This window comes from Myxine glutinosa, chromosome 1 (assembly GCF_964187855.1).
Source record: "Myxine glutinosa chromosome 1, kmMyxGlut1.1, whole genome shotgun sequence".
NCBI lineage: Eukaryota > Metazoa > Chordata > Myxini > Myxiniformes > Myxinidae > Myxine > Myxine glutinosa.
In genome coordinates this window covers 94,301,183-94,445,361 of record NC_136261.1, presented here as the reverse complement: position 1 = coordinate 94,445,361, position 144,179 = coordinate 94,301,183, and the positions used below count along the sequence as shown (strand labels likewise).

The 144,179-nt window shown below is 44.2% G+C and overlaps 1 protein-coding gene and 1 long non-coding RNA gene across 2 annotated transcripts; one reads left to right on the top strand and one right to left on the bottom strand.

The window, feature by feature from the left end:
- Window positions 1–11,655: 11,655 nt before the first annotated feature.
- Window positions 11,656–12,579, bottom strand: LOC137426239 (uncharacterized). The gene is made up of 4 exons (XR_010984233.2): window positions 12,543–12,579; window positions 12,290–12,423; window positions 12,030–12,191; window positions 11,656–11,926 (listed from the first exon to the last, which is right to left on the bottom strand). It is a non-coding gene; the product is annotated as an uncharacterized LOC137426239 (long non-coding RNA).
- Window positions 12,580–38,541: 25,962 nt separating this feature from the next.
- Window positions 38,542–143,357, top strand: LOC137426229 (beta-1,3-galactosyltransferase 2). The gene is made up of 3 exons (XM_078774739.1): window positions 38,542–38,601; window positions 110,650–111,317; window positions 137,763–143,357. The coding sequence occupies exons 2-3, from the start codon at window positions 110,764–110,766 to the stop codon at window positions 138,241–138,243; spliced, it is 1,035 nt and encodes a 344-aa protein (XP_078630865.1). The 5' UTR covers window positions 38,542–38,601; window positions 110,650–110,763; the 3' UTR covers window positions 138,244–143,357.
- The last annotated feature ends 822 nt before the right edge of the window (window positions 143,358–144,179 follow it).

Genomic DNA, 144,179 nt, shown 5'->3' with positions numbered 1-144,179 from the left:
CCGAGACCAGGTATTCACCGAGGGGACCACGTAACAGTAGCGCCGAATAAATTTCCTGAGCTTTCCCCACCAGCACACTTTGCACGAGTTTGGTCCAGGCCTCCTCCGGCCAGTTTAATTGTCGAGCCACTTTCTCAAAGTGTGGAAAAAATTTCGCGACTTCCTTTTCACTGAACGGTGGAACCAGCCTCACATGTCTGCCCACATCCCAGGTTTTCTGGTTAGGTGTCGACCCCGTCAGCAAGGGTGGTGCCTCTGCCCGTTCTCTCATTAACTCCAGCTCCTTGAATTTGATTTCTTGCTGAAGCTCCATGTCACGTTCCTTTAATTCCCTTTCCGCTTTTCTCTCCTCTGCTTCGAGGTCCCTTGCAGCTCTCCTCTCCTCTGCTTTTCTCCCTTCTAACCTTTCCTGGAGTTCTCGTTCCACTCTCCTTTCCTCTGCTTGTTTCTCTTCTCTCCTCGCTTCTGCTTTCCTTTCTTCTTCTGCTAACCTTTCCTGGAGTTCTCGTTCCACTCTCCTTTCCTCTGCTTGTTTCTCTTCTCTCCTCGCTTCTGCTTTCCTTTCTTCTTCTGCTCTTTCCTTTTCTGCTTTCCTTTCTTCTTCTGCTCTTTCCTTTTCTGCTTTCCTTTCTTCTTCTGCTCTTTCCTTTTCTGCTTTCCTTTCTTCTTCTTTTAACCTTTCCTGGAGTTCTCGTTCCACTCTCCTTTCCTCTGCTTGTTTCTCTTCTCTCCTCTCTTCTGCTTTCCTTTCTTCTTCTTTGATCCGTTCCTGGCTCCGTAATTGCAACTCCAGTTTCCGGAGCTCAACGTCTTCTGGTTCTTCGGGTAGCCACTCCCAGGCTAACTCGTCCCATGTTCCTAATCCCACCATAGATTGTATCACCGTGGCCTGCAACTCTGCCTTCCTCAAATTAGTTCGGACCTCCAAGTTAAAATGTTTGGCCAATTTCAAGAGGTCCGACTTTAGCAACGCTCGGAACTGTGCCTCACTCGGGGTTACCCCAAAGTTCTGTGCCACAAACGCCATGGTGCCTATCGCTAACACCTGTTAACCTTCACCCAAGACTTTACCCCGATTTCTCAAAACAAAAAATTTACCAATTAATAATTAATTAATAAATTTTAATTAATAAAAAAATTATTATTTTATTATTTTATACAATTTTAAATCCCGGACGTAGACCCAATTGCGAAACCGCAAATCGTAATTTGGACGAGCCCCCAATTCTGTTACGTGGTCCCCTCGGTGAATACCTGGTCTCGGTGACCCCCGGACCGTGAGAGGAACTTCGCCAGAAAGCTGTATTAAATATGCGCTTTCGCCACGCAATCCATATGAATTTCACCCCAGAGACAACTGACGTTCAAGGATATATTTCAATGGGAATGACCATACAATTGCAATGACACAACCACGGAGATTTTCCCCGAGCAATCAACCATATACAACCATCAACAATTCCCAATTCACAAGCACTTTCCTATGAGTAAGATGGCCATCTTATATACGTGTGTCCCGGTGAGTACTCACGACACCCTTTTGGTCTCGGTCCCGCACAATGTCTCTGGGCCCCTCCTGACCAAGATGATGGTCGCCGTCACCGCACTCGGGCGGTAGAACGAACCCCGGGTGGACGTGTTTCCACCGGGCAGGTATCGTACCAGGCACCGTGGCTGCAGCCCCTCGTGGCCACGCGAAGCGGATACGGTAAAGCAAGCCACACCCCACGCCGCTTGCAAGGCGCGTTAGGCCCCAACGTGCGACCCGCACGCGTCTGTTTGGACGGTGCCGCGAACGAGGCCAGGCGCGGGGTCGATGCACGGCCACACGTCAACTTGCCGTCTCCACCGGGCAGATACCCGTCCCGGTAATTCCTCTCGCCAGACCGGCTTCGGATCGGAACGCCGCTTTTCCACGCAGCGCAAGGTCGATCCCACCTTTTGTCGGAGCGGGGCGAGGAAGAATCATACTCGTCCTTTTTTCCTCGTGTCTTTTCTTCTTCCGTTTCCGGTCACTTCCGTTTCCGGCCACTCCCTCAGAAGGGCTCCTGACCCTCCAACCACAACAACTCCACAACAACTTAATATACTACACACGGATAAGCAAAGACCTGAATGGTAATTCACATACATTCATATAAATATGTAACACTATCATCTGAGTTCAATGAAGTACTTTTAGGTGGCGGTTGTGGCTGTGGATAACAAATTAGTTTGTCATCTTTAAGCTTGAACGTCTCTATTTCAATTGTTTTAAGAACTTCAGTCTTGATTATGAGATCCAAACTCGCTGATGATTTAACATTCTTAACAATTTTTTGAAGATACAAAAGCCATACAATACTATGTCCAATTGAACTTGGAAGCTCCTTTTTTATTTCTTCAACCGCAGCTTCTTTAACACTATATGTTGTCATTGGATTAAACAAAGGAAGAAGGTCTTCATCCAGTATATTGTTAATCTGGTTTACAACACTTGTTGTGATAATTTTTTCATTATAAGGAGTACAAACACATTCTGTCAATTTATTGGCCTTTATCTTTGTCATGATAAAATCTTCCAATGAAATAATAAAATCTTCAATGCTGTATTGACTCATATTTAATTAGCAAGAAAAATATTCCCATCAATATCTATATACTTTCTTTCATTAACAGATTCAATCTCTACAATTTTTATATCAAAAGTTATCTTTAAATAATCTCTAACTATCATAGAACGAAATGACATTTCACCAGAAATATTAACATCATTCATTTTACTTAGATCTACACCCTTTGGATTATTAAAGAAAATACAAATGTCTCCGCTAGAATTATTAATGGTCTTATCATTCTTTTTCAAAGTATCACTATCGATCACTTTTTCAAGCTTTGAATAAATTGCCAGGAGTAGAGGAGAAACTTTTGTTAGATTTACTTTAATGGATGTCTTTCCAGGTATAATTAGAGCTCTTCCTTTAAATGAAATAGAGGGACTCATGTTATTTTCCATAACTGGTTTTACCCAAAAATTTCCATATTTATCTTTGTTCAATTTAACATCTTTGACATATTTTTCTATATCTTCCACCGAAGTAGAGATTGATTGAAATTTGTCTTTTGTGTTTTGAAACATTGTATTTATTAGTTAAAAAAACTTGCGTTTAGTTTAAGTAAAAATTAACTATATAAATATGATAGAAGGATATTTAGAATTTCCAGACTCTCCATATGATAAATTAGAGAATTGTCCGGCTTGTGATAGAAGAGGGCTTAATAATGAGGATTCATATAAACAATGTATTTTCTGTGATTTAATTTTAATTGATGATAAAAAATATATAGAAAAATATATAACTCTTTTAAATTAGAACCAAAAATGAAATACTTTACAGGATTAATAAGAGAGATGAATGTTAAGTATTATGGTGATAATACACCATTTCTTACAAGGGAAGAGACTATTTGTATTGGGGAAATGTATAAGGGTTTATTGTTATTTATGATTCAAAATAATTTTAATGGAAATGTTAATGCAAGATACTTTATAAATAAAATAATGGATTATCTTAAAATTAAACCTGAACTCAGGATAAAATATGCAGCTTCTAAAATAGCTCAAAAAAAGTTAGATGACTTGTTTTTCAAACATATAAATGAATGATTTTTTACCCGTTTGGGAAAATAAGATAAAATTTAATAACCATAAAAACATTCCAAATTCATTGAGATGTCTAATAGTTGGTTCAAGCGGATGTGGAAAAACCTGTTTACTTTTAAAGATGCTCCTTGGTCCTAATTTTTTAGATCATGATAATTTAATAATTTTTACAAAGTCAAGTTTTCAACCCGAGTATCAACTACTCTCACAGGGTTTTAATGCGGGTCTTAAAAAGGAAGACATTATCGGTTTATTTAAACTTCAAAACAAACTAAATGATTATAATATTGAAGATATAATACAATTATTTTGTGATACACAGAAATCAAAATCGAAACCCATAACTTGTATTCTCAGTGATAATACGGATGATATACCTTCACCTCAAGATTTAGATAAATCAAAAAAGAACCTCGTCATCTTTGATGATTGTGTTAATGAGAGAAACCAAACAGTAATGGACAGCTACTATACAAGAGGGAGACATTCTTCTTGTAATTGTATTTATCTTAGTCAGTCATATTTTCAACTCCCTCGACGTTCAATAAGAAACAATGCCAATACTTTTATTTTATTTAAGTTAAATTCAATAAATGTAAATAATTTTTGGAGAGATAATTGCTCTACATTATGTAGTAAGAAGGAATTTGAAAATTATATGAAACACACGATTGGAAAATATAAATATATTGTTGTGAAACAAGATGAGATACTAAATGATATTTTTCAATAAATAAATACAGAAAATGAATACCGAAGAAAGAGCAAGAAAGTTTAAAGAACATCAAGAGTTGGTTTCAAAAGTTGTTAAACAACAGGAAGAGATAAAGAAGAAACGGAGACAGAAACTAACTGGTGAAGAAGCCTTTGAAAGAAAACAAGAGAAATTCTTTAAACCACTTTTGAAAACTCAACACTCACCTGCAGTTCCCACAGTAGAATTTACTCCAAAAAAACTTCAAATGATCAAAGATTTTAGTCAAATGACAGAGCAAGAACTTGGAGAATTAGAATATGATGATGAAGGATTATTTCAGAAACTTGAGGAGGTAAATCAACCCCCTAATTATGTTGTGGAAGCTCTTCAAAACAATGAATATTCGGTGGGTTCAAAAACCAGAGCAGGTCTCATTCCAACAGAAGAACCAGCACAGTTTTATATTGTGAAAGAAAAGGTATTGATATTTAATGATAAATTGGTATTCTTAAGTTCTACTCAACCAAATGTTGAATTAACTCCAAGATTAATGTTTCTTCTAACAAACTCTGGATTAAATGGTTCAAAATATTTTGAGGAACCACTTGATATGGAAAGAGAGGAAGATAGGGTATATATTGATTTACTAAACACACTTGATTATGGAGTTTCTGTTGCTGGTAAAAGGAAGAAGAATGAGAAGGAGAAACATATTATTGATGCTTTAAGTAAGCTTGGTTCGGGTGTTAGCTTTCTTCCAAATGACCCATCGCAATTAGTTAATAGACTATTATTACTGTTGGGTAGTAAGAAGGCTGGAAACAACAATTGTTTTAATGAAGCCTCAGCCATTTTAGACCAGTTGATGAACATGAAAATAATTAATAAATGTCAATACAAAGATATTTTATTAGATATTAAATAAGATGAGAAGCACAATTCTTAGTTTTGATTTTACAACGAGTGATTACACAGCATCATTCCCTTACCCACTACAACTTGACCACACAAAAGAATATGAGGCATCTTTATTGTCGATGGAAACTTATAATACCTTGTTTAATATCACAGAGAAAAACAACAAGTTTAGTTATAATCCAGGAAGTGGATATAAAACTATAACCGTTTCACCCGGAGCTTACGAGATTTCTCAAATATCTTCAGAAGTCTCCCGCCTTATGAAAGAACAAGGTGATGAACCAAAAAATATTGTAATAACTATTCAAAAACACACTTCAAAATCAACTATTAAACTTAAAAATAATTATAAAGTTGATTTCACGATTGAAAATTCGTTCAGAGAGCTATTGGGTTTCTCTTCAAAAAAGATTGAAACTAACGGGACGTTTTACAGTGATAATGTCATTCAAATATCCTCTGGTATAAATTCAGTATTAATTCATTGTGATTTGATTGATGGTGCTTTTAACGATGGAATAAGAACAAATACAATATTTTCATTCAGTGCATACTCAACCCCGATTGGTTATAAATTTAATATGGAACCAAAAAATCTTGTCTATTTACCTGTGTCAGGAAAAACCATATACAGAGTAAATTTTAGGATAACCAACCAAGATAATCGTATGATATCCTTTAATGATGAAATTATATCCATCAGAATTCACATACGTGAAGTTTTTCAATAAATAAATAATGGTTATTGTGAGAAAACACGAGTTGGGAAAATATAAAATAATTACAGGGGAGGGCATGTTCCTTTCACCATACTATACAAGGTATGTGGGTAAAGGATACTATAAACCTAAGAGACAACGAGGTGTAGGTCATCAATTTCGAAATAAAGGAGATGGGATAATTGATACTCTAATGGGTATTGGTTCAACCATCCTTAAACATAAAGATCTAATTGGTTCAACTGCTTCTGCCGTGGGTTCAGTTGCGGGTGCTATAAAGAGTATAAAAGATGCTCAAAAGGAGTCTCATAAATTACAAACAATCAAAGAAATAAAAAAAGGTAAAACTCAACTATCTTCACAAGAACGACAAAAAATCATTAAAATACTTGGGTCAGGGTTTCAACAATTTTAATGCTATATAAATACAAGTATGGAAGCGATTGATAGTATCTATGATTTGGATGATACGATTATCATTTCAAACTCCACTAAAAAGGAAGATTATTTTAAGGTGAATGCTATAACAGGAACCGACTGGAATTCAAATGGAACAAAAAGTTTTGAAATAAATAATCAACAAACTTACTTGAATATAGCTGAGAGATTCTTGCTGTGTAAATTTAAATTCACTAAGGCTGCGAATAATACTAATGCTACACTCGTAAATGATTTCTTCTGGAAAATGTTTGATAGTGTCTGTCTCTATATTGGAACACAAGAGGTTGAAGCAGTTGATTATGTCGCTGCTACATCTGAAATGATGAAATTTACACTATATTCGTTTAGTGATAGAATGGGTAAGGGAGCTGTTGAAGGTTTTATTCCTGATATGTCAACGGGAACAAATGCTGACCCTGGTTATAGTCAAAGGAAGGCAATGTATAATGATGACACAAAACCAGAGAATAGTTTTACCGTAGCAGTACCTCTGAAAGGTATATTTGGATTTTGTGATTATGACAAAGTTTTGTATGGTCTTAAAATTAGATTTCAACTACAAAGGAATGATAATGTAAATAGGTTGCTTTTTGGGGTTGAAAATGCTTTTGGAGACAACAATAAATTTGTTATTAATGATTTGTGTTGGTATATCAGTAAATATACTCCTAATCTTAAAACGGAAGAGATGTTAAATAGAAGACTTAACTCAAAGAAACCACTGAATGTATCATACCTTAAAAGAAGATGTCAACACGTTAAACTGGAACACACTACCTACACTTGGAATTTGGGTATACTGGAAGGAAAACCACGATACCTATGGCTCATTTTTAAGAAACCAGATGGAGATGGAGGTACTGATAAGAATAATGCGTTGTGTGATAATGCCAAGGTGAAACAACTTCGGGTTTCTCTTGATGGCACATTTTACCCACGAGATAGATTGGAAATTGATTGGGAAAAAAATGATTATGGGGAAGCCGACAAGTCCTACCAAAAGGTGTGTGAAAGTAATGGTAATAATGATTCTATTTTGGATATGGTTGCGTTTCAAAAACTTTATACAATCTACTCAATTGACCTGAGTTCTCAAAAGGAAACTATAAAGTCTAATAGAGTAGATACTTCTCTGTACATTGAAAGAGGAGAGAATGAAGAAGTTGATGCTTATTGTTTACTTTTGGAGGAAACAGAATTGCAGATTAATACAGATAATGGTGTTATGATTAATATCACATAGGATTTTTCTCATAAATAAATGGTTGGGGTATATGTTAATCAAATCAATCTTAATAAATTAACATCTTGTATTCAAAATCAAAAGCCTTGTATTATTAATGTTAATACAATTCAAAGAAAAGGAGCTGTAAGAATTGATGTTTTACTCACACACACACAAGTAAAAACACTAAATGATACTGGTTCACTTAAAATTAAAATGACAAAACCTATGTTGAAGAAATATTCAACACGGGAAACGAGTGGAGGATTTCTCCCGTTTCTAATTCCTTTACTTGCTGGTTTAAGTGCGGCGGGAGCATTGACTGGTGGTATTTCAACAGCGGTAAAAACTGCTAACGAAAGGAAGGCACAACTAAAAGCTCAAAAAGAATTGGAAAGACATAACAAGGAGTTGGAGAAACAAATTAGTGGAAGTGGTGTAATTGTGGATTTTACTCACCCACTGCCTGATAAAGTTAGATTGTTGGTTGGAGAAATGCTTTCCTCTATCGCTCAAGCGGGTGTTAAACTAACTAAACGGGGTAATGGATTGTATCTTTCTCATAAATAAATGGATGAATGGTTTAAACAATTTGGAAAGAATACAACGTCAAATATAGAACTAGCTAAGTATTGTAAAACACAAAAAATTGATAATGTGGTTATTTGTATGAGAGATGAATTAATAAATATAAATAAGAATACAAAGAATATTATTATGAATTTAGACACACAGAATGGTACTCATTGGGTTTGTATTCATAATGGTCAGGATAAATATTATTTTGATAGTTATGGTATTCCACCACCTGTTGAAGTAATACAATTCTTACAGAATGGTGTTTATCAAACATTCCAAGTTCAAGAAATTAATTCTAAATGTTGTGGTCAATTATGTTTATATGTATTATTTCAACTCAACAATAATGAAAATTTTTATGATATCATTTTTTATCTAATATAAATGACCTATGTTGGAAAAGATGGTTCTATCTTTGGAAAATCCTCTCAGGATATTGATTTATCAAATTATTATACAAAGGCACAGGCTGAACGACAAAAATATAGTATAAGTAAAAATATTAATATGAAGAATACTTATAAATTAATCAATTATCCAAACCCTACAGATGCGAATGACTTGATTAGATTCAGTGATTTATCACAATATATATCTTTAAAGAAAACAGCACGTTTTGTTAAACAAGTAAAATTTACAACCACAACACCTGGTTATACTAACCATACACCTTTCCTCATTGAATTTAACCACCTACTTACAATTGAATTTTATAAAGAAGGACATATAGTTAATATGAGAATTAATAAATGGGGGTATGATATGTCTGATTTCGGGTATAATTGGTATTTTTCAATAAACTTAGAAGACCTACATGATTTGAATCAGTCTCGTAAAGAAGAATATTATCCACTTGGTGAGGATGAGGAGTTATGTGGAAGTACAATTAGTAAACAACGAATACATGATTTTAAGAATAAAAAATCATATGACAGCAAAACAATAGTTTATATAACAAAGAAGGATGGTAATGAGATAAGGATAGAAAGCCGAGGAATACAAACCGATTTGGTAGTGGGAAGATGGGGTGGTATTACCTGTCATAATATTAATCTCACATATATTTCTGATACATAAATGGCAGGAAGAAGACTACAAGAGAATTATAATTTTTGTATTCAGGGATACCTACAAGAAAAGGGGGCTCGGTTTTACATACCATACGAATTGGAACATACCCATGGACATTTTGTTATTAAAAACTGGCCTTATACTGATATTGTCAAACCCACAAATAGAGACTTGTTAAAAATATTAAATAAAAATGAACTTCTCAAAGTTATGAAATATAAAACTCTTTTAGAAATCGTCAACAAATCTTATTGGTATCCTATTATGAAAAAAATAATTATAGATTCAAGAATATCTGAAAATCCAGATGAGTACATGTATAATATTCTTTGGGGCTCAAGCTCAAGGGTAGCAAGGGAAGGAGTTGAAGAAGAGAAGGAGGAAAGAGAGAAGGAGAAGGAGGAGAAGGAGAAGGAGGACAGGGAGGAAAAGTATAAAAAGATGGAAATCAGTGAGATTCGTAAAAGATTGAATGTATTACAGCAAATAAATCAATCTCAACGCACCGAAGAGGAAAATAAAGAAAGAATGACTCTTGTGAAGATATTGGTTTTAAAAACGGCTGAGATGAGTTCAATTTCAGGGAGGAGATTTACACGAGAAAGTGGGGAAGAAGAAGAAGAAGGAAAAGATTATGTGGTTGATGATGCTATTGACTTTAGTTAGTTTATATTTGTAAATAAATGGAGGAGAGAGTGAAGGCATTCCTGAGGATTCTTTGTGTTTTAAAAATTAAGATAGAAATGTATATGTTGAAAAGCAAAGAGGTTTTGATACTCTGTCGGAATTTTTCTGATAAATAAATATGAGTTATTGTCTTAAATGTAAAAAGAAAACTAAATCTAAAAGTGTATTGTATGTTAAAGCTAAAAATAATAGAGTTTATCAAAAAGGAATATGTCAAGTGTGTGGCTCTAAAAAGTGTCAATTCATCTCTCCTAAAAGTGGAGGAGACATACAAAAGTTTTTGTCAGGTAGCAAATTTACAACAACTGGAATTCCAGGGGAACTACACCTTCCAGGGTATTCTTTCTGTGGTCCAGGAACAAACCTGGATAAAAGATTAGATGAGGCTGACAATCCTAAACCTTGGTCTAAACCTATAAATAGGGTTGATGAAGTGTGTATGAAGCATGATATTGCTTATGGGAATACCACTACATTGGATGAAAAACATGAAGAAGACAAAGAAATGTTGTATAATTTGTCCTTGATACGAAATCCTACATTGAGAGAGAAAGTTGATCGGTTTATTGTAAAAAAAATGATGTGTCAAATTGAAACTTGGTCTTGGTTATTCCTCAAAAAACTATTAAGCTCTAATGATGTCATCAAGACTGAGGAGCTTTTGGTTAATGAATTACACAAACCTATAATCACAAAGTTTAAAAGAAGGAAAGTTTATTCAAAAGACACAGACCACATCTGGTCCGCTGATTTAATTGAATTGAATAATGATAAGGGATACAGGTATGCTTTAACCGTAATTGATTTGAGGAGTAGATTTGCTTGGGTTGTTCCTTTGAAAAACAAGAGAGGTTATACTCTGATGTTAGCCTTCCAACAGATATTTAATAAAAGTAAAAGAAAACCAAAGAAGTTATGGACTGATGAGGGAACAGAGTTCTACAACAAAATATTCATGAAATTTCTTAAGGGGGAGGGTATTAAATTATACAGTACCTTTAATGAAGGAAAGGCAGTTGTTATTGAGCGTTTTAATCGTACTTTAAAAGAAAAATTATATAAAAAAATTCACACAACTCGGTTCTCAAAAATGGGTGTATTTAATTCAGGATATTGTTGATAATTACAATAATACAGTTCATTCATCAACAAAATCAAAACCATCAGAAACATTTACAAAATTAAAATATGAAATGGAGATTAATTTGAAAAAACCCAAGTTCAAAGTTGGTGATATGGTAAGAATATACAAATGGAAAAGCCATTTTGAAAAAGGTTATACACAAAAATGGACTCGTGAATTATTTAAAATCATTGATGTAATGGATACAGTTCCTTGGACTTACAAATTAAATGATATGAATGGGGAAGAAATATTAAGGGCATTTTATTCACAAGAATTACAAAAAACAAAGCTAATAATTCATTAAACAACATTTCTATTCACCCCACCCAGATTAGCTAATTTAATTAGTGGTATAAAAAAAAAAAAAAAAATTAAATAAATAAAAAATCATAAGCCACGCCCACACAGACCCCGCCCACACAGACCCCGCCCACACAGACCCCGCCAACACAGACCCCGCCCACACAGACCACACCCATCATCCCCCACCCCCAGTGCGTCCCCCACCCTTGATCCCCCCTCATCCCACCCCCACCTTCCCCACACACACAAGGGGAGGGGAGGGGTGGGATGGGGGGAATCAAGGGTGGGGAGCGCACCTCCCCCCTCCTTTTTCCTTTATTCTCGTTTTGTAATTAATTATTAAATAGTTGTATACAAAGCAAATATATTCATATAATATTGAAAACAAAATCTTTATATTCACAAAACATTTTTCTTGAGGTATACATTCAACATCTCCCCAGCACAAGTCATCAATTTCTTCCCAGCACAAGTCAAAGGTTGGTTCAACAGATGTCTTCAGGTTTTGAATCTCTTTCTATTAAATACAAGGGACAAGGAGAAAAATATGTTATATACCTCAACGATTTAAAATAATGAATATTATGAGTATTATGAATCGCACACACACATACACATACCTCCAAAAAGTTGAGTTTGGTGTAAATGCTGCTGAGATGAAAATTTAGGGTATCACAGGTCGCAGGTATCTCAAAATAACCCCAATCAGAGTTGTGATCATGGTCGTGGTCGTGGTTGTGATCATCGATCTCAACTATCATCTCAGCTATTGAAGTAATGTTCTGTTGGAAAACAAAGCGAGAAACTGTAAAATTTGCAATACGTAAAGTTGAATCTAACAGAGAAATAGAGTTTATCAAGATGAAAATTTTAAACTCACATGGGTAGGGAATGAATTAGCACTCCTCGGAACTTCAAGGTTGTGAAATTCGTTGTCAGTCATTTGTTCTGTTGTTGAGACAAACTGTCCAGAACAGAGGCTGTCCAAACACCCAGCCATATTATTATGGGAGGCTGTTAAAAAAAGAGAAAAAACAGTAATTATTGAGAGGCTGTTAAAAACGACAATAAATTGTTAATCATGTTCTATATAAAACAATGAATAATTAATCGTTAAAACCAAAAAAACTTACCTGTCTTGCGAAAAAGCTTCAAACTCAATGCCATCTTCAACGTTGGAAAACATTTTTCAAATGAAGCCACCTCAAGTGGGGTTCCGTTAATATAGCTGGAATTAGTCAGGTTCATTATGTTCAGATTTATAATTTCGTTCTTTTTTTGTGGAGATTAGCAAACCTATACATTTTTGGAAAGCTTATAGCACCAGGAATCCGAAAAATCATGTTTCCATTTGCGCAAATTTTTCTTTGGCGGCCATATTGGATTTTCAAAATGGCCACCATCGGAAACCTATTTTTCGCGATATCTCAACATCCGAACCACCTAGAGTGCTGATTCCAACACCTATACCCACATTTTTGGGGATGAGGAATCACATGAAGCCATCTAAAATAATCTACACCTACCCTGGGATACCAGGTGGCAGCCTACAGCGGATTTTCAAGATGGCCACTTTCAGGAAACATGTTTTTTTCTGAATATGTATACCACATTGAGTGATGTTTCGCCTCAGTACAGTCATAGTCATAAATGGGATCATTTCAACATGTTCAGTTCATGTACATGGAAAGTCATTATATCAGACCTAATAGTTCATTTAAAATAAACCTCATGAAGCTCACAATTACTTACCTGTTGTCGTTTTATATATTTGCAGGTCTTGAGAGAAGATGAGTGAAGTTACGACTCAGCCCACACAGTGGCAGCACTGCATAATTTGTCAAACCGCTTCAGCAAAATATGGAACGCTTGTCCAGCAGCCCAAACCGGACTCGTTTGAACACTTGCTACAAACCCTTAATGATAGAGCAGCCTACCATGATGGAAAATATGTTAAAATTCACAGTCGCTTAAAGGATGAAACAAGTGAAAGTCTGCAATTCAATAATGCAGTTTGGCATCGTATCTGTTATTCAAATGCAACCAACAAAGAGAAGGTACAACGTGCCAAAGACCGCCATCAATATCACATTTCAGCCGGCTCCTACACAGAGAAAAAACGTGGACAAAAGCGAAAAAGCACAGAACTGGACGAACCATCAACTTCCACCACCAGTCCGTTTACACGTTCTGCAACAGCTCCATTCATTAAGGAACATTGCTTTTTCTGCCAGGAAGATAACGAGCAAAAATTGTACACATTGAGAACAGAAAACGGTGGGAAAGCATTACACGATGCTATGGAGCTGTCTGGAAATCTCACCCTGCAAACTAGGTTAAACACATCCATCTCACCCACTGATGCACATGCAATCGATGTTCAATACCACAAGTCATGTTGGACAACAAATGTATTCCATGTGTTACGTACCAAGGATAACAAGGGAACAACAGAGAGAGGTCATCCGTTTCAAACATCATGTTTGATTGAGTTGATTAGCCTTGTCGACTGTCAAACTCAGAATAAACAATACTTATCCATGGCACATATTGAAACAACATACATCAACTTGCTTGGTGGCACAGATGCATTGGCGCACCACTTCCCTGCATATAGTAGACACTGGCTCAAGGAGAGAATTCTTCTAGAACTACCACACGTAACGTCTGTTAGGCAAAAGGACAGGAGAAAACCTTCTGTTCTTTACTCCCCAGATGCATGCGAATCCGATATGGTTCAGTCTGCCATGATAGAAAGTGAAGTAGACGATCTGAATATTATCTATAAAGCAGCAAAGGCATTGCGCAGAATTATCAAGAACTTCCACCAACAGGAAAACTCATCCGATGCTATACAGGTCACTAGCAGCACAGATGATGTTCCAGCAGCACTCCACGCAATGATCAGATGGGTTATGGTGGGGCCAACAGAAACACTAGAAACTGAAAAACGAACCACTCACGTTAACAGAGAAGTACTCACTGTTAGTCAGATGCTATTGGGTGGATTCAAATCTGACAAGCAAGTGAACTATAGGCCCAAAACTGATTCTGCGACCTTCCGATCAACCAAATCACAAGAAACTCCACAGTCTCTAGGATTAGCCTTGGCAGTTCACCATGACACAAGAAACAAGAAACTCCTGGAAAGTCTCTGCTCTCAAGGTTACTGTGTCTCGTACAGTCGTGTTATGCACCTCGAAACAGCCCTAGCAAATGCCATTGTGGAAAACACCCTGAAGTTCCAAGGACTTTATGTTCCTCCATTTTTGAAGAAGGGAACTTTTGTGTTTTTTGCAGCTGATAACACAGACTTTGCTGAAGACAGCGTGGATGGCAAAGGGACAACCCATGGAACAATCATTGCTGTTTATCAAAAACGTGACACTCAAGGAGAAACATTGGCGCCACAACTGAGCATAGCTGACACTACCAGTTTGTCAGTGACCCCGTACCAGGTTCCTATGCTTCATTGTGACAAGCCGGTGCCGAAAACCATAAAGAGAACAGACACATTCCACATCAGCAAGGATGGTATATCACCAGCGTATCACCTTACACATCTAGGGTGGTTGGTTGCTTCTATGATCACCAGAATGCAGAAATCAAACAGCACATATATACCTGGTTGGGCAGGATACCACTCATTGCTGTCGGGTAGTCACAGTTTGACACAAGTCGGAGTCTTACCCCTTCTACCTGAAGTAGCACACGAGTGGTCGACTCTTCTGACCGTCATCTCTCAGACAACTCAGCTAAAGAACTTAGTTGTTGGTACAAGCCACCCTACAGTCATTTCCTGGGATATGGCCCTCTATGAAAAGGTGATAAGGCTGCTGGATGCAAGGCCAGACCTGAAAGGTACCGTTGTACCTTGGCTTGGCGAGCTGCATGTGGTCATGGCTGCTTTGAGAGCCCTGGGTACTTCCATTGAGAACTCAGGTATTGATGACGCGTGGATAGAGGCCGACCTCTACGGACCTTCAACAACAAGGCAGATCCTGAGATGTTCGCATTACAAACGCACTCTCCGTGCTCATATTTATTCATATATAGCACTTTATGAAATAGCGCTGGACCTGTTCTTCAAAGATTATCCACAGTTGAAAGCCGTTTGCTCAGATATGTCAGAAGAAATAGACGAGGCATGTTCAGAAAAGGACAAGTTCACCAAAGCCACAAGTGTGAAAGAAGCCAACACAAAACTGTTGAATGTCATCACTACAGCTGATGTTGTGAACATATTCAAGACTTGGGAAACAGAACAATCCAAAAAAGCCATGTTCAAGTCCTTGATGAATTACCTGCATCGAGTGGAGACAATTCTGTTCTTTGTGGAAGCTTCTCGGGACGCAGATCTCAAACTCCACCTCGAATCTGGTGAGGCACTCAGCAAGCTATTTTTCTCCATGGATCGTATCAAATACAAACGTCTTTGGCCGCGATACATAGCAGATATGTATGACCTGAGGAAGACGCATCCGGCCACATACAGGGAACTCGAGAATGGAAATATCTCAGTAACGAAATCTAGCATCCCCTTTGTATCAATCGGTGCAGACCACGCTTGTGAACAGGAAAACAGAGCAATGAAGGTTCATTCTGGACTTCCAGGCATCTCCAATAATGCCAATGCAAGGCAGAGATTCTTTATGGCCTCTCCAGAATTGTCACGGCTGACCAGAGAATTCAAAGATCAGTTCGACACCAAAACAGACAAAGTGACAGAACACCACGAACTTAGTCCGAGGGCAGTGAATCTGAACAATACAGCGGTTGAAAAGATCAAGGCTGCTATCATGAGTCATGGCAATCCATTTACCACAGAAGGAAATAGCATATACAACTTGATCACACATGCCTATGTCCCAGAGGAGCACACGTCACAAATCCTGAATATCGACAACATTGGTCAACACTTGTACGAAGAGTATGTTGACGAAAGAATCAACGGAACAGTCAGCTTATTTGCACCCGTGAAAAAAGAAAACAACACGATGTACTTGTCTGGTGTGAAGAAGACCAAGATCATGCTCAGGGACAAGTCAGTCGACTTGAAGGAAACAAAAGACTTGTATGGAAGGCTGATGATATTGACAAAATCAAGCCGTGATGTTGACCAGAAAGATGCAATAGGCAACTACGAATTCACCCTTACACCTCGCGCCTTGTTCGCACCAAACGGTGACCTGCTTCCTTGCCTTGACAAGTCAAAGTTAATCCATCTCCTTGTGAAACATGGAGACTTAGCTCCGGGTGACTTAGCTCCGACCTCAAGTCCTCAAGCTCAAGTCCATAACTCTGCAGCTATGAAAATAGCAGTAGTCGACGCCATGGTTCTTGTACAGAAATTGTCGACAAAACCAGCTGCAACAGTAACCGTTGAAGATCTCAGTGTCAGCTTTAATACCAGATTGATGTCACTGACAAGACATTTTGACGAAGTTATCCTCGTGTTTGATACTTACAAGGCCGATTCGTTGAAGCAAAGCACAAGACAAAAAAGACGAGGGGGGCACAATCCAGTCCAGTACCAAGTGAAGGACAATACCAAGATCCAACACATCACCATGAAGCGGTTCTTGTCACACGCTCAGACAAAGTCAGATTTGGCAGAATATCTGGCTGAGAAAACGTTGGAGTACAACAGAGATGCCTCCAAGCTGATAATTATATGTGCAGCAGGAAAGGCCAAGAGTAACAAAGGCGTGCATTTTGAAGACAATAATCATGAGGAGGCAGACACTCTGATGATTCACCAAGCAGTGCTGGCAACTCGCCGCAATCCCAACGCAGAACAGCTTACCTTCTTCTCTCCTGATACGGATGTCCTGGTCTTGGTCATAGCTAACTATGATGTTCTGCTCAAAAACACTGCTGTCTCCCTTGTGTCGGGCCTTGTGCAAGTACAACCAATCTGGAACAATCTTGGCGTCGAAAAGGCCAAGGCATTGCCAGCATTCCACACATTCACAGGAGCAGACAATACTGGACAGTTTTCGCGAATAGGCAAAACAACATGGTTTGAAGCTTTCGTCAGAGCCGATAGTGACGTGATACAGGCCATGAGAATGCTCGGTGATGCTGCAGATGTGACCGCAGATCAGATGTCCAACTTGGCAAGATTTGTATGTGCAGTGTACGTACCAAAGGGAATATGTATCAACAGCATTCCGGAGTTGCGCTGGTACCTCTTCTGTAAACACATGACTGAAAGTCACAAGTTACCTCCAACGCTAGGGGCTCTAAATCAGCATGTTGATCGTGTACATCTTCAGGCAAGGGTATGGGCTCAGGCTACTATCGCACATCAAGTGTTCCTGGATCCACAGCAACATGGCTACTTCAAGGACAACGATGGGGAATTGAAACCACTAATGACAGATGTACCACCAGCACCGAAAGCAATACTTGAGATGGTCAGATGTCAGTGCAAAGGAGACTGCTCATCGAGACGGTGTTCGTGCCGTGCCAATGACTTGGCATGCACAGACTTGTGTTTGTGCAGCTCCGAATGTGAAAACGACGATGACTGTCAACCTGTTCTCTGCTCTGACGACAGTGATGAGGACATTTGAAAACCTATGAGGACAAAATGTTGATGAATGTTGACAAAGATAAAATTTCATCTATGGGAAATATTCTATGTTCAAATAAAAGTAATTATTACATGTATAATTATGGATTGTATAGCCTCATCTCTATATACTTACCTCTTGAATACATAAATCACCTGTTTAGGATATATGAGGGATGTGGTTTCATAATTATGATCCGTGTGCCACAATGTAGCGAAACATCACTCAATGTGGTATACATATTCAGAAAAAAACATGTTTCCTGAAAGTGGCCATCTTGAAAATCCGCTGTAGGCTGCCACCTGGTATCCCAGGGTAGGTGTAGATTATTTTAGATGGCTTCATGTGATTCCTCATCCCCAAAAATGTGGGTATAGGTGTTGGAATCAGCACTCTAGGTGGTTCGGATGTTGAGATATCGCGAAAAATAGGTTTCCGATGGTGGCCATTTTGAAAATCCAATATGGCCGCCAAAGAAAAATTTGCGCAAATGGAAACATGGTTTTTCGGATTCCTGGTGCTATCAGCTTTCCAAAAATGTATAGTTTTGCTAATCTCCACAAAAAAAGAACGAAATTACATAACAAACCTGACTAAATGGGGAAATTTAATGACATCATGGAGGCAATGAGTTTCTTGAAAATTCCGTGTGTGTCCCTTCAAGGAAGGGAATTAACATTCTTTATGGGATTTAATGTTTAAAAATAACACTTGACTAAGACATAATATTTTTGCTTCGGGCAAGAGAAGAGTAAAACTGTTTTTTTTTTTTTTTTTTTTTTTTTTTTTTTTGTATACAAGATCGAGGCTCGTGAAAGAGCGAACATTAATCACACAGAAAGACAAACCGACACATAAAACATATAACATAGGGAGCGGTAGACAAGATGGGGAGAGAGGGGGAAGGACACAAACACAACATTTGAGAGCAGGGACCGAGAGACATGGAGACATCGAGAGATCTGAGAGAGGGCGAGGGCTTTGGGGGGGGGGGGGGGCGTGGGAAGGGGGCAGTGGGAGAGGTATAAAACATATGGACACTGCCAGGACTTCCAGGAAAGAAGTTGGAATTTCAAACAAGGTGGATCTGGGGTGAATTAGCGGGGGTAGAAAAGATCAAGGTTTTGGATGGGGGAAGATAAGAGATGGTGGTGAACAGCTGTTTTAAAGACCTGGAGGGAGGAGTGGGATTGAAGGGAGTGAGGGAGTTTGTTCCAGAGGCGGGAGAAAAGAGGAATGAAAGAGTGAAGGTGAACGGAGAGCCGAGATTTCGGCAGTTTAACCATCAGAGGGTTGCTGGCAGATCTTGTGCGACCTGTAGGAATATTTGGGGGACAGAGCACAGAGAGAGCTGGGGGTGCAAGGCCAGAGAGGAGTCGGTAGAAGACAGAAAGACCACCTACCTGCCTGCGGTGAGTGAGTGAAAGGCCCTCAGAGATAGCTTCATCGCGGGAGATTCCAATAATTCTGAAAGCTTTGGTTTCAACAGCATGAAGCCGAGCTAGGTGTGAGGCAGGAGCACCGGCCCATAGGGGAGAACAGTATTCCATTGAGCTGCGGATGAAAGCCTTGTATGTGGTGAGGAGCTCAGGTGTGCCGAGGAAGGACTTCGCACGACGGAGGATGCCCAGTCGGCGACTGGCTTTGGAGGCCAGCTTGGAAATGTGGTTTTCCCAAGAAAGATCATGGCAGATAGTGAGACCCAAAATCTTGAGCGACAGAACTTCTTGGAGAGGATTGTTGAGAAAGTAGATGGGAGGGTTGTCCAGTCGATCTTTTCGGAGAGACATAGTAAGAGTGTGAGATTTGTCAGGATTGAAAGACATGTTCCACTTGTTTGACCAGTCTGTGATTTTGTCCAGGTCTTCAGAGAGTGAGGAGGCAGCAGACTGCCGATCTGAGGGAAGAGGAATGGAGCGGCAGAGAGTGGAGTCATCAGCAAAGAGATAGAGAGGATTTTCGAGAGAGTCAGAGAGATCATTGATGAAGACCAGAAAAAGCACGGGGCCCAGAACACTGCCTTGGGGAACTCCAGCCTGAACAGGAAGAGGAGATGAGAGAAACCCATTCAGGGCCACACGTTGACGACGACTAGAGAGGAAGTCCGCCAGCCATGCGTGGAGATTTCCATGGATACCAAAGGAGGAGAGTTTGGTGAGCAGAGCGGGGTGCCAGACCGTGTCGAAGGCACGTGATATGTCGAGGGAGACAGCTCTAATTTCCTGTTTGGCATTTAGGACCTCCATCCATTGTTGAGACAGCAGAAGCAGCATGTCCAGAGTAGAGTGACCTGGTCTGAAACCAAATTGATGATCAGAGATCAAGCCATTGGAGAAGAGGAAAGATTTCATATCAGAAGCAATGATGGATTCCATGACTTTGCTGATAATTGGGAGAAGGCTGATTGGTCTGTAGTTGCTAGGATCTGTTTTTGCACCTTTTTTGTGCAAAGCGGTGATGTTGGCTGATTTCCAAGCAGATGGCAGTTGACCTTGAGCAAAAGAGAGGGTGAAGAGAACAGAGAGAGGGTGAGATAGAGCAGCAGAGCAGGATTTTAGGACCCGTGGGCTGATGCCGTCGGGTCCAGTTGCAGAATCAGAGTCGAGGGTTGACAGAAACTTTTCCACCTTGTCAGGAGGAAAGGACACGGAGTCCAGGAGCAGCAGGGTACGACTGGGTATGGTGGGTACAGAGAGGGATGGGTTTGGGACACAAGATTTAGAGGCAAACACAGAGTTGAGGCATTCAGCTTTTTCACGTGCGGAGTCAGCTGTGTAGCCGTTTGAGGTAAGGGAGGGGATGGAGGGGGAACAAACACCAGAAACGGATTTGACCAGACGCCACCAGGATTTGGAAGAGGGAGACAGATAAGAGAGTTCGGTCTTGAGAACGGAGAGATATTGTTTCCTGGCTCTCCTGAGGGTGGACACACACTTGTTTCGGGCTTTGTGAAAGGAAATGAGATTTCCTTCCGTTGGATTTGCTTTCCAGGAGACGAAGGCAAGTTGTTTCTGGGCAACAGCCTCACCACAAGATTCCGTGTACCATGGACGGGAGGAAGGGTATGACAACTGAAGACGAGATGGGATGAATTTGTGCATGAGAGAGAGCAATTTACTTTGGAAGAATTCCCAGGATGAGTTGATGTCAGAGGTGGTAGAGATGGGAGACCAGTCCAGATGATTGATGGCTGCTTGAAGACCGTGCCAGTTGGCCTGAGTGAAATGCCAGACTCGGGAAATGCCAGACTTTCTCAGGTAAAACATTCATGTTCGTTGAGTCTCTGTTTATAATGAAAAACTGGTGTGCAAGAACATTGAGGGAGGTTTACCATTTTATCTTAGCTCAGTTAAAATATCTTGAAAAAGAACCAAGAGTAAAAGGTTAAAAGGTCCATAAGGTCAGAAGGATCACAGGTGTTTAAGTGGTCTAATGAATAAGGATAGCATGTCAAAAGGTGAGAAGGTTCGTAAAGAACAGGGTGAGAGAAATAGAGGTGCTTTGGGTTAATGAGGAGAGAGGAAAATTAACATGTAAGTCAATGGGAATTTGGAGGTGTCCCAGGATTAAAGTGCTATGACTGAAACATGAGTACACGTAATTAACATGTAAGTCAATGGGAATTTGGAGGTGTCCCAGGATCAACATTATTACACTACTCATATGGTACCACCAAGACCCTGCCGACATCAGGCCGTCCTTCCAAACTGGATGACCAAGAAAGGAGGAGACTGATCAGAGAGGCCACTAAGAGACCAATGGCATATTTTAAAGAGCTACAGGCCTTTATGGCAAAGACTGGTCACTGTGTGCATGTGACAACAATATCCCAAGCACGCCACAAGTCCATTATGGTAGCATGGCAAGAAGGAGCAAGATGGACTATGTCACATTTGTAAACAAAAAGAAAAAGGGTGAGAGAATTCATCTGAATTCATCCCTGCTGTTCAAAACAACATCAAGCTCACCCTGTTCAACACCCGGTCCCTCAACAACAAATGCCTCATCCTGAACGAATACATCCTGGATAACAAACTGGACTTTCTCTGTCTCACCGAAACCTGGCAACAACCTCTGGACTACTACACACTTAACCTCACCACACCCAATGGATATTCCTACGTCAATAAACCACGCTCGGAGGGCCGAGGTGGTGGAATTGCCGTTATCCACCGTCAAGACATCAAGACCAACCTCATCTCCATCTCATCTGCTCCATCATTTGAACACCTGGCTTTAAAACTCTCTGGTCGCACGCAGTCAGTCATGGCTGTCGTCTACCGCCCTCCCAAACCACACCCATCATTCCTGTCTGACTTCTCCTACTTTCTGACCCAGCTATGTTCCCTCTCCCCCTCAATCCTCCTCCTTGGTGATTTCAATATCCACATGGACTCCACTGACTCCACAATAACCACTGACTTCACTGATTTACTCACCTGCTTTAACCTCACTCAACATGTCGACTTTCCTACCCATATCCGTGGTCACATTTTGGACCTTGTCTGCTCCACTGGATTAAATTTGCACCATCTCTATGGCTCCGACCTCACCCTCTCTGACCACTTAGCCATCACTCTGACCATCAACATCCCCGCCCCAACACCAAGGCATTATCGCACAATCAACTTCCGTAAGCTAAACGCTCTTTCACCTACCTCATTCTCATCCACCCTCTCTGAAAAAATGTCCACTTCTCCCTTCATTGACCTCCACACCCCTTCCGACCTCACTGACTACTACAACCACACTCTCTCCTCCTGCCTTGACCAGCTTGCGCCTGTAAAAACCAAAACAGTTTCTTTCACCCATTCTGCTCCCTGGTTTACCCCTGAACTCCACCTGATGAAAACTCGTGCTCGCCAACTTGAAAGACTCCGCAATAAAACGGGTCTCACAGTTCACTCCCAAGCCTACAAGGACCACCTACAACACTACAAAGATGCCCTCTCCCGCGCCCGCTCTGCCTACTACTCTCAAATTATCCACTCTGGCTCCGGAAACCCAAAAGCACTCTTCTCGACAATAAACAAACTCCTCCGCCCCCTGAACACCACCACCCAGTCATTCACAGTAGACAACTGCATCTCCTTCCTCTCTTTCTTCCAACGCAAAATTGACAACATCTACAACAGCTTGACCACCGCCGCACCCGCTCCCCCTCCACTCACCTGCCCCCCCTTGTCCTGCCATCCCCTGTCTCGGTTCTCCCCAATCTCCCCTACTGACCTCTCTGAACTCCTCATAGGAATGAAAACTGCCACCTGCACTCTTGACCCCATCCCCTCCAGCTTTGTCAAAGCCTCCCTCCCTGCTCTCTCTCCACTTATCATTGCAACAATAAACTCCTCCCTGTCTACAGGCATCGTCCCACCTTCCCTCAAAATTGCTGCTGTTACCCCCATTCTAAAAAAACCTGGTCTAAACCCTGACACCCTAAACAACTTCAGACCCATCTCCAACCTACCCTTTCTGTCAAAAGTTTTGGAACGCGCTGTAGCCACTCAACTCAAACATCATCTCTCTGCCAATAACCTGTATGAAACATTCCAATCCGGATTCCGGTCCAACCACAGTACTGAAACTGCTCTCCTCAAAATCACCAATGACCTTCTCCTCTCCTCTGACGCTGGCAACCTCAACATTCTCGTCCTCCTCGACCTCAGCGCTGCCTTTGACACCATCGATCACACTATCCTCCTCACTCGACTTGAATCCACCTTTAACGTTACCGGCACTGCCCTCTCTTGGATTAAATCATACCTCTCTGACAGATGCCAGTTCATCTCCATCAATAACTGCAAATCCCCCACTGCTCCCCTCCCCCAAGGTGTCCCCCAAGGTTCAGTTCTTGGCCCCCTCCTCTTCATCCTTTACCTGTCCCCGCTCGGTCACTTAATCCGCCGTCATGGTCTCCAATTCCACTGCTTCGCCGATGACATCCAGCTTTTCATCTCCACCAAGTCCGTCTCCACCGACACCCACTCTATCCTGACAAACTGCATCACTGAAATAAAATCCTGGCTTCAAATCAACTTCCTCAAGCTTAACTGTGATAAATCTGAAATAATCATCATTGGCCCAAAAACGCTCACAAAATCCACCCATAACTTTGCCCTCAACATCGACGGTATCCCAGTATCCACCTCCCCTCACATCCGGAATCTTGGCGTCATCTTTGACCAAACCCTTTCCTTCGACAAATACACTAAACAGATCACAAAGTCAGCCTTCTTTCACCTGAAAAACATTGCCCGTCTCCGCTCATCCCTCTCCTCCACGGCTGCAGAAACCCTCATCCACGCCTTCATCACCTCCCGTCTGGACTACTGCAATAGCCTCCTCTATGGTTCACCCTCAAAAATCACCAATAAACTCCAATACATTCAGAACTCCGCTGCCCGTCTACTCACCCATTCCCGGACCCGTGACCACATCACCCCCGTCCTTTACAAGCTTCACTGGCTCCCCATCCCCCAGAGAATCCAGTACAAAATCCTCCTCTTGACATACAAAGCCCTCCATAACCTGGCCCCATCCTACCTGGCTGACCTCCTCTCCAGACACACTCCCACCCGCAACCTCCGCTCTGCTGGTACCAACCTCCTGACCCCCTCCATCCGGACCAAATTCAGATCCTGGGGGGACAGGGCCTTCTCCATCGCTGCTCCCACCCTCTGGAACTCACTACCTCACACCATCAGAGACTCCTCCTCACTCACCACATTCAAAACATCACTAAAGACCCACCTGTTCAACACTGCATTCAACATTCAACCCACAGCATTTAACCCCTGACTATCTCTTCTCCTTCTCCCTCCTTTTGCTTTAAATATTTCCCTATTGATTCTTGTCTTTTTGCAATTGTTGTTTTCATGTATTGTTATGCATTATGTTTGCCACTCTGTCAAAGCGCCTTTGGGCTTCTGGAAAAGCGCTATACAAAATAAATGAATTATTATTATTATTATTATTAAAAACTTGCATTTAGAGTAAGTGAAAAATCAACAAATATGAAAATAGACTAATTAACATAGTGTAAATGTTTTCAGAAAGAGGAGATTGAAAGCTTTTGTTTGATACCAATTTTATGTTTGTACACTGTATGTTTTTTTTAGCCGTGTCGCAGACGCTGCTAATAGAGTGCCCTCTGCTGTTGTTGTTGTTGTTCTTCTTGTTCTTGTTCTTGCAGAGAAGACAAAACCTCAAAGCTCCACCCATTCTGGGAACCATAGCTCCACCCATTGTGGGAGAGGCTTCATATAAACAAATATCCACCATTTTATTAACTCGCATAGCTTTGAGGCCTGTTTTGTAGGCCCGTGGTGTCTTCCTCTCTCACACAGTTTTATTTCAAATCAAATTCGATATATCATTTCATTTTTCACAGTCGCTAACATAGTTTTAGACTCGGTTGAAAAAAAACGGGAAAAAAATCCGATGGACGTTGCCCTTTATAGAACGAAATGAATTCTCAAAGGCCTGTAACTTCAAGTCCATTGAGATATATATTTTTTAAATCGCGGCATGGTCAGTCATACACCGCCCGAAATAACAGACGGGAAAATGCCGAGATATATTAAAAATTCGTCCATTTGATGACAATCGTCACGATGAAATATTTAATTTATACGTCGTCACAATAATGTGGAGAGAGGAGCATAGCTTCGTTCACGTGTCGCCACACACGGGAAATTGGCGAGATATATATTTTTAAAATCGCGGCATGGTCAGTCATACACCGCCTGAAATAACAGACGGGAAAATGCCGAGATATATTAAAAATTCGTCGCCACACACGGGAAATTGCCGAGATATATTTTCACTTTGCACAAAAATAACATCAAGTAATCGAATCAATAGGAATGTCCTGTGCCTATAACATCGACGTTATAGGCACAGCTGCATCTAGGCATTGTGTAACATCGACGCGGCTTTTGTTTTAATTAAAACTTTTTGTACTTGTTAATTGATAAAGCTAGAGCAAAAATGCTTTCAACAATTGGACAAAATTGTGCGTACATTACCGTGAAAACAAGGCATTTAACATCAGACATGTCAAAAAAAAATTACACCTCCATATTTTTGTCCTGGAACACAAACACAAACCCCTGAACCACAAAAAATAGTGACTTAATGTGACTTGCTATACCTTCGGTGGGGGTTGCTCCCATTTTAGGCTGCCTTTTTAGAAATGGCTGCTGGTCAACCTATGGATAAGTGTCCCGAACATTCATATTGAGTCGATTTATGACATTTATCTTGATTTCTTCATTTGGAAGGCAAGGATGACCTAGGCCGGCCTAGAGGTATGCACACTCACCTCTAAACTGTCTCAGCTGGGTTTGAATCCCAACACAGCTATAAACTGCCATGCTAGTGCTTCACATGCAGGGTGATTCATCAATGTGTGTGCCGTTCCTTGGACGGCCAGGGTATCCCGTCTGCCTGCGTTCGTCGGTGGACCTTATAGATCTCACGGTGTCCTTCACGAAGAGTAGGCGATCTATGGCTAGCAGCAGAGGCGGATTAACGCACGGGCACGTAGTATCCCAAACACAATGAGGGCACTAGGCAGAGGAACCTAAACGGAAGACACTTTAATATCCTGGACAGAGGTACCTAAATGGAACGTACTTTAATACCTAGGCAGAGGTATTAAAGTATCTTCCAGTCAGTCGGTTGTGGAGAATTTCACATCAAATAACACTAATCGACCCTTTGTGTGCTGCATCTTCTTCCAATTTTTCATAAAATAGTTGCTTTTTTGGTCATTTTCAAAAAAATAATTTTTTCATCTTGTCACAAATCTGCGACCCCAGCACGCAAAGGGTTTAACGTTTGGAGACAGCATGGCTGAACTACAAAATTGACAGAATAAAAATAACCCGTTTGTAATTCTTTTCAGACAATAAGTCGAAAATTGGTTAAGCTCAGCACTTTGTTCAAACGCCAATCTACTGCATTATACAGTGCCACAGTGGTCGATGACAAGGTCGATGGTCGATGACAGAAGGTCAACCACAGAAGGTTGATGACACGTCAAAATTTTCATAACGTGAAAGGATTCCACGAAAAGTGTGAGAACTACTTATTGTCGCATGACTCCCCTTGGTTAATACCAGGTTAGTCACTTATAGCCAAAGCCAGCTTGAATTCTGACGGCGATGCCCAAATGTGGATTTTATATACGCAGGGAAAGAAAGGGGAAGAGGAAGCTGAAGCTTTTACCTGAGCGATCCCTCCGGGCAGTCTTCAACCTGCGGGAAATAACTCACACGAAAACGGATTTGAAATGTACAGAAAAGAACGAAAGGATTTATTAAATAAAATGCCGGTAACAAGAAAAACACGACGGTAAAGCTAAATTCCTAAATGGAGCGCTCCCTCACCAGACTTAGAAACACAGACACAGAGGAATATAAGCTGGATAAAATAATAATGTGCGATTTATCGTGGCACTTAGTTTTGATCAGCTCGTGAGGATCTCGCCAGGGTCTGTAAATGGGTCCGGCCGGTGTGCGCGCGTGAAATGTGTGCGTTTGCGGGAACTAGGCCGGTGCACCTGTTCGCACTGCAGTGCTCGCACCAGGCCTCGTAATGCTGCAGCGGCAAGTCGCACGCCGTTTCCGCCTGCACAACTCTGCACGACTCCTGGTGGCGTCTCTGAACACGGCCAGTCCAAGCACAAACGTACATAGGAGAAGAACAAGGGAACCAGAGAAGGGCAGGACAGGGAAAGATCAGAGAACAAGAGTCCAGGGTAAGAGAAGGCAAAAGCAAGAGCAAGAGTCCAGGGTCAATGAGCAAGAGCAAGAGAATGTCCATCCTCAAGTTATTTTAACGTCGGTCGTGACGTCATCAGCGCTTCTCCACCAATCAGCGCGCTGCTTCTTGCTCGCCTCTGATGTCCTCGGTGGTCTTTGCCAATCGGCGCTTGGCTTCCTCCTCGGCCTTCCTTCCACCAATCAGCGGGTAGCTTCTTTCTCCGCCCTGGCCAATCACGAGTCCCCGGGGCGTGTCTTTGGCCTGCTCGAGCTATATGAGGCGATGTAGATGGTGGTGTCCATCGGCAGTGTTCAGAACTGGCTTCCGCTTGGTTCTATTGTTATTATTTAGTGCAATAAATGGGCATTTCTCACTAGTGTCTATTGCGGTGCCATACAGGACAAAGGATAAATCACATAGGGCAAGACTTACAGGGGATAATTTATCCTTAGCCCGAAGCTAGTTAACATGCCCCGCCCACTCGTGACGGGGACGAAGATACACCTTATCCGACATTCGGCTAAACAGAACCTATTACAGGTGATGGTTCTTACCCGACTTTAAAATGCCTGTTGTGTTCTTACCCGACATCCAGAGCACCTACCTATACAAATCTACCTGACTCAACATATCACTACCCCCACAAACATAACAATATTTAGGCATTGGGCAATGAAATGCTGAGAGAAGTGGGTGGGCCAACGACTATCAATCAGCCTGATGTGGGCGGGACTGCAACACACATTTGACTTTGTGTACTATTTATAATGTTATATCGTCTATAAAGTATGTACAGTACTGTACCATTACAATGTGAGTATGTCCATAAAGTTTGGACTATAACATTTATTATCTAGGATGACATTCGGTAGAGAACATACTTCCACCAGGCTGAACAATTTACGTTTTGTATCCCACTGATAGGCCGGATCTGAATTCGGACCTGCACCAAAATCTAATCGGCTTGTTCTTGTCACCGAACAAATTCGTCCACCAAATTTTGTCATATTCCGTGCACGTTTTGAAATATCGTGCTTTATATCGTTTTTGGCCCTGAGATCTGTAATCTGTAATCTGTTTATGACAGAGATCTGTAATCTGGTGGTGAAAGAAGGCCGCATTCCAGTGGATTGGGAACTGAGTACCCTCATCCCTCTATACAAGGGGAAAGGTGACCCTCTGGAATGTGGCTCGTATCGAGCGATAAAGTTATTGGAGCATGGAATGAAGGTATTTGAAAGGGTCTTGGAGAGGAGGATAAGGAAGAAGGTGAAGATCGACGAAATGCAGTTTGGATTTCTGCCAGGAAGAGGTAGAACAGACGTGCTTTTTATTGTAAGGCAGTTGCAGGAGAAGTACATAGAGAAGAGGAAGAAGTTGTTTCTTGGGTTTGTTGATCTGGAGAAAGCATTCGATAGGGTTCCACGTGAAGTAGTGACATGGACATTGAGGAAGTTAGGAGTGGAGGAATGGTTGATCAGAGTAGTGATGGCAATGTAAAAAAGAGCGTGCACAGCTGTAAGGACGAAGGATGGGAACAGTGGTGAGTTTGAGGTGAAGGTGGGAGTGCATCAGGGGTCAGTACTAAGTCCACTACTATTTGTAGCTGTGATGGAGGTGCTGGCTCAGAATGTAAAGGAGGGTTTACCGTGGGATTTTTGTATGCAGATGATCTGATATTGATTGCGGAAAGTATGGATGGACTGAAGGAGAAGATGAACAAGTGGAAGGAATGTATGGAGACAAAAGGCCTGAAGGTGAATATCGGAAAAACGAAGGTGATGGCAAGTGGTAAAGCATGGGGTGAGGTGGAAAGAACTGGGAAGTGGCCATGTGCTGTGTGCAGGAAGGGTGTCGGAGTGAACTTCATTCAATGTACAATGTGTGGTGAGTGGGTTCATCAAAAATGTAGTGGTCTGAGAGGGTCATTAACCAGTGTGGCAGCTACATTAAAGTGTAAGGTGTGCACAGACGGAGCTGCAGATGGAGGAAATGTTGAGTTGGATCTTGGAGACGGCATGAAGCTGGAAGGTGTGAAAACATTTTGCTACCTCGGAGACATGCTGAATGGAGAAAGTGGATCAGACTCGGTAACGGTTGCGAGAGTGAGATGTGCATGGAAGAAGTTTTGGGAACTGAGTGGTGTGCTGACGAGGAGGGGAGTGTCGCTGAAGCTGAAGGGAAAGGTGTATGCTGCATGTGTGAGAAGTGTTATGATTTATGGGAGCGAGACATGGGTAATGAATGTAGAGCAGCAACGAAGGCTGGAAAGGGTGGAAATGTGAATGGTTCGGTGGATGTGTGGAGTATCGTTGAGAAAGAGGAAGACAAATGATGAATTGCGAAAGATGATGGGAATAGCGCCTGTGATGGATGTTGTGAGGTGAAACAGGTTGAGATGGTTTGGTCATGTATTGAGGAAGGATGAAAGTGACTGGTTGAGAAGAGTGATGGAAATGAATGTAGAAGGAAGTGGAGGACGGGGAAGACCGAGAAAGACTTGGCTGAAGATGGTGGAAGAAGAAATGCGGGCAAGGGGGTTAGCAAGGGGAGATGCAGAAAATAGGGCAAAATGGAGAAGATTGTCATGGGGCCTCTAAGGCTAACCCCCGCTCTTGCAGGGAAAATGGCCTTAAAATGCCTGTTGTTGTTGTTGCATATCGTTTTTGGCCTGTTTATCGTTTTATATCGTTATTCAATGATGAGGAATCACTTAAAAAACTCTCAGATACAGATCTTCACCAAAATCGAATCAATCTGTCCTCGTCACTTTGTCTCTTACACGAGCTTCGATCTTGTATCCAAAAAAAAACAAAAAAAAAAAACACATCCAACCTGTCCACCAAGTTTCGTCCAAAGCCGTCCATACCTTTATGAGATATTGTGCTACATATTTTTGCCCCATCTCTCAATGGTGAAACTCTTACGAAACTCTCACTTACGAAACTCTCACTTACGAAACTCTTGGATTCAGATGTTCACCAAAATCTCATCATTTCGTACTTGTCACATACCCAACCTTTCCACCAAAGTTTGTGTGAATGCAACTAAAACATTTCGAGATATGTTGTTCCCAGACAGGCAGACAAACAAGTAGACAGGGGTGAAAACAATACTTCCATACACATTCGGTGGAGGGGATAATTACACGGAGGCAGGAAGGCGTGGTGGGGCTTGTGGGGTGGGGGGGGGGGGGGGGCCTGGGGAAGTGCGTTGTGCAATCACCAAGACATTCAATCAATCAGAGAAAACTACGAAGCAAGTGCTTGACTGACTACCTGATGAGATAGATTGTGGAAAATACCCATTCATACACAAAAATATTTGTTTTCAATTTTTTTGGTTTGCACATCTGAGGCTGGAACAAGGAAAAGGGACACAACATGGAGATATGGAAAGAGACGCAAGAAAATGGGCAGGGGAAGAATGACAGCAAGTAGAGAGAGAGAGGACTTGATCAGCCTCAGTGTTGTAATGGTTCGAGTGTCTGCTTTGAGTGTGGGATGTCGGTTGTTCGAACCTTGGCCGAGTCATACCAACGACTGCTGCTTCATAGCTTGACGTTCAGCACTTAAAAAAGATATAACATGGACAAGCTACAAGTACAGACTTCGATAGCAACTTCGAAAGCTACAACTTCGATAGCAACTACAGACCAATCAGCCTTCTCCCAATTATCAGCAAAGTCATGGAATCCATCATTGCTTCAGATATGAAATCTTTCCTCTTCTCCAATGGCTTGATCTCTGATCATCAATTTGGTTTCAGACCTGGTCACTCTACTCTGGACATGCTGCTTCTGCTTTCTCAACAATGGATGGAGGTCCTCAACGCCAAACAGGAAATTAGAGCTGTCTCCCTTGACATTTCACGTGCCTTCGATACGGTCTGGCACCCCGCTCTGCTCACCAAACTCTCCTCCTTTGATATCCATGGAAATCTCCACGCATGGCTGGCGGACTTCCTCTCTGGTCGTAGTCAACGTGTGGCCCTGAATGGGTTTCTCTCATCTCCTCTTCCTGTTCAGGCTGGAGTTCCCCAAGGTAGTGTTCTGGGCCCTGTGCTTTTTCTGGTCTTCATCAATGATCTCTCTGACTCTCTTGAAAATCCTCTCTATCTCTTTGCTGACGACACTACTCTCTGTCGCTCCATTCCTCATCCCTCAGATCGGCAGTCTGCAGCCTCCTCACTCTCTGCAGACCTGGACAAAATCACAGACTGGGCAAACAAATGGAACATGTCTTTCAATCCTGATAAATCTCACACTCTTACGATGTCTCTCCGAAAAGACCGACTGGAAAACCCTCCCATCCACTTTCTGAATAATCCTCTCCAAGAAGTTCTGTCACTCAAGCTTTTGGGTCTCACTATTTGCCATGATCTTTCCTGGGAAAACCACATTTCAAATCTGGCCTCCAAAGCCAGTCGCCGACTGGGCATCCTCCGTCGTGTGAAGTCCTTCCTTGGCACACCTGAGCTCCTCACCACATACAAGGCTTTCATCCGCAGCTCTATGGAATACTGCTCTCCCCTCTGGTCTGGTGCTCCTGCCTCACACCTAGCTCGTCTTCACGCTGTTGAAACCAAAGCGTTCAGAATCATTGGAATCTACTGCGATGAAGCTAACTCCAAGGGCCTTTCACTCACTCACCGCAGGCAGGTTGGTGGTCTTTCCGTCTTCTACCGACTCCTCTCTGGCCTTGCCCCCCCCAGCTCTCTCTGGGCTCTGTCCCCCAAATATTCCTACAGGTCGCACAAGATCTGCCTGCAACCCTCTTATGGTTAAACTGCCAAAATCAAGACTTTCTGCTCACCTTCACTCCTTAATTCTTCTTTTCTCCTGCCTCTGGAACAAACTCCCTCACTCTCTTCAATCCCACTCCACCCTCCAGGTATTTAAAACAGCTGTTCACCACCATCTCTTATCCTCCCCCATCCAAAACCTTGATATTTTCTACCCCTGCTAATTTCGGTCCCCTTGTGTTTTATACGTCTCCCCCCCCCCCCCCCCCCTTCCCACGCCTCCTGCCCCCAAGCCCTCTCCCTCCCACACTTCTCCCTGCTCTCAAATGTTGTGGTTGTGTGCTTCCCCTTCTCTCCCCATCTTGTCTTCCGCTCCCTCTTTTGTGTGTTTTGTTTGTCTGGTTGATTTGTTTGTGAAATAAATGTTAGCTCTTTCACGAGCCTCGATTCAGTATACAAAAAAGAAAAAAGAAAAGAAAAAAGCTGGAAGGGCACTTGTTCGATGTCATGTCATCTTATGTTCCCACTCCATGTTTGGATTGCTTCTGGCTCGATTCAAAAGATTCTCAAAAAGTGTGGATGGATTCGGACGCAACTTGGTGGATAGATTGGGTATGTGACAAGACCGAATCGATTAGATTTTGGTGAAGATCTGAATATGGATTCAGATATAGAAATTATTTAATTTTGCAAGTGAATCTTCACCATTGAGAGATCGGGCGAAAACGATATATAACAAAGTTAAACTAGAACGACACTCTTTGACATCACGACGTCGACCGATATGCGTCTGTCCACATTATTACATCATTATAATACTTGTACCAAGTTTCATTTCAATCCCTTCAGCTGTTCTGGAGTTATCACATTTCTACCTGACATGACCTCTGACCTTTGACATCGGGACCCCAAAATCTCATCAGGTAATCAGTACATCATTATCCATTATACATACCTTCCACCCCCCCCCCCCCCCACCTCCTCTCCTTCCTTTGTCCTCTCCCTCCCACAGATCTCCCGATGTCCCTGTCCTCTAATGTTGTACTTGTGTGCTTCCCTCTCTCCCCATCTTGTCTCCCGCTCCCTTTATTGTATGTTTCGATGAATTAGGCTGTCAACCTCCCTGAGGGCGTCAACCTCCCTGAGGGCGTCAACCTCCCGGACGAGTTATGACGAAACTTGGTGGACGAGTTGGTTTGGTGACGAGAACAAGCAGATTCGATTTTGGTTCAGATCCTATCAGTCAGATCCAGATCCAGATCCAGATTCCAGATCCTATCAGTGGGATACAAAACATAAACTGTTCAGCCTGGTGGAGGTATGTGCTCTCCCGAGTGACGTTCTAGTTGAGCTATGTTTCGCTTTTCAACACCGCGAATGTTGTTTCCTTTCATCCTTGGGAAAGGTGTTCCGATGGACAGGTGTTCTGAATTCTGATGTTATAAACAGCAACGTTCAGATTCAGCGGTGCTCATGGATTCGTCCATTTACTAGTAAGGGATTATTTTATGATCGTACAATATATTATAGTGTGGATTTGCTGAACAATATCGATATGTATTAACATTAGGAATTATACAATTATTATTGTGATTATGGTTGCATTTGTACACATAAAACGCCGTTGTTATTATTCCCCTACCGGTGTACACCGTAGGGGACTATAGGTCTGCACCCCGTCCCTCCGTCTGTCCGTCTGTCCGTCTGTCTGTCCGTCACGCAAAGAACAGTTTTCCGGACCTTTTTTCTAAACTCTTAACGCTAAAGATTTCAAACTTGGCACATCGTTTCCTCATGATAAGTTACAGGTCAAGTTCGAACTTCACGACGTTTCGATCATTTTTGACAAAGTTATGCACTTTGAACTTTGGGAATTCTGATAATTCTGATGATCCTTAACTCAGTGCCATTTTAAGTTTTAATTTCCTTTAAAAAAGATTTTCTCTGCAATAATTGGACCGATTGAGATCACATTTTCACCGTATAGTCAGGCAGATAGGTGTAACAATTGTGGGTTTATACGTACAAGCATGAAATTTGGCACAGTCATAGATAATAGTCTAATGAATAATTCCAGATATGGACCCACCGCGAAAACGTCATATGGTAGCCATGGCGGCCATTTTACAAAATGGCCGCTTTTAGTCTAGTGGCTAGATAGGGGTCTCGTGCACCCCCCCGAAATATACTTCTCATTGGTGTCTATAGACATTGGTGTCCTCTTACTGAGCCAATAAAGAAGAATAAACTCCCATTGTTTAGTCGATCGTCTCCAAGAGAGAAATCCAAGACAAGTTTGCAAGTAACTTCGCTAAAGAGTGACTGCTCTTTATTCTCAAGACTCTACATTGCGTCTCAAACACGAGATGGTGATCTTGCAGAATTTTTCCGCCATGAAAACCAAGCATGTCCCCCGTCTTTATCTCAGCTTGGGAAGTTACGACTGGGAACCAAATCAGATCTATTGGTGTGTCTAGAGAGTTGCGCAGAGGTCAGAGGTGATGCTCCAAAACCAGATACTGACGTCACTATCCTTGACGGGGCAGTGTTGGTGAACGTTCTGGAACCAGTTGCTGCCAAAACCTTTGATGATTATGCGCTGAAAGTATTCTTGCCACACATACAAGGTCACTTGCAAAGAGCCTGTCGTGTGGATATAGTCTGGGACCAGTACCGTGACAACAGCCTGAAATCTCAAGCCAGGGACAAACGTGGGAAAGGCATTCGAAGGAGCGTTGACGGATCCACTGTTCTTCCAGGAAATTGGCAGCAGTTCCTGAGAATTGATGCAAACAAAACAGAACCGTTTGCCTTCTTGACAAAACACATCACACATCTTGTATCAGATAAGCAGATAGTCACCACGGATGGTTCAGATGTGACGTGCATTCCCGCACGCGACACCAGTCATCTTGCCCCATGTGACCATGAGGAGGCTGATACACGAATGATGATACATCTTGCGGATGCAGTCCGTGATGGATTTCAGAAAATTCTTCTGCGTACGGTGGATACAGATATAGTGGTATTGGCTGTGGCAGCAACAACCAAACTCAAAATCCAGGAGCTTTGGGTGGCCTTTGGGACAGGCCAGCACTTCAGATATATTCCAGCACATGAAATTGCAGCATTCCTCGGACCAGATAAGTCACAGGCCCTCCCGATGTTCCATGCATACACAGGGTGTGACACAGTCTCGTCATTTAATACACGGGGCAAGAATACAGCCTGGGATACCTGGAAAGTATTTGACAAATTGACGCCAGCGTTAGTTCATCTCTCCACGGGGACAGCAGACATCTCTGATGACGTTGTGGCAGTGCTCGAGCGGTTCACCATTCTTCTCTACGATCGCACCAGCAATCTCGTCAACATAGACGAAGCTCGACAGGCACTCTTCACGAAGAAAGGACGAGCCATGCAAGCTATTCCCCCTACCAGAGGAGCCCTGGTACAACAAATCAAGAGGGCTGTGTACACGGGTGGCCACTGCTGGGGAAACATGCTCAAGGTTGTTATGGATCTGCCCTCACCTGGGCATTGGGGATGGATCGATCCCCACAACTGGAAACCCCTGTGGTCCATGCTTCCTGAAGCCAGCATTTCATCAAGGGAGCTGATTTGTTGTAAATGCAAAAAGGGTTGCAAGGGACGATGCAAGTGCAAACAAGCTAGTTTGAAATGTACCGCTTTGTGCCAGTGTGGTGGAGAAAATTGTGACGTATAAACAAGATCAAACTGGAACTATCTAGTAATATAAGTTACCGTTACAGTGCTTGGTGGGTTAATTGACATTGCTGGCAACACAAATGCAAATTGTGGTCATTTGGAGAATACAATTATGGCATATATGTGTATCTAAGAACATAAAGAAGCATTTGTGTCGTCCGGTAAAAAATAATCGCGGTCAAAACGGCCATTTTGTAAAATGGCCGCCATGGCTACCATAGGACGTTTTCGCGGTGGGTCCATATCTGGAATTATTCATTAGATTATTATCTATGACTGTGCCAAATTTCATGCTTGTACGTCTAAACCCACAATTCTTATGATGGATACACCTATCTGCCTGACTAGTAGGAGGGACTCGGTCTGTAGAATATTTTAATGGTAGTTAAGACGTCACAGGTCACGTGGTTCGGGCGCCATATTGTTTTTCGTGAAAACACGAAAACCACTTTTTCTCTGCAACGGCTGAACAAATCGAGGCCAAACTTTGCAGGCAGAATCGCATACCCATGACGAACAAAAAAGTGAGCGAGCATGATGTCATGTGTCACATGGTTTCAGAGTTATGACGTTTTTAAGCATGAACCTTTAAAACCGAGCCCCTCCCTCATTTTTGATCCAATCGAGGGGAAACTTCACAGATCTGTTCCGCATGTCCGTCTACTAAAATGTCCTTTTGGAATTTGCGATAGCTCACGTGTTTTGGCAAATATCGTTAATTAAACGAAAATGTTTAAAAAATGGATATCTCTTGAATCGCTTTATTGATCGACGTGAAACTTCATACTATAGTAGAAGTCATGAAGAGTAACAAGTGTGCAAAATGTCAAGATGATTGGATGTACGGTCTGGAAGCTAGACGTTGTTATTGCGTGAAGAAGAAGAGGCGTCAAGTGTGCGGATTTAATTATTTATCACATGTACAGACTGACAGCATCGTTGGACACGACCTGTCGCGGTCATTTTAATCTCAAATAAAATTCTAATTTAAGATTTGTCAATAGCTGAGGTATATTAACAAAAGAATAAAACTTATTTTGTCAAATTCTGACTTTTTTAACTCGATCGCATTTGACAGAGTTGTGACAAGCTGAGGAAGAAGAAACCTCGCATTGGCTTCTCCAATGTGCCATAAAAAAATGGATATCTCTTGAATCGCGAGTACGTCAGACCGTGAGTCGGTAATGATTTATATAATTCACACAGTGCAATACGTGCAGGCCGCTCCACGGAGCGACCCTGCGGGCTTATCAACGAGGCGAGGCGTGGCACACACGTGTCTCAGCATACCTCAGATCAAGTTTGAAAACCAGCATCAACCGTGCATAAATTTGCATATTCGATCATTTTTGACAAAGTTATGGCACTTTGAACTTTGGTAGAGGACATGTATTGCAGCGCAATACTCAGAATGCTTGTTTCACTTAACTTACTTTCTCGACTCATATACTCACTTGATCCCCTAGTTTTGTAAAACTCCTGTGTTGTTAAACATCAGGGAAAACCGTTTTAATCGATTATATCACGTGACAACGCTTTTCTCTACTCGAGATGGAGCATTCGCATTGCGCTGTGTTCATCACCACAAACATGGTGAGATGTGTTTTGTCGGCAAAGTGAGACTCCATCCTCGGTCTCATCTGGAAAGATTGTGAACCATGATCGGTGATGTCATCTCGCGGTGTTTCGGCCTTAATCTCATCTCCCACCTTCACGTCCACGGGAGGGACGGCACTCACATTGATGAATCACCTTGTCCGTAAAATACCAGGGATGGCAGTTTACAAGCGTGTCCGAATTCGCTACCCACGCTGCACAGCTTCGAGGCGAGTGTGCGTTCGGCCCAAGTGTACATATACATCACGATGCGTTTCAAAAAAGAATATGTAGGTATATAAGTTAATGGGATGAGCAAAGGGCAGGCTGTTTGATTGATTTTGTATTTGTTATTTGTTTTATTTCGGTACACTTGTGTATATGTCCTTTCGCCCTGAGGGCATTGCTGTTGCCTAGGGGCAGCCACCTTCATGTGGAAGTTAAACTTGTAAATATATTGAAAATAAAACTTGGATATAATAATTGTGTGCTGGGTCAAAGATGACTTCTGTGTCGATCTCCTGTCTTTCGCAATGGTCCCCCTAATTCATTTGATTCATTCTAATTCATTTATTTGTTCATTCTAATCTAATTCATTTGTTGCCAAGCCCACAGCAGGTTAAACCACTCCTGGATGTCACCACCCATCCGATACCTTGCACACAACGTAATAAATAATTGTAGAACCGGAAATCCCTATTATCTCTGTGCGAATTTCTCTGAGCCGCCTCTCCGGCCATGCTTTGTGTTCATTTCCAAGCTTCGTGTCCATGGTTCGGTAAGTATTACTGGTTTTCTCTTAAATTCTCAGAACATTAATTTATTTATTTTGTGCTTTTTCTCTGACGATTTCGTCTCAAATTATTAAATTAACATGGCCGAGGGTCACACATGGAAAGTTTTATAAAAACAACGTTGTCACATGCTCAGCAACCAGGGCTTCTGCCGTACAATTAATTACACGTCTATTACAAGATGTCAACGCTCCGTCAGCTTGTCCCTTAATTTTGTTTGATGTCTTTTAGTTTTGTTTGATGTAATCTAATTTTGTTTAATGTCTTTTACTTTTGCTTGATGTATTCTAATTTTGTTTAATGTCTTTTAGTTTTGTTTGATGTATTTTAATTTTGTTTAATGTCTTTTAGTTTTGTTTGATGTAATCTAATTTTGTTTAATGTCTTTTAGTTTTGTTTGATGTATTCTAATTTTGTTTGATGTCTTTTAGTTTTGTTTGATGTATTCTACTTTTGTTTGATGTCTTTTAGTTTTGTTTGATGTATTCTAATTTTGTTTAATGTCTTTTAGTTTTGTTTGATGTAATCTAATTTTGTTTAATGTCTTTTAGTTTTGTTTGATGTATTCTAATTTTGTTTAATGTCTTTTAGTTTTGTTTGATGTATTCTAATTTTGTTTAATGTCTTTTATTTTTGTTTGATGTATTCTAATTTTGTTTAATGTCTTTTAGTTTTGTTTGATGTATTCTAATTTTGTTTAATGTCTTTTATTTTTGTTTGATGTATTCTAATTTTGTTTAATGTCTTTTAGTTTTGTTTGATGTATTCTAATTTTGTTTGATGTCTTTTAGTTTTGTTTGATGTATTCTACTTTTGTTTAATGTCTTTTAGTTTTGTTTGATGTGTTCTAATTTTATTTAATGTCTTTTAGTTTTGTTTGATGTATTCTAATTTTGTTTAATGTCTTTTAGTTTTGTTTGATGTATTCTAATTTTGTTTAATGTCTTTTAGTTTTGTTTGATGTATTCTAATTTTGTTTAATGTCTTTTAGTTTTGTTTGATGTGTTCTAATTTTATTTAATGTCTTTTAGTTTTGTTTGATGTAATCTAATTTTATTTAATGTCTTTTAGTTTTGTTTGATGTATTCTAATTTTGTTTAATGTCTTTTAGTTTTGTTTGATGTATTCTAATTTTGTTTAATGTCTTTTAGTTTTGTTTGATGTATTCTAATTTTGTTTAATGTCTTTTAGTTTTGTTTGATGTATTCTAATTTTGTTTAATGTCTTTTAGTTTTGTTTGATGTATTCTAATTTTGTTGAATGTCTTTTAGTTTTGTTTGATGTAATCTAATTTTGTTTAATGTCTTTTCGTTTTGTTCGATGTATTCTAATTTTGTTTAATGTCTTTTATAGTTTTGTTTAATGTCTTTTATAGTTTTGTTTTAATGTCTTTTATAGTTTTGTTTAATGTCTTTTATAGTTTTGTTTAATGTCTTTTATAGTTTTGTTTGATGTCTTTTAGTTTTGTTTAATGTCTTCTAATTTTGATCTTGTCATTCCATTCACCTCGAGTCATTTTATACACCATATTGTATTTTGTACACATTATTGTTGGTTGCGCCCACAAAAGACACAGCGGGTATGAATAAATATAGATCTTTTTCTTTAACAGCCACAATTATTCCCATGTTCGTGTAGGGTTCGCCGTGGGATGTTTATGGCACAAGTCTTTTACGAGCCGGCTGTACAGGCCTGTCACTCGACAAAGTCGTTAGGGTAGGAATTTGAAATTTGTTATGGGTGCCGGCTCAGAGTTTAGATATATATATTTATATATTTATATTGTTATGTTTGTGGCGGTAAATGAAGAAATATCATAGAAAAGATCGGATTAGCATGGACATTGGACAGTGGACGCATAGGAGACATCTCGATGTATTAAGTGGGGAAACTGGAGCTTAAGGTTGTTTCTGTGTCTTCACATGGGGGGTGGAGCGGTGTTATCTAGATAGGAGTTAAGTTAGTTTTCCCCAGTCTGTGATTGCTTCCTGTGGCTTTTCCATACGTTTTTTTTACAACTATAACAAGGCCGGCCATAAAAACTCAAGCTAGTTACAACAACAACAACAACAATAACAACAACCGTCCATTAACCAACCATAACCGACACCATGCCGTCAGAAGCCGAACGTTCTGATCGACAATTAAACCCCACCCACCAACCAAGTAAGGAAAAGGCCACTCCCCGAAGTTCGTCATTGGTCAAGCAAGACCATGGGGCGATTCGACGGAGCCCGGCGATTGGACAGAGTGACGTCATAGCGAGAAGGTTCAAGGGCAGGAATAAGAAGACTCTCTCTCTCTCTCTCGGTCTGGCTTTTGTCCCTGTCGGTCGCTTTTTGGTCTGTGTGTGCCTATGAGGAGACTTACCGGAGCTTTTGTGGAACTTTCGCGATTGTGAAGAGGAGCAATAAGGTGGTGGTTTGCGGGGCTCTTGGTGCTTCGGACGGAGAGAGAGAGAGAGAGAGAGAGAGAGAGAGAGAGAGAGAGAGAGAGAGAGAGAGAGAGAGAGAGAGAGAGAGAGAAAGTAGGGAGGAGAGAAGAAGGCAGGGTGGAGGTGGAATGGGTGAGAGAGGAGGAGGGATGGGGTAGCGAGGAGGGGGAGGAGCAGGGAGGAGAATGAGAAGGGAAGGAGGGTGGAGCGAGGAAGTGGGAGGAGGGGGGGTGGGGGAGAGTGGAGGGAGAGTGACTACATAACACAAAAATGTTAGTCAATGAAAAAATGGGTATGTGAAAACAAAAGAGCAGCTCTGTCTACTGTAACGCAGTGGCTTGCAAAAGCAGCCTGAATAGCGTTCACCAAGTGGTGCTTAATCATATTCAAAAGTATATGCAATCTGGGTCCATCATCTAGAGGGAATTTTAAAAACAGATCCAGGTGCAGTGGAGCAGTGATGTATCAAGGAAAAATGACATTCGGGGCGAGGTGTCAAATTGCCGCCCCTCGAAGTTTCCCATAAGTCTTTGAATGGTGTGTGTGTGTGTGTGTGTGTGTGTGTGTGTGTGTGTGTGTGTGTGTGTGTGTGTGTGTGTGTAATTTCCTAGTGGTTGCTAGGATACGGCAGCTGACAAAAAACCGTTACAGGTGACAGTTTGAACATTCGAAATACAGTTTGTTCTTACCACTGCGGCAAAAGGCGGGGTTTGGAACATTCGATACGGGCCAGGGCGGGACGATATAACCCTGTGCCCAGAGCCCCTACCTCAGTTATGACCTCAGTTATGAGACGAGAGGAGACGAGCTCACTTCAGTTATGAGATGCCCGGAGGGAAAGCCAGACGAGTTATGAGTTCGGGTCCTCCGTTGAGTTACGAGAGTGAAAGCGCTGAGTTACGAGTTATCCGAGTTTCCAAGGCCCTTCTCCCCCGAATGCTCAGTTTGACCGGGCCGCCAGCTCTAGGAAGAGTCCTGGTTGTTCCAAACTTCTTCCATTTAAGAATTATGGAGGCCACTGTGCTCTTGGGAACCTTCAATGCAGCTGAATTTTTTTTGTAGGCTTCCCCAGATCTGTGCCTCGACACAATCCTGTCTCTGAGCTCTGCAGGCATTTCCTTCGACCTCATGGCTTGGTTTTTGCTCTGATATGCATTGTTTGCTGTGAGACCTTATATAGACAGGTGTGTGCCTTTCCAAATCATGTCCAATCAATTGAATTTACCACAGGTGGACTCCATTCAAGGTGTAGAAACATCTCAAAGATGATCAAGAGAAATGGGAGGCACCTGAGCTAAATTTCAAGTGTCATAGCAAAGGGTATGAATACTTATGTCAGTGATATTTCAGTTTGTTCTTATTAATAAATTTGCAAAACTTTCTAAAATTCTGTTTTCTCTTTGTCATTATGGGGTATTGAGTGTAGATTGATGAGGGAAAAAATGAATTTAAACGATTTCAGCTTAAGGCTGCAACATAACAAAATGAGAAAAAAGTGAAGGGGTCTGAATACTTTCTGAATGCACTGTATATTGTTACTGATCCGGCTTTCAGGTTCCACCACGAGAGGACTTCTCAGGACCCTCTGCCACAGTCGAGTTAACTTCAACCAAAATGAACCAAAGATCATACTCTGACCTGTAAAGCTCGGAATTTACACACACCCAGGGATCGCAAACATTTACACGCTGCTTCACTTCCATTTACACAATGGGCGTGCAACATTTCACATCGAGTGCTCAGGGGATATTGGGATAAGACATGTACGTCGTTTTGAACGCATTCCGAGCGAATGAAGGCGAATGTATGGGGCTTTGCAAAAATAAACAGCTGTGTAGGTACCGAGTTCGACCGCACGAGCCAGAGCCGTTCCAAACGTGCATCTCGGCTAAGCATCCATTAAGGTGTCAGCAAGAATTTCCAGGACACCATTACTGTATAACCCACCCACAAAAACAAAATGTTCACGCCATTTCTCTTCAAGTTCTTGTATACATTAAAAAAAACTATGATGTTTTTAATTGCCTTCGCTCCTAAAATGTATCAGCTTAAAAACCTTTTAAGGATGCTCCCCCAATCAAAATCTACCGTGTACTGCTCTATTAATCAAGCCCTGGCACAGCCCTACCTATCCAGAGCCAATGATGTCACGTACTAAATACAAAGGAAGATTTGAGTCACGTGAAGAAATTCATGACGTCAGGCTAAAAGACTATGCCTGCACCTTCACATTGATACAACTCGATAGATTATACATACACGTCATAACTAAAATAAAACCTGCCTATGCGTAATCCCAAATCACAATCCCATTAGGGATGTGGATGACCATGCCATCGTCCTTGACCCGGAACTTGACGCGATATTGTCGAGCCCCAGTCCATATAGACCGATCCGACGGAGGGTTCAATGGACGGCGCCCTCTATAGACGCCGCCATAGTTGGGGGGCGTCCGCTTCATTCGGCTTGCTCTCCAGCGTTCAGATTACATGCAGTTACCGGTCTCAGTTCACTTTGCAGAAAGAATATCGATATAAAATATATTTGTTTGTTAGATTCATCGGAGAAGATGGAATCGTGGACGATACGACCGGTCCACCGAGCTATAAGAGCGCCGAGGAGCCGGTGTGGCGGCCCGCGCGGAGGTGGACTCTGAGGGAAGAATCCATGCGGGGCGGCAGTGATACACCCGCCGTGACCTGGCCGTATGGAAGAGTCAATGAAGCGATAAGGAGCTGGTGAGGTGGCCCGCACGAAGGGACGGAGGCCGAGTCGGGTCTGCCAGACGAGTCGCGACCCTAGTGATCAAGGAACTTGGGGCTCGGCAGCGGCCACTCGGGGCCTAGCCGTAGTTGCCAGAGGTGGCCAGCCGAGGGAAGGTGGACTCTGAGGGAAGAATCCACGCGGGGCGGCTGTGGTACAGCCGCCAAGACCTGGCCATATGGAGGAGTCATTGAAGGGACAGGCACCTTGTCAGGTCATCAGAGGAGTCGTTATCGTAGTGGTCGAGAAACTCGGGGCTGAGGCGGAAGGGGGCTCGCGATGGCGTAGCATAGGGTACGCGGTTGCTAACAAAATAGGTTTGGTGCAGGTGGAAGTGGAAACCGGGTACCCCCAGGTGCCAGGTGCCTTCAGGGCGGCATGGCCGTGCGCCTTCAGCGCCCGGCGATATCGCCGAAAACGGGGTTTGTATCGTGTGCCTTCAGGTGCCAGGTGTCCACGACCGCTCCACAAATATAGAGAGACACTTGAGAACGATTATCACGGACACTTTTCATGTACGATCACGATCATAGTTGTGCTGGTGCAGCCAGCTGGAGTTAAGTTTGGACCGGGATGCCTCCCAGTAATGGCGCAGGCAAGATCGCCGCCTATCGGTGAAGGGGGCACGATCGTCCTTATCGGATCGGTCTATACCCAACCCATTCCGGATAAACCGTGGTGGACGTTTTACATCGACATATCACGACAACCAAAACTTATCATAATTATTCACGTTCTCGGTGTAGAGGTGGAACGTCACGACCGACCGTGATCTCATTGTCACAGAGAGCCTAGACTGCCCAGTCAGCCAGGGACCCAGCTGACCTAGCGGCAGTCCACCGCACCTAAAACTTGGCAAGCCTTCCAGTGGACTGGAAAGACATGTCAAACCTACGAGTGAAGGAGATGAGGCAGTAAAAATCTGCAGCCTGAAACAAAGAGACAAAATCTGACAAACAAACAGACATGGGTGAAAGCATAACCTCCGTCCACCTTTGGCGGCATAGGAAATTGGAAAGCATCTCAAAATGAAAAGTCGGTCCATGTCCGCTTTGGACACAAACTAAACTTGACCAAAACGACAATTAAAAATAATTGTACATTTTATTCATTTGTGTTCTCCATATTCTCATAATAATGGTTTGTTGAAGATTTGTTGAGAAAAGCTCAATTGGTAAAACTGTTATGACCTGGAGAGACACACTGAAGCTCAATGTACTTCTATAATTAATAAAAGGCAATGTGTTAATGTGTATGTCCCCTCCATAACTAAAAAAACATGAAAAATAGTGGCTAAAAAATTAGCATGAATACAAAGGGAACCCCAAAGGAGTGCAGGAATGAAAACTGGGTGTTTGGGTAAATGTAAACATCGTTTTTGAAGATAATTAACGGCCTTATTAAATTACAACAAAACATGCTTTATCTTTGGTCAGCCCACTCTCCCTCGTAGCGGTTTTAATCCACCATTTTGTTTTGGCCTACAAAAATGCCTTGCTTGGAAGAGTTCATAACGGTTTCTGTACGATAAAGTGTTCATCATTGAATGCTTTATCTTACTATAATTCACCAAATGTCCATCCGTCTGTCCGTCGTTCGAAGGTACCGCAAAAACGGCTGAACCGATCGCAACGATATTTTGGGCGGGTAATCCTGGGATCACCTGGAGTAAAATAGGCTATATTGTTTTTCCAATTTCAGCTTTGGTCTCCAGCATTTTCAGGTTTGGACTCCCGCATAATGTTATTTTCCCGGGTGCCGCACAAACGGCTGCACCGATCGCTGCACAGCTGCACCGATCGGACTCAGTGACCTCGGACAAAGACATTTTATAAGGACATGGGTTGAATCCCTACTTGAGAGAATGCCAACCCCTTTCCCCGCCATCAAGTTCATCTCTCCAACTCACAATCCCACGAGATATGCGGAAAGGACGACCCATAACCAATTATCTTGTTTTTGATTCGTATATAAACATCACTAAAAGTAAATAAAGACCTTGGCCAAAGTTAAAATGCCGTGAGCTTAATCTCTCCATGAAAGAATTCCACAAAGCTATTTGGGCGGTGTATAAGCCAACAGATCGCTGTCTCCATCGATCTTGCCAAGGCCGTAACACCTATCGGCTCAAAATCCTTTTAACTGTTGACTTGGTAGTTTTTACAATAAAGGAAACATTAACAATGTTGTTAAAAGTTTAATTTGTGATTAATTTGTGATTGGAGTTATGTAGTTTGGAATGAAAAAAGAGATTTCGAGTTCAAGTAAATGACATGCCGTGATGGTTTCTACTTTTAAACATGAACTTCGCGGATCGCCATATGCAGATTCGCCACGGACCCACGATCGATGTTTCTATACGTGAACGTACCAGTTTGTTTGCAAACGGATACGTTTTTCATGGAAGTCCTTCACGAACCTGCTGTCCATGTCTGACGTGCGACTGAGGGTGCTACAGGAATGTGGAATTTATTGGTTTCATGCTACATTACCTCTTTGCTTCTGGCCTCCCACCCATGCTGCGCACGGGTATCTCACTAGTATTAATAACTATGAATCACTCATCGCTTTCCTAGCCAGCCGTTCCTTATGAACCGTTTCGTTGCAGTGCAACTTCAGTGTTTAAGCCATTTGGCAAGTGCTCTACAAGCTGCTTGGTAATGGAACACACACATGTTTCACCATTCTCTTACCTTTCCATTTACTTGTCTTTTTGCTTCGATGTTTGTCATGATTTTGTTGTGCAACTTTGAGTGGTATTTTTTTGATGTTTGTTCCTTTGCAAGCCATGGCAATACAGCCGACTGCGGTGTAATTGATAATTCTGATCACAGCGGTTGTCGTTTTTGAAAAATAAAATTACAAATTGACATTCAAGACAATGTTAAGGTGATAAAGTAAACAAAGTATTCTCCATATTTACGCAAGAAAATACAAATATAAACGCGTGTTCAGTTGTTTTTCGTTAAATTTGGTAAAAGTTAAAAATGTATGAAAGGATGAGTAACATTAATAGTGAGTAATTACCACCTCAGAGTTCCAGTTCCGTGATGGGAAATTCCACGGAAAAGGCCACATGGGTGTTATTATATATTTTTTGTATACAAGATCGAGGCTCGTGTAAGAGCCAACATCAATCACGAAAAAAAAAAAAACGGACACAGGGAGCGGGAGACAAGATGGGGAGAGAGAGGGGAGCACACAAGTACAACAGCAGAGAACAGGGACATCGGTGGGAGGGGGGGGAGGCTTGGGGGGAGGAGGCATGGGAAGGCGAGGGGAGGAGTGGGGGGGGGGGGGTATAAAACACATGGACACTGCTAGGACTTCCAGGAAAGAATCCGGTATTTCAATAAAAGTGGATCTGGGGGTGAATTAGATCAAGAGATCAAGGTAGAAGAGATCAAGGTTTTGGATGGGGGAAGATAAGAGATGGTGGTGAACAGCTGTTTTAAAGACCTGGAGGAAGGAGTGGGATTGAAGAGAGTGAGGGAGTTTGTTCCAGAGGCGGGATAAAAGAGGAATGAAAGAGTGAAGGTGAATAGAGAGCCTAGATTTTGGCAGTTTAATCATAAGAGGGTGGCTGGCAGATCTTGTGCGACCTGTAGGAATATTTGGGGGCAGGGCACAGAGAGAGCTGGGGGAGCAAGGCCGGATAGGAGTCGGTAAAAGACAGAAAGACCACCAACCTGCCTGACGGTGAGTGAGTGAAAGGCCCTCGGAGATGAAAAATAAAATTCATAATCTCACTTCGAAAACGTTTTGTATGCTGAGGTATGTAGTCATGTGATCTAAATTACATGCTTTGTCACATAACTATAAAAACATTTGACTCGGCACCCTCTTTTTTGAGTGGCCAATTTGAGAAGCTTGCAGGTACGCTACAAATGCCCAAGTAGATAATCAGATGTGATCAAAGCAAGATACAGCAAATGTTGACGTAATTATACATTTTTCTGTTGGTTGCGATCCTGCTGGGAAACTCTTTGAAATGCCAATATGCTTCTGACTGAGTTGTAATAATGATTACAAATTTACCCCCAAAAATGATGTGCCAATTACATTTCAAGGTCCTTTATTGATCTGGTAGAAAATCTGAAATTCTAATAGTTGTCAGACTGTATATTTTCTTGGTGTTTGGTTGGATCATTAAGCAATGCTGAATAACAGTGCAGTCCCTAATCGAAGATGATGACCAATCGCGTAACTGACACAACAATCCAGATCGTAACTGATGCAACAAACTGTAATATCAGTTGTGATGGTGGTGTGACCACGTAGTCAGACAACATCGTAAGATTGTAAAAGGAGAGTTTTACTACATACATGCTAAATAGAGGAGATACTATCTCACTCTATGGCAGACCATCTGACTGCACCATTAAATCACATACATTCGTAACATTTGTATTGCATCGCTTGTCGTCCAATGATGGTTTTTGTATGGTCACTTGATCCACAAATATTGACCTACTCAGCAATATTTAGCTCTTATATGAGCCTTGACAAAGTATACAAAAAAAATATTGGTGCTGGGAGAGACAGATTCTGGAAGATAAAGTCCATGTTATAATCTCTTTAAAAATGGTATGTACTGTTTGAACCCTGGTTGTTTGAACATGTTGTTTGAACGTACCCAATTTCGTTCAATCCTGTACTAATGCTGAGAGATGGGATGTCCAGTTTTACAATAACATCCACCCGAGGGACAGCAAACAAATTTATGAATCGATCTGCCGCTAAAACTGTAGGAGGTTAACCCCCCCCCCCCCTGCCCTACCTCCCTCAAGTCCTCTTCTCACTTAGGCCTCCTTGGGTATAAGGGGGTAAAAACTAACCACTCACCCTCAAGTCCCCCTCTCGCTTATATACCACCATTAGGTGTGAAGGGGTAAAGCCAGACTCCAGGTAAACGTAAACATACAGTCATGGTAACCCTGCCCCTGCTTCCCCTCAAGACCCCCTAAAAAATGCAAACCGAGAACACCATGTCCCCTTCCCCTCAATTCGCCGTACCAAGCTCAAGTTGAGAACCCCCCATTCTCCTCAAGACCCTGACTAAACGCAAGTCAAGAGCAACCACTTCCCCTCCCCACTCCCCCCCCCCTTTGCCCTCCCCTTCTCACTCCCCCTACCCACCATACTCCCCCTCCCTTGGTATTCCCATCAGCAAAGTGACATGTGATATTTGCTATCGACAGGTGGTATTTTGAGCGACCTGCAGTGTGGCCCCACGGTGTTCACACATGTATTTGTATGATGCGGCAGTGCCGAGTGTGCAATGTGGTATGGTTAAGTGAAAGACAAGGTATTATGTACACAGTTTAGTCACCTGCACTACCTGAGATACACAAGTTACTTCACGTGCAAAAGTACCCGTAGGTTGCCTGCACTGTCGCTCTGTTAAACACAACCAAAATACATCCGATTCTCCTTAGTTATAACTGGTCAATGGATCAAAGTACAAAGTTCAGGCCTCACACACATGGGGTGCAGCCCGCGAGGTCGTGTGCCCCAATGTCATCCGGTCCGCCTGCTGAAAATGTTGTGAATTTTATGTTTACCAAAAGACCGCTTTGTTTCACCTTTTTGGGCAATCTGCTTTCATTATATTGTATTCTGTTCTGCTTCTATCTGATCTGCCCCCCTCTCCTCCTCTCCCACTCTTTCTGCCCCTGTCTTTCTCTCTCACTTCTCTTCCTCCTCCTCACACTCTCTCCCTCCTCCTCTCACCCTCTCCCACCTCTTTCTCTCTCTCTCTTCTTCTCTCTCTCTCCTCCTCTTCTCTTCTCACTCTCTCCCACCTCTTTCTCTCTCCCACCTCTTTCTCTCTCCCACCTCTTTCTCTCTCCCACCTCTTTCTCTCTCCTACCTCTTTCTCTCTCCCACCTCTTTCTCTCTCCCACCTCTTTCTCTCTCCCACCTCTTTCTCTCTCCCACCTCTTTCTCTCTCTCACCTCTTTCTCTCTCCCACCTCTTTCTCTCTCCCACCTCTTTCTCTCTCCTACCTCTTTCTCTCTCCCACCTCTTTCTCTCTCCTACCTCTTTCTCTCTCCCACCTCTTTCTCTCTCCCACCTCTTTCTCTCTCCCACCTCTTTCTCTCTCCCACCTCTTTCTCTCTCCCACCTCTTTCTCTCTCTCACCTCTTTCTCTCTCCCACCTCTTTCTCTCTCCTGTCGGTCGCTTTTTGGTCTGTGTGTGCCTATGAGGAGACTTACCGGAGCTTTTGTGGAACTTTCGCGATTGTGAAGAGGAGCAATAAGGTGGTGGTTTGCGGGGCTCTTGGTGCTTCGGGCGGAGAGAGAGAGAGAGAGAGAGAGAGAGAGAGAGAGAGAGAGAGAGAGAGAGAGAGAGAGAGAGAGAGAGAGAGAGAAAGAGAAAGAGAAAGAGAGAGAGAGAGAGAGAGAGAAGAGAAAGAGAAAGAGAAAGAGAAAGAGAAAGAGAAAGAGAAAGAGAAAGAGAAAGAGAAAGAAAAAAAGGAGGGACGTCTTCACAGCTCGCTCGACGGCTCTGTGCACGTCGCCGTCATCGGCTCGGCGCCATATTGGGTGCTCGGGTGCTGGAAGCTTTGGACTTGGCCACCCTGTACTGCCGACTTCATTCAACGATCTCGTTGAGCAAGTTGAGTGCCGGCCGACTAAAATAAACCATTTATTTTATTTTATCTTTCCCCTTGTGTGTTTTTGTGACTGCGTGGATCGTCCCTCAAAGTAGCGAATATTTATTTTACCTCAACCTTTATTTCACACTAGCAAAAGTACCCGGCATTGCCGGTTAACAATGAGTCACTTCCTGGTGGGAATATGAATGAGGGGGGAGAGAGAAGAGGAGGGAGGGGGAGGGGAAGGGAAGGGGGAGGAGAGAGAGAGGGGAGGAGGAAGGGGAGTGGGAGGAGGGCAGGGGAGGGGGAGGCCGGAAGGGGAGGGGGAGGCGGGAAGGGGAGGGAGAGGGGGGAAGGGAAAATGTAAGAAGGGAAGGGAGGGGGAAGGAAAGGAAAGGGAGGGGAGTGGAGTGGGATGGGGAGAGAGAGGAGGGAGGGCGGAGGGGAGAGAGAGAGAGAGAGAGAGAGAGAGGGAGAAAGTAGGGAGGAGAGAAGAAGGCAGGGTGGAGGTGGAATGGGTGAGAGAGGAGGAGGGATGGGGTAGCGAGGAGGGGGAGGAGCAGGGAGGAGAAGGAGAAGGGAAGGAGGGTGGAGCGAGGAAGTGGGAGGAGGGGGGGTGGGGGAGAGTGGAGGGAGAGTGACTACATAACACAAAAATGTTAGTCAATGAAAAAATGGGTATGTGAAAACAAAAGAGCAGCTCTGTCTACTGTAACGCAGTGGCTTGCAAAAGCAGCCTGAATAGCGTTCACCAAGTGGTGCTTAATCATATTCAAAAGTATATGCAATCTGGGTCCATCATCTAGAGGGAATTTTAAAAACAGATCCAGGTGCAGTGGAGCAGTGATGTATCAAGGAAAAATGACATTCGGGGCGAGGTGTCAAATTGCCGCCCCTCGAAGTTTCCCATAAGTCTTTGAATGGTGTGTGTGTGTGTGTGTGTGTGTGTGTGTGTGTGTGTGTGTGTGTGTGTGTGTGTGTGTGTGTAATTTCCTAGTGGTTGCTAGGATACGGCAGCTGACAAAAAACCGTTACAGGTGACAGTTTGAACATTCGAAATACAGTTTGTTCTTACCACTGCGGCAAAAGGCGGGGTTTGGAACATTCGATACGGGCCAGGGCGGGACGATATAACCCTGTGCCCAGAGCCCCCACCTCAGTTATGACCTCAGTTATGAGACGAGAGGAGACGAGCTCACTTCAGTTATGAGATGCCTGGAGGGAAAGCCAGACAAGTTATGAGTTCGGGTCCTCCGTTGAGTTACGAGAGTGAAAGCGCTGAGTTACGAGTTATGAGTTTGGAGTGCTCAGTTTGACGGCAGTTGTATTAATCGCGCTGTAAGAGAAAGCTGTGCCGGGCCCCAGACGCGCACATTTTCCTGCCTGCCTGCCTTTGCCGAGATACACGCCGCGAGGATTTTCCCACCTGCCTGCCTGCCTTCGCCGGGATACGTGCGGTGACCGCCAAAGGGCCATGCCGGGTGATCTGTTCCTGGAGGACCAAAGCCGGCGCGTTCAGCGCATGAACATTCTTCCTTCATCTCCCTGTATGTGTGAGTGGGCCCATTGTCTGGAAAATAAGTTAAGACTGTTTAAGACTGCCCTGTGTCTCTCTTCTTCTCACATTGTACATTGTGTGAATAATAATTAAATCTGTTCTTCCTTTGATTCGACCGTTTAGTCCCTTCCATCATTGACTTAGCATGGTACAAATAAGATCGCTCTGATCGGGTTCCAATAGCAAGGTAACAGAATGGACCACGTGGTACGCCATCCGCTCGGTTGTACTCAATTACACGTGGTTCGTGCGAGACTCGATCCCCGCTCCACGGCGGCGTGGGTACTTAGGTACGTGCGAACAATGTCCCGAGACCCTTTTCCACGTCTGCCCGGAAGTGGCGACTCATTCTCGCGGTTCCAAGCCCTAAGGATAACAAGGGGCTTAATCTCCCCTTGGTAAGGGAACGGGCTTCGCAAAACCGCAACAATATATTTATTTATAAATATATACATAAATATATCTGTGTAGTGTCTGTCCTGTGTTGTCTTGTCTTGTCTTGTCACTGAACTACTCCCTCAAACTTTTGTGAAATCGTACCAAACTTCTGGTATGCATCTATCTCTCCTGTGGGTATGTCCTAAGGGAATTTTCCTGAAAAATTTTCCCAAATCTTTATTTATTTATTTCATTTATTTTTGAATTTTTTTTTTTCAACTTAAGTCTTCAACTTCAATTGTTTATAAAATGTAATATCACATATATTACAAATACATTTGTGCAAAATAATTGTTTGAATTATTATTGGTGTAGGGGAGAGGCAGGTTAGTTGATACACTTTTCAGTTATGTTGCCCTATAATGAAGATTGTTAGCTCGACAGGATTCATGAATTGTCCAAAATAAATATCAGGGTCTTGTACATATCTGTGAAGCATGCCAGATCCGCTGCATTATCAAACTTGGAATGGTGGCTCACAAAAAAACTTTGTCAAACATATCATCTGACCTGACCAAGTGGGTTAGTTGATACACCTTGGTAGGCGTGAATGGGTTAGATTAATGCATTGATTTACATGGTGAATGAGTTAGATGATACATCGATTTACATGGTATTTCTGACAATGGTAACAAATTAGGATGTAAAAAATTACAGATACACATCAAACTAGGCTACATACCATCATTTCTGTATAATATTTGTACTCATGGTATTTTCAGAGTCAATGAGCACTGTTAATTAAAGCTGTTTGTTTGTTATTTATTCAGTTGTATACCTGCTATGTATACATAGGTAATGTAAAGTATATCTAACAATAGGGCTAAAGGTTAAGATAGAGAGAAAAAAAAGATCTGCCAAACAAATGAATCGGCCAGCATCAAATATCAGGAAAGGAACAAGAATCACAACTCAGATGGACACAACTCTTATATTCTAAAGATGTACAGTGTAGGCTATATAGGCCTACATATATTATGATGTATGAAGCCCAGTTACAAATGGCTACAGCATTGTCTTGTAAAAAAAAAAAAATGAATGGGTGAAATGATACAGGTCGGTAGGGTTAGTTGATATGTGTATCTGTATCATCTGTCAATTGACAATTGACTGTATCATCTAACCCATCCATGGGTTTTTTGCAACACATGTTGCCCACATGCTTACGTGTATTATCCTGGCAATCAAAGCAGCGTAGGCTGAAATCCACTTTCACAAGGTATAATCAACCAATGAGAACTCCTGTGAAATCTATGTAGTATTATCACAATAAATGAACTCACCTTTTGTTGGCGTTTTTACTCAGGAGGACACAAATGAGATTTTTTGGAGAATCACACCATTTCTTTGTCTGTAACTTCTTGACCTACTTATCAATGATATGTAATGCAACTAGCTAACAACAGAGGGCAGAATTTACACAAGTTTCATTTCTGAGGGCGAGGAGGAAGGTTGTATCAACTAACCTACTGTATCAACTAACCTGCCTCTCCCCTAAACCATGACAACACAGCAACTCAGGTGCAGTCATCTATCTATATATCTATATATCTGGGCAGTGTCTGTGTTGTCACTGAACTACTCCCTGAAACTTTTGTTTCCATGGTTGTGAAGTGTTTTTAATAAGGTGGTGGTGAGTGGTTTTGAATCGCATGGTGGTTTGGTGTTTTGAATTACGTGGTGGTGAGGTGTTTTGAATTACTTGGTGGTGAGGTGTTTTAAATTACTTGGTGGTGAGGTGTTTTGAATTACTTGGTGGTGAGGTGTTTTGAATTACGTGGTGGTGAGGTGTTTTGAATTACTCAGTGGTGAAGTGTTTTGAATTACTTGGTGGTGAGGTATTTTGAATTATGTGGTGGTGAGGTGTTTTGAATTATGTGATGGTGAGCTGTTTTGAATTACGTGGTGGTAAGGTGTTTTTAATTTCGAGGCGGTGAGGTGTTTTTAATTTCATGGTGGTGAGGTGTTTTGCATTATGTGGTGGTGAGGTGTAATTGTCCCAAACTTCCTACCCTTCCAGTATGTATGTGCTGAGGCGTTCTTTTTTGAATTGTTCTTTTTTCAACTTAAATCTTCAACCGAAATCTATCTATCTATCTATCTATAATTCCAGTAATCTCTGTGTGTATGTGTGTGTGTATATTAAAGGTGGGCGCGATTCGGAAAATTTTAAGTCCGCTTACCGCTTATCCGCTCCGCCAGCCCGTGTAGTCCGATTCGCTTATCCGCTTCAGCGGCCGAAAATCTTAGTCCGCTTACCGCTTATCCGCTTCGATTCGATTTTTTTAAAGCGCTTCGACGTTTTAAAAAGCGATTTTTGACGTTTCTAAAGGGAATTTAATGCTTTTTAAGCCTAAATAGCCATTTCTAACTACTACAAAGACAAACAAAGCTTTTAAGATCAAAAATATACATTTTTATTTAAATAAAATTTATTCAAAATGTATTGAAATAAAGTTTTCCACTCGACTCTACTCTACTCTACAGTTAATTTAAATATAATTTTAATATATGCAAGTTACATTAAAGAAAAATCAATTTGCCCGTCCTTTCTTTGACAAGAGAGTCTACTAGTCAACAGACTAGCAGTCTGTTGACTAGTCCTCGTCTTCCTCCTCCACCTCGTGGGCCTTCTTGAGGATTTGGAGGTTGCCCTTCATGAAGACGAGGGCCTCGAAGTTCGGTGCAGCCAGGGCCGACCTCTTAGGCCTGAGGATGTCCGACCCGTAGCTGAACACGCGCTCGACCGAGGCAGAGCTCGGGAGCGGCGTGTTATGCCTGAGAAACAGAGTTACCCAAGCATCACGGAACTCGAGCGGGAAGAGATTGGGCGAGAGCTGTAACGTTTGGTTATTCAGACACAAACAAGTCAACAAGATGGCGGGCCAACGGACTGCCGTTTATTCGTCATGGTGTCGTGAACATGCCGTAAACCTTAACCATGACGTGAACATAACGTCATGATGTAATGCGTTATGTTACAACCATGTCGTAAACCATGACGTGAACATAACGTTATGATATAATGCGTTATGTCGCAAGAGCCGAGTTGTTAGGGTTTCACTTATTATTCACTTAAATAAATATTCACAATTCTAGAGTAACGGCTCAGGCTAACAGCTGATTTGGCGAATCGCGATGCGCTTTAATTTTTCGGTAGTCCGCTTACGCTTATCCGCTTCGGTTTCCGGGGGTTGTTCCGATTCGCTTATCCGCTTCGAAAACGTTAGTCCGCTGCAGCAGATAAGCGGATAAGCGGACTTTCGAAGCGGACCGCCCACCTTTGGTGTATATGTGTGTGTGTCTGTGTGTCGTTTGTCTGTGACCGCTGTTTCTCGACAACCACGGGTCCGATATACTTGAAACTTGCCAGGTATATTGCTGGGGACCCGAGGATGTGCCTTTTCAAGGTTTCATATTAATCGGAGAAGTAGTTACCGAGCTATGGCGATTTATTTACCAAACTCCGCAAGCCGTTCGCTTTGGCTTGCGAATGGACCAAACCATTTCATGTAAATAGAGGGGGGGGGGATTGTCACCGTACTCGCAAGCCGTTCGCTTTGGCTTTGCGAATGAACCAAACCATTTCATGTAAATAGAGGGGGGGGATTGTCACCGTACTCGCAAGCCGTTCGCTTTGGCTTTGCGAATGGACCAAACCATTTCATGTAAATAGAGGGGGGGGATATAATTTTAGATATATATATAGTACGGGCATGCCCTAGTCTATCTATAATTCCAGTAATCTCTGTGTGTGTGTCTGTGTGTTTGTTTGTCTGTGACCGCTGTTTCTCGACAACCACGGGTCCGATATACTTGAAACTTGCCAGGTATATTGCTGGGGACCCGAGGATGTGCCTTTTCAAGGTTTCATATTAATCGGAGAAGTAGTTACCGAGCTATGGTGATTTATTTACCAAACTCCGCAAGCCGTTCGCTTTGGCTTTGCGAATGGACCAAACCATTTCATGTAAATAGAGGGGGGGGGGGGGGTTCTACCGTACTCGCAAGCCGTTCGCTTTGGCTTTGCGAATGGACCAAACCATTTCATGTAAATAGAGGGGGGGGGGGGTTCTGTGGTCGTTACTGCCACGTGGTTCAAAGTTTTTTTTTGTTGTTGTTGTTTGCACGCATGTTTTTTTGCACCCACGTACGGGCACGCCCTAGTATTTTCAATTCAGTGCAGCAGACTCGCTCACGTACTTAATTTTTGGCATAGACATGGCCATTGGGCCTGGGAAGGACATGGCCTACCTAAAAATGACCTCCGATGACGAGATCCATATTTTTATTTTTATTTAATTTAGCGCATTTCAGTGTTTTTATTACGTGTTTTATGGCTGTGAGTTGTTTTTTAATTTCGTGGTGGTGAGGTGTTTTTATTATGTGTTTTATGGCTGTGAGGTGTTTTTATTACGTGTTTTATGGCTGTGATGTGTTTTTATTACGTGTTTTATAGCGGTGAGGTGTTTTTATTACGTGTTTTATTGCTGTGAGGTGTTTTTAATTTCGTGGTGGTGAGGTGTTTTCATTACGTGTTTTATTGCTGTGAGGTGTTTTTAAATTCGTGGTGGCGAGGTGTTTTCATTACGTGTTTTATGGCTATGAGGTGTTTTTATTTATGTGTTTTATGGCTGTGAGGTGTTTTTAATTTTGTGGTGGTGAGGTGTTTTTAATTTTGTGGTGGTGAGGTGTTTTTATTATGTGTTTTATGGCTGTGAGGTGTTTTTAATTTTGTGGTGGTGAGGTGTTGTTATTACGTGTTTTATGGCTGTGAGATGTTTTTATTACGTGTTTTATGGCTGTGAGGTGTTTTTATTACGTGTTTTGTGGCTGTGAGGTGTTTTTATTACGTGTTTTATGGCTGTGAGGTGTTTTTAATTTCGTGGTGGTGAGGTGTTTTTATTACGTGTTTTGTGGCTGTGAGGTGTTTTTATTATGTGTTTTATGGCTGTGAGGTGTTTTTAATTTTGTGGTGGTGAGGTGTTTTTATTTTGTGTTTTATGGCTGAGGTGTTTTTATTATGTGTTTTATGGCTGAGATGTTTTTAATTTCGTGGTGATGAGGTGTCTTTATTTCGTGTTTTATGGCTGTGAGGTGTTTTTATTATGTGTTTTATGGCTGAGGTGTTTTTATTATGTGTTTTATGGCTGTGAGGTGTTTTTATTTTTGTGGTGGTGAGGTGTTTTTAATATGTGTTTTATGGCTGTGAGGTGTTTTTATTATGTGTTTTATGGCTGTTAGGTGTTTTTAATTTCGTGGTGGTGAGGTGTCTTTATTACGTGTTTTATGGCTGTGAGTTGTTTTTATTACGTGTTTTGTGGCTGTGAGTTGTTTTTATTACGTGTTTGATGGCTGTGAGGTATTTTTAATTTCGTGGGGGTGAGGTGTTTTTATTACGTGTTTGATGGCTGTGAGGTCTTTTTAATTTCGTGGGGGTGAGGTGTTTTTATTTAGTGTTTTATGGCGGTGAGGTGTTTTTATTACGTGTTTGATGGCTGTGAGGTATTTTTAATTTCGTGGGGGTGAGGTGTTTTTATTACGTGTTTTATGGCTGTGAGGTGTTTTTATTACGTGTTTTATGGCTGTGGGGTGTTTTTAATTTCGTGGTGGTGAGGTGTTTTCATTACGTGTTTTATGGCTGTGAGGTATTTTTATTACATGTTTTATGGCTGTGAGGTGTTTTTATTACGTGTTTGATGGCTGTGAGGTATTTTTAATTTCGTGGGGGTGAGGTGTTTTTATTACGTGTTTTATGGCTGTGAGGTGTTTTTATTACGTGTTTTATGGCGGTGAGGTGTTTTCATTACGTGTTTTATGGCTATGAGGTGTTTTTAATTTCGTGGTGGTGATGTGTTTTTAATTTCGTGGGGGTGAGGTGTTTTTATTACGTGTTTTATGGCTGTGAGGTGTTTTTATTACGTGTTTTATGGCGGTGAGGTGTTTTCATTACGTGTTTTATGGCTGTGGGGTGTTTTTAATTTCGTGGTGGTGAGGTGTTTTTAATTTCGTGGTGGTGATGTGTTTTTATTACATGTTTTATGGCTGTGGGGTGTTTTTAATTTCGTGGTGGTGAGGTGTTTTCATTACGTGTTTTATGGCTGTGAGGTATTTTTATTACATGTTTTATGGCTGTGAGGTGTTTTTAATTTCGTGGCGGTGAGGTGTTTTTATTACGTGTTTTATGGCTGTGAGATGTTTTTATTACGTGTTTTATGGCTGTGAGGTGTTTTTAATTTCGTGGTGGCGAGGTGTTTTTATTATGTGTTTTATGGCTGTGAGGTGTTTTTATTATGTGTTTTATGGCTGTGTGGTGTTTTTAATTTCGTGTTGGTGAGGTGTTTTTATTACGTGTTTTATGGCTGTGAGGTGTTTTTATTACGTGTTTTATGGCTGTGAGGTGTTTTTATTATGTGTTTTATGGCTGTGTGGTGTTTTTAATTTCGTTGTGGTGAGGTGTTTTTATTCCGTGTTTTATGGCTGTGATGTGTTTTTAATTTTGTGGTGGTGAGGTGTTTTTATTCCGTGTTTTATGGCTGTGATGTGTTTTTAATTTTGTGGTGGTAAGGTGTTTTTATTACATGTTTTATGGCTGTGAGGTGTTTTAAAATCACATGGTCGTGAGGTGTTTTGAATTACGTGGTGGTGAGGTGTTTTTATTACGTGTTTTGTGACTGTGAGGTGTTTTTATTACGTATTTTGTGGCTGTGAGGTGTTTTTATTCCGTGATTTATGGCTGTGAGGTGTTTTTAATTTTGTGGTGGTGAGGTGTTTTGAATTTCGTGGTGGTGAGGTGTAATCGTCCCAAACTTCCAGTCTGCACCTGCCCCTCCCGTATGTATGTGCTGAGGGGTTCTTTTTTGAATTTTATATATTTTTTCAACCTAAATCTTCAACCTAAATTGCTTATACAAATGTAATATCACAAGCACTACAAATAAATTTGTGCAAAATAATTGTTTGTATTATGATTGGTGTAAATCATGACAACACAGCAACTCAGGTGCAGTCATTATCCTCAGCTAAAATAAGCCCGTGCCTCAGCAACAACGCGTGGTGAGGTGAGCGCAGCGAGCCGGGCCAAGCTAGTATATATATATATATATATGTCGTTTGCCAGGTAAGTTGAACGTATGGTGTTTGAAGTTTGGATTGATGCCACGAGTATTGTGGCCATTGATGATGTATGATATTGGCTATTGCGATTGGTGGTGAGGTGTTACATATTTATGTGAATGTATGTGAATTACCATCCAGGTCTTTGCTTATCCATGTGTAGTAGATTAAGGGTTGTTGTGGTTGGAGGGTCAGGAGCCCTTCTGAAAAGAGGCCGGAAACGGAAGAGGAAAAGACACGAGGAAGAAAAGCGACGAGGATTCTTCTTCCTCGCCCCGCTCCGATGAAAGGTGGGATTGATATTGAGCCGTGTGGAAAAGCGGCGTTCCCGAGCCCGTCTGGCGAGAGGAGTTACCGGGATGGATACCTGCCCGGTGGACGTCAAACTGTCGTGTGGCCGTGCACCGACCCAGCGTTTGGCACCGTTTGCGACACCGTCTAAAAAGACGCGTACGGGTCGCACGTTGGGGCCTAACACGCCTTGCAAGCGGCGTGGGGCTTTTGGCTTGCTTTCCCGTACCCGCTTCGTGTGGCCACGAGGGGCTGCAGCCGTGGTGCCTGGTACGATACCTGCCCGGTGGAAACACGTCCACCCGGGGTTCGTTCAACCGCCCGAGTGCGGCGACGCCGACCATCATCTTGGTCAGGAGGGGCCCAGAGACATTGTGCGGGACCGAGACCAAAAGGGGGTCGTGAGTACCAACGGGGACACACATATATAAGATGGCCATCTTAATCATATAGGGAATTGATTGTGGATTGGGAATTGTTGATGGTTGTTTGTTGTTGATTGCTCGGGGAATATATCCGTGATTGTATCATTGAAATTGTATGATATCCTTACCCTGGAAATATATCATTGAACATCAGTTTCTCTTGGGTGGAATTCATAGGGATTGCGTTGCGAAAGCGCATATATAATACTACTTTCTGGCGAAGGTCCTCTCACGGTCCGGGGGTCACCGAGACCAGGTAGTCACCGAGGGGACCACGTAACAGAATTGGGGGCTCGTCCAAATTACGATTTGCGGATTCGCAATTGGGTCTACGTCCGGGATCTAAAATTGTATAAAATAATAAAATAATATTTTTACTAATTCAAATTTATTAATTAAGTATTAATTGGAAAATTTTTGGGGAAATTGGGGTAAAGTCTTGGGTGAAGGTTAACAGGTGTTAACGATAGTCACCATGGCGTTTGTGGCACAGAACTTTGCGGTAACACCGAGTGAGGCACAGTTCCGAGCGTTACTAAAGTCGGACCTCTTGAAATTGGCCAAACATTTTAACTTGGAGGTCCGAACTAATTTGAGGAAGGCAGAGTTGCAGGCCACGGTGATACAATCTATGGTGGGATTAGGAACATGGGACGAGTTAGCCTGGGAGTGGCTACCCGAAGAACCAGAAGATGTTGAGCTCCGGAAACTGGAGTTGCAATTACGGAGCCAGGAACGGATTAAAGAAGAAGAAAGGAAAGCAGAAAAGGAAAGAGCAGAAGAAGAAAGGAAAGCAGAAAAGGAAAGAGCAGAAGAAGAAAGGAAAGCAGAAAAGGAAAGAGCAGAAGAAGAAAGGAAAGCAGAAAAGGAAAGAGCAGAAGAAGAAAGGAAAGCAGAAAAGGAAAGATCAGAAGAGGAAAGGAAAGCAGAAGAGAGGAGAGAAGAGAAACAAGCAGAGGAAAGGAGAGTGGAACGAGAACTCCAGGAAAGGTTAAAAGAAGAAGAAAGGAAAGCAGAAGCGAGGAGAGAAGAGCAACAAGCAGAGGAGAGGAGAGCTGCAAGGGAACTCGAAGCAGAGGAGAGAAAAGCAGAAAGGGAATTAAAGGAACGTGACATGGAGCTTCGGCAGGAAATTAAATTCAAGGAGCTGGAGTTAATGAGAGAACGGGGAGAGGCACCACCCTTGCTGACGGGGTCGACACCTAACCAGAAAACCTGGGATGTGGGCAGACATGTGAGGCTGGTTCCACCGTTCAGTGAAAAGGAAGTCGCGAAATTTTTTCCACACTTTGAGAAAGTGGCTCGACAATTAAACTGGCCGGAGGAGGCCTGGACCATACTAGTGCAAAGTGTGCTGGTGGGAAAAGCTCAAGAGATTTATTCGGCACTACCAATGGACCAATGTGCAGATTGTGAGGTACTGAAGAAGCACATCCTCAAAGCCTATGAGTTGGTTCCGGAAGCTTACAGGCAAAAATTCAGGAATGCCAGGAAGAGGGAGAGTGAGACCCATATGGAGTTTGCCAGAGTGAAAGAAAACATGTTTGATCGGTGGTGTGAGTCAAAAGGAGTCGGGAAAGACTTCGAAACATTGCGTGACTTGATCCTGGTGGAGGAATTCCAGCAGTGTGTCCACGAGGACATCAAAGTGTACCTGCAGGAAAAGAAAGTACCAAAGTTGTGGGACGCAGCCACCATGGCAGATGATTATGCCTTAACCCACCGAATAGGGGTCCACAAACCTAACTCCTCGCCTAGATCTCCGCAGGGGAGGTGGGGAACAGCAGGTGCGGAGAACGACAATACATGGCGGCGGCCTCGAGAGGATTATGGGGACAACGCGGATACCCCACCTGTTCGAAATCAGAGGGATGCGGGCCCAAGACAAACTTATATTTCGGGGGGCCCGAGGCAGACCACGAGTTTTTCCTCCGGGCCTACTTGCGCTTTTTGCAAGAAACCTGGACACTTGATGTCCAGTTGTTACCGCAGGAAAAGGGAAGACCCAGAGCGGAGTCCGACCATTACGACTCCAAATGCAATGGCCATTGTGAGAAATCGCCATCAAAAGGGTTACCAACCATTTATTTCAGAGGGGTTTGTGTCACTGGATGGAGCCTCGACGAACCGGAGACCGGTTAGGATATTGAGGGACACAGGAGCACATCAATCTTTAATGCTTGAAGGCATTTTGCCATGGTCCGAGGAGACGGCAACGGGGGATAGTGTTCGTTTACAGGGGATCGGGGGCGGTGTTAGTGCTCCACTTCATGTCATCCATTTGGAGTCCGATTTGGTGTCAGGACCGGTCACCGTCGGTTTACAAGCCACACTTCCGGTAGAGGGTGTATCTGTGGTTATCGGGAATGATTTGGCCGGGGGTCAAGTTTATGGTAACCTGAGGGTTGGTAAAGAGCCCAGCAGGGAAAATAACAGCACACCAGCTCGGGATGGCGACAAAAGTACCAAGTTATTTGTAGGGGGACTGAACTTCAAAACAGAGGAAGAAGTTCTGACCTCTGTCTTCAACAGATATGGGCCGCTGGTGGAAGTGCGGTTGGTAAGAGACAGGGATACGCAACAGTCAAGAGGGTTCGGCTTTGTCACGTTTGCAAGCACAAAAGACGCCAGAGAGGCAGAGAAGAATTGGAATGGCAAGGATTTGGAGGGTCGGACCATAACAGTAGGGAAGGCATTTCGTAGGCGTCGAGAGGTCTACAGGAGAGTACAACTGGGCGGTAGTTTTGGTGGTGGCCGCAATCAATATTATTATGGAGGCTCCCTGAGTTACGGCAGCTCCCGAAGGAAGGATTGTCAAAGTAGTGGCCGAGAAGGAGACCGCTATTCATGGGACTACAGTGACAAGCGGTCCCACCATAATTATTAGGGAAGTTCTGAAAAGCTGAAGCACTGAATGCGGCGGAGCCGCCGAGCCAAGATTCCTACACAGATTAACCGTGAACGCCACGTTCCTAAAGGCGTCCATGTAGTGAACTTTCATGCACGGACTAACCGTGAACTCCACGTTCCTCAAGGCGCCCATGTAGAGAACTTTCCTGCACGGACTAACCGTGAACTTCAAGTTCCTAAAGGCATCCATGTAGTGAATACTCGGCTTGGCCTCCCGGAAAAAGTGCTATCGAGTTGCTTAACTTTGGATCTTTGATCAACCCCTTAACCTTCATTCACAAGAAACTGACAGTCAAAGTCAGAGGGTCATGAGATGGAGTTTGGCTTGGCAGGAGTCCAAACGGGAAATTGAACATGTAAATGGCAGGGACAATGTCGTTGCTGGGGCTTTGTCCAGAGTGAATTACCTTTGAAAATCTCTGGGGGTTGTGTGAAATTTTGTTGCTTTATTTTTAAGTGATAACTGTGCCCGGGGGGAACTGATAATGTGGGGGGGGGGGGGGTTGAGTTATCTGGTTTGTTTATTCAAGTTGGCCGGCAAAGAAAGTTTTCGCTGGGTTCAAACTTTCTTTCTTGAAGGGGGGGAGTGTTACATATTTATGTGAATGTATGTGAATTACCATCCAGGTCTTTGCTTATCCATGTGTAGTAGATTAAGGCTTGTTGTGGTTGGAGGGTCAGGAGCCCTTCTGAAAAGAGGCCGGAAACGGAAGAGGAAAAGACACGAGGAAGAAAAGCGACGAGGATTCTTCTTCCTCGCCCCGCTCCGACGAAAGGTGGGATTGATATTGAGCCGTGTGGAAAAGCGGCGTTCCCGAGCCCATCTGGCGAGAGGAGTTACCGGGACGGATACCTGCCCGGTGGACGTCAAACTGTCGTGTGGCCGTGCACCGACCCAGCGTTTGGCACCGTTCGCGACACCGTCTAAAAAGACGCGTACGGGTCACACGTTGGGGCCTAACACGCCTTGCAAGCGGCGTGGGGCTTTTGGCTTGCTTTCCCGTACCCGCTTCGCGTGGCCACGAGGGGCTGCAGCCGTGGTGCCTGGTACGATACCTGCCCGGTGGAAACACGTCCACCCGGGGTTCGTTCAACCGCCCGAGTGCGGCGACGCCGACCATCATCTTGGTCAGGAGGGGCCCAGAGACATTGTGCGGGACCGAGACCAAAAGGGGGTCGTGAGTACCAACGGGGACACACATATATAAGATGGCCATCTTAATCATATAGGGAATTGATTGTGGATTGGGAATTGTTGATGGTTGTTTGTTGTTGATTGCTCGGGGAATATATCCGTGATTGTATCATTGAAATTGTATGATATCCTTACCCTGGAAATATATCATTGAACATCAGTTTCTCTTGGGTGGAATTCATAGGGATTGCGTTGCGAAAGCGCATATATAATACTACTTTCTGGCGAAGGTCCTCTCACGGTCCGGGGGTCACCGAGACCAGGTAGTCACCGAGGGGACCACGTAACAGCATGTAGAGAGGATGGAGGTTGTGGTGAGTGGGCTTGTGAGGAGGTGGTTGGGAGTGCCACGCTGTTTGACGAACATTGCCTTTCATGGTCAGGGTGGAAAACTCCGGTTTCCCTTGACATTATTAACCGAGGAGTTTAAGGTGGTGAGGGTGCGGCCGTCCATGATGTTGCGGGATTCAAGTGATGCGGTGGTAAAGAATGCTCTCCCAGAGAAGAAGGGAAGTCGGAAGTGGATTGCAAGAGCAGAGGTGGACGAGATGGAGAAGCGGTAGAAGCGGGACAGGAGGAGGTCGTGGGGATGGTACAGCACAGGAAGCATGGATTGGGGTGGATGAAGCATGAGCGATGGGGAAAGGCATGTGTGAAAGAGCGGAGGAAGTTGGTTGAGAGGGAGATGAGAAGAAAGGCGGGGGAGGGGAGATATGTGAAAGCAGTCAGACAGGCACAGCAAGGTGTGCGGGCGTGGTGGGAAGGTGTGTGGGTGAGGACATTGAAGTGGCAAGAAATTTGGATGATGGAGCCAACATGGTTGAGTTTCCTGTTGCGGGCAACGTATGATGTGCTTCCATCACCAGTAAACTTGAGATTGTGGAGGTTGTTGCAGAAGAAGAGATGTTATTTGTGTGGAGGTTTGGGAACGGTGCAGCATATGCACTGAGTGCATGCTCAGTAGCATTAGCAGCAGGAAGTTACAAGTGCCGGCATGATCAGGTGCTGGTGGTGGAAGTGCAGAAGGTGCAACAAGAGGTGCTGAGATCGACAGAGAGAAGAGTGGAGAAGGAGACCGATGGGGGAAAGGTGTTCTTTTTCAAAGAGGGCCAAGTGTTAAGAGATGGAAAGAGGAGGAGGAGGTGGAAAGCAAGAGGGCTGCCAGGTGCTTGTGATTGGCAGGTGGTGGCAGACCTAAAGCTACAATTGGTATCCCCAGAGGAGATCTGTGTGACAAGGTTGCGGCCTGACATTGTCATCTGGTCAGGTGCAACAAAACAGGTCATCTTAGGGGAATTGTCTTTTTTTTTTTTTTTTTTCTTTTTTTTGTATACAGAATCGAGGCTCGTGAAAGAGGTAACATTTATTTCACAAACAAATCAAACAGACAAACACAACATTTGAGAGTAGGGACATCGGGAGATGTGTGGGAGGGAGAGGGCTTGGGGGGAGGAGGTGTGGGAAGGGGGGGGGAGGAGGTGTGGGAAGGGGGGGGGGGGTGGGAGAGGTATAAAACACAAGGACACCAAGGACTTCCAGGACAGAAGTTGGTATTTCAAAAAAGTGGATTTGGGGTGAAATTAGCAGGGGTAGAAAAGATCAAGGTTTTGGATGGGGGAAGAAAAGAGATGGTGGTGAACAGCTGTTTTAAATACCTGGAGGGTGGAGTGGGATTGAAGAGAGTGAGGGAGTTTGTTCCAGAGGCGGGAGAAAAGAGGAATGAAGGAGTGAAGGTGAGCAGAGAGTCTTGATCTGTACCTTGGGAAGAGAACATGGAAGAGGTGCACGAGAGGAAGAGAGGAAAGTACAGTGAGCTGGAGGCAGAGTGCCGGGAGAAGGGTTGGCGAGTTTCTTGTCAGACATTTGAGATGGGGTTTAGCGGGTATGTTGTGTTGGCAATTCCTTTTATGCATTTTTTGCTCGGCTTGGAGTGTGTGGGACAGAAAGAAGGAGGATGTGTGACAAAGTGGCCCAGGTTGCCTTGAAAGGCTCACTTTGGATATGGAGGCAGTTTGTGGAGGCACGTAGAACGGTGCAGGTTGAGGTTGTGGGGGCTGTTTTTTTGTTTTGTTATGTTTTGTTTTTTTCGTTCATTTCAGTCTAAAGGGGTAGTGACTGAGCACGGAAGAGAAAAGGAGATGTGTGAATGGTGTGTGTGTGTGTTGCAGGAGTGTGTGTGTGTGTGTGTGTTGGAGAAGTGGGTGTGTGTTGGAGGAGTGGGTGTGTGTTGGAGGAGTGGGTGTGTGTGTTGCAGGAGTGGGCGTGGTTTTGCATTAATGTGTTTTTGTTTGAATAGTGCATGTTGTAAGGGTGATGGTCAGTTGTATTTTTTGACTTTGTTTTTTCGTGTTTTTTTTTTTTGTTTGTTTTTTTGTGGTGTGTGAGTGAGTGGATGAGGGGCTGTTGATTCTGGGAGTGAAGGCAGTTTTGTTGTTGTAGTCTGTGTTCTCACTGGCTGGGGGTGGGGGTATGTATGCATACAGGTGTAGCTGCTGCATGTGGAGGCGTATGTGCCCCCGCTAGCCCACCTTGGCTGACCGTATCAAGGTTGAAGGGCCGAAACGGGATGATGCTTCGGACCTCGACTTAGGACCCGGTCAGTGAGGCACACTTGTGACCAGGTGTGTTTTAAACATATATATATATATGTATATATATATATATATATATATATATATATATATATATATATATATATATATATATATATATATAACTTGAAACCGACTTGAAACCACCTTTAACATTACCGGCACTGCCCTCTCTTGGATTAAATCATACCTCTCTGACAGACGTCAGTTCATCTCCATCAATAACTGCAAATCCCCCACTGCTCTCCTCCCCCAAGGTGTCCCCCAAGGTTCAGTTCTTGGCCCCCTCCTCTTCATCCTTTACCTGTCCCCCCTCGGTCACTTAATCCGCCGTCATGGTCTCCAATTCCACTGCTTCGCCGATGACATCCAGCTTTTCATCTCCACCAAGTCCATCTCCACCGCCACCCACTCTATCCTGACAAACTGCATCACTGAAATAAAATCCTGGCTTCAAATCAACTTCCTCAAACTTAACTATGATAAATCTGAAATAATCATCATTGGCCCAAAAACGCTCACCAAGTCCACCCATAACTTTGCCCTCAACATCGACGGTTTCCCAGTATCCACCTCCCCTCACATCCGGAATCTTGGCATCATCTTTGACCAAACCCTCTCCTTCGACAAATACACTAAACAGATCACAAAGACAGCCTTCTTTCACCTGAAAAACATCGCCCGTCTCCGTCCATCCCTCTCCTCCGTGGCTGCAGAAACCCTCATCCACGCCTTCATCACTTCCCGTCTGGACTACTGCAATAGCCTCCTTTATGGTTCACCCTCAACAATCACCAATAAACTCCAATACATTCAGAACTCCGCTGCCCGTCTACTCACCCATTCCCGGACCCGTGACCACATCACCCCCGTCCTTTACAAGCTTCACTGGCTCCCCATCTCCCAGAGAATCCAGTACAAAATCCTCCTCTTGACCTACAAAGCCCTCCATAACCTGGCCCCATCCTACCTGGCTGACCTCCTCTCCAGACACACTCCCACCCGCAACCTCCGCTCTGCTGGTACCAACCTCCTGACCCCCCCCCCCATCCGGACCAAATTTAGATCCTGGGGGGACAGGGCCTTCTCCATCGCTGCTCCCACCCTCTGGAACTCGCTACCTCACACCATCAGAGACTCCTCCTCACTCACCACATTCAAAACATCACTCAAGACCCACCTGTTCAACACTGCATTCAACATTTAACCCACAGCATCTAACCCCTGACTATCTCCTCTCCTTCTCCCTCCTTTGTGCTTTGAATATTTCCCTATTGATTCTTCTTTTTTGCAATTGTCTTTATGTTTTGCACTCTGCCAAAGCGTCTTTGGGCTTCCTGAAAAGCGCTATATAAAATAAATGCATTATTATTATTATTATTATAATATATATGTATGTATGTATATATATATATATATATATATATATGTATATATATATATATATATATATATATATATATATATATATATATATATATATATATATATATATATATATATATATATAGTCTGTGTTGTGTTGTGTTTGGTTGTCTTGTCTTTTCACTTTTTTTTCTTTTTTTTTGTATACTGAATCGAGGCTCGTGAAAGAGCTGACATTTACTTCACAAACAAATCAACCAGACAAACAAAATATATAAAAAGAGGGAGCGGAAGACAAGAGAATGGGAAGCACACAAACACTTGAGAGCACACAACATTTAAGAGCAGGGAGATGTGTGGGAGGGAGAGGGCTTGGGGGGAGGAGGCGTGGGAAGGGGGGGGGGGGGGTGGGAGAAGTATAAAACACAAGGACACCAAGGACTTTCAGGACAGAAGTTGGTATTTCAAAAAGTGGAATTGGGGTGAAATTATCGGGGATAGAAAAGATCAAGGTTTTGGATGGGGGAAGATAAGAGATGGTGGTGAACAGCTGTTTTAAAGACCTGGAGGGTGGAGTGGGATTGACGAGAGTGAGGGAGTTTATTCCAGAGGCGGGAGAAAAGAGGAATGAAGGAGTGAAGGTGAGCAGAGAGTCTTGATTTTGGCAGTTTAACCATAAGAGGGTTGCAGGCAGATCTTGTTCGACCTGTAAGAATATTTGGGGGACAGAGCCCAGAGAGAGCTGGGGGGGGGGGGCAAGGCCGGAGAGGAGTCGGTAGAAGACGGAAAGACCACCAACCTGCCTGCAGTGAGTGAGTGAGAGGCCCTTGGAGTTAGCTTCATCGCGGGAGATTCCAATGATTCTGAATGCTTTGCTTTCAACAGCGTGAAGACGAGCTAGGTGTGAGGCAGGAGCACCAGCCCAGAGGGGAGAGCAGTATTCCATTGAGCTGTGGATGAAAGCCTTGTACGTGGTGAGGAGCTCAGGTGTGCCAAGGAAGGACTTCGCACGACGGAGGATGCCCAGTCGGCGACTGGCTTTGGAGGCCAGATTTGAAATGTGGTTTTCCCAGGAAAGATCATGGCAGATAGTGAGACCCAAAAGTTTGAGTGACAGAACTTCTTGGAGAGGATTATTCAGAAAGTAGATGGGAGGGTTGTCCAGTCGGTCTTTTCGGAGAGACATCGTAAGAGTGTGAGATTTGTCAGGATTGAAAGACATGTTCCACTTGTTTGCCCAGTCTGTGATTTTGTCCAGGTCTGCAGAGAGTGAGGCGGCTGCAGACTGCCGATCTGAGGGATGAAGAATGGAGCGACAGAGAGTAGAGTCATCAGCAAAGAGATAGAGAGGATTTTCAAGAGAGTCGGAGAGATCATTGATGAAGACCAGAAAAAGCACAAGGCCCAGAACACTGCCTTGGGGAACTCCAGCCTGAACAGGAAGAGGAGATGAGAGAAACCCATTCAGGGCCACACGTTGACTACGACTAGAGAGGAAGTCCGCCAGCCATGCGTGGAGATTTCCATGGATACCAACAGAGGAGAGGTTGGTGAGCAGAGCGGGGTGCCAGACCGTAGCGAAGGCACGTGATATGTCAAGGGAGACAGCTCTAATTTCCTGTTTGGCATTGAGGACCTCCATCTATTGCTGAGAAAGCAGTAGCAGCATGTCCAGAGTAGAGTGACCAGGTCTGAAACCAAATTCATGATCAGAGATCAAGCCATTGGAGAAGAGGAAAGATTTCATATCTGAAGCAATGATGGATTCCATGACTTTACTGATAATTGAGAGAAGGCTGATTGGTCTGTAGTTGCTGGGATCTGTTTTTGCACCTTTTTGTGCAAAGCGGTGATGTTGGCAGATTTCCAAGCAGATGGCAGATGACCTTGAGCAAAAGAGAGTGTGAAGAGAACAGAGAGAGGGAGTGAAAGAGCGGAAGAACAAGCTTTTAGGACCCGTGGGCTGATGCCGTCAGGTCCAGTTGCAGAATCAGAGTCGAGGGTTGACAGAAACTTTTCCACCTTGTCAGGAGGAAAGGACACATAGTCCAGGAGCAGCTGGGTACGACTGGCTATGGTGGGTACAGAGAGGGATGGGTTTGGGACACAAGATTTAGAGGCAAACACAGAGTTGAGGCATTCAGCTTTTTCACGCGCGGAGTCAGCCGTGTGGCCGTTTGAGGTGAGGGAGGGGATGGAGGGGGAACAAACACCAGAAACAGATTTGACCAGACGCCACCAGGATTTGGAAGAGGGAGACAGATAAGAGAGTTCTGTCCTGAGAACGGAGAGATATTGTTTCCTGGCTCTCCTGAGGGTGGACACACACTTGTTTCGGGCTTTGTGAAAGGAAATGAGATTTCCTTCCGTTGGATTTGCTTTCCAGGAGACGAAAGCAAGTTGTTTCTGGGCAATAGCCTCACCACAAGATTCCGTGTACCATGGACGGGAGGAATGGTATGACAACTGAAGACGAGATGGGATAAATCTGTGCATGAGAGAGAGCAGTTTACTTTGGAAGAATTCCCAGGATGAGTTGATGTCAGAGACGGTAGAGATGGGAGACCAGTCCAGATGATTGATGGCTGCTTGAAGACCATGCCAGTTCGCCTGAGTGAAATGCCAAACTCGTCGACGCTGAGGAGGCTCTCTGAGAATGGTCAGAGAGATGTCCACTTTAACAAGCACATGATCAGATGAGCCGATTGGAGCAGAAGAAGAGCAGCAGACATTTTCAGGGAAGTTAGTCCCTGAAAGTACTGAACTACTTTCTCAAACTTTTGTGAAATCGTACCAAACTTCTGGTATGCACATATCTCTCCCGTCGGTGTGTCCTAAAAGTATTTTCTTTGAAAAATTTTCCAGTTTTTTTATTTTTATTTTTTGGAATTTTTTCGGTAAATTTTTTTGTTTTCAACTTAAGTTTTCAACTTCAATTGTCTATAAAATGTGATAACACGTATATTACAAATACATTTGTGCAAAATAATTGTTTGAATTATGATTGGTTTAAACCATGACAAAACGGCAACTCGGGTACAGTCATTTATCTATACGAGGGCATGCCCGTACTATATCTATATCTAAAATTATATCCCCCCCCTCTATTTACATGAAATGGTTTGGTCCAAAGCGAACGGCTTGCGAGTACGGTGACAATCCCCCCCCTCTATTTACATGAAATGGTTTGGTCCAAAGCGAACGGCTTGCGGAGTTTGGTAAAGAAATCGCCACAGCGTGCACAAACGCGCCGGAAAGCGAAAGAATCGCAAATTAGTTTTAATTAGTTTTAAAACATAGTTTAACGCCAACATAGCGGCAACATAGTTTGCCAACGTGAAATAAATGAATACGCTCTCAAATGTGCCGTCCGAGGCAGAGTCTGTTCGCCACGTTCGGCACACGTGATAGCTCGCTGCTCTCTGATTGGTTGAATCGTTTTTGGACATAGCTCGGTAACTACTTGTCCGATTAATATGAAACGTTGAAAAGGCACATCCTCGGGTCCCCAGCAATATACCTGGCAAGTTGCAAGTATATCGGACCGGTAGTTGTCGCGAAACAGCGGTCACAGACAAACACACAGACACACACACAGACACACAGACACACAGAGATTACTGGAATTATAGATAGATATCTACATATCTGGGCAGTGTCTGTGTTGTCACTTAACGACTCCCTCAAACTTTTGTTTCCGTGGTTGTGAAGTGTTTTTAATAAGGTTGTGGTGGTTTTGAATCATGTGGTGGTGAGGTATTTTGAATTATGTGGTGGTGAGGTGTTTTTAAATGACGTGGTGGTTAAGTATTTATAATTACGTTGTGGTGATGTGTTTTTAATTTCGTGGTGGTGAGGTGTTTTTATTGCGTGTTTTATGGCTGTGAGGTGTTTTAAATTACTTGGTGGTGAGGTGTTTTGAATTACTTCGTGGTGAAGTGTTTTGAATTACGTGGTGGTGAGGTGTAATCGTCCCAAACTTCCAATCTGCACCTACCCCTCCCCTATGTATGTGCTGAGGGGTTCTTTCTTGAAAAAAAAACATTCAACCTAAATCTTCAACCTAAATTGCCTATAAAAATGTAATGTCACAAACACAACAAATACATTTGTGCAAAATAATTGTTTGTATTATGATTGGTGTAAATCATGACAACACAGCAACTCAGGTACAGTCATTATCCTCAGCTAAAATAAGCCCGTTCCTCAGTAACGACGCTTGGTGAGGCGAGCGATTGTTGCGGTTTTGAGTTTTGTACAGTCAGTATAATAAACGATAAAATTTCCCCCTCATAGTTAGTCACACAAGCAACATGTATCCTCGCGATAGTGTACTTATTTCTTAGTATTTGTGAGCTTAGTCCTTTTCCTATGTTCGTTCTGCGATGAGTAGAGTCAGGAGAATAGGTCTTACTTCTACTGACTCTCCTGCCTCCCTAGCCTCATGCGCCTTTGTGCTGACTTTGGTTCATTTTGGGCGAATTAACACGAGGCAGGCCTAGGAGGGTCAGGGCGGAGCCGAATGAGGGGCGGCGGAGGCGCTGACGGTAAGCACGAGCCGCCAATCAGGGCTCAGAGGTTGTGGCGGCAGCACTGCGTCACAGGGTGTGGTATGAAGGTTCGAGAGGGTTCGAGCAGGTTCGGGGGCGTATCTATATAAGCTTGCACAAAGCCCCCGAGAGGACTGCTGCCCAGGGAGAACTCGTGCACACTGACCAACCCGGAGGATTCGTTGACGAGCAGGAGTTGATAGCGTCCAAGGACTGTGAGAGGTACGCGGGTGAAGAAAGACGCGCATGAACCGGAATACGTGCTATTATAAAGTGACGCTCAGTTGAGTTGGAGGCCGATCCGCATACAGTGCATTAAGTCGTGCGAGTTATAACGGCTGTGTAACCGTCAGCCGCGTTGTGAGACGCGCACTTTCCCTTGTACTTCATCGGCTGCATTTGTTCAGGAGACGCGCTACGAGGTTCCTTCCATCGCCTGCTGCCATCCTCACGGGACGTGCTGGGACCGTGGAGAGCCTGACGGGGCCGTTCCTGGATGACCACGTCGACGCGTTTGGCTGACCAACAACCCATCTGCAATTCCCTGTGTGAGTGTGACGGGCCCGAGTCCGAGAGATAAGATAAGACTGACTAAGTGCTGCTCTGTGTCTCTGCGTCCCGATCACTGTACATACGTGTGGGAATAATTAAACCTGTGTTCTTCCTTTTCCATTCGATCGTTACTGTTGTTTCCTCATTGGCTACGCCTGGAATGAATAGAACCGCTCGAATTGGGTTCCACTACCTAAACTGCACGGACCAGGTGGTACTCAATCCGCTCGGCATACCCAAACCACACGTGGCTCGTGCGACGCTTGCTTCCTCGCTTCCGTGGCAGCGCAGGGATTTAGGTACGAGCGAGACTTGGTCCCGAAACCCTACTTTGCGTTTGCCTGGAAGGGGCGTTTCAAGTCTCGGTTTCGCCAAGCCCAGAAAGAACAAGGAGATTAATCCCCCTTTGGTAGGGGGAAGAAGGGCGGCGGAGAACCGTAACAATATATATATATATACATATATATACATATATATTTACATATATATATATATATATATATATATTTTATATATACATATATATATATATATATATATATACATACACATACACTCAGAAGCAAAAGTTATTGTGACATGGAATTTTTTAATTGGTAATCTTGTGAATGAATTTTTGGATTTGAACCAAAGAAAGAGTGTTAAAATGGTCGAAGAAACGCAACCAAGCAGTTGTTGTTCGAATTGCACGAAATTTGCAAGAAGCATGACATATTCGAGAAAAATGGCTAGCAATGTTCACTTTAAAAGGCCAGACAACCAGATGCTTATCATTTCCACTCAATGCAGTCTTAAGAAGAGCAGAAGTCAGAAAAACACCTCTATTCATCGTTCTGGAACAAGTTCGACATGCCACGCCTCGGGGAAATGGTTCTTTATCAGAACAATGTTAATGTGTTACCCTGGATCCTGGATCCTGGACCCTGGATGTTACCCTGCAAGATCTCCTGATTTGTCACACATTGAACACGTCTGGGATGAAATGGAGCGACGTTTACGACGTCATCCGAATCCTCCAACAACGCTGCAGGAACTCCGCGAAATCCTTCCTCGGATATGGAATGATCTTTCCCAGGACTTTGATCGACGTTTAGTGGCCTCAATGAGGTGGAGGTGCCAGGCCTGCATCAATGCACAAGGTGGACACACTCGCTACTGACCGTGTGAACTTGCTTGTGAACCCCCTCTTGTGTTGTGGCTCATTTGCATATGCCAGGGGCGCTGTTCTCATGGACTGTTGATCGTTACCACACCTTGAAACATTTGTCTTTCCATGTAATAACATTTCATTCGCGGCAGTAAAAGTTCAACACTGATTCTGTTTGTTGTTTGTGTGTCACAATAACTTTTGCCTTTGAGTATATATATACATACATATATATATATATATATATATACATTATACATGCATGTATATACATATGTAGCGGTTACCGCTGGATGCACACAATCGCCTTGCACCGGCCAGAACACGGCCAGACGCGCCTCTCCCGGGCATGCCCGGACTCACTGTTCCCGGGCACGCCCGAACCTCCCGGGCACGCCCGGTCTCGTCTTTCCCGGGCATGCCCGCTCTCGCCTTTCCAGGGCTCGCCCAGAGCGTCCGGGCATGCCCGCTATCGCCTTTTCAGGGCTCGCCCAGAGCGTCCGGGCATGCCCGCTATCGCCTTTCCAGGGCTCGCCCAGAGCGTCCGGGCATGCCCGCTATCGCCTTTCCAGGGCTCGCCCAGAGCGCCCGGGCACGCCCAGCCTCGACTTGCCAGACCGCAGCCAAACACGCCCGGGCAGGTCCAGACTCGCCTTTCCAAGGCTCGCCCTTGACACCCGGGCATGCCCGGTATAGCTTTTGCCGGGCAAACTTCCCGACATAAATGTGTATATATATTGCTGCCCGATAAACGGGCTTGTCAGAATACCTGAGCTGTTTTGTTTCAATAAAGCAACTCGGACGAATTCCGTCTTTGGTCGCGTCAATTCTTTCGACTCGCGTTGGAGCGCAGTTCCTTCATTGGTGACCTACCGACATGGATACGGCAGTGACGCTTAAACTGCCGACCTTCTGGGAGGCTCACGCGGCTGTTTGGTTCGCTCAGGCGGATTCTCAGTTCGCCCTGCGAGGCATCACCGCGGACGACACCCGCTTCCACCATGTTGTGGCGGCGCTCGGTTCCGCCACCACGGCCCGCGCCTTGAGCCTCCTCGAGCACCCGCCAGCTGCTGACAAATACGACGCGCTGAAGACACTCCTCCTCGACGCTTTCGCCCTCTCACCGGCAGCACGCGCACGGCGCCCGCTCGCTCTGCCCGAGCTCGGCGACACGCGCCCGTCAGAGCGCATGGACTATATGCTCTCGTTGCTCGGTGAGCACTCTCCGGATTTTCTGTTCCGCGAGCTGTTCCTTCGCCAGCTGCCTCACCCGGTACGCCTCGCCCTGGCTGGCACGTTGATCACGGATTCCCGCGCCCTCGCCAGGGAAGCCGATAAGATCTCCTCGGCGGGCCAGCACATCGGCGCGGTTACCTGGAGCCCGCCGCCGTCCGAGGCGACGCCCACGACGCCCGAGCGCCCTGCGCGGTTGGAGGCCGAACTGCCGGTGCAACTGGCGGCCGCCACGCCGCACCGCCCACTTCCGACACGACGGCCGGGGCCTCCACCTGACCGGGCGTGGTGTTATTACCACGCCAGGTTCGGACACAAGGCTCGGACGTGCCGGCCCCCGTGCACTTTCGGCAGGTCGGGAAATGGCCAGGCCGGCGTTCATTCCCAGCCATGAGCGCCGGCCACTCGGGCAACTTGCTGTGTATTCGGGACAAAGCGTCTGGGCGGCGTTTCCTGTGTGACACCGGCGCCCAACTGAGCATCATACCCGCCTCCGAGCAGGACAGGCGGGACGCCGTTTGCGGCCCCTCTTTGGTCGCTGCTAATGGCTCGGCCATACGCACTTTCGGCCCACGCGTCGTCACCCTCTGCTTCGGCAGCCAGCGTTTTCAATGGACTTTTGTGACCGCCTGCGTCCCCATGGCTTTGCTGGGCGCCGACTTCCTCTGCGCACACGGGCTGCTGGTCGACGTCAAATGTCGTCGCCTTGTCAACGCCGAGACCTTCAGCTCCCTGGCGTGCACGATGAGCAGCTCCGCGCCGACCGAACTGGCGTGCGCCCCCCCCCCCCCGGCAGCGAACGAGTTCGCTCGCCTGCTCGCGGAATTCCCGGCCCTCACGCGGCCGACGTTTTCGGCCGTCGCGGTGCGGCACGGGATCGAGCACCACATACCCACTACGGGCCCGCCGGTCTACGCCAGGGCCCGCCGCCTCGACCCGGCCAAGCTCGCCATGGCGAAGGCCGAATTCGACGCGTTGGAGCACCTCGGCATCGTGCGGCGCTCCGATAGCGTGTGGGCCTCGCCACTGCACATCGTGCCAAAGCCGGGGGGTGGATGGCGCCCGTGTGGCGACTACCGCCGTCTCAACGACGCTACCACCCCCGACAGGTACCCGATCCCGCATATTCAGGACTTTTCCGCCCGTTTGGCGGGATGGGTCATCTTTTCGAAAATTGACCTGATACGGGGCTACCACCAGGTACCTGTCCGGGCGGCCGACGTCCCGAAGACGGCCGTCATCACGCCGTTCGGCCTGTTCGAATTTTTGCGGATGCCGATTGGCCTCAAGAACGTGGCCCAGGCGTTCCAGCGCTTGATGGACGGCGTGCTGCACGACCTGCCGTTTCTTTTCGTCTATCTGGACGATATCCTCGTCGCCAGCACGTCCCGCGCCGAGCACCTCCTCCACCTCCGAACACTGTTCGGTCGCCTCAGCGAGCACGGCTTAATTGTCAACCCGGTCAAATGCCACTTCAGCGCGACGACCGTTGACTTTTTGGGCCACCGCATCACCAAGACCGGGGCCGTGCCGCTGCCGACCAAGGTCGAGGCCATCACCACGTTCCCGCGTCCCCGTTCCATCAAGGCCCTCCAAGAGTTCCTCGGCATGGTGAATTTTTATCACCGATTCGTGCCCCGCGCTGCTCAGCTCATGCGGCCCCTTTACGAGGCCCTCCGGGGCAAGCCGGCCAAGCATGACATTGTTTGGTCCGCGGCCATGGACGCGGCCTTCGCCAGCGCCAAACGGGCCCTCGCCGACGCAACGCTGCTGGCTCACCCGGTGCTCAACGCGCCCATCGCCCTCACTACGGACGCCTCCAACTACGCGGTGGGCGCCGTCCATGAGCAATGGGTGGACGGGGTTTGGCAGCCACTCGCTTTTTTCAGCCGGCAACTCCGGCCGAACGAGTTAAACTACAGCACGTTCGACCGCGAGCTGCTCTGGCTATTCCTGGCCGTTCGCCATTTCCGACACCTCCTGGAGGGCCGCCCGTTCACGGCTTTCGTCGACCACAAGCCGTTGGTCTACGCAATGGCTAAGGTCACGGCGCCATGGTCGGCCCGCCAGCAGCGCCACCTCTCCGCTGTGTCGGAGTTCACCACGGACATCCGGCACGTCGCCGGCAAAGACAACGCCGTGGCCGACTGTCTTTCTCGGGCCAGCGCGAACGCGGTCCACCCCGGCGTGGACTTCGCGCTCATGGCGGCCGACCAGACCACCGACGCCTCGGTGCAGGCACTCCGTGCGGTGGACACGGGCCTCCGCCTGGCCGACATTCCCTTCGCGGGCACCGTCCTGCTCTGCGACGTCTCCCAGGGCCAGCTTCACCCCATCGTGCCCGTTTCCTGGCAGCGCCGCATCTTCGCCTCCATCCACGGCCTTTCTCACCCGGGCCGGAAAGCTTCTCAGAAGCTGGTGTCGGCGCGTTTCATCTGGCACGGCCTTCGACGAAACATCCGCGACTGGGCCAACGCCTGCACGGCCTGCCAGCGGGTCAAGGTCCACTGCCACACCCAGGCCCCGCTGGCACCTTTCGCCGTGCCTGAACGGCGTTTCGACCACGTCCACATGGACCTGGTGGGTCCCCTGCCCCCCTCGCGGGGGTTCACCCACCTGATAACCATGGTGGACAGGACCACCAGGTGGCCGGAGGCTGTGCCCCTCGCCTCCACCACCACCGCCGACATGGCGCAGGCGTTCATCGCCACCTGGGTCGCGCGCTTCGGCGCACCAGCGGACATCTCGTCCGACCGCGGCCCACAGTTCACGTCTGAGCTTTGGGGCGCGGTCGCCCGTTCGTTGGGGGTCACGCTGCACCGCACCACTGCCTACCACCCCCAAGCCAACGGGTTGTGTGAGCGGTTTCACTGCTCCATGAAGGCCGCACTCATGGCCGGCCTTCAGGACGACGGTTGGGCCGACCGGCTGCCGTGGGTCCTTTTGGGCCTTCGCACGGCCCCCAAGGAAGACCTCCAGGCGTCCGCCGCCGAGCTCGTCTACGGCCAGCCGCTCCGCGTCCCGGGCGAATTCGTGCCCGACGCTACCAGTCCCTGGTCCGCCGCTCGCCAGCGCTCGGACCTCCAGGAGGCCGCCCGACGATTTGCCCCCGTGCCGATGTCCCGCCACGGTGGCCCCCAGTCCTACGTCCCCCCGGCACTTCTCACAGCGGAGTACGTCTTTGTGCGTCATGACGCGCACCGGGGGCCACTCCGGCCGCGGTACGACGGGCCCTTCCGGGTCCTGCGACGGGGCGACAAGTCTTTCATCGTCGACTTCGGCGGCCGGCCGGACCGGATTTCTGTGGACCGCCTCAAACCGGCGCACATGGACGTCGACCGACCACCACGGTTGGCCCTTCCTCCGCGGTGAGGCCGCCCCCCGTCCACAGTTCCCCCCGCTCGACCACCCACCACCACGTCGGACCCCTCCCCACGACCCTCCAGGGGTCGCTTCGGCCGGGTCATCCGGACCCCCCTTAAATTGACCCTGCCGGTGCAGGTCGATTCTGGAGGGGCGTGTGTAGCGGTTACCGCTGGATGCACACAATCGCCTTGCACCGGCCAGAACACGGCCAGACGCGCCTCTCCCGGGCATGCCCGGACTCACTGTTCCCGGGCACGCCCGAACCTCCCAGGCACGCCCGGTCTCGTCTTTCCTGGGCATGCCCGCTCTCGCCTTTCCAGGGCTCGCCCAGAGCGTCCGGGCATGCCCGCTATCGCCTTTTCAGGGCTCGCCCAGAGCGTCCGGGCATGCCCGCTATCGCCTTTCCAGGGCTCGCCCAGAGCGTCCGGGCATGCCCGCTATCGCCTTTCCAGGGCTCGCCCAGAGCGCCCGGGCACGCCCAGCCTCGACTTGCCAGGCCGCAGCCAAACACGCCCGGGCAGGTCCAGACTCGCCTTTCCAAGGCTCGCCCTGGACACTCGGGCATGCCCGGTATAGCTTTTGCCGGGCAAACTTCCCGACAAAAATGTGTATATATATTGCTGCCCGATAAACGGGCTTGTCAGAATACCTGTGCTGTTTTGTTTCAATAAAGCAACTCGGACGAATTCCGTCTTTGGTCGCGTCAATTATTTCGACTCGCGTTGGAGCGCAGTTCCTTCACATACATATATATTATTACGGACCGCGGATAAGATGTTGGTTTGCCGAGCGGATGGCACCGCGGCCCTAACAGTTACCCCGACTAACCCGATTCCTGAACGTTGGCCGAATCGCGCCACAGATATTCAATGGGGAAAAGACTAAAGCGAAGGATGTTAAGAAGAAGAAAGACAACAGGTAAGGAATACAAATATAATTTATTTCCTATTTACAAGACCAAAATAACCAAGGAGAAGGAAGGATAATAAAATAATTTACAGAAGAGGCAAGGCGACACAGCGAAACTTAGCTTAACTATACAGGCTTAATTAATACCCAGGGACAGAACAAACAAAGACAGACTCACGCGGGGAATGATGACAGGAATGGCAGGAGGTGGATGGCTGGAGGGAGAGGAAGGTCCACTGGAACTGGGTCACGGTCGGGCCGGGAGCGGCAGCTCCGTTCCTCCGCGGCCACGGTCGGCACCGCCGTCAACGCCCAAGCTGCGGTCGTGCGAGCTGCCGCGGGACGAGCTCCGCCGGTCGAGTTAAAGCTGCCTGGTGGAGCCAATGCTGCCTGGTGGAGTCTAAAGCTGCTGGTGGAGCCAATGCTGCTTGGTGGAGTTTAAAGCTGCTGGTACTGCTCGTGGTACTCCTCTTGCTTTCTCTCAGGACTCTCTCTCAATGCTTGCTCTCAGAACTCCTTCTCTCAATGCTTGCTCTCAGAACTCCTTCTCCCTATGCTTGCTCTCAGAACTCCTTCTCCCTCCTCTCTGCTCTGCGCTGCTTGTATACTGCCAACTCTCTGACGCACCTCTCTTTGCACATCTCTCCTTCAAAGGCTTCCGCGCGCGCTCTTTATAGCGCCTCAGGCGATCAAGCCGCTGGTGTCCAGGACACGCCCATCGGTGAGCTCACCTGGGCCCTGGTTGGTCGCGCGACCTCCCGACCCCGCCCTTAGAGGAGGCGTTTCAAGGACACGCCTTGTTCCCGGCGCTGGGCCGACTCCTCCCACCTTCGGCTCCGAGATCACCTCGTGGCTAATGGAGTCTTGGGGTGAAATCACCAACCCACAGCTGTAGCAAACCTGACAAACTGCCCAGTGCAGTTGGCAATTGAGGCTTGGAGGGGATGTAGTGGGCAATTGACTATAAGGGAATGTGAACGAAATCTACTCTTATTTCACCTGGTGCAATGGAGTGTCATCTTAATGGAAGACAAGGCCTTACCCTAATACACATAATAAGGAAATAAACTACTGAACAGGGATATTATGGTGTCCTTCATGTATGCTTTATGGAACTAACTACGGGAACGCACTTTGACCTTTATACAACACTGGAGTAAGGAGGGCGATATTTTACAACAATTTACACTACAACAACAACAAAAAAAAAACCATTCTCATATCCACAACAATATATACATATATACATATATATACATATATAATTATATATATATATATATATACACATCAACAACAACATGCATTTTAAGGCCATTTTCCCTGTTAGAGCGGGGGTTAGCCTTGCGGTCCCCATGACAATCTTCTCCATCTTGCCCTATTTTCTGCATCTCTCCTTGTTAACCCCCTTGCCCGCATTTCTTCTTCCACCATCTTTAGCCAAGTCTTTCTCGGTCTTCCCCGTCCTCTACTTCCTTCTACATTCATTTCCATCACTCTTCTCAACCAGTCACTTTCATCCTTCCTCAACCCATGACCAAACCATCTCAACCTGTTCCTCTTCCCAGCATCAATCAAAGGCTCTATTCCCATCATCTTTCGCAATTCATCATTTGGCTTCCTCTCTCTCAACGATACTCCACACATCCACCGAACCATTCGCATTTCCACCCTTTCCAGCCTTCGTTGCTGCTCTACATTCATTACCCATGTCTCGCTCCCATAAATCATAACACTTCTCACACGTGCAGCATACACCTTTGCCTTCAGCTTCAACGACACTCCCCTACTCATCAGCACAACACTCAGTTCCCGAAACTTCTTCCATGCACATCTCACTCCAGCAACCGTTGCCGAGTCTGATCCACCTTCTCCATTCAGCATGTCTCCGAGGTAGCAAAATGTTTTCACACCTTCCAGCTTCACGCCGTCTCCAAGATGCAACTCAACATTTCCTCCATCTGCAGCTCCCTCTGTGCACACCTTGTATTTGAATGTAGCTGCCACACTGGTTAATGACCCTCTCAGACCACTACATTATTGATGAACCCACTCAGCGCACATTGTACATTGAATGGAGTTCACTCCGACACCCTTCCTGCACACAGCACATGGCCACTTCCCAGTTCTTTCCACCTCACCACATGCTTTACCACTTGCCATCACCTTCGTCTTTCCGATATTCACCTTCAGACCTTTTGCCTCCATACATTCCTTTCACTTGTTCATCTTTTCCTTCAGTCCATCCATACTTTCCGCAATCAACACCAGATCATCTGCATACAACAACTCCCACGGCAAACCCTCCTTTACGTTCTGAGCCAGCACCTCTATCACAGCTACAAATAGTAGCAGGACTTAGTACCGACCCCTGATGCACTCCCACCTTCACCTCAAACTCACCACTGTTCCGTCCTTCTTCCTTACAGCTGTGCGCTCTCTTTTGTACATTGCCATCACGGCTCTGATCAAACATTCCTCCACTCCTAACTTCCTCAATGCCCATGTCAATACATCGCGTGGAACCCTATCAAATGCTTTCTCCAGATCAACAAAACCAAGAAACAACTTCCCCCTCTTCTCCATGTACTTCTCCTGCAACTGCCTCACAATAAAGAGTGCGTCTGTCGTTCCTCTTCCTGGCATAAAACCAAACTGCATTTCGTCGATCTTCACCTTCTTACTTATCCTCCTCTCCAACACCCTTTCCAATACCTTCATTCCATGCTCCAATAACTTTCTCGCTCGGTACGAGCCACACTCCAGTGGGTCACCTTTCCCCTTGTGTAGAGGGACGAGGGGACTCAGTTCCCAATCCACTGGAATGCGGCCTTCTTTCACCATCAGATTACAGATCTCTGTCATTCTCTTCACACCCCAACTTCCTGCTGCCTTCAATATATCTCCCACAACTCCTGTCAGCCCTCCCGCTTTTATACTCTTCATTGCTTTTATCGCTTCCTCAACTTCCTTCTCTTCTGTGCCGGTCCTAAAACTGGGTTACTCTCTATGTTGCCATCCCATTCATTCTCTGTATTCAACAGCATTTCCATATATCTTTTCCATCTTCCTTTAATTCCATCTGGGTCCACAACGAATTGTCCCACTTCATCCTTCAAGCAACTCACCCACATCACAACACACCTCTCTTTTGCTATCTGCTTTGCAATCCTGAATACCGCTCTCTGACCCTCTTCCGAATCCAAGCGTTCTCCGAACATTTTCCTACATGGCTCCTGCGCCTTTGCTGCCTCTTTCTTTGCAGCCTTCCTGGCTGCCTTATAACTTTCATGCTCTGCTTTTTCTGCTCCCGTACCCTTCGCCTTCTGCCACTACTTGAACTTCTTCCTCTTCTCGTCAATCCTCTTTCCAACTTCATCATCCCACCACCATGTTTCTGAGCACCTCGGTGGTCCTTTTGTCCATCCACATACCTCACCAACGGCTCCCAACAGACTATCTTTCATTGACATCCAACCACTTTCAAGCTCAACCACATCATCCTCGACCCGACTCAGCCTCTCTTTTAATGCCTCCCTTACTGTCACCTCTTTCAACCTCCACACCTTCATTCTCGGTTGGTACTTCACCCGCCGAGCTCTCATCGCACCTTTCACCCTTATGTCGCAGACAACCAAGTGGTGCTGTGAAACAGCCTCATCCCCAGGGATCACCTTTGTGTCCCGGAGGTGTCCCCTATCTCGCCTACGCACCATCAGGTAGTCAACGGTTGTCGTCGACCCACCTGACGTGTATGTAACAAGCTTATTATCCTCTTTCTGGAACTGAGTATTACAAATCAACAAATCAGCTCCATTAGCAAACTCCAAAATCCTTTCACCTTCTCCATTTCTCACACCATATCCATAACCCCCATGAACTCCCTCAAAACCGTCCATACTCCTTCCCACATGTCCATTTTGGTCTCCTCCTGCACACAACATATGTCCACTCTTCTTCTGACCAATACTTCCACCACTTCTCCTGATCTCCCTGTCATTGTCCCTACAATCCATGTCCCAAACCTCAGAAACCGATCTCCACTTCGGGCTGTACCCTGCCCATTTGTAGTTGTAATTGTCATGGTTCTCATTTTGAGGCAATGTTTTTTATGGCCGGATGCCCTTCCTGACGCCAACCCTCTTAGTCGCCTCTTTCGACACGTAGGGATACGGTGTACCTATTCTAAACCAGGGTACACACCGGGAATAAATATATATGTATATATATGCATATATATATATATATATATATATATATATATATATATATATATATATATATATTGTTGTGGATATGAGAATGTTTTTTTAATTTTATTGTTGTGGTAAAATGTTGTTGTAAAAGGTTGTTGTAAAATATCACCCCTCCTCCCTCCGTTTGTGGTTGTATAAAGGTCAAAGGGCGTTCCCGTAGTTAGTCCATAAAACATACATGCAGGACACGATATATCTTTTTTTGACAGTTATATCCTTATTATGTGTATTAGTGTAAGGCTGTGTCTTCCATTAATTGAAATACTCCATTGCACCAGTGAAAGAGATAGATTCCCTTCATTCCCACTCCCAACACTTCCATTCCCCCCTTTCCGTCAATTGCAATTCGCATTGCCAACTGCATGTTGGGCGGTTTTCCCTTCATCCGCCATTGACCACGAGGCAGGGTTGGGGGAAGGAAGGCGGGTCCCCACCTCGTCAGAGAGGGGAGGAGTGAGCCGGCCCCACTCGACCAACCATGAACAAGGGGTTTGGCTTGAGAGGGCGGGGAGAGAACGGTTGGGGGAGGTTCGCAAAGGTTGAGGGGCGGGGCCTATATAACCCACGGCGGGGGTGTTCCCAGAGGAGATGCACTTTGAGTTTGTTGAGAGTCGGTCGTCAAGTGGAGAGTGGTGAAGAGTCAGTCAGTGGAGTCGGTTGCCAGTAGAGGGTCCGTGAAGAGTTGGTCACAAAGAGTTGGTCACAAAGAGTTGGTCGTCAAGAAAGAGTCCTGAAGCTTGTGAGGGAAGGAGAGAGAACCCGTCACACCAGAGCTCCACCAAGCGTTCACCTCCACCAAGGCTCCACCAAGCTCCGCGTTGGCTCCACCAAGCGTTCACCTCCACCAAAGCTCCACCAAGCTCCGCGTTGGCTCCACCAAGCGTTCACCCCCACCAAAGCTCCGCCAAGCTCCGCGTTGGCTCCACCAAGCGTTCACCTCCAGCCATCCACCTCCTGCCATTCCTGCAATTCCCCGCGTGAGTCAGTGTCTTTTGTTTGTTCTGTCCTGGGTTAATTAAGACTGTAGGTAAGCTAGTATTTTCCCTGTGTCACCTGCGTCTTATGTGCTTGTAAATAAACGTGACTGCTTTCTTTTTGCTTGTGTGTAAATAGTCAATAAATTCAGTAGTATTTCCAAACCTTTCTTTGCCTTCGTTTTCCTCTTTGCATTCGTCGCCTTTGTCTTTTCCCTATTGACTAGCTGTGGTGCGACCCGGCCAACGTTTGGGTGGAATCGGGTGAGTCGGGGATCCTGTAACGGTCGCGGCAATACCACCGCTCGGTAAATAACATCTTAATCCGCGATCTGTAACAATTGGTTGTCAGGAGTTGGATTCGGACCTGGGAATAAATTTGTTAGGCCCAAATTTTGGAACACCAATTGTGTTAAGTAACAATTGGTGTCTGGGAGTGAGATTCGGGGCCCGAACCAAATTTTTTAAAAACATCTAGAAAAAATTTGGTCAAAATTTGGAGCGGCCGAAATTTGTTTTGTTTTATAAAACCCGAATTTTGAAATCGCGCCATGGCTGGTCAAGGCGATCGAATGCCGGTGGGTGAGCTAGAGGAGGGGTTAGGAGTAACCCAGGATCAAATGGATGGGAGCAATGAGGAGGCGGTTGAGGGAGTATCAGGCGCGCAAAATGGCGTCCTCGCGCACGTGGGTGGAGCGGCACCAAATTTTGCCGCGCCCGCGACCGCAGCAGCGCCGCTAGTGGATTTGAACCTCTTTATGATGCAAATGAAGGCCCTTATGGAAAAAAATAGTGAGCAATTGGGAGACCAAATTAGAGGTTTGAAAAGCAGTATGGGAGAGATGGGGAACCGGATGGATGCTCAGAGTGAGCAATTGGGGGTAATGAGGGACGAAGCGAGGGGTACCGGTGAGGAGTTAGACAAGAAATTTGGGAAGTTAGACAATAATTTTGAGGGGTTAGACAACGGGATAAAAGAGGTGAAAAATGGGTTAATGGGGTTAGAAAATAGGATGGAGGACAAATTGCGGGAAATAGGGGAACAATCTGCCCGGGAAATCAAACGAATGGGAAACCAGATAGAGGAGGTGCAAATCGGGTTAGAAAGTAAACTGGATGCTCAGAGGGATGAATTGGGACAGATGAGGGTGGCATCTACAAAATAGATGGAGGAGATGGAAGAGGGGATACGACGAGGGGTAAGTGAGGAGGTTTCGGGGCTGCGCGAGGAGGTAAAGCAAGGTGAGAAGCGTATGGAGAAAGAGGTGAGAAATAATACGGCAAAGCTACAAGGGGGAATAGAGGGTCTGACGGAGGAGGTGGAACAGCTGACGGAGGGACAAAAAGAACTAGTGGAGCAGGTTCAAAAGAACACTGCGGTACTAGGAGGGTTAAAGGCGACACAAAAAGAAATTAAAAACGAATTAATAGCGACGCAGAGGCAATGTCAGATGGTACGGGAGGAACTGACAATGAGGGTGGACGAGGTGACAGAGATAATGGAAACAAAGGACCGGCAGGTGAGGATGCACATAGAGACGGTCACGGTAGCCTTAGAGGACGAACTTGAGGAGACGCACCGAGAAATAAAAGAGGTTAAACAAAAATTAGAGGAAGTGGAAGAAGAGGTGAGTGAAATTAAGAAGAGACGGACAGAAACTAAAAGAGAAATCCAGGAGGAGGTGATGAAATATGTGCAAGGTCGGTGCTCAACTCATAATGTGATACTCACTAACCAAATAAAGAGTTTGCAGGTGGCAAAGGAGGTGCGGAGATGAGGTACGGAGGTGAGTGGCAATGTATATGATGTGAGGAAAGCTTCAGTCGGCTTGGGGATTGGTTTGGATCCGGGTGTTCGTGAGAGGCCGTTGGTGAAGTGTGCGACAGGTCAGGTGTGCGAAAAAAGAGGTGTGCGAGAATGTCCGACCATGGGGTGTGTGAGGAAAAAGTGCACGCCGAGGAGTGAGTGTGCCGTCAGGAGTGAGGCGGTCGTAGCGCGTGTGCAAGGGAGCACAGGGAAGCGCGGTGTGGTGAGTGTTACGGAGGAAGTAACGAAAAAGTGTGCGCAAGAGGATGCGCGAGAAAGGTGTGTAACGGACGGGTGCATGGGGAAAGCGCATGCTGTCAAGAGTAAGGGAGAATGCATGCCTGTGGTGAGTGTTACAGAGGGTGTAACGGGACAATGTGCGGAAGAGTGTGCGCGAGAAAGGTGTGTAACGGACAGGTGCATGAGGAAAGAGTGCGCTGTCGAGAGTAAGGGTGAGTGCGCGACCGAGAGTGGAGGTGAGAGTAGTGAGAGTGACACGGAGCGTGAGTTGGTTGTGACAGGTGAGCGAGGATGTACACCTGGAATGGAAGGATGCACACCTGGAATGGTAGAGCGTGAGTGGGAATGCACGCTGGAATTGGTAGTGAGGCACGTGGTTGGGTGTGCGGGTGAGAGCACACCTGTGATTGTCACAAAGGAGGTGACCGAGAAAGGGGCGCGAAGAGGTGTGTTGGTGAGGTGTGCGAGCGACGAATGTGTGCCAAGGTGTTCGGTGGTCAGGTGTGTGACCAAGTCGGTGAGCGGAATGAGTGTACCGAGGTGTGTAAGAAGAGGTACGACGAGGAGCATGGAAACGGCTGCAGGTATGAGCAAGAAAGGGGTAGCGTTTGCATGTAAGCGTCCAGGTGAAGCATCGACGGTAACCGGTTTAGCGGTTAGAGCGACTTATAGCCGAATCGGGCCCTCGGTGCGTGCCGGGCTTCGCGTGCCGCGAGAACCAGCGGGGATCCGAGCCACGGCGGGTTCGAAAGGACCGCCGTGCGCGATCCACGCTGGGCCTCGCGTGGAACGGCCGCGTCCGGGCTCCACTAGGCGGAGCGGGCAGCCCGATAGGAAGGGTCGTCATGGCGACCACTTTCTATTGAGACGTGCCGGCAGGTCGAGATCGGGACATTGGATGGCTCCACGCCGAGGTGGTGCGTGGGATCTCGGCCCGGGTAAGCCCCCGCCCCTGCCCCGAATGCGGGACGCATCCAGCCGCCGGCACAAAAGAACCCGCGTTCATTGCTCGGCTGTACGAAGCCGGGCTGTAGATGTGAATTGGCGCACCGAGAGGATGTAATAAGTAGACGGGTGATAGTGATAGTGATCGTGATTTGATACGAAATTTATAATAGTGGGTAGAATTGGCAGTAAATGGAAAATTTTTGAATTGGTTGGAATTTGGACGAGCAAAATTGATAGAGAGACCCCCGATGTGGTGGGATGGCAAATCCACCATGCCTCACAAGGGGGGGCAAATGCGCTATAGTTTATGGGGTGTATGGCAGTGAAAACTAGCCCGGGTGGGTTAGGTTATATTGTAGGGATCTAGCGAAGATGACATTAGGTAACGTTAAGGTTAGTTAGTGACTGATACCTGTAGTGGGGACGCAGGTAGATTAGTGTGGATTATAATGACGTGGGAGCGCAATAGTTTAAAGGGACGACTGGGAAGCGCAAGTTTCAGAGGGGAGTAGTTAGCTGAGATGATGCCGTGTGTGTGAGGATTGAACAGGTGAGAATGGAACAGGTGTGATTGCACAGGTGTGCAACTGAACAGGTGTGTGGAGCAGTGTATGAGGGAGTAGTGGTGATTGCGTGTTGTGTTGACCAAATGGTCCAGGAAGAAAGGAGGGTGCAGGTGGCACCAGGTGTGAGGGCACAGGTGTGCAACAACAGGTGTATGTGGCTGTGTGGAATAAATGGTAGTGTGGAATATCTGGAGTATTGGAATGGATGGTCGTGGAGTGAGAATGGTGGAAATTGTGGAGTGGAGTGGATGGTGCGAAGGTGTGAATGGGGGAAGAGTGGACCCCCATCACGGATACCCGGGGCGGGTAGTGTAAGTGTTAGGTAGAGGGTACAGGTAAATTGTGGTTGGATATTGGCATCTGTGGTGCGAGGTGAAAGAATGGTATTTGGATGGGTGCATTAGTGTCGTGGAAATGGCTGGGCGTGTAGCCTGTTAGTGTGTGTAGTTGGTTGGGCGCTCCACCACTGTGAGGATGTCGGCCAGGTGAGGCCGCAGGTGGGCTCTGGGAGCCGGTAGTAGTTGTTGTGGATGGGGCCCGAGGATCCGGAGGACGTACCCGGGTAGCCCAGTGCCAGAGGGCACCATGGGGTGACAGAGCCAGGAGGGGCTGTCCCCAGTTAGTTAGGTTAGGGTGAGGAGCTAGGTAAGCTCGGGTGGCAACTACAGTGGTGGAGGTGTGCAGGTGGGTAGACCTGCTGGGAGAGCTACACGTCGCAGCCCAGAAATTGTGCGAGGCACCGGGAGAGGAATCGGGGGAGTGAGACCCCAAATTGAGAAGCACCACAGTTTGGTCAATGGGAATTGGTTTTTAGAACCCATAGTGTAAGTTGGCCAATGGATTGGCAGGGAGAGACCCCGGGTAGTGTAAAGTGTGTTAATGTCAGTTAGAAAGTAGTTAGGATGAAGTCTCCTCGCACCATCTGCATCCACTCACCTGAGGTGACAGGTACTCCGCACCATGCCATGTTTAATTATTTTTTACTGTGCAAATGTTTGGATTGTGAGACGCATCATGACGTGGGTGTGACATTGTGCTTTGATGTTCCATCTCTGCCTCCTTATGAGGATTGATGATGAATTTGGTGATGGCAAATTTTGAAGTAGAGGGATTGTGGAGACGAATTTGGTATAGGGGAAATATGGGGAAGACGTGACAGTAGTGACGAATTTGTAAGTGTGTAGATTTTTGTACATATGGGGTAAGGGCAAGGGTAGGGTAGGTGACAGGGGGGTGACGTACGGTAGGGACGAGCTTTCTCACTTCGCCCTCCGTACGCATTTCGCCTTGCATTGCCTTATTGATGTGTACCCTTGTGACCTTACCCCTTGCTCAATTGTCTTTCCCCTTTTGTCTCCCACATGACCTGTGCGCCATTGGGTGCCGAGGGGAGCGTGCGTGGGTCGGCCATTGTGCGCCCGAAATTCCCAGAACCAGCTGTCTGCATCGATGCACCACATTATGGACCACATGCCTGTGACCGAGCACCACTTATGGACCCCATGGGTTGGGGCATGGCCCCTCTGCTGGAACCGGCCATGAGGGCCCGAAATCTTGCTGGCGGACCTTGGCCACAGGGCACCGATGCCCCACAGGTGAACCACACGTAGTCGGCCCCTGTGGGCCATAAATAAAATAAAAACGGACACGTTAGGTGCATTCTTTTATTGCAAATAGGCCGCCAGCAAGGGAAGATGACAACACCAGGAAAATAATAATAACCAGCAGAGGGAGCCGAAGAGCAAGAGATCACCTGCAGGGTTAGGGGTTGTTGATTTTATTTTTATGGAACACTGATGAACTATGGTGACTGCACCGATTGGTGCTTGGGTGTGTATTGGTGCGTTTTTGGGTGCTTTAATGGTGCGTCGATGCAGAGCAGACTGTCTCCCCCCCAGAAAGAACAATCACAGGTCCTGGGTTAGTTTTGTAAATAAAAATAGCGTCATTGTAAATAATGCTTCCCACCGTCAGTGTATAGTTTGAAGACCAATTCCGCAATTCGGTTAACTGTGGGCGTAAGTCTGTTAGGCAGGGTGCAATGGAGCAGCGGGACACATTTATTTATGTTTTAAAACTGTCGCACTCAGGGTCAGGTTAAAAGTAGAGGGAACTACACCTACGTGCCACACTAAGGTAAAAGTTATAGGCCCGGGACGTGCCTAAGGGGAGGAGGGTGCAGTGTTGTGGATATGAGAATGTTTTTTAAATTTTATTGTTGTGGTAAAATGTTGTTGTAAAAGGTTGTTGTAAAATATCACCCCTCCTCCCTCCGTTTGTGGTTGTATAAAGGTCAAAGGGCGTTCCCGTAGTTAGTCCATAAAACATACATGCAGGACACGATATATCTTTTTTTGACAGTTATATCCTTATTATGTGTATTAGTGTAAGGCTGTGTCTTCCATTAATTGAAATACTCCATTGCACCAGTGAAAGAGATAGATTCCCTTCATTCCCACTCCCAACACTTCCATTACCCCCTTTCCATCAATTGCAATTCGCATTGCCAACTGCATGTTGGGCGGTTTTCCCTTCATCCGCCATTGACCACGAGGCAGGGTTGGGGGAAGGAAGGCGGGTCCCCACCTCGTCAGAGAGGGGAGGAGTGAGCCGGCCCCACTCGACCAACCATGAACAAGGGGTTTGGCTTGAGAGGGCGGGGAGAGAACGGTTGGGGGAGGTTCGCAAAGGTTGAGGGGCGGAGCCTATATAACCCACGGCGGGGGTGTTCCCAGAGGAGATGCACTTTGAGTTGGTTGAGAGTCGGTCGTCAAGTGGAGAGTGGTGAAGAGTCAGTCAGTGGAGTCGGTTGCCAGTAGAGGGTCCGTGAAGAGTTGGTCACAAAGAGTTGGTCGTCAAGAAAGAGTCCTGAAGCTTGTGAGGGAAGGAGAGAGAACCCGTCACACCAGAGCTCCACCAAGCGTTCACCTCCACCAAGGCTCCACCAAGCTCCGCGTTGGCTCCACCAAGCGTTCACCTCCACCAAAGCTCCACCAAGCTCCGCGTTGGCTCCACCAAGCGTTCACCCCCACCAAAGCTCCGCCAAGCTCCGCGTTGGCTCCACCAAGCGTTCACCTCCAGCCATCCACCTCCTGCCATTCCTGCAATTCCCCGCGTGAGTCAGTGTCTTTTGTTTGTTCTGTCCTGGGTTAATTAAGACTGTAGGTAAGCTAGTATTTTCCCTGTGTCACCTGCGTCTTATGTGCTTGTAAATAAACGTGACTGCTTTCTTTTTGCTTGTGTGTAAATAGTCAATAAATTCAGTAGTATTTCCAAACCTTTCTTTGCCTTCGTTTTCCTCTTTGCATTCGTCGCCTTTGTCTTTTCCCTATTGACTAGCTGTGGTGCGACCCGGCCAACGTTTGGGTGGAATCGGGTGAGTCGGGGATCCTGTAACGGTCGCGGCAATACCACCGCTCGGTAAATAACATCTTAATCCGCGATCTGTAACAATATATATATATATATATATATATATATATATATATATATATATATATATATATATATATATATAAATATATATATTTATATATGCATATATATATACAGTCATGTGAAAAAGTAAGTACACCCCATGTAAAGTTTTTACTTTTTCAACATATTTCAGCATATAGCTATTTGATCTTCATTTCAACAATATTGATAGATAAAGGTGATATAATATAACAAATATCATGAAACATTTACATTTTGTAGTCCATTGTATAATTTAAATAAACATCAATGCAAATTTCGCATGTGGAAAAAGAAAGTACACCCTTGGCTCGAATAGGTGGTATTGCCCCCTTTGGCATAAACAACCTCAAGTCGGAATTTCTTATAACTGTCTACCAGTCTCTGACATCGACTGGGAGAAATTTTTGCCCACTCCTCCATGCAGAATTCCTTCAGCTCTGCGATGTTTGAGGGGTTTCTTGCATGCACAGCTCGTTTCAAATCCCCCCACAACATCTCAATGGGATTTAGATCCGGGCTTTGACTTGGCCATTCCAGAACCCTCCATTTCTTTCTTTTCAGCCATTCCTTGGTGGATTTCCTGGTATGTTTAGGGTTTTTTTTTGTTTGTTTGTTTGTTTTTTGGCATTGGGCCATTGTTATGGGTCATTGTCATGTTGCAAGGTCCACCTTCGGTTGAGCTTCAACTTTCCAACAGATGGCCTCACATTATCCTCAAGCACCCTCTGGTACAATGAAGAATTCATAGTGGATTCTATGATGGTGAGCTGCCCACGCCCTGATGCAGCAAAGCTGCCCCAGACCATAATATTTCCACCACCATGCTTTGCAGTTGGGATTAGGTTTTTGCGGTCAAATGCTGTCTTTGGTTTTTGCCAAACATGTCTTCTGGTACTGTGGCCAAATAGCTCTACCTTTGACTCACCTGTCCAGAGCACATTGTTCCAGAAGTGCTGGTCTTTCCCGAGGTCTTCATTGGCAAACTTTAGTCTTGCCCTGATGTTCTTTCTGGACAGCAAAGGTTTCCTCCTGGCACACCTCCCATGTAGATCAAATTTGTGCAGCCTCTATCTAATGGTAGACTCGTCCACTTTGACATCAACAGTGGCAATAGCTACCTGTTGGTCCCGTGATGACATTCTGTGGTTCTTCAAGACTTATTTCAGCATCTTGCGGTCTGCTCTTGGGCTGAACTTGCTGGGGCGGCCTGGCCTGAACAAGTTGGCAGTTGTTTGGAATCTTCTCCACTTGTAGATGATCTTCCGGACAGTCGAATGATTGATTTCAAATTGTTTGGAGATCTTTTTAAATCCCTTCCCAGACTCGTAGGCATCTATAACCTTCTTTCTGAAGGCCTCAGAGAGCTCTTTTGATCTAGGAATGGTGACGCCGCACACTTCAACAACAAAGAGCAAACCAAACTAAATGTCTGAGGTTTAAATAAGACAGGTTCCTCCAAGATGCTCTCTAACGATGTTCTAATCATTTGCACTTGAGCTGGTGCACCTGATTCTAATTTTAGGTATTTGAAGTAGTGATAAATGTTGGGGTGGCCTTACTTTTTCCACATGCGAAATTTGCATTTATGTTTATTTAAATTATACAATGGACTACAAAATGTAAATGTTTCATGATATTTGTTATATTATATTCCATTTATCTATCAATATTGTTGAAATGAAGATCAAATTTACCTCGCGTTGTCTCGCGTTTACCTCGCGTTGTATGTTGAAATATGTTGAAAAAGTAAAAACTTTACATGGGGTGTACTTACTTTTTCACGTGACTGTATATGCATATATATACTAGCCTTCATCAAGAGAAGTTCCCTTGTTCAGACCACCTCTACTACCCAGACCACCTCTGCCCAAAAAATGAAATGGTGCTGGCAGCTCCAAGAACCCAGGACGCGCCACAGGAACCACCTAAGGGCCTCTGCGTGCTACCATTTGTGCCAGGAGTAGCTCAAAGGATTGGCAGGATTTTGAGACTGGTCGGGGTGAGGGTTAACTACCAACCGATATACACCTTGAGACGTGCACTGACCAAGGTCAAAGACAAAAGACAAAAGAATGATTGCACAGGTGTGGTATACACCATTCTATGTGACTGTGGTGGAGAATACATCGGCGAGACTGGAAGAACATGGCCAAGCATGGAATAAGGGCAGTCATGTTCCCCGATGGGACAATGTGAATGTGCTGGCGGCATCCCCGAACCGGGCCAGGAGGCGAATACTGGAGGCCTGGCACACTGGCCAAACGAGGGCACCGTTGACAGAGGAGACTGTGGCGTCACCACAGGCATACTGACCTCTCATGCATAAATACACAAGAGAGACACCGATGCTGGGAGGAGGACAGGGACAAAGTGGGACATAACCGACACAGGCAACAAGGACAACAACACACAACACACCGCACAAACACACACAAAACACCTGCAACATAAGCCTATCATGGGTCTATGGTCACAAGTTCTCGCAACACAGCTTTGCAACACAGCTTTGTGCCAACACAGTTTAGGCTGTGCTGTTTGTGCACTGATGTTGACTTTAAAATGGCTTTCTAGTGCAGTGCCCACAGGGAGAGGCTGCATTTCATAGCACTGTCTGCAGATGTTTACGTGGTAGCTAAGCTGTCTGCAGATGTTTGGGTGGTAGCTAAGCGGTCTGCAGATGTTTGGTTGGTAGCTAAGCTGTCTGCAGATGTTTGGGTGGTAGCTAAGCGGTCTGCAGATGTTTGGGTGGTAGCTAAGCTGTCTGCAGATGTTTGGGTGGTAGCTAGGCTGTCTGCAGATGTTTGGGTGGTAGTTAGGCTGTCTGCAGATGTTTGGGTGGTAGCTAGGCTGTCTGCAGATGTTTAGGTGGGAGCAAAGCTGTCTGCAGATGTTTGGGTGGTAGCAAGGCTGTCTGCAGATGTGTAGGTGGTTGCTAGGCTGTCTGCATATGTTTAGATGGCTGTCTGCAGATGTTTAGGTCGTAGCTAGGCTGTCTGCAGATGTTTAGGTGGTAGCGAAGCTGTCTGCAGATGTTTGGGTGGTAGCTAGGCTGTCTGCACATGTTTAAGTGGTATGCTGTCTGCAGCTGCCTAGGGCACACTACTTGTCCCTTAGGAATCTTTAGTGGAACATCAGTTCTGTTGCAAGCTCCTCTGGCAAGCTGCTGAATGGAGGGTTCGTGGTTGTGGGTTTTTTCTGTCTTCGTGGTTGCGTACGTGGGTCTGCAGTCCCTGTTAGAGGGTACCTTTGGAGTCGGTGTTCCTACAGGCTTGCTGCCAAAAATTAGAAGCCAAAACACATTTAGGTGTAGGGTGTAAATAATAAATACAAGTTGGGTGACCTGATCAAGATCAGGGTATTTAGACTTCAATGTTTGTGTATTATTTGAACCAACTCGTAATGATCCAATGGTGGCACATCACTACTTAAGCCAAGAAAGGGGTGGAGCTTGAACTGTACATTTCGGCTGGAAGACAACGCGAGGTCGGCGAAGGAACTGTTATTTATTGTTTCTAAATCAACATGATAAACAAGAAAGATAATAATAATAATAATAATGCATTTATTTTATATAGCGCTTTTCAGGAAGCCCAAAGACGCTTTGACAGAGTGCAAAACATAATGCATAGCAAAACATAAAAACAATTGCAAAAAAAGAAGAATCAATAGGGAAATATTCAAAGCACAAAGGAGGGAGAAGGAGAGGAGATAGTCAGGGGTTAGATGCTGTGGGTTAAATGTTGATGCAGTGTTGAACAGGTGGGTCTTGAGTGATGTTTTGAATGTGGTGAGTGAGGAGGAGTCTCTGATGGTGTGAGGTAGCGAGTTCCAGAGGAGGGTGGGAGCAGCGATGGAGAAGGCCCTGTCCCCCCAGGATCTAAATTTGGTCCGGATGGGGGGGGGGGGGCGTCAGGAGGTTGGTACCAGCAGAGCGGAGGTTGCGGGTGGGAGTGTGTCTGGAGAGGAGGTCAGCCAGGTAGGATGGGGCCAGGTTATGGAGGGCTTAGTAGGTCAAGAGGAGGATTTTGTACTGGATTCTCTGGGAGATGGGGAGCCAGTGAAGCTTGTAAAGGACGGGGGTGATGTGGTCACGGGTCTGGGAATGGGTGAGTAGACGGGCAGCGGAGTTCTGAATGTATTGGAGTTTATTGGTGATTGTTGAGGGTGAACCATAAAGGAGGCTATTGCAGTAGTCCAGACGGGAAGTGATGAAGGCGTGGATGAGGGTTTCTGCAGCCACGGAGGAGAGGGATGGACGGAGACGGGCGATGTTTTTCAGGTGAAAGAAGGCTGTCTTTGTGATCTGTTTAGTGTATTTGTCGAAGGAGAGGGTTTGGTCAAAGATGATGCCAAGATTCCGGATGTGAGGGGAGGTGGATACTGGGAAACCGTCGATGTTGAAGGCAAAGTTATGGGTAGACTTGGTGAGCGTTTTTGGGCCAATGATGATTATTTCAGATTTAGCACAGTTAAGTTTGAGGAAGTTGATTTGAAGCCAGGATTTTATTTCAGTGATGCAGTTTGTTCAGATAGAGTGGGTGGCGGTGGAGATGGACTTGGTGGAGATGAAAAGCTGGATGTCATCGGCGAAGCAGTGGAATTGGAGACCATGACGGCGGATTAAGTGACCGAGGGGGGACAGGTAAAGGATGAAGAGGAGGGGGCCAAGAACTGAACCTTGGGGGACACCTTGGGGGAGGGGAGCAGTGGGGGATTTGCAGTTATTGATGGAGATGAACTGACGTCTGTCAGAGAGGTATGATTTAATCCAAGAGAGGGCAGTGCCGGTAATGTTAAAGGTGGTTTCAAGTCGGGTGAGGAGGATGGTGTGATCGATGGTGTCAAAGGCGGCGCTGAGGTCGAGGAGGATGAGAATGTTGAGGTTGCCAGCGTCAGAGGAGAGGAGAAGGTCGTTGGTGATTTTGAGGAGAGCAGTTTCAGTACTGTGGTTGGAGCGGAATCCGGATTGGAATGTTTCATACAGGTTATTGGCAGAGAGGTGATGTTTGAGTTGAGTGGCTACAGCGCGTTCCAAAACCTTTGACAGAAAGGGTAGGTTGGAGATGGGTCTGAAGTTATTTAGGGTGTCAGGGTTTAGTCCAGGTTTTTTCAGAATGGGGGTAACAGCAGCAATTTTGAGGGATGGTGGGACGATGCCTGTAGACAGGGAGGAGTTTATTGTTGCAATGATAAGTGGAGAGAGAGCAGGAAGGGAGGCCTTGACAAAGCTGGAGGGGATGGGGTCAAGAGTGCAGGTGGCAGTTTTCATTCCGATGAGGAGTTCAGAGAGGTCAGTAGGGGAGACTGGGGAGAATTGAGACAGGGGATGGCAGGATAAGGGGGGGCAGGTGGTTTGAGGGGGAGCGGGTGCGGCGGTGGTCAAGCTGTTGTAGATGTTTTCAATTTTGCGTTGGAAGAATGAAAGGAAGGAGATGCAGTTGTCTATTGTGAATGACTGGGTGGTGGTGTTCAGGGGGCTGAGGAGTTTGTTTATTGTAGAGAAGAGTGCTTTTGGGTTTCCGGAGCCAGAGTGGATAATTTGAGAGTAGTAGGCGGAGCGGGCGCGGGAGAGGGCATCTTTATAGTGTTGTATGTGGTCCTTGTAGGCCTGGGAGTGAACTGTGAGACCTGTTTTATTGCGGAGTCTTTCAAGTTGGCGAGCACGAGTTTTCATCAGGCGGAGTTCAGGGGTAAACCAGGGAGCAGAATGGGTGAAAGAAACTGTTTTGGTTTTTATAGGCGCAAGTTGGTCAAGGCAGGAGGAGAGAGTGTGGTTGTAGTAGTCAGTGAGGTCAGAAGGGGTGTGGAGGTCAACGAAGGGAGAAGTGGACATTTTTTCAGAGAGGGTCGATGAGAATGAGGTAGGTGAAAGAGCGTTTAGCTTATGGAAGTTGATAGTGCGATAATGCCTTGGTGCTGGGGTGGGGATGTTGATGGTCAGAGTGATGGCTAGGTGGTCAGAGAGAGTGAGGTCGGAGCCAGAGAGATGGTGCAAAATTAGTCCAGTAGAGCAGACAAGGTCCAAAATGTGACCACGGTTATGGGTAGGAAAGTTGACATGTTGAGTGAGGTTAAAGCAGGTGAGTAAATCAGTGAAGTCAGTGGTTAGCGTGGAGTCAGTGGAGTCCATGTGGATATTGAAATCACCAAGGAGGAGGATTGAGGGGGAGAGGGAACATAGCTGGGTCAGAAAGTAGGAGAAGTCAGACAGGAATGATGGGTGTGGTTTGGGAGGGCGGTAGACAACAGCCATGACTGACTGTGTGTGACCAGAGAGTTTAAAAGCCAGGTGTTCAAATGATGGAGCAGATGAGATGGAGATGAGGTTTATCTTGATGTCTTGTCGGTGAATAACGGCAATTCCACCACCTCGGCCCTCCGAGCGTGGTTTATTGATGTAAGAATATCCATTGGGTGTGGTGAGGTTGAGCGTGTAGTAGTCCAGTGGTTGTTGCCAGGTCTCAGTGAGACAGAGAAAGTCCAGTTTATTTTCCAGGATGTAGTCGTTCAGGATGAGGCATTTGTTGTTGAGGGACCGGGTATTGAACAGGGTGAGCTTGATGTTGTTTTGTACGGCGGGTATGAATCCAGGTGATTTGGCCAGGGTTCGCAGACAGGAGGTGCGATTTTGTGCGTTGTTGTGACCAGGTGTGTTGGGACGATGAGTGGGAGTGCGCTGAGCCGACCAGAGGATGGGGATGGAGTGACCTGATTGTAAATAAACAAACTTACGACCGGAGCCACGGTGAATGTACCTGGGTCAACGCAGGAGTCCATTCGATTTGATTGCAGAGATGCATGATGGGGTGGAGCGGGTTTTAAGCAGGAGAAGCCTTGCGGCGGAGTACCGCAGAGCCATGCCAGCAGGAGCGAAGGGACGAGCACGAGGCCAAGGGTGAGGAGGCGAAACAATCGTCACAACCCACGGGAGTGGGCCCGAGGAAACAGCGAAGGAGCCGAGCAGGTGAAGCCAGGAGCAGAGCCGGGACCATGCAGAGGGCAGACAGGAGCGAAGAGACGAGCACGAGGCCAAGGTTGAGGAGGCAAAGCGGCAAATGCAGCGGCAAACGACCGCAAACGACCGCCGCCGCTAATCAAGATCACGGCGGCAAACCGCCACCACCGCCGCTGCAAACAATGGGCACAACCCACGAGAGTGAGCCCGAGGAAACAGCGAAGGAGTCGAGCAGGTGAAGCCAGGAGCAGCAGAGCAGAGCCGGGACCGTGCAGAGGGCAGACTCAATGGCCAAAAATCCGCCACGACCACCAGGAAAGCAAGATACGGACAATGGTCCAGTCAGAGAAGCGGCGAGCAAGTGACGCCAGCGTCCTCTCACGACCGGACCGGAAAGATGTCGTGCAGAACACGATACTTGAAAAATCCACACTTCCTCCAGAAAAAGGCACCATGGATACATCAAATTATCCAATTCATTCACATTAAAAACAATCCATTTCATTAAATTGACAATCTTAAACAAAGGACAGGTCAATTGGATGAAAATTGATCATTCAGATGAAAATTGATTTTAGAAGTTTGTCCTCGAGTTGACCTTTGACCTTTTCACCTCAAAAATAGTTGGTTTCCCAATTCAGTGATGCAATATGCAATTTCTGTTTAATTTTCAGTTGATAGGATGAAAAATTGATGATTTTCAGACAAAAATTGATGATTTTAGAAGTTTGACCTTGAATTGACCTTTAACCTTAAAATAGTTGGTTTCCCAATTTAGTGAGGCACTATGCAATTGCTGTTTAATTTTCAAGTCAGTCGGATGAAAATGAATTATTTTTCAGATGGAAATTGACGATTTTAGGAGTTTGATCTTGAGTTGAACTTTGACCTTTTGACCTCAAAAATGGTTGGTTTCACAATTCAGTAATCAAATTTGTAAATCCTGTTCAACTTTCAAGTCAAACAGATGAAAAATGACGATTTTAGAAATTTGATCTCAACGTGACCTTTGACCTCAAAATCAATTAGCCTCTCAGTTGTGACTAACTCTACAACTTGGTAAAATTTAATGACGATTGGTTTAAAATTGTGATCTGCAAGTGACAGACAGACAAACAAACAAAGAGAATAACAAAGTCGACTGACAAATATACTTGACAAATCTTCGATTTTGCAAGTAATAACAAGAAAAAGAGCAATCAGCGATTGCAAACCCTCGCCAGGATGTATTTTAAGTGGTTTTTAAGGCTTTTGTGTTAAAACAAATATGGCGGCCGAACCACGTGACCGATGACGTCATCATTTTTTCTTTTCTAAACTAATTTTTTTCCTACATTATGCTCAAGAAATTTCATCATATATGAAGAATTTTCAAGAATTTCATATATGAAGTTTTGTACTTGTCGAACTATGACGTCATAATGGAGGCACCTATGACATCATGATTAATCTATATAATAATAGCGTAAGGACTCGACTTTGTTATCCCTTTTACGCCGCACCCAGTGACCCGATGCCCACGGCACTAATGGATTTACGATCTACGAACCGCACTATTTGTTTATCACGTACAGCCATACTCGAAAAATCTGAATTAGCCGACGTTGGGGCCCAAAAGCATCCGATTAACTGCCGAAACGACGCCATCTTACGACGCCATCGTATTGGCGTCTGCTGGGCGAAGGCGAAGCAAGCCGTCCGCTGATTGGGCAGGCGAAGGCGAAAGCAAGCCGTCCACTGAATGGACAATCCAGAGCATGCATTTGTGCCGGTGTCGGCGATCGTTGTTCATATACGCACTCTTCATTCTCATCTTTCTTCCTAACTCTTACTCGGACAAGAAAATCGCCTATGCCATCCATAATGGTACACTCTATCCATACACCACATCCTCCCTTCCGTGGATGTTCCACGGGTTTCGGCTAGTATATTTTATTCTCCATGGAGAGTTCTTTACAATGAGCCATGTGTCAATTTTTTCTATTCAGCACTTTCGGAGATATAGAGGTACGAAGTTTTTCGGTTTTTCCAAGATGGCGGCCGAAACACGTGACCGATGACATCACCTTTTTTTCTGCACCAGTTTATGCCGACATGGTGCCCAAGAAATTTCATCATGATTGGATGAAGTTTTGTACTAGTCGAATTATGATGTCATAATGGAGGCACCTATGACATCATCATTAACATATTTTATTCCCCATGGAGAGTTCTTTACAATGAGCCATATCTCATTTTTTTCTATTCAGCGCTTTCGGAGATATAGAGGTGCAAAGTTTTTCGGTTTTTCCAAGATGGCGGCAGAACCACGTGACCGATGACATCATCATAATTTTTTTTTCTCCACCAGTTTATGCCGATGTGGTGCTCAAGAAATTTCATCTTGATTGGATGAAGTTTTGTACTTGTCGAATTTTGACGTCATAATGGAGGCACCTATGACATAATTCACATATTTTATTCCACATGAAGAGTTCTTTACAATGAGTAAAGTCTGAAAGTCCTTTAGGTGCTTTTTTGCAAACTCCAAGCAGGCTTTCAGGTGTCTTTTACTGAGGAGAGGCTTCCGTCTGGCCACTCTGCCATTAAGCCCAGACCGGTGGAGTGTTGCAGTGATGGTTGTCCTTCTGGAAGTTTCTCCCATCTCCACACAGGATCTCTGGAGCTCAGCCAGGGTGACCATCGGGTTCTTGGTCACCTCTCTTACCAAGGCCCTTCTCCCCCGATTGCTCAGTTTGGCCGGGCGGCCAGCTCTAGGAAGAGTCCTGGTTGTTCCAAACTTCTTCCATTTAAGAATTATAGAGGCCACTGTGCTCTTGGGAACCTTCAATGCAGCAGAAATTTTTGTAGGCTTCCCCAGATCTGTGCCTCGACACAATCCTGTCTCTGAGCTCTGCAGGCAGTTCCTTCGACCTCATGGCTTGGTTTTTGCTCTGATATGCATTGTCAGCTGTGAGACCTTATATAGACGTGTGCGCCTTTCCAAATCATGTCCAATCAATTGAATTTACCACAGGTGGACTCCAATCAAGGTGTAGAAACATCTCAAAGATGATCAAGAGAAATGGGAGGCACCTGAGCTAAATTTCAAGTGTCATAGCAAAGGGTCTGAATACTTATGTCAATGTGATATTTCAGTTTTTTCGTTTTAATAAATTTGCAAAACTTTCTAAAATCCTGTTTTCTCTTTGTCATTATGGGGTATTGAGTGTAGATGGATGAGGGAAAAAATGAATTTAAACGATTTCAGCAAAAGGCTGCAACATAACAAAATGTGAAAAACGTGAAGGGGTCTGAATACTTTCTGAATGCACTGTAGCTGGTTGCCGTGCCATCGGCAGTGCTTAAAACTGGCTTCCGGTTGGTTTGATTATTAGGGCGATTCCTGCTTTATGTGTCTAATGCGGTGCCATAAGGGTCATCGGGATAAATCACCGAGGGAAAGACATACAGCAAATTAACATTATCCCTGAGCAAGTTAACATGCCCAATTCCTCGAAATGGGGATGAAGATACACCTTAATCCGCCATCCAGGCTAAACAAATTCCCTACTTATTACATGGTGGTGGTTCTTCTTCTTCACGACATTCGGAGCATTCTAATTGAAACATTCTACCTGTACTACAGTAATCACGACCCCACAAACCTAACAGTATTGTGTGTACAGAGTGACAAATCCCAAAATTGGCATTCGCATTATCAGCTGAAAAGGCTGACACTTGGTTCAAATCTTAACCTTCATTTTCACGAGATTTCAGAACATGGTTTGCAATTATTGCTTCTGCAGGTTCATATGGATGTTCTGAAAATTGCAGCTGCTTTGACACACTGCCACATTTGGGGCTAAACAATGGCACAAAAATAGAGTGCATTTTTCTTTTCCCTTTGTTCAACATGTCACTTGCCATAGAGAAAAACTGATTTATACGTCAATGAATATGTCCTTATGAATATGTCATGAATATATTCATGAATATGAATGTCCTTATGAATATGTGAATGAATATGTCATTCAATGAATGAATGATTTATATGTTCCCCCCGTCCCCGCCTTCCCATGCCTCCTCCCCCCCAAGATCTCTCCCTCCCACTGATCTTCATCCCTCTCTCCCCATCTTGTCTCCCGCTCCCTTTATTGTATGTTTTGTGTGTCCGTTTTTTTTTTGTGATTGATGTTAGCTCTTACACGAGCCTCGATCTTGTATACAAAAAAATATGAAAAGAACTAGTTCAATCAAAGAGATAAGCAGAACCTGATTTATATGTTAATGCAAATTATTTTTTAGGTCATTCGATCTTTACTCTGAAATGGCTTTGTTCTGCTCAACTAACTTCGTGAAAACACCGTGTTTCCAAATTTAAACTTGCACTAAAAGTTGGAAAAATGCTTGTAGTTCATTCATCGTTCAAAGTCTGGTAAGAAAATGAAAATCAGAAAATGAGAATCAGAAAATGAGAATGAGAATCAGAACATATTTACATGAAAATGTATTTACCATTTCGATTCACTTTCGCTTCTGGTTTTGCTGGTGAGGTTGTGTTTTCCAAGCTCTCCACGCTATCAAAGTTAAGTATTTGTTCCCGTTTGTATTTTTGTCAAAACTGTATTTTTATTTTACGATGTGTGTGCCTACTGTGTGTTTCCAGGAAGATCTCGGTGTGAATCGTGCATACCTGTACATAATCGTCGGTTGTTTCCTGCCGCGTTTTTCAGGCCTGGTCCCTCAAGGCATTGTTGTCTCCTCTCGGTGGTCATTTGTGGGCGATTTACTTTCGTTCTCTCACTGTTTTTTCCAGTCTTTCTTTTCATCCCATACTTCACCGAACATCTTACCTTTTGTTTAAAGTCTTAATTTAAAAAAAAAAAATTTTTTTTTAAAAATTTATTTATTTCCTTCTTTGTTCGTGTTCGTTCTTCGACCACGTGTTTCACCCCACCCGTTTTTTTTTCCTCTCCTTCCTTCATAACTCAATCCTCTCCAGCCAAAAGACACCTTTCCAATTCTATTTTTCACCATACTCCTTCAACTTTCTCCTTCTTCCTCTGATCCACTTTCACCTAACCTTCAAAAAAACATGTTAATGAAGAATTTAATAAGTAGGCCTCTCCTCCCGTACCAACACTTTTGCTGAAACACCTTGTTCCTTCGTTCTCTGCTCTCCTGGCTGTCAATCTCCTATTCTTCTGTTCCTGCTTCTGAACCTGTGCTGGAATCATTAATCATCCTTAGGAATCCTTCATGCCCTCATTTAGGGAATTTCCCCAGATCGTTTTCACAGTTTCGTTTAAAAATGTTCAAACTTTCCCCTGAAGTGTTGTATTCTGTTGTATATTATAACACACTTTTCTTCTTCTTCTTTAAAAGGTTGCTTTTGATTTGCTCACCAAATCTCTTCATTTCAAATAAAAATTCAATCTCTTACAGTTCTTCCTCCCTACATTCCCAAAACTCACCTGCATTCCACCCCTCCTCCAACGTTTTCAAACGGATCTCTGACTCGAAAATCACAAGAAACTCAGTTTGCAATAAATGTTCGTTTTCCATAAATCGTCCAACACTTTCTAAAATCCAAACTCACCCCTCCATTCCTAAACTCCCCCCTCACCCATCCTTTTCAAATCTCCCACATTGCCCCTCCCCTCCTATACTCCCTCCTCACCTCTCTCTCCTAAACTCCACCCTCACCCCTCCCCTCCTAAACTCCCCCCTCACCTTGCTCCTCCTAAATTTTCCCCTCACCCATCCCCTTTAAAACTCCCTCCCCTTAAAAAAAAATTTCTCCAATTCTCCCCTCGCACCCCTCCTCCTCAAAGTGCCCTCCCTGCTTCCTCTCCCTTCCAAATCTCACCTCCATCTCCTCCAACCTTCTTCCTTGACCTCCCCCCCCCCCCCCTCCTCCAACAACACTTCACTGTGCCTCACCCAATCACCATCAAAACTTTTGTCCTCCTCATCCTTCCTCTTTCTCCAAGCTCTTCTGAAATCTCTGACACACTATCAACAGCTCTCCCTACCTCCTCCTCCTCTTCTTCATCTTATCCTACCCATCCCCTCCCCTGTACTGTATCCGATGCTCCCCCTTCCTCTTCCTTAACGGTATGCACCTCAAGCATCCGGGGCCTTCACTCAAACCTGATTGATCTCTCCATACAGGTTGCTTCTGACAAACCAGACTTCATCTGCTAAACATAAACTTTCCTCCTTCAAGATGTCTCCGATTCCTTAATATCTCTCCATGGTTACTCCCTCCCTAATTATGATAGACCTGAGCCTCGTCCTGGTGGTGGGGTTGCAATCTTTATCAAAAACTCTCTTCCTCACTCTCCCTGCACTGCCCTCTCTTCACCTCACCCCCAGGAGTACCTCTGGCTATGGCTTCCCCTTCACTCCCACCTTTTGTTCATATGTGTGTGGTACCATCCATCAAACAGTGATGACTCCATCTACATCTTGCTGTCTGATAACATGGACCAACTTCTATCGACTCATCCCAACTCTTTCTTCCTCATATGTGGCAACATCAACTGTCATCATGCCAGCTGGCTGAGTGTGGGTACATCTCTCACCAGCCATGGCACCTCAGCAAAGGACATCTGCGACTCTTTGGGACTGACACAATCTGTCAATTTCCCGACCCAGTTATCATTCAACGGAGCATTTCCTCTTCTGAACTTGGTTATGACAAACTTCCCTGCAAATGTCTGCTGCTCTTCTTCTGCTCCAATCGGTTCATCTGACCATATTCTTGTTAAAGTGGACATCACTCTGGCCATTCTCAGAGAGCCTCCTCAGCGTCGACGAGTCTGGCATTTCACTCAGGCCAACTGGTGCGGTCTTCAAGAAGCAGCTCTACTGCCTCTGGACTGGTCATCTCTTCATCTGGATCATCTGGATCACTGGACCATCATCTGGACTGGTCTCCCATCTCTACTGCCTCTGACATCAACTCATCCTGGGAATTATGCCAAAGTAAATTGCTCTCTCTCATGCACAGATTTATCCCATCTCGTCTTCAGTTGGCATACCCTTCCTCCCGTCCAAGGTATATGGAATCTTGTGGTGAGGCAGTTGCCCTGAACAACTTGCCTTTGCCTCCTGGAAGCCAAATCCAACGGGAGGCAATTTCATTTCCTTTCACAAAGCACAGAACAAGTGTGTGTCTACCCTCAGGAGAGCCAGGGAACAATATCTCTCTACTCTCAAGAGTGAACTCTCAAACTTGTCTGCCTCTTCCAAATCCTGGTGACGTCTTGTCAAATCTGTTTCTAGTGTTTGTTCCCCCTCCATCCACTCCCTTACCTCAAACGGCTACACAACTGACTCCACATGTGAAAAAGCTGAATGCCTAAACTGTGTGTTTGCCTCAAAATATTGTGTCCCAAACCCGTCTCTCTTTGTACCCACCGTACCCAGTCGTACCCAGCTGCTCCTGGACTCTGTGTCCTTCTCTCCTGACAAAGTGGAAAAGTTTCTGTCAATTTTCGACTCTGATTCTGCAACTGGACCAGACGGCATCAGCCCACAGGTCCTAAAATCCTGCTCTGCTGCTCTTTCACACTCTCTCTCTGATCTCTTCACTCTCTCTTTTGCTCAAGGTCATCTGCCATCAGCTTGGAAATCAGCCAACATTACCGCTTTACGCAAAAAAGGTGCAAAAACAGATCCTTGCAACGACAGACCAATCAGCCTGCTCCCAATTATCAGCGAAGTCATAGAATAAATCCATCATTGCTTTGTCTATCAAATCCTCCCTCTTCTCCAATGGGTTGATCTCTGATCATCAATTTCGATTCAGACCAGGTCACTCCACTCTGGACATGCTGCTTCTGCTGTCTCAACAATGGATGGAGGTCCTCAATGTCAAACAGGAAATTAGAGCTGTCTCCTTTAACATATCACGTGCCTTCAATACAGTCTGGCACCCCGCTCTGCTCACCAAACTCTCCTCCTATGGTATCCATGGAAATATCCACGCATGGCTTGTGGACTTCCTCTCTAGTCATAGTCAATGTGTGGCCCTGAATGGATTTCTCTCATCTCCCCTTCCTGTTCAGGCTGGAGTTCCCCAAGGCAGTGTTCTGGGCCCTGGTCAAAAATCACAGACTGGTCATCCAAGTGGAACATGTCTTTCAATCCTGACAAATCTCACGCTCTCACTATTTCTCTCCGAAAAGACCGTTTGGACAACCCTCCCTTCTACTTTCTCAGCAATCCTTTCCAAGAAGTTCTGTCACTCCAGCTCTTGGGTTTCACATCTGCCATGATCTTCCCTGGGAAAACCACATTTCCAAGCTGGCCTCCAAAGCCAGTCGACGACTGGGCATCCTCCGTCGTGTGAAGCCCTTCCTTGGCACACTTGAGCTCCTCACCACATACAAGGCTTTCATCCGCAACTCAATGGAATACTGCTCTGCCCTCTGGGCTGGTGCTCCTGCCTCACACCTAGCTCAGCTTCACGTTGTTGAAACCAAAGCTTTCAGATTCATTGGAATCTCCCGCGATGAAGCTAACTCTGAGGCCCTTTCACTCACTCACCGCAGGCAGGTTTGTGGTCTTTCTGTCTTCTACTGACTCCTCTCTGGCCTTGCCCCCCCAGCCCTGTCTGTGCTCTGTCCCCCAAATATTCCCACAGGTCGCACAAGATCTGCCTGCAACCCTCTTCTTGTGAAGCTGCCAAAATCAAGACTCTCTGCTCACCTCGCTCTTTCATTCCTCTTTTCTCCCACCTCTGGAACAAACTCCCTCACTCTCTTCAATCCCACTCCTCCCTCCAGGTCTTTAAAACAGCTGTTCGCCACCATCTCTTGTCTTCCCCCATCCAAAACCTTGATCTTTTCTACCCATGTTAATTCACCCCAGATGCACTTTTTTTGAAATACCGACTTCTTTCCTGGAAGTCCTAGCTGTGTCCATGTGTTTGTTTGTTTTTACCTCTCCAACCCCCCAACACCCCTTCCCACGCCTCCTCCCCCCAAGCCCTGTCCCTCCCACAGATCTCCTGATGTCCCTGCTCTCAAAGGTTGTACTTGTGTGCTTGCCCCTCTCTCCCCATCTTGTCTCCCACTCAATTTATTATGGCTTATGTGTCCGTTTTTTTTTTTGTCACTAATGTTAGCTCTTACACGAGCCTCGATCTTGTATTCAAAAAAAACAAACAAAAAAAACACTAATCGGTGTGGGGCAGACAGGGCAAGGCATTGTCACAAGGTGGGGCATCCCAGATGTTGATAATGCCTGTGTACAAGGGTGAGGAGGATTAGTCTGTTCGGGTGGTCATAATCTGAGTTTGCTGCTTTCCAATCTGGTGCAAGTGTCAGTACATGCTGCGCAGAGAGCCTAGCTGGGTAGTGGCGCAATTGTTTCTCACCTCTCGCCTGAATGCGGACTGCAGGCTGCACGTTGGTGCTGCACATGTGTGGCTGCCCCGACGAACTGAGGGCTAGGGCCTCACTGTGCCCACACCTCATTTTTTTTCCATCTCATCACTCTCCTGTTCCATCTTCTGTGATGTGCTTGTGGGCCCGTTAAGGCAGTAGTTATTTAAGGTTCTTCAATCCATACAAGGACTTGGGGGTGCACATTTCGGACATTTGTGAATAAGTTTGTATATGAAATGTTTGTGTGTTCCCTGTTCACCCTCCCCTCTTGTTTGAATACACACATTAATGAATTGGGTCTCATTTGAGTTTCTTGAGTCACCACTATCGTAAAACCGTATGGCTTATTATATATCCCACAATGGACAGATTTGGCAGGACTATTAGCGTTTGAGACAAAAACCCTCCCCCATTTGAGTGTGATGAACCACTCCAAGTCACCACTTTGAGTGGCTTGGAGAGAGGAGGAAGGTGGTGTGTTGCCCAATCAGACGAACCAAATTTAGCAAGGTAAGGGTGCTAATAGGCCCTCAATCTGGCTCGGTGTGCCTGGGCTGATTGGCCGACATGACCAACGTAACAATATTAAGGCGCCCCCTCAGCTTTTGAACATGATATTTCAACAATATACCCATTAATTAACTGCTGTAAGCTTTCATCTGGTTTGACACATGAGATTTTCATTGCAAATCTTCATAAATAAATGGAACAAGTACAGATACATTCAAAGTACACCGCCCCCATGCCAAATAATTAAATATCCTACAGCGCGGCATTGCCGGGGCGCCTTTGGTGCCCGGCAATACCGCAGTGCAGCTCATAGAGGCTGCATTGGGAGGGAGAGGTGTACACTAATTGATTGATTAATTGTATAATTAAAATCAATAAAAGATTATCACAAAATATTTTCTTAATCAATTGGCTAATACCATAACAAAACCACTAGTGCTTCATCCGAAGATGTATCTTTTAGAAATTTAATTAAATAAGTCATTAATAAAAAATAATTAATTAATTGATTAATCAATAAATAATTAATCGATTAAATGATTAATCAATAAATCAAAAATATCCTTGATAGCCACATCACTTGGTCACTGTCATGTCCAAATATTAGCTTCCTAGCTCAAAAGGTGCCTGAGATATTGGCCAAATGAGAAAGAAAATAAATAAATGATTAATAATGAAAATAAATAAATAATAATCATTAAAAATTAAATTATTAATCAATTCGGTCATAGAACACATAAACCACCACCATTTCATCAGAATCTGTAACTTAAAAAAAAAAAATTCGTCATTAATCGAAGAATTAAATAATGAATCGATTCATTGATTAATTAATAAATCAAAAATAGCCTTTGCAGCCAAATGACCTGGTCATTGGCATGTCCAAATATCAGCTTCCTAACTCAAAAGGTGCCTGAGTTAATGGTCAGAAGAGAAAGGAAATTTAATTAATTAAATAAGTACTTAATTAATCGCTAATAATTAAATAACTCCTCAATTAATTGATTAATCAATAAACAAAAAATACCGTTTTTGACAAAGTACTTTTTGTATACTGAATCGAGGCTCGTGAAAGAGCTAACGCTCACTATTGTGCCGAAATTTCAGCTTCCTAGCTCAAAGGATGGCTGAGATATCGCCCGGAAAAACAAGAAAGAAAGAAAGAAAGAAAGAAAACAAGAAAGAAAACAAGAAAGAAAACAAACAACCAGAGTGAAAACTGAGTACTTTACTTTGTACTCGGTGTGCCTGGATTACTTTGGATTATTTCAGCGTGCGTAACTGCCGAGCCCCCTTCGTTGCCCGGCAATGACGTTTTGCAGTGCCTGGAGATGGCATAGGAAAGGAGCGGTGTACAATAAATGAAAGATTGGGTACAATGTTTCTCACTATAGTTAGACCTTTACATCTTTGGATTACTCCTTTGTGACCATTTGTTTGGAGGTATGATGATAGTTAAACACTAAACCTCTCTTTGTCTGTTTTCTTTTAGAACCTGAACTGCAAGAAGATTTTGAATATCTTGGAATCCAGGGTCATTCATATCTACAAACACCCAAAATCATTCATATATAAAATTTGCACAATTAAATTGTTACATTCTACCATGAATAGCAGCACCAACGTTCGTGCTATGAATACTACAATGCTCAAGTTTTGCTTTGGTGTGTTGACACTGGCATCTGTGACACTTGTGCTGCATCAATGTCAACTCCTTGATTTTGGGAAACTATCCAAAATGGCAATTCTCAATCCAAAGCACTTCTCCTTTTTCATGAATATTTACTCTCCAGATGCTAAGTCAATGTTCCAGCATGACTATGTCATTAATGAGAAAGACAAGTGCAAAAATGAAGAACCCTTTTTGGTTTTGCTAGTGATTTCGAGTAACCAAAACAAAGAAGCTCGGGACGTCATTCGGAAGACTTGGGGCAGCGTTCGTAGGGTCCAGGTGAACCTTTCAGGCAATGCATTTGTGGTGAACATTACACGTGTATTCTTGCTTGGAAGATTAAGCAGCCCAGTGCAGGAGGAAATTGAAAAGGAAAGTCAAGAATACCACGATATTGTGCAACAGGATTTTTTGGACACATATAGGAACCTGACACTAAAAACAATGATGGGTCTACAGTGGTTGATGGACTTCTGTCCACAAGCAAGGTGAGGGTTCATTTTTCTGTTTCCCTAATTTTTTTATTCTGTAAATCTGTTACTTGCTGCTGCTGCAATTATAGTAGATGTTGGCAAAAAGCCATAAACACTGTGATAAGATATATCCTTTAGGGTGGGGCAGGATCTGCTTTTTTATGTATCACAAAATCAGAAGAGCTGATGTCATTTGAAGTGTAATTGTCATGGCTGCCTCTCCATTTATGCTTATCTGGACCCCCAGCAGCAACAGGATGGTTTGTGGCAAACACGTCCTGTTGGTCAGAATCCACATGGCAATATCCGTTGTGGTACATACACTACATGACCAAAAGTATGTGGACACCCTTTCTAATTAGTGGATTCGGCTGTTTCAGCCACACGCATTGCTGACAGGTATATATAATCAAGCACACAGCCATGCAATCTCCATAGACAAACATTGGCAGTAGAATGAGCCATACTGAAGACCTCAGTGACTTTCAACATGGCACCGTCATAGGATTCCACCTTTCCAACCAGTCAGTTCGTCAAATTTCTGCCCTGCTAGAGCTGCCCCAGTCAACTATAAGTGCTGTTATTGTGAAGTGGAAACGTCTAGGAGCAACAACAGGTCAGCCGCAAAGTGGTAGGCCACACTAGCTCACAGAATGGGACCGCCGAGTGCTGAAGCATGTAGCACATAAAAATCGTCTGTCCCCAGTCGCAACACTCACAAGCGAGTTCCAAACTGCCTCTGGAAGTAACGTCAGCACAACAACTGTTCGTCAAGAGCTTCATGAAATGGGTTTCCATGGTCGAGCAGCCGCACACAAGCATAAGATCACCATGCGCAATGTCAAGCGTCGGCTGGAGTGGTGTAAAACTCACTGCCATTGGACTCTGGAACAGTGGAAACACGTTCTCTGGAGTGATGAATCACGCTTCACCATCTGGCAGTCCGACAGACGAATCTGGGTTTGGCGGATGCCAGGAGAACGCTAACTGCCCAAATGCATAGTGCCAACTTTAAAGTTTGGTGGAGGAGGAATAATGGTCTGGGGCTGCTTTTCATGGTTCGGGCTCGGCCCCTTAGTTCCAGTGAAGGGAAATCTTAACGCTACAGCATACAATGACATTCTAGACGATTGTATGCTTCCAAATTTGTGGCAACAGTTTGGGGAAGGCCCTTTCCTGTTTCAGCATGGCAATGCCCCCATGCACAAAGCGAGATCCATACAGAAATGGTTTGTCGAGATCAGTGTGGGAGAACTTGATTGGCCTGCACAGAACCCTGACCTCAACCCCATCGAACACCTTTGGGATGAACATGGGACGCTGACTGCGAGCCAGGCCTAATCGCCCAACATCAATGCCCGACCTCACTAATGCTCTTGTGGCTGAATGGAAGCAAATCTCCACAGCAATGTTCCAACATCTAGTGGAAAGCCTTCCCAGCTGAGTGGAGGCTGTCATACCAGCAAAGGGGGGGGTGGGGGGGGAGACCAACTCCACATTAATGCCCATGATTTTGGAATGAGATGTTCGATGTTCGGGTGTCCGCATAGTTTTGGTCATGTAGTGTAGTTCCTGCTCCCACAACACTAAAGGGGTCTTGCATCTGATGTAATGTTTCAAGGCATGTGGCCAACTCTCAAAGAATGAGGAATCTACAACGTGCTGATGATAACCAACTAGCCAGAAACCCGTGTTTACAGATGATGCTCCAGAATTGTGACAACCAATAAAGGGTCTTGGTTCTGGATGTGTTCCACATAGCAATTGCAAATCACACAATCCTGATCGAGGGTGATGTTGGTATTTTGATATATGCATCATTTTAGAATCTGGAAATGGAACATAAAGAATGCTTTCAAGTCATTGCCAAACTTTCACTCTTCGATCCAAATTTAAATTGTGTGTATTTTTCTGATAATGTGGAAATGTTCTGTTGGTTCACAATCCAATCCTGTGGGAGATGCATCTTTTTTTGTTTGCATAGTCAAGTATACTGAACGGAAGAGCTAGTATACTGAACAGATCAGGCCGAAACAGACAAAAGCAGGACTCAAAACACACATGGATGGGGTGGACAAGATGGACACAGAAGGAAGCTTCAAGGAGGAAAAACTGGAAAATTGGAAGGAGGAGAGATTTGTGGGGTCAACGAGAGCAGACAAAGAACATGGTTTTGGATTGGGGACAATCTGAGACGGTGGTGAACAGCTGTCTTGAAGACCTGGAAGGAAGAATGCATGAGATTGAAGAGGATGTGGAAGTTGATTCCACAGGTGGGGGAAAAGAGGAAAAAAAGAGCGGAGATGAGCAGTGATCTTGGATTTAGGTTGTTTCACCAGAAGGGGGTTGATGGTGGACCGTGTGAGCCCTGCAGAAACCTGGGTGAGTACGAGGGCGAGGGATAGGGACAAAGCACGGAAAGAGCAGAGGGTGCAAGGTCAGAAAGGAGGCGGTAGAAGACAGAGAGATCACCGCACTGTCTGTGATTGTGAAGTGATAAGCCCATGGACTCAGCTTCAGCATGGGAGATTCCAATGATCTTGAAGACCTTGGTTACCATGGCATTAAGCTGAGCAAGATGAGAGGCAAGGCAGCAAGCCCAGAGGGGAGAGCAGTACTCCAACAAGCTGTGGACGAATGCCTTGTATGTGGAAAAGAGTTCTGGTGTGCCAAGGAAGGATTTTGTATGACTAAGGATGGCCAGTCGGCATCTGGCTTTGGAGGCCAACTTTGAAACGTGGCTTGCCCAAGAAAGATCATGGCTGATAGTGAGACCAAGGAGTTTGAATGACTGAACTTCTAAAAGAAGATTGTTAAGAAAGTCGATAGGAGCGTGTGACAGCAGCTAGGTGTATGCCACTGTAGGGATTTTTCAGGTATCGAGGAACAAGGACAGATGGCCATGGGATGAATACAGAAGCTTTATTCACCAGGGCAGCCAAGAAACAGGTCATTTGCTCCTTTATCACCACCGCAAACATGTTAAGCTTCTGAGCTCCTAAGGCTCATAAAACTTCCTTACAGCTCCATTAATGCTCCATCCATTAAAGCTCCATGAAACAATAATACAAAATGAATAACAATGTATCAGATACGGGTTTGGGTTAACAAGCAGAAAATATGAACCCGAAAGATACCATAATTTTTTAATCCTCATTGACAAACATTGAGAAACTCTTGCTCTTGAGTAACGACATCCTCACAGATTTACCATGGATATGTTGCAAGGTAAATCACATGACACAGAATGATTACCAAGAATGGTTACATACCACCATGGGTCCTCTAAATCGCAAACAAAGGGAGTTGAAAGCAACTGCTTACACAACGTTTCTCCAGCGTCCACTTCCACTCTTATTTCCTTCTTTCGCTCATTACGCGAGCAGAAAGTTATACTCATTAAACTGTGTGTGCGTGTGTGTGTTAAATTCATTAAACTGTAACATTAAACTCTTATCTAACAGCTAATGTTGCCTCCGCAATTGCATCATCAGCTGACATCACATACCTCGCTAAAATTAGAATTAATAATTTTATAAGCATCAGAAATTCAACAACTCTGTTAATCACAATTTCCATTTTCCTCATTCTTTAACAGTAGGATAAGTTTCTGAACAGGACGTTTCAGAAAGCTTATGGGGTGAGGCTGTTGACCCTTGTCCACGTTAGGGCTGCCAACTGCAAGTGTGCCAGGTGGATGTAGAATGACCTTTAACTTCATCGTTAGCAAGTGGTTTGGTGCCAGTGGCTCGAGTGAAGTTGGGTCATTCAGATTGTCACTGGTGAGTGGTCGACTGTTGACGATTGCAATTTCCTCACACCTCAAAGTTCATAAGGATTCGTCATCCAGCAGAGAACCTTCTTGATGGAGTAGGGTGGCAAGCATGCTCCGCACGTTCCTAATTTGGCGTTCCCAGACACCGCCCCGATGACCTGATGACTGGCACTGGATGCGTTCATGTTAAATTCAATGTAATCACAGCCTTTTTTCAACAAAAAGTCCTTCACTTTTGCTTGCTCCATCTCATCCCTAGCCTTTCGTAATTCTTATTCCATGCCCACAAAGTTGGTTCCACGATCTGACCGCAACTGCCTAATTGGCCCACATGCACTGATAAAACTGCGAAGGGCGTTTATGAATTCATCAGTGTCCAAGGAATTGGCCATTTCAATGTGAACCGCATGAGAGGCCATGCATGTGAATAAGACACCATATTGTTTAACCTGCTTTCGGCCTTCCTTAACAAACCAAGGTCCAAACAGATCGACTCCACAATAGTGAAAGGAGGCATCGTTGCCAACCTATCTTGCGGTAGATCTGGCATTTTCTGCCCTTGGACCCAGTGCCATTGTCTTCGACATTCAACACACTTGGAGATAAATTGCAAGACTGCAGATGTGCAACCAATTATCCAAAAGCCATTTGCTCCCATTTCATTCGTTGTCATACTTTGGCCTTGATGTCCTATTTTCTCATGATAATGGCGAATCACCAGTGTTGTGAGATAATGGTGCCTTTGTAGAATAGCAGGATGTTTAAGGTTTACTTCGAAGTCCGCTCGTTTTAGTCATCCGCCAACCGTTAGTATTCCATCATCGTTGAGAAACGGATCCAAACAGTATATCACGCTGGTCTTCTTGAGAGGCCTTTTGCAGTTCCTTTCAGCTCGTTGGCTGGACTTATCATCATTTATCCCAAGGGACGTGAGCACTTTGATTTCAAAAACTTTACCCTGAACCAGCCATAGTGTTTCTAGTTCATTTCTATAGGGATCTTTCATTTGTACCGGTTTGTAAACTGGAAGTGGTTTACCAATCTAGGATGATTCTTCCAATCTGGTACCCTCACTGCATGAGATTATAGAAGGACCAAGTGCATTTCATAATGCTTATCAGCTCTTAGCTTAATCCCATTTGATATCTTGCTCAGAAATCTTACCCTATCATTATCATTTTGATATCCTACCCCACCATTGAAAAAAATATGTCTCTGTATCTGTCTGACTTTCATTGAAGTCCAACTCCATTGTTCCAGCATTCGCTACGGGATCGATGGATCCTTTGAACATGGTTCTAAAAGAGTGTAAATCTGTCGAGCGGCAATCTCCAAATTCACTGGATGTGATAATGAGAGCTTGGGGAGCCTCACAGGCCAATATTCTATGACTCTCACCGATAGGGTCATTGGAATCGCTGTCCTGTGGCTCTACTAGCCCAACAATTTCCCATTCTAGGTCAGTTTTCTGTCCATAGGGTTTGTTGTGACATGGAGGAATCACATCATGAGGTAGTAAGGCCCATGCACAGTTGTAGCCTATAAGTAGGCACACCTCAGCATCCTGGAGGGGGACCGTCTCGTCCGCTATCCGTTGAAGATGCTGAACGATTTCTGATGTAGGAATATGTGATCGATTTGCTGGCATGATTTTCCTAGTGTACGCCATTGGGAGTTGGCTCTTCACGGAGCTGTTGTAGCCATGTACAACAAAACCATTCACCTTTCAGCTGTTCACCAACTATTTGCCCACATAGTTGACAGCAATAACTTCACATCAATTCCTTACAGTTCTAGTGCGTCACTGATTTTGTCCAAAATAGAGGTCGTGTCTAACTGTGTCTAGGGGCGTCTATACCAATATCTCCGCATTTTGATTCTCACAGTGTGAAACCCAGACTGGGACTATCATGGAGCACTTGGTGGCACTTCCAGTGTCGGCCATGTGAGCCATGTGAGCCATGGCCATGTGAGCGGTTCCAGGTTCCAGTGAGCACACCATTATGAGTTGAGCACAGACCTTGCACATTTTCCATTTCTCCCTGCAATTCCCGGGCTACCTCCGTCATCTCTTCAATTTTAATTCCCAGCACTGCTTTCTCTTTATTCACCACGACGACCGCTGGCTTTAATAAAATTCCCTCTTCTACCTCATTCCTCTTCTACCTCAAAATTCCTCTTCTACCTCTTATGGCAGAGCTCAAGTGTGAGAGCTTGTCGACTTGATAGGTGAATTTCCTTTATTGTCCTCTTGCTGATGGGACTTCACTCCACTGTAAGAATCACCATGAGGCCTAGTATGGTGGCTCTTACCACACTTTGCGCAGGTTATTCTTTGCTTGCAGAATTTGGATCTGTGGCCTTTTCCAAGACAACCAAAGCAAAGACCAGTATCTTGCACAAAGGTCTTTTTTTCCACCAGTGACTGCTTTAAGAAAGTCTTACACTTGTCAATACAATGTCCTCTTTTGCAGTAGAGACACAACCTGGTGCTTTGTTTTGCATCGACCTCTCTCTCCTTCGTTGACAGACTCCTTCACTTCCATAGAAAAAACTTCTTGCAACAACAAACCAGTTTTGATCATACTTTCCTTGATGCCTTTCTACTTTAGTTGTCTTATTTCCGTGATGTGACTGTGGTGTAATCAATGGGTTACATGCAATCTCTGCCACATTTACAACAAATGCCACAAACTCAGCAAAGGAAGGAAACATCTTGTATTGGCTTTGCCAGGCAGACACAATTCTAGTCCATTATAAGACATTCCATTCTGCAAGGTTGTAAAGCAACTTATGATTTTCACAATCATCGTTCAGGACATTTATAATTGGTACAGCTTCCATAGCTTACAAGCATTGTCGCAGGAAGTCAGCATATGTATTTACGTACAGCAACACTGTATCTAGCGATTAATTTGGGCCAGGCATCTAATTTATCTCGAAAGGCATTCACCACTGCAAAAGGATCGCCGTCCAGAAACTGCTTAGCTTCTTCAAAGGCATTATCGGTTGCTAGAAAGAAGAAGCCATCCACAGCTTCCTTTGCTGAGCCGCTCAAGTATGTCTTCAAATAGTAGATTATTTCAGCTGGTGGAATTCCCTTATTTTCAATCAATGTTTGAAAGACGCTTTCCCACACTGGATATGTTAAAGGATGTCCAATAAACACACCAAGTTCTGGGGTAGGAAGATGTCCCAAATTTACTTGCTCTGCAAACGATTTAGCCAGTTGTGCAAACTCTGTGGTTACGGGTCGAAATTTGAAATGTGCACCCATTGGTCGGACAGCTTCCAGACGACACCCACATCTGTCGCTCGACTCCACACACCATAGCAATGAGACATACAGTGCATTCAGAAAGTATTCAGACCCCTTCACTTTTTTCACATTTTGTTATGTTGCAGCCTTATGCTGAAATCGTTTATATTCATTTTTTCCCTCATCAATCTACACTCAATACCCCATAATGACAAAGAGAAAACAGGATTTTAGAAAGTTTTGCAAATTTATTTAAAAAGAAAAAACTGAAATATCACATTGACATATAAGTATTCATACCCTTTGCTATGACACTTGAAATTTAGCTCAGGTGACTCCCATTTCTCTTGATCATCTTTGAGATGTTTCTACACCTTGATTGGAGTCCACCTGTGGTAAATTCAATTGATTGGACATGATTTGGAAAGGCACACACCTGTCTATATAAGGTCTCACAGCTGACAATGCATATCAGAGCAAAAACCAAGCCATGAGGTCGAAGTAACTGCCTGCAGAGCTCAGACAGGATTGTGTCGAGGCACAGATCTGAGGAAGCCTACAAAAAAAATTCTGCTGCATTGAAGGTTCCCAAGAGCACAGTGGCCTCCATAATTCTTAAATGGAAGAAGTTTGGAACAACCAGGACTCTTCCTAGAGCTGGCCGCCCGGCCAAACTGAGCAATCGGAGGAGAAGGGCCTTGGTAAGAGAGGTGACCAAGAACCGGATGGTCACTTTGGCTGAGCTCCAGAGATCCTGTGTGGAGATGGGAGAAACTTTCAGAAGGACAACCATCACTGCAACACTCACCGATCTGGGCTTTATGGCAGAGTGGCCAGACGGAAGCCTCTCCTCAGTGAAAGACACATGAAAGCCCGCTTGGAGTTTGCAAAAAAGCACCTAAAGGATTCTCAGACTGTGAGAAACAAGATTCTGTGGTCTAATGAAACCAAGATTGAACTGTTTGGCTTCTGTCTGGCCACTAGGAAGCGGCCAGCTCTAGGAAGAGTCCTGGTTGTTCCAAACTTCTTCCATTTAAGAATTATGGAGGCCACTGTGCTCTTGGGAACCTTCAATGCAGCAGAAATTTTTTGTAGGCTTCCCCAGACCTGTGCCTCGACACAATCCTGTCTCTGAGCTCTGCAGGCAGTTCCTTCGACCTCATGGCTTGGTTTTTGCTCTGATATGCATTGTCAGCTGTGAGACCTTATATAGACAGGTGTGTGCCTTTCCAAATCATGTCCAATAAATTGAATTTACCACATGTGGACTCCAATCAAGGTGTAGAAACATCTCAAAGATGATCAAGAGAAATGGGAGGCACCTGAGCTAAATTTCAAGTGTCATAGCAAAGGGTATGAATACTTATGTCAATGTGATATTTCAGTTATTATTTTAAATAAATTTGCAAACTTTCTAAAATCCTGTTTTCTCTTTGTCATTATGGGGTATTGAGTGTCGATTGATGAGGGAAAAAATGAATTTAAACGATTTCAGCATGAGGCTGCAACATAACGAAATGTGAAAAAAGTGAATGGGTCTGAATACTTTCTGAATGCACTGTAATTATATGGCCGCCATCTTGGTTTTCTGGTGGGCCTGACAAACTAAGCCTGTTGTCCTCTGCTGATTTACATTGCCCGCGTTTGTTGTGTCAGATTTCCATTGATTTTGTTTGGGTCAAGTGCTATTGACGATGAGGGACTTTAGCATGGAAGGAAAAGACGTCTGAGGCATTCTGAATCCGAATCAATCCTTTATTCTATCTGCAACCAACCAAACCCGCTCATCTCACTTCTGGTTGCACCCGGTTCCAGAAAACCTTCGGCCAATCCGAGCTCAAGCATATTTACATTTCATAACATGAAAGACACAATGGTGACGCTGGAGGACCCTGAAAAATCTAAGCATATGTCGAATAAAGGCAAGGATTAATCAAGCTCATTAGAATGCAAGGTATGTCACAACACACGGTAATGTCATGCAAATGATTTAATAGCGCATTAAATGTGTTTTTACCAATCGCGATTTCATCTTTTAAGAGCGCTTTAAATGCACGTTTCCCAATCGGCCTGTTACCGGATTTTGTCGCAGCTTGTGACCACAGTGCAGTCATTCTTGTTTCTTTTAAGGAGAAGTGTTTATATTTAATGTATATTCCGTTTGGAGAAAAGATGGGGGATGGAGAACCTGGAGCAGAAGGAAATTCAATTCAAATTATAATCGTTATGGAGTGAAATATAAAGTTTTTTTTTTTGAAACAAGGAGAGGAAATATAAGTCGGAATAGGATAGGATAGTATTGAGAAAATAGAAGCAAGATACCCGGGAATACACCCAGGACTAAAGCTAAAGCAGGACACACTTTCTATCTGAGGAAGGCCTTGAAAAAGGCTGTTTAGGGCTTGACAATACTGTTACAGGTTTCGGCGCAAGCTCACCGGGTGCACAAGAAGGTCCTTTCGATCCTGAAGCTGATTGGTCACAGATAATTCCACGACGGACAGGTTGCTTAGCAACCACGGATGCCGGTTGGAGCAACCAAACCTAGCAGGGTCCTTGCACCCAATTAACTTCCATTACTTTACTGGTGGCCCCACCAGCCGCATATACCACGCAAGATTATTTAATTTGTGTCAATTAATTTGTAAAATATTCTAAAAAAAATAAACAATTACACTTTGACATTATGGGGTATTATTTGTAGATCAGTGACAAATAATCTCAATTTGATCCATTTTTAATTCAGGCTTTAACGCAACAAAATGGGGAAAAGTCAAGGGGGTGTGAATACTCTCTGAAGGACACACAAGGCACTGTAATACCTCATATCAAAGTGGAATTTTTTGTTGGAAAATTTACAAAATAATTGAAAATGAAAAGCTGAAATGTCTGAATCAATAAGTATTCAACCCCTTTTTATATGACACTCCAAATTGAGCTCAAGTGCATCCAATTTGCTTTGATCATCCTTGAGATGTTTTGACAACTTGATTGGAGTCTACCTGCAGGGAAGATTTACATTCCAACAGAATAATGAAGACACCAAGCACACAGCCAAAGCAACACTAAAATGGCTTCAGAACAAGAACGTGAAAGTCCTTGAGTGGGGCCCAGCGAAAGCCCAGACTTGAATCCCAATGAGAATCTGTTGAAAGACTTGAAGATTGCTGTTCACCGACGCTCCCCATCCAACCTCACAAAGCTTGAGCACATCTACAAGGAAGAATGGGAGAAACTCCCCAAATACAGATGTGCACAGCTGATATAGACATACACAAGAAGACTCAAAGCTGTCTGTAATCACTGCCAAAGACGCTTGACTATTATATTGACTCATACAAAGTATTGACTCAGGAGGTTGAATACTTATGGAAATGATATATTTCTGTATAGTACACCGTTTCCTTCCTATTCCATCTCCATGCGCTGCATGACGTCATTGCCGGGCACCAAAAGAGGCACAGCGATGATGCACGCTGAAAGGGAGTACTCAGTTTTCACTCCGGTTTCTTGATTTCTTGTTTGTTTGTTTGTCCGGGAGATATCTCAGCCATCGCTTGAGTGAGGGAGCTGAAATTTCGGCACAATGGTGAGTAAGTGCTTTGGCAAACACGGTATTTTTTTTTGATTATTTACTAAATTATTATCGATTAATTACTCATTTATTTCCTTTCTGAGCATCTTTTGAGTAAGGAAGCTGATATTTGAACACACAATGACCAAGTGATTTGGCGGTAAAGGATATTTATGATTTATTGATTAATGCCTTAATTTTTTTTTTTACGTTACAGACAATTGATTAAGAAATTATTTTACGATTATTATGTATTGATTTTAATTACGCAATGAATCAATCAATTATTGTACACCTCTCCCTCCCAATATCTATGACCCAATGTGAGTGAAGAATTCTATTTATGATTTATGATATATCCCATATCAATAAATTATGTGACTTATTTTTGTGACATAATAGGGTGCATGGATGATATGCGTATCTGGGCCATAATAGTAGTGGGACATAATAGGGTGCATGGTTGATACGGGTCTATGGGCCATAATAGTAGTGGTACATAATAGGGTGCATGGATAATACGGGTCTATGGGCCATAATAGTAGTGGGACATAATAGGGTGCATGGATAATACGGGTCTATGGGCCATAATAGTAGTTGGACATAATAGGGTGCATGGATAATACGGGTCTATGGGCCATAATAGTAGTGGGACATAATAGGGTGCATGGATAATACGGGTCTATGGGCCATAATAGTTGTGTGTTCAGTTAAACATGGCATTTTTGTTAAGAATGAACACGTGAGGCGAGACTACGCTCTCTGCGAGTGCCGTTCTAGTTACCTTTGCCATCGAAGGTGAATGGAGGTTATGTTTTCACCTGTCTGTTTGTCTGTCTGACTGTCTGTCTGTTTGTGAACAGGATATCTCAAAAAGTTGTGGACGGATACGGAAGAAATGCTTTGGAGAGGTTTGGTGTGTAACGAGGATGAATTTATTGGATCTTGGTGAAGATTTGAATGCGGGTCTGGATCAAAGATTTTTTATTTTATTTTAAGTGATTCTTCACTGAAAATAGCCTGGTGTTGGTGAAGCGGCTAGGGTGCCAGCTTAGAATACCTAGGATCCTGGGTTTGAATCCCAGTCGATTGCTGAATTAACGCCAGGGGGGTTGACTCAGCCTGATCATCCTTCCGAGGTCGGCTAATTGAGTACCAGTTCACTGGTAATTCCCTGTTTGTCGTAAAAAAAAAAAAAGGCGACAAACAGGGTTGGCGGCAGGAAGGGCATCCGGCCGTAAAACATTGCTTCAAAAAGGGGACCAACAAAAACAACAACAACCACGGTGCCCGAAAAAGGCCAACCCCTGCTTTGTGGGGAAAAATGGCCTCTAAAGGTGTTTTTTTTTTTTTTCTTTCTCCCTCCCAATACTGTCTCTATGTGCTGCATGGCTGTATACCTGGGCGCCTGTGGCGCCCTGGCAATGCCGCACTGGATGTTGTACACCGCACCTTTCCTATGCCATCGCCAGGCATTGCAAATCGTCATTGCCGGGCACCGAAGGGGGCTTGGCAGTGACGCACGCTGAAAGGGAGTACTCAGTTTTCACTCTGGTTGTTGTACACCGCACCTTTCCTATGCCATCTCCAGGCATTGCAAATCGTCATTGCCGGGCACCGAAGGGGGCTCGGCAGTGACGCACGCTGAAAGGGAGTACTCAGTTTTCACTCTGGTTGTTGTACACCGCACCTTTCCTATGCCATCTCCAGGCATTGAAAAACGTCATTGCCGGGCACGGAAGGGGGTTTGGCAGTGACGCACGCTGAAAGGGAGTACTCAGTTTTCACTCTGGTTGTTGTACACCGCACCTTTCCTATGCCATCTCCAGGCATTGCAAATCGTCATTGCCGGGCAACGAAGGGGGCTCGGCAGTGACGCACGCTGAAAGGGAGTACTCATTTTTCGCTCTGGTTGTTGTACACTGCTCCTTTCCTATGCCATCTCCAGGCATTGCAAATCGTCACTGCCGGGCACTGAAGGGGGCTCGGCAGTGACGCACGCTGAAAGGGAGTACTCAGTTTTCACTCTGGTTGTTTGTTTGTTTGTTTGTTGTCTTTCTTTCTTTCTTTCTTGTTGTACACCACACCTTTCCTATGCCATCTCCAGGCATTGCAAATCGTCATTGCTGGGCACCGAAGGGGGCTCGGCAGTGACGCACGCTGAAAGGGAGTACTCAGTTTTCGCTCTGGTTGTTGTACACTGCTCCTTTCCTATGCCATCTCCAGGCATTGCAAATCGTCACTGCCGTGCACTGAAGGGGGCTGGGCAGTGACGCACGCTGAAAGGGAGTACTCAGTTTTCACTCTGGTTGTTTGTTTGTTTGTTTTCTTTCTTTCTTTCTTTCTTTCTTGTTGTACACCGCACCTTTCCTATGCCATCTCCAGGCATTGCAAATCGTCATTGCCGGGCACCGAAGGGGGCTTCGCAGTGACGCACGCTGAAAGGGAGTACTCAGTTTTCACTCTGGTTGTTGTACACCGCACCTTTCCTATGCCATCTCCAGGCATTGCAAATCGTCATTGCCAGGCACCGAAGGGGGATCGGCAGTGATGCACGCTGAAAGGGAGTACTCAGTTTTCACTCTGGTTGTTTGTTTTCTTGCTTTCTTGTTTTTGTACACCGTACCTTTCCTGTGCCATCTCCAGGCATTGCAAATCGTAATTGCGGGGGCACCGAAGGGGGCTCAGCAGTGACGCACGCTGAAAGGGAGTACTCAGTTTTGACTCTGGTTGTTTTCTTGCTTTCTTGTTTTCTTGTTGTACACCGCACCTTTCCTATGCCATCTCCAGGCATTGGAAATCGTCATTGCTGGGCACCAAAGGGGGCTCGGCAGTGACGCACGCTGAAAGGGAGCACTCAGTTTTCACTCTGGTTGTTTTTGTACACCGCACCTTTCCTATGCCATCTCCAGGCATTGCAAATCGTCATTGCCGGGCACTGAAGGGGGCTCGGCAGTGACGCACGCTGAAAGAGAGTACTCAGTTTTCACTCTGATTGTTTTCTTGCTTTCTTGTTTGTTTGTTTGTCCGGGCGATATCTCAGCCATCCTTTGAGCTAGGAAGCTGAAATTTCGGCACAATAGTGAGCAAGTCATTTGTCAAAAATTGCATTTTTTTTTTGATGAATCAATTAATTGAGGAGTTATTTAATTATTAGCGATTAATTAAGTACATTTTTAATTAATCAAATTTCCTTTCTCTTCTGACCATTAACTCAGGCACCTTTTGAGTTAGGAACCTAATATTTGGACATGCCAATGACCAGGTGATTTGGCTGCAAAGGCTATTTTTGATTTATGAATTAATCAATTAATCAATTAATCGATAATTATTTAATTATTCGATTAATGACTAAAATTTTTTTTTTTTTAAGTTACAGATTCTGATGAAATGGTGGTGGTTTATGTGTTCTCTGACCGAATTGATTAATAATTTAATTTTTTTATGATTATTATTTATTTCTTTTCATTATTAATCATTTATTTATTTTCTTTCTCATTTGGCCAATATCTCAGGCACCTTTTGAGCTCGGAAGCTAATATTTGGACATGAGTGACCAAGTGATGTGGCTATTAAGGATATTTTTGATTTATTGATTAATCAATTAATCAATGAATAGATTAATTATTTAATTATTCGATTAATTACTAAAAATAATTTAAAAAATAATTCAGTTACAGATTCTGATGAAATGGTGGTGGTTTATGTGTTCTGTGACCGAATTGATTAATAATTTAATTTTTTAATGATTATTATTTATTTATTTTCATTATTAATCATTTATTTATTTTCTTTCTCATTTGGCCAATATCTCAGGCACCTTTTGAGCTGGGAAGCTAATATTTGGACATGCCAGTGACCAAGTGATGTGGCTATCAAGGATATTTTTGATTTATTGATTAATCATTTAATCGATTAATTATTTATTGATTAATCGATTAATTATTTATTGATTAATCAATTAATAATTTAATTTTTTATTAATGACTTCTTTAATTAAATTTCTAAAAGATACATCTTCGGATGAAGCACTTGTGGTTTCGTTATGCTATTAGCCAATTGATTAAGAAAATATTTTGTGATAACCTTTTATTGATTTTAATTATACAATGAATCAATCAATTAGTGTACACCTCTCCCTCCCTTCACTTCACTTCACTTCACTTCACTTCCGGTCCCTCGGGCGACGAGGCTTGCTTCGAGCTCTCCACGGCATTGAAGTTTGAGTGTTTTCCCATTCGTGTCTTTGTCGGGTTTCTGCTGGTTGTTTTGTTGTGTGTGTGTTGTTGTGTGTTTCTGTTTAGTTTTGGTTTTGTGGTTGTTGCGGATTTGTGTGTGATTGGTCGTTTTTTATTCGCGCGTCGTGCGCGGCCTAGTCTTTCCGGGCTCCCTTCCCCCCGTCGGTGTTTTGTGAGTGTAAGTTCTTTCCTTCATAGCATTTGCTTGTTTCTTTGATTTTCTTTCCCCCCCCCTGCCTCTCGCGGCATCTTACCCTTTGTCCGGCGTTTTTAAAAACAGGACAAATGGATAGACAAACAATTCTATATTGATTCTTTCTCTCCTCCCGAACACGTGCTTGTTCGCTCTCCTCCTCGTCTCGACTTGTGCCCCGCCCCCTGTATCTCGTTTTTCTTCTGCCTCTGCTCCTTCTTTCTCAAATCTTCATTCTCGCTTGGAGAATTTTCCCAGATTGTTTTTCATGGTTATCATGGTTCTTTTTGGATATTGTTGGAATATGTTTAAACCGCAGCCGTGATTCTGACGCCGCCCCCCCCCCCCGAATTTCCATGTTTTAAACGTTTCCCAGTGTGTACCCTGGTCAGAATAGGTACACCGTATCCCTGCGTGTCGTAAGAGACGACTAAGAGGGTTGGCGTCAGGAAGGGCATCCAGCCATAAAAACATTGCCTCAAAAAGAGAACCATGACAATTACAACGAGATATGGGCAGGGTACAGCCCGAAGTGGAGATCGGTTTCTGAGGTTTGGGACATGGAATGTAGGGACAATGACAGGGAGATCAGGAGAAGTGGTGGAAGTATTGGTCAGAAGAAGAGTGGATATATGTTGTGTGCAGGAGACGAGATGGAAGGGAAGTGGTGTGAAAATGGTGAAGGGTAGGCAGGGACAGAAATACAAGTTTGTGTGGCAAGGGTGCCTGGAGGGCGTGAATGGTGTTGGTGTCCTGTTTTCTGAGGAGTTTGTAGACAGTGTGGTGAGTGTGACTAGAGTGAGTGATAGGTTGATGATGGTGAAAATGATGATTGGAAAGCTCTTGGTGAACGCCATCTCGGGATATGCTCCGCAGGTTGGTTGGAGCGATGAAGAGAAGGACAAGTTCTGTTGTGCGATAGAGAAGCTGATGGAAAACGTGAAAGATGAGGAAGTTGTTGTGGTAGGAGGAGACCTGAATGGACATGTGGGAAGGAGTATGGATGGTTTTGAGGGAGTTCATGGGGGTTACGGATATGGTGTGAGAAATGGAGAAGGTGAAAGGATTTTGGAGTTTGCTGATGGAGCTGATTTGTTGATTTGTAATACTCAGTTCCAGAAAGAGGATAATAAGCTTGTTACATACACGTCAGGTGGGTCGACGACAACCGTTGACTACCTGATGGTGTGTAGGCGAGATAGGGGGCACCTCCGGGACACAAAGGTGATCCCGGGGGGGGGGGGGGGGGAGGCTGTTTCACAGCACCACTTGGTTGTCTGCGACATAAGGGTGAAAGGTGCGAGGAGAGCTCGGCGGGTGAAGTACCAACCGAGAATGAAGGTGTGGAGGTTGAAAGAGGTGACAGTAAGGGAGGCATTAAAAGAGAGGCTGAGTAGGGTAGAGGATGATGTGGTTGAGCTTGAAAGTGGAGGGATGTCAATGAAAGCTAGTCTGTTGGGAGCCGTTGGTGAGGTATGTGGATGGACAAAAGGACCACCGAGGCAAACGGAAACATGGTGGTGGGATGATGAAGTTGGAAAGAGGATTGACGAGAAGAGGAAGAAGTTCAAGGAGTGGCAGAAGGCGAAGGGTACGGGAGCAGAAACAGCAGAGCATGAAAGTTATAAGGCAGCCAGGAAGGCTGCAAAGAAAGAGGTGGCAAAGGCGCAGGAGGCATGTAGGAAAATGTTCGGAGAACGCTTGGATTCGGAAGATGGTCAGAAAGCAGTATTCAGGATTGCAAAGCAGATAGCGAAAGAGAGGTGTGATGTGATGGGGGTGAGTTGCTTGAAGGATGAAGTGGGACAAATTGTTGTCGAACAAGATGGAATTAAAGGAAGATGGCAAAAGATATATGGAAATGCTGTTGAATACAGAGAATGAATGGGATGGCAACATAGAGAGTAACCCAGTTTTAGGACCGGCAGAGAAGATAACTGAGAAGGAAGTTGAGGAAGCGATAAAAGCAATGAAGAGTGGAAAAGCCGGAGGGCCAACGGGAGTTGTGGGCGATATGTTGAAGGCAGCAGGAAGTTGGGGTGTGAAGAGAATGACAGAGATCTGTAATCTGGTGGTGAAAGAAGGCCGCATTCCAGTGGATTGGGAACTGCGTACCCTCGTCCCTCTATACAAGGGGAAAGGTGACCCTCTGGAGTGTGGCTCGTACCGAGCGAGAAAGTTATTGGAGCATGGAATGAAGGTATTGGAAAGGGTGTTGGAGAGGAGGATAAGGAAGAAAGTGAAGATCGACGAAATGCAGTTTGGATTTATGCCAGGAAGAGGAACGACAGATGCGCTTTTCATTGTGAGGCAGTTGCAGGAGAAGTACATGTAGAAGAGGAAGAAGTTGTTTTTTGGGTTTGTTGATATGGAGAAAGCATTCGATAGGGTTCCACGCAAAGTATTGACATGGGCATTGAGGAAGTTAGGAGTGGAGGAATGGTTGATCAGAGTAGTGATGGCAATGTACAAAAGAGCGTGCACAGCTGTAAGGACGAAGGACGGGAACAGTGGTGAGTTTGAGGTGAAGATGGGAGTGCATCAGCGGTCCGTACTAAGTCCACTACTATTTGTAGCTGTGATGGAAGTGCTGGCTCAGAACGTAAAGGAGGGTTTACCGTGGGAGTTGTTGTATGCAGATGATCTGGTTTTGATTGCGGAAAGTATGGATGGACTGAAGGAAAAGATGAACAAGTGGAAGGAATGTATGGAGACAAAAGGTCTGAAGGTGAATATCGGAAAGACGAAGGTGATGGCAAGTGGTAAAGCATGTGGTGAGGTGGAAAGAACTGGGAAGTGGCCGTGTGCTGTGTGCGGGAAGGGTGTCGGAGTGAACTCCATTCAATATACAATGTGCGCTGAGTGGGTTCATCAAAAATGTAGTGGTCTGAGAGGGTCATTTACCAGTGTGGCAGCTACATTCAAATGTAAGGTGTGCACAGAGGGAGCTGCAGATGGAGGAAATGTTGAGTTGGATCTTGGAGACGGCGTGAAGCTGGAAGGTGTGAAAACATTTTGCTGCCTCGGAGACATGCTGAATGGAGAAGGTGGATCAGACTCGGCAACGGTTGCTCGAGTGAGATGTGCATGGAAGAAGTTTCGGGAACTGAGTGGCGTGCTGATGAGGAGGGGAGTGTCGCTGAAGCTGAAGGGAAAGGTGTATGCTGCATGTGTGAGAAGTGTTATGATTTATGGGAGCGAGACATGGGTAATGAACGTTGAGCAGCAACGAAGGCTGGAAAGGGTGGAAATGCGAATGGTTCGATGGATGTGCGGAGTATCGTTGAGAGAGAGGAAGACAAATGATGATTTGCGAAAGATGATGGGAATATTGCCTGTGATTGATGCTGTGAAGAGGAACAGGTTGAGATGGTTTGGTCATGTGTTGAGGAAGGATGAAAGTGACTGGTTGAGAAGAGTGATGGAAATTAATGTAGAAGGAAGTAGAGGACGGGGAAGACCGAGAAAGACTTGGCTGAAGATGGTGGAAGAAGAAATGCGGGCAAGGGGGTTAACAAGGAGAGATGCAGAAAATAGGGCAAAATGGAGAAGATTGTCATGGGGACCGCAAGGCTAACCCCCGCTCTAGCAGGGATAATGGCCTTAAAATGCATGTTGTTGTTGTTGTTGTCTCCCTCCCAATGTAGCCTCTATGAGGTCCACTGCGGTATTGCCGAGTGCCGGAGGTGCCCCGGCAATGCCGCGCTGTCGGATATTTAATTATTTAGCATGGGGGCGGTGTACTTTGAATGTATCTGTACTTGTTGTACACCACACCTTTCCTATGCCATCTCCAGGCATTGCAAATCGTCATTCCTTGGCACCGAAGGGGGCTCGGCAGTGACGCACGCTGAAAGGGAGGACTCAGTTTTCACTCTGGTTGTTTTCTTGTTTGTTTGTTTGTTTTCTTTCTTGTTTGTTTGTTTGTCCGGGCGATATCTTAGCTATCCTTTGAGCTAGGAAGCTGAAATTTCGGCACAATAGTGAGCAAGTCCTTTGTCAAAAAAAGGTATTTTTTTGTTTTTTGATTAATCAATTAATTGAGGAGTTATTTAATTATTAGCGATTAATTAAGTACTTATTTAATTAATCAAATTTCCTTTCTCTTCTGACCATTAACTCATGCACCTTTTGAGTTAGGAAGCTGATATTTGGACATGCCAATGACCAGGTGATTTGGCTGCAAAGGCTATTTTTGATTTATTAATTAATAAATTAATAAATTAATCCTTAAATATTTAATTATTCGATTAATGACTAATTTTTTTTTTGTTGTTGTTTCAGATTCTGATGAAATGGTGGTGGTTTATGTGTTCTATGACCGAATTGATTGACGATTTAATTTTTTAATGATTATTATTTATTTATTTTCATTATTAATCATTTATTTATTTTCTTTCTCATTTGGCCAATATCTCAGGCACCTTTTGAGCTCGGAAGCTAATATTTGGACATGAGTGACCAAGTGATGTGGCTATCAAGGATATTTTTGATTTATTGATTAATCGATTAATCAATTAATCGATTAATTATTTAATTATTCGATTAATTAGTAAAAAAAAAAAATTCTTCAGTTTACAGGTTCTGATGAAATGGTGGTGGTTTATGTGTTCTTTTTTTTTTTGTATACTGAATCGAGGCTCGTGAAAGAGCTAACATTTATTTCACTAATAAAACAACCAGACAAACAAAATATACAATGTGACCGAATTGATTAATAATTAAATTTTTTAATGATTATTATTTATTTATTTTTGTTATTAATCATTTATTTATTTTCTTTCTCATTTTGCCAATATCTCAGGCACCTTTTGAGCTGGGAAGCTAATATTTGGACATGACAGTGTCCAAGTGATGTGGCTATCAAGGATATTTTTGATTCATTGATTCATCAATTTATCGATTAGTTATTTATTGATTAATCGATTCATTATTTATTGATTAATCAATTAATTATTGAATTTTTTATTAATGAGTTATTTTATGAAATTTCTAAAAGACACATCTTCGGACGAAAAACTAGCGGTTTATTTATGCTATTAGCCAATTGATTAAGAAAATATTTTGTGATAACCTTTGATTGATTTTAAATTATACAATTAATCAATCAATTTGTGTACACCTCTCCCTCGCAAAGCAGCCTCTATGAGCTGCAATGCGGTATTGCCGGGTGCCGGAGGCGCCCGGGCAATGCCGCGCTGTCGGATATTTAATTATTTGGCATGGGGGCAGTGTACTTTGAATGTATCTGCACTTGTTTTCTTTCTTGCTTGTTTGTCCGGGCGATATCTCAGCCATCCTTTGAGCTAGGAAGCTGAAATTTCGGCACAATAGTGAGCAAGTCCTTTGTCAAAAAAGGTATTTTTTTGTTTTTTGATTAATCAATTAATTGAGGAGTTATTTAATTATTAGCGATTAATTAAGTACTTATTTAATTATTCAAATTTCCTTTCTCTTCTGACTATTAACTCAGGCACCTTTTGAGTTAGGAAGCTGATATTTGGACATGCCAATGACCAGGTGATTTGGCTGCAAAGGCTATTTTTGATTTATTAATTAATCAATTAATCGATTAATTATTTCATTATTCGATTAATGACTAATTTTTTTTTTTTAAGTTACAGATTCTGATGAAATGGTGGTGGTTTATGTGTTCTCTGACCGAATTGATTAATAATTTAATTTTTTAAAGATTATTATTTATTTATTTTCATTATTAATCATTTATTTATTTTCTTTCTCATTTCGCCAATATCTCAGGCACCTTTTTTTTTTTTTTGTATGCTGAATCGAGGCTCGTGAAAGAGCTGACATTTAATTTTGAGCCCGGAAGCTAATATTTGGACATGAGTGACCAAGTGATGTGGCTATCAAGGATATTTTTGATTTATTGATTAATCAATTAATCAATTAATAGATTAATTATTTAATTATTCGATAAATTAGAAAAAAAAAATTTTCTTTTCAGTTTACAGGTTCTGATGAAATGGTGGTGATTTATGTGTTCTGTGACCGAATTGATTAATAATTTAATTTTTTAATGAATATTATTTACTTCTTTTCGTTATTAATCATTTATTTATTTTCTTTCTCATTTGGCCAATATCTCAGGCACCTTTTGAGCTGGGAAGCTAATATTTGGACATGACAGTGACCAAATGATGTGGCTATCAAGGATATTTTTGATTCATTGATTAATCAATTTATCGATTAATTATTTATTGATTAATCGATTAATTATTTATTGATTAATCAATTAATTATTTAATTTTTTATTAATGAGTTATTTAATTAAATTTCTAAGAGATACATCTTCGGACGAAGCACGAGTGGTTTATTTATGCTATTAGCCAATTGATTAAGAAAATATTTTGTGATAAGCTTTTATTGATTTTAATTGTACAATGAATCAATCAATTAGTGTACACCTCTCCCTTCCAATGCAGCCTCTATGAGCTGCAATGCGGTATTGCCGGGCGCCGGAGGCGCCCCGGCAATGCCGCGCTGTAGGATATTTAATTATTTGGCATGGGGGCGGTGAACTTTGAATGTATCTGTACTTGTTTTCTTTCTTGCTTGTTTGTCCGGGCGATATCTCAGCCATCCTTTGAGCGAGGAAGCTGAAATTTCGGCACAATAGTGAGCAAGTCCTTTGTCAAAAATGTATTTTTTGTTTTTTGATTAATCAATTAATTGAGGAGTTATTTAATTATTAGCGATTAATTAAGTACTTATTTAATTAATCAAATTTCCTTTCTCTTCTGACTATTAACTCAGGCACCTTTTGAGTTAGGAACCTGATATTTGGACATGCCAATGACCAGGTGATTTGGCTGCAAAGGCTATTTTTGATTTATTAATTAATCAATTAATCGATTAATTATTTAATTATTCAATTAATGACGATTTTTTTTTTTTTTTTAGTTGCAGATTATGATGAAATGGTGGTGGTTTATGTGTTGTATGGCCGAATTGATTAATAATTTAATTTTTGAATGATTATTATTTATTTATTTTCATTATTAATCATTTATTTATTTTCTTTCTCATTTCGCCAATATCTCAGGCACCTTTTGAGCTCGGAAGCTAATATTTGGACATGAGTGACCAAGTGATGTGGCTATCAAGGATATTTTTGATTTATTGATTAATCATTTCATCGATAAATTATTTATTGATTAATCGATTAATTATTTATTGATTAATCAATTAATAATTAAAAATTTTATTAATGACTTATTTATTTAAATTTCTAAAAGATACATCTTCGGATGAAGCACTAGTGGTTTCGTTATGCTATTAGCCAATTGATTAAGAAAATATTTTGTGATAATCTTTTATTGATTTTAATTATACAATTAATCAATCAATTAGTGTACACCTCTCCCTCCCAATGCAGCCTCTATGAGCTCCACTGCGGTATTGCCGGGTGCTGGAGGCGCCGGATAGGCTGTCGGATATTTAATTATTTGGCATGGGGGCGGTGTACTTTGAATGTATCTGTACTTGTTGTACACCGCACCTTTCCTATGCCATCTCCAGGCATTGCAAATCGTCATTGCTGGGCACCAAAGGGGACTCGGCAGTGACGCACGCTGAAAGGGAGTACTCAGTTTTCACTCTGGTTGTTTTCTTGTTTGTTTGTTTGTTTTCTTTCTTGTTTGTTTGTTTGTCCGGGCGATATCTCAGCCATCCTTTGAGCTAGGAAGCTGAAATTTCGGCACAATAGTGAGCAAGTCCTTTTTCAAAAACATTATTTTTTGTTTTTTGATTAATCAATTAATTGAGGAGTTATTGAATTATTAGCGATTAATTTAGTACTTATTTAATTAATCAAATTTCCTTTCTCTTCTGACCATTAACTCACGCACCTTTTGAGTTAGGAAGCTGATATTTGGACATGCCAATTAACAGGTGATTTGGCTGCAAAGGCTATTTTTGATTAATTAATTAATTAATTAATCAATTAATCGTTTAATTATTTAATTATTCGATTAATGACTAATTTTTTTTTTTTTAGTTGCAGATTCTGATGAAATGGTGGTGGTTTATGTGTTCTATGACCGAATTGATGAATAATTTAATTTTTTAATGATTATTATTTATTTATTTTCATTATTAATCATTTATTTATTTTCTTTCTCATTTCGCCAATATCTCAGGCACCTTTTGAGCTCGGAAGCTAATATTTGGACATGAGTGACCAAGTGATGTGGCTATCAAGGATATTTTTGATTTATTGATTAATGGATTAATCAATTAATTATTTAATTATTCGATTAATTAGTTTAATTTTTTTTTTTTTCAGTTTACAGGTTCTGATGAAATGGTGGTGGTTTTTGTGTTCTGTGACCGTATTGATTAATAATTTAATTTTTAAATGATTATTATTTATTTATTTTCGTTATTAATCATTTATTTATTTTCTTTCTCATTTGGCCAATATCTCAGGCACCTTTTGAGCTGGAAGCTAATATTTGGACATGACAGTGACCAAGTGATGTGGCTATCAAGGATATTTTTGATTTATTGATTAATCAATTTGTCGATTAATTATTTATTGATTAATCGGTTAATTATTTATTGATTAATCAATTAATTATTAAATTTTTTATTAATGAGTTATTTAATTAAATTTCTAAAAGATACATCTTCGGACGAAGCACTCGTGGTTTATTTATGCTATTAGCCAATTGATTAAGAAAATATTTTGTGATAATCTTTTATTGATTTTAATTATACAATGAATCAATCAGTTAGTGTACACCTCTCCCTCCCAATGCAGCCTCTATGAGCTGCACTGCGGTATTGCCGGGCGCCGGAGGCACCCCGGCAATGCCGCGCTGTAGGATATGTAATTATTTGGCATGGGGGCGGTGTACTTTGAATGTATCTGTACTTGTTTTCTTTCTTGCTTGTTTGTCCGGGCGATATCTCAGCCATCCTTTGAGCTAGGAAGGTGAAATTTCGGCACAATAGTGAGCAAGTCCTTTGTCAAAAATATATTTTTTGTTTTTTGATTAATCAATTAATTGAGGAGTTATTTAATTATTTGCGATTAATTAAGTACTTATTTAATTAATCAAATTTCCTTTCTCTTCTGACTATTAACTCAGGCACCTTTTGAGTTAGGAAGCTGATATTTGGAGATGCCAATAACCAGGTGATTTGGCTGCAAAGGCTATTTTTGATTTATTAATTAATCAATTAATCAATGAATCGATTAATTATTTAATTATTCGATTAATGACTTAATTTTTTTTTTTAAGTTGCAGATTCTGATGAAATGGTGGTGGTTTATGTGTTCTCTGACCGAATTGATTAATAATTTAATTTTTTAATGATTATTATTTTTTTATTTTCATTATTTATCATTTATTTATTTTCATTCTCATTTGGCCAATATCTCAGGCACCTTTTGAGCTCAGAAGGTAATATTTGGACATGAGTGACCAAGTGATGTGGCTATCAAGGATATTTTTGATTTATTGATTAATCAATTAATCAATTAATCGATTAATTATTTAATTATTCGATTAATTACTAAAAATTTTTTTTTTTTTTTTAAGTTACAGATTCTGATGAAATGGTGGTGGTTTATGTGTTATGTGACCGAATTGCTTAATAATTTAATTTTTTATTGATTATTATTTATTTATTTTCATTATTAATCATTTATTCATTTTCTTTCTCATTTGGCCAATATCTCAGGCACCTTTTGAGCTGGGAAGCTAATATTTGGACATGACAGTGACCAAGTGATGTGGCTATCAAGGATATTTTTGATTTATTGATTAATCATTTAATCGATTAATTATTTATTGATTAATCGATTAATTATTTATTGATTAATCAATTAATTATTTAATTTTTTTTATTAATGAGTTATTTAATTACATTTCTAAAAGATACATCTTCGGATGAAGCACTAGTGGTTTAGTTATGCTATTAGCCAATTGATTAAGAAAATATTTTGTGATAATCTTTTATTGATTTTAAATTATACAATTAATCAATCAATTAGTGTACACCTCTCCCTCCCAATGCAGCCTCAATGAGCTGCACTGCGGTATTGCCGGGCGCCGGAGGCGCCCTGGCAATGCCGCGCTGTAGGATATTTAATTATTTGGCATGGGGGCGGTGTACTTTGAATGTATCTGTACTTGTTATTTATTTATTTGGCATGGGGGCAGTGTACTTTGAATGTATCTGTACTTGTTTCATTTTAAATTAATTTGTAAAAATTTCGAAAAAACATTTCCACTTTGATATTATGAAGTACTAGCTGAATGCACCTGGTGTTGTCCGGGTTCTTTTTGAATGAATTTAATCTTCTGTACATAGATCTGACGTGAGCCCAATATCTGTTAGTGCTCAACAATTCCTTGTTCTTTCTTCTGTCAGGCCCCGCAAGAGAGAAATTTGAAAGAAGAAGAAGATTTATTGCGAAATTGGCCCAGCCCGGCGGAGTTAGCCTCTTCTGGCCTCACCACCTAGCCTATAACCTTCCCGGGGCCCGTCCCAACATTTTTTGTTTCAGAGGTTTCCTCCTATCTTTCACCGTTCAGGAGATTACTGCGTGCAGACAAACAAACAAACAAACAAAAACTTTCTTATATATATATAGATTATGTGTGGATCTAATTTAACCAATCTCTGTGGTATGGTCAATAGAGCATCCACTCTGGATCTGGTATGTTGGCAGTTCGATTCCTGTCCTGGCAGGGTTATACCCAAGAAGTTATAAAGATTTCCACCCTGGTACGTGTAAATTATTTTTGTGACTAGCAAGTTACCCGTACCCGCACGGGATTCTAAACGGGGTAGGGCTGATGACGGCAAAAATACAAATGGCGTCTTGGGTCATACAACCAGCAAGCCGAAAGCAACAATTTCCGTTTATTGCCACATCTGACACATCTGATGCAAATTAAATGCTCTAATGGAAGTGAGATGCTCCATTTGAAACTGTTTGGTCCATATATGTAGATTTTTGATGCCTAGGGTCCAGAATAAAAATTTGTATTGATGTCAAAGCCAGTGACCAAATGCAAATTAATAGTAAGAAGCTCATCATTTAAGGGATAGCACATGGATAAACAAAGTGGGTTGGCATCCCATTGGGGAGGAGGGAGAAGATTTCTTCTCAAGAATGCCCCACTGACAGTAGAGAGAAAATCGCACACATTCTCAGTTATCCTGCCAAGCTGAAAGGAAATATGGAAGTTTTCAAATTGTTTTTAAAATAATACAATTCGGATATTTTGGGGATGCGGAGGGGTTTTTGAGAGGTTTTTTTGTTTTGGAAATGTCCTGGTTGACTCATTGATGAATAAAAAATTGACTAATATTCGTACCGATGATGACTGAAAGAATTATGGCATTTGTCTCTTGTTGTCCACCCTCCTCCCTCCCACCTAGTTACGCGCTCAAGATCGACACTGACATGTTTTTTAACCCAGAAAATCTTGTGCAAATTGTTCTTCGACCAGACCTCCCTGTTCGCTCTGAGTATTTAACGGGTGTCTACATGGAGGGTTTCAGTCCTATACGCAATGTTCAAAGCAAGTGGTATGTTTCGGAAGATGTATACCCTTCAAACAACTACCCACCATTCTGTTCTGGAACAACATATGTTTTTTCAACAGACCTCGCCTCAAAGATTTTACAAGTGGCTCCAAATGTCACGTACGTTGATCTTGAAGATGTTTTCATGGGGCTCTGCCTTAACAAGATGGGTATAAAACCACAGAGACCGCCAAAGGAAGGACTTTTCCACGCTTACTTTGTTGCATATACGCCATGTGTATACAGACGGATTATCACATCTCATGGTGTCTCACCTAATCAGCTGTTGTTGTTTTGGGAAGGTGTAAGGACAAGCTTAGGGGAAAAATGTTAATAATTTTAAGCTTACCATAGTGTAGCAGCATAGCAAACCTGTTGTGCATTTTGTGATACAAGCACCAAATTTGGCACAAATGTACATTAATATGTTGCGAACATTTTCAGATATTGGGCCACTTGAAATTCTCTCTTTATGTCCGCCATATTGGATTTAAAAATGGCCGCCACTTGAAATCTACATTTGCTATTATCTCTGGACGTAATGCAGCTATTGACTTGATTCTGGTATCTAAATGTATGTTTTTGGGGGCAAGGAATCCAATGGTACCAATTTCAACTTAATATTATCTATCACAGTCTGTTATATAATTTTATTTGGAAATTATCTAGGCAAATATTGGATTCAACACAATACTTTGAAAAGAATGTCTTAGTTCTGTAAATGTCTTAGGTATAATACTGACATGCTACATGGTCTAGTATTTGAGGCTAGGTGTACTGGTATCTGAGGCTAGGTATATACCGGTACTGAAGATACGTGTACATAAACAGTGTCATGTTAACAAGTTCAGCATTGCCACAAGTACATGTATGTTGTTGACTCATCGTCATGTGCAGTCCCCTTCACACACACAGAGGGCTGTGCACTGAAGGGCAGCCTTTTTGCACTTGCAGCGCCTCACACACCCTTTCTTGCACTTGCAAGAAACCAGCTCAATGCAGCTGTGAGCTGCCTCAGTTAGCCTGGTCCAGTAAGGTGTGTACTGTCCTTCTCCAGTACTTGACCAACCCCAGTTGGTTGGTGGAGGGAGCTCTGGTGCTGGCAGCAGTATCTGACCCCACACATGTCCACCTTGATACACTGCCCTCTTGACATGTTCCTCCAGAGCTGCCTTCGTTGGAGGGATGAGCTGCACATTGTTTTTCCTTGCGAAGAGTTTCCTCCTGGCCTTGTCAATGTCTGTGCATTTGCTGGTTCGATCATACAACAGGATCACGAACCTCTCGATGATGCGCATTGCATCGTCTGGTATATCACGAGGTGCAGAGGACAGCAGCAGCAGCGCCTCAGTGAGTTCTGGCAGTTCCGTCCAGACTGCCCACGCAGTGTTCTTGCCATGTCTATGAAAACTAGACACAGTGTCGCATCCAGTTAGAGCGTGGAACATTGGCAGTGCACGAGCCTTCTCTCGTCCCAATCCAGCTGCTATTTCGTGTGCTGCTAGGTATCGGAAACTCTGGCCTGTTCCGAATGCCAGCCACAGTTTGTCTTCTGGTTGCAACTCCTGTGCCAGGGACACTGCCAGCACCACAACATCGGTGTCTACAGTCCGGATGAGTATTGCATGGTGTCCATGCTGGACTGCGTGAGATGCATGCAGCAACATCCGACTGTCAGCCTCTTCATGGTTACATGGGGCGAGTGAGGTCAGATCTGGCAGTAGTGGCTTGCTGAGCACTGCCTCTCCATCAGTAATGACGAGTTGCTTGTCCTCTTGGTCAAACCATTCCATGAGAGCTGCTGAGAGGAACCTGAACAGCTCGGTCTTGTTGCTGTCCACTCGTAGGAAGTTCTGCCAGTTTCCTGGTATGGCTGCGGCAGCCACCACACGTCTCCGCACACCTTGTCCCCGCTTTGCACGTGTACTACCTTTCAGTGAATCAGCAAGGTAAGTATCCCAGACCAGATCCAGGCGTGACACTGTTTGCAGCTTCGTGGACATATATGGGATGAAGATCTGTTGTGCATACTCTTCAAAGGTCTTTGATGCAGCCGGCTTCAGCATCTGGACGATGGCTGCTCCATCAAGCACAATACAGGAGACATGAGTCTCTGTGCAACACTGTGCCTGACACTGGTGGATGATGTGGTGCCACGTGTTCGCTTGTGTTTGATGCTGTTGAACTTCAGTATCTGAGCTGTGGCAATTGCTGCAGGGTTAGTGTCTGCCATCTGTTCCTTGATGCTGGGTCCCTCTAGGATCATACTGACTAGGGCAAGCAGCAACGGTGGCACAGATTCTTCTTGACATACTTCAGGGAATCCTGTGAAGGGCTTGGCTTCTCCAAACATGTGACGGCGAACAATCTGTGCAGCATGGGCAAGATGGACTGCATCACTATCACTGTCCAGCTCGCAGGCTTTGGCAAGAGCAGCACCGACATCTTCTTCAAATGCCATCAGGATGTCTCTCCCCTTGGTGTGTGCTCGCATGTCAGGAAACTGAGCCAACAGTCTCTGTTTCAGTCGTGTGGAGTGGACTCTCGTGTCGAGCTGGACTCCTAGCTGTTCCATTCTGGACTGATAGAGCTGGACAAGGTCAGCCAATCTGAATACTGGTGCCGTCTCCTCATCTTGTCTGGTTTCTTCAATGTAGAGGACGAGTTCAGCGAAGACAACTGCCGACATTGCTCGCTCTTGTTTTGTGTCCTGTGATCCTGTTGACTGGGCCTTTCTTGTGCGATTGTAAAGTCCTATCAAGCACCGTGGGTGATACTGGGCGTCCAACGCTATCATGTCCCCACCACTGAGACGGCCCAGCAGTTCTGTATCACCAAGAAGGGTTGCACAGGCACGCACCCGTTTGTCCATTTGGAATGTTGCAGCTTTCCGAAGACTGTCAGCCCCAGCAGGTTGTTCACAGAAGAAACAATTTTCTGGGACCTTCTTCTCTGTACTCGATGAGCGTGAATGTAACCTGGTGCGTTTGCATGCAGCTTGTTCCTCATCGCTCTCACATTCTTTCTTGAGTGCTCTCTTTTGTGCTCTCTGCAGTTTGGTGTTGTTGTACTGGAGCCTGCATGTCTGATGATATTTTGCACCGTGTGCAACCATCGCAGCTTCAATGCCATGACCATCATCGAGTCTTTCCAGGTGAAATGATCCTGGAAGCTCTCCAAGTTCACTGAATTTGACCAAGTTCTCTGCGAGTGAACTGTACCCACTCCCAATGTCTTTTCTCTTTGATTGGTCAGGTTTGGTCAGTGTCTCCGTCTTGTCCTCTTGACATATAAGGCATAACTTCCAGTCAGTTGTGGTGAGGTGCTGTGATGTTGATGGTGAAGTTCGCTCAACATCAGCTAGTCTGAAGCTCTTGGACATGGTGGAACTGTCTTCTGAATCTGCAACGATACAATGATATAATGTTAACATTTTGTTATATATATAATAGAGGGGTTTCCTCCGCCATACTAATGGAGAGGAGGATAATTCCTCTATATCGGAGAGCATTTAGCTTGGCACACTTAGGGAATTAGTTTTGTGAGATTATGCCGGAATTAAATTTTCACCCATACCGGAGGCAAGAAGAGAAATAAAATCACATGAGATTCTTTAGTTAAAAAATATTCCCAAATTTATTGAATATTTACAAAACATTTGAATTCATAAATTCTTACAATATTTACACAGCCAAGATTTAAATATAAATCAGTCTAAACTCTTATTAGGTTGGACAGTACATTTTCCAGACATACCCCGTTCTGTTAATTACAGCCTTCGTGTTAAATTCAGAACATGTCAAAACTGTCAGTGTGGAATACACACTTCACTCAAAATACTACTTTATATAAAACATTTCTAATTTAAAGCCTTATAGTAAGAATTTCAGATAAACCCCAAAAAAGTAAGACCAGGTTGGCTATTAGACAACCTGCCTCTGTCGTGCCCACCAGACAAGTGGTTTTAGCCAGCACACATGTGTATCAGGTAAGCTTGTGCTGAGTACATCATACCTGAACAACTCAGTGAGGCAGAACACAGCAGTGCACACCAGGGTGACCCCTTCAGTGCATAAACCAATTAACCTGTCCACTGCAGGGCATATAGAAATGAAGTTATTTTCTGCATATAATAATAATATAAGTTCAGTTCTATATAACAATTTCTGTTATCACCACTACCACTACAACTACCACTACTACAAGCTTTGTCTGGAATTTTGTGGACTAACAGACAAACAGACATACAGACAAGCTGGGATCAAAACATTACCTCCTTCCACCATTGAGTGTAGAGGTAAACATCATGGAAATTATATCATGCCCTAGATTTAATTCATGCTTACCCGTGTATTTGCTTCACTGGTTCACAAGGTCTTTTGCATACATGTAATTCAGACTCTCGTCTTCATTGCTGACCACACAATGTTGTCTAGCTGAGCCCAGATTGTATGTAATTAACTCATTTATGTGGAGTCACAAGGTGATTTAAACACAGCCACACACAAAGAACACAGTTGATGTGGGTCAACACACATGCAGCCTCTCTACTCTTTTATTTGGGTCAGGGCTGTGATTAAAGACATGTAGTGGAGTCATGTTTGTAAACATTGTTAAAGACATGCTACAGTGCATTGTTAAGGAAACAAGACAGATGGAAGCCTATACAAGAAATTTCTGTACTCTAGAAACACAAAAGATGGCTTAAAGGGTCTAGGAAAAGGGGATTATGCATGTTTGGTATTTATTGACAATATGAATGTAATGTTACATAAAATATGCATATGAAAAACACAAATGAATGGGTCACTTTGTTTCCTAATGGGATATGAATTTATATTTTAGACTGCCAGTATATATGAGCTTGTCTGAGTTGTTACTAGTGATTTAGTATAGTTTATTTATTTATTTATATTTACAGAACTAAGACATTCTTTTCAAAGTATTGTGTTGAATCCAATATTTGCCTAGATAATTTCCAAATAAAATTATATAACAGACTGTGATAGATAATATTAAGTTGAAATTGGTACCATTGGATTCCTTGCCCCCAAAAACATACATTTAGATACCAGAATCAAGTCAATAGCTGCATTACGTCCAGAGATAATAGCAAATGTAGATTTCAAGTGGCGGCCATTTTGAAATCCAATATGGCGGACATAAAGAGAGAATTTCAAGTGGCCCAATATCTGAAAATGTTCGCAACATATTAATGTACATTTGTGCCAAATTTGGTGCTTGTATCACAAAATGCACAATTCTTTTGAATATTTGGGCTAAGCCACCGCACTACCAGGATTGTTTCTACCAGAATTGTTTCATAATATAACCTGTCATATTTTAGGGTTGATTCGAGGGTGTTTCAAAATAATGGTTCACTGAGCGAAATATTTATGCTTTGTGTGTTTGTTAATCTTAAAATTAAAATTCCGAATGGTACATGAATGATATTCTCCAGCAGTTTTTTAAAATAAGCTAGCTGAAGAGGAGAAATTAGATGGATGGTTCCAGCAAGAAGGTTCAACTGCACACACAGCAGATGTAAGCATGCGGTCAGTGCAGTTTTTGAAGATCGCATCATTGTCGCCGTTTATGGCCACTATGTTCTCCTAACTCAACCCCTCCAGACTCAAATCTGTGGGAAAAACTCAAAATAGGGTCTACACAAGCAATCCCCATGCGAACGAAGAGATGAAGGCAAAAAATTCGGAGGCTATCCATGTTATTCAGGCTGCGCAGAGTGTTTCATACCATGTGTAGATGCGTCCACCTTTCTCTTCAAACGAACAGGTCACACTTCCAGCAATACAGGGGCGACTCTCTTCTGCTAATGCTAAAAATTCAGAGGCTATCCATGTTATTCAGGCTGCGCAGAGTGTTTCATACCATGTGTAGATGCGTCCACCTTTCTCTTCAAACGAACAGGTCACACTTCCAGCAATACAGGGGCGACTCTCTTCTGCTAATGCTAAAAATTCAGAGGCTATCCATGTTATTCAGGCTGCGCAGAGTGTTTCATACCATGTGTAGATGCGTCCACCTTTCTCTACAAATGAACAGGTCACACTTCCAGCAATACAGGGGCGACTCTCTTCTGCTAATGCTAAAAATTTAGAGGCTATCCATGTTATTCAGGCTGTGCAGAGTGTTTCATACCATGTGTAGATGCGTCCACCTTTCTCTACAAACGAACAGGTCACACTTCCAGCAATACAGGGGCGACTCTCTTCTGCTAATGCTAAAAATTTAGAGGCTATCCATGTTATT

What these genes read in the sequence shown, in the direction of transcription:
- LOC137426229 (XM_078774739.1), top strand. Translation starts at nt 110,764, where the DNA reads ATGAATAGCAGCACCAACGTTCGTGCTATGAATACTACAATGCTCAAG. An exon ending in GACTTCTGTCCACAAGCAAG is followed by an intron (nt 111,318 to 137,762) that starts GTGAGGGTTCAT and finishes CCTCCCACCTAG; the next exon opens with TTACGCGCTCAAGATCGACA.